Genomic DNA, 144,179 nt, shown 5'->3' on the forward strand with positions numbered 1-144,179 from the left:
GATCAATGACTTGCACGGAAGTCCCGCCTCTGCGGTACCATGGCGCTGCCATGCCCATGGCCCTACTATCCGTCGCATCGCCTCTGTATCCCTTTTCTTCACAATCAGTAGAGATGTCTCCGTGGCACTCCTCTGAGTCCACCTCCATTCTAACTGATGCTTGATTTTGGGTAGCTAAGTCCCTCTGGACTCGTCGTCGCTTCCTCGCCCCTTTCGACCCCCTGCTTCAACACCTCTGTGTTCTCCAAGCAGTTCGTTTGGTCGATGGAAAGACATACTGCAACTCCCATGCATGGCCTCTGCCATCATGTTGTAGAGTTTGCATCGATTATGTTCTCCTTAGCTTCCTTGGTAGCAACGTTCGCTTACTCGACCTTGTCCTCTGACTTGTCGGGCTCCCTTAAGCGAATATGAGCTCTGGAGAAGTCCAACTCTCCAGCTACTTCGATCATACCTCTGCATGATCAAGTCCCTCCCATGGAACTCATTGGTACTTGCATTCGAACTTTTCCCTTGGTGGAACCCAGCCCTCATATGCTGATGACCAAGGTTTTCATCCGATGCAAAATTCGGTGCACGCCCGAAAGACCCGCCTTTGCGATACCATGGCCTTCACTCCTTGAATCCATAGCCCTTCTTGTCGTCGTGTTGTTCACCAAAGCGGAGCTCCCAGTAGCTCCCGATCATACCTCCATATGATCTCATCCCTCACGGGACCGATTGTGTGTATCGCATTGCCACGAACTATTCCACCACGATCCGCTGCACCATGTCGCCTCCTGGTGACATCTCCATTGCATTCTGATCCTTGTGGAATAAACTCGAATTGTGAACCCTTCAAGTGTGGCCTCTGCCAATACATCGCAGGGTCCCTTCCACCTTCGATTTTGTTCGCTCCTCTGGCAATCGACCTTCATCCACCCACTCCTGGGTCACACCTAGATGAAGCACCGCTCTAGGACAGTCCGTCGCCTAGTAGCTCTCGAAGTCCACCGACTTCACTGTAATCTGTGCACCATTGTCTGGATCCTAGGCCTCTGCCCCTACCAGCACAATCTCCGCTGCACACTACTTCCTTCATAGCAACTCAAATGACAACACTGTGGCATATTCTTCAAGAGTACCCGCCTCTGCGTCCTCTTGCCCCGTACTAAGGCCCTTCTGAACCCAACTTCGCCTCTGCAAATTGAGTCGCCTTAGTTCCTCCATCAAATGCTTCTCCGAGTTAAGGTGCATGTGCCCAGAAGCTCCCTTCGTCTTTGGCACCATGCAAGATGAGTCCGCTCCGTCAGAATGAAGGACCCATGGAACAACAGGATCCTACCCTTGCCTCTGCAAGAGTTCATGTCTTTGACCTCTGTCTAAGGAAAGCACTGTGCTTCTACTCCATGTTCCAACTTCACTGCTGGCTCCCTTCATGCGGCTTGGGTACTTCGCCAAGTTACACCCAAGTTGCTCCGCTCCTCGTTCTTGCATTGAGTCGATGGTGGCCCTCGCGCCCACCATTCCACGGGCCAGCCCTCCCTTGAGTCCGATCTCCATATCGACTCTAAGTGTGCCTTCATTTAAGTTGCTTCAGGTCGCTCCCCCACTTGATCTCGCAATGCATCCACCAATGCATTCTCTCGAGCGAGATCATGCGACAACTCCTCGCCGCTTGCTCGTTCCATTAAGCTTCGTGGAGTTGTTGTTTGTGAGGTACTCCTCCTCAACATGTGAAGTCCGTTTTACATGATTCTCCCTCTGGAGTGCCGAGACTTATCCCTCCTGGATAACTGTCCCGTTGGAGCAACATCTCTCTTCGTTTCGGAGACCACCATCCCCTTGGACTACTCCGATCTGCTGAACAAACTGTGCAATGTCTTGCCTCCTGCAAACACACTTGCTAGATTGCGCCTCCACGTCAATACAGCCACCGCTGTACCCCTCAAGGCCTAGCAACATGCTGAACTCGTTGCACACTTTAGCCTCTTCCGGACGTATCCTTTGCATGCCGAAGAGAAAGTTTCAATGCTCCATGGCGCCGAGTCTCAGCCGCCTTAGGATGGCCACGAACTGTTGAATCTCGGATTTTGATGATGAAATCAATTGTCATTTGTTATCTAATCTATGTGTTGAGATAAGTGTGCAGGATTAACTACGATGAGAGTAAGACAAGCAGCAGGAGTTGCGCCGGAGTCAAGATCATGATCACGTTGGGAGTTCGAGAGTTCGACGGAAGTTCGGACGGTCGTCGGAGGTTCAGAGAGAACAGATCCGAGAAGTCCAGAAGCTTGCCAAGCGAAGCTCGTCGGAACTCGCCAAGTGGATCGTCGCAAAGTCCAGGAGTATGCCGGATGTCCGCAGAAGGATCACCGAAGGTTATCGGTTGATCGACGGAAGTTGGCCGGAAACTCGCCGGAAGAAGCGATTGACGCATCGGAGCAAAGCTGCAGAAGTTGTCTTAGAGATATTCGTAGTTAGCATGATGATTAAGCATGAAAATGGGAGGTGATCCCATTAGCTTAATCTTGGGGCAATTGGGCCCCTGAAAAGATTCAAAGTGGGTCGAATGGAGTGAACCATTCGGACCCTGATTGCACCAGGAGGTGCAACCGCCCCAGCTAGGAGGTGCAACCGCCTGGGCTGTAGGGTTGAGAGGTGCAACCGCCCCAGCCAGGAGGTGCAACCGCCTGGGCTGTGGGGTTGAGAGGTGCAACCGCCCCAGCCAGGAGGTGCAACCGCCAGGGTTGCAAGGCTGGGAGGTGCAACCGCCCCAGCCAGGAGGTGCAACCGCCAGGGTTGCAAGGCTGGGAGGTGCAACCGCTCCAGCCAAGAGGTTGCACCGCCAGAGCTCAAGTTCCGAGCTCTGCCAGGCGATGCAACCACCGAGCTCAGTCTTCGAGCTCTGGCAGAGTGGTGCATCAGCCTGAGCTCAGTCTCGAGCTTTGCCAGGTGATGCATTCACCAAGCTCAGTCTTCGAGCTCTGGCAGAATGGTGCATCAGCTTGAGCTCAGTTTGGAGCTCTGCCAAGTGATGCAACCACCAAGCTCAGATTTCGAGCTCTGCCAGGTGATGCAACCACCAAGCTCAGTCTTCGAGCTCTGCCAGGTGATGCAACCATCGAGCTCAGTCTTCGAGCTCTGGCAGAGAGAAGCAATCGACAGAGCTCAGTCTTCGAGCTCTGCCAGGCGGTGCCACCTCTCCAGTCGAGAGGTGCAACCGCCTGATCCCAGAATTCTGGGATTTGATCGATTTGATCGTTTTGAGCTCGAATTTTGAATTGGGTTGGGGCCTATAAATACCCCACCCATTCAGCACTGAAAAGATACAGACCAATACCGAAATCTTGATCTTTTCTGTGATTCTAAGAGCTCAAAAGTGTTGTAAAGCCTTTAAGTCTCCTCCTTCTGTTCTTCAAGTTTTCAATTGTAAAGTGAGGAGAGAAAGGTCTGTAAAGGTTGTCTCCTAAGCCTGTCAAAAGGAGAAGAAATTGTAAGAGGGAAGTTTGGCCTTCGCCCATTGAAGGAAGGCACCTAGTTGACGTCGGCAACCTCATCGGTGGAGGAAGCCAAAAGTGGAGTAGGTCAAGGCTGACCGAACCACTCTAAATCTCTGGTTTGCGTTTAATTTCGAGTACTTTATCATTACTACAAACCTCCCTCATCACTACTGCTCTCTGCGCTTTCACGAACAAGTTCTAAGAGCTGTTCTTCCAAATCTGCATTCAGACGTAACTTCATATTTTCATACATTACAGCTTACGTTTACGTTTGATTCTGCAGAACTGTTTTCCGCGCTTTTACGAACAAGCTTCCTTGCAGTTTACGCTTACATTTTAATCCTATTAATAACTGCAATCTGTCTTCTACGATTTTAAGAACGAGTTTCAACATTTAGACGTAAAACTGCATTCAGACGTAAATCGGCTTTCCTCGCTCAATCATCAGATTTCAGTTCACGTTTACGTCTTGATTTCAACTGCATACTGCCTTCTGTGAGTATACAAACGAGTTTCAAAGTTTAGACGTAAATCTGCGTCTAGACGTAAAACTGCGTTTAGACGTAAATCTGCGTTTAGACGTAAAACTGCGTTTGGACGTAAATCTACGTTTAGACGTAAAACTGCGTTTAGACGTAAAACTGCGTTTAGACGTAAAACTGCGTTTAGACGTAAATCTGCGTTTAGACATAAATCTGCATTTAGACGTAAATCTGAGTTTAAACGCAAAACTACACTTAGACGCAAAACTGCGCTTAAACGCAATCTGCACTTAGACGCAAACTGCACTTAGATACAAACTGAGAATTTGCTTTTGCATCACAATAGTTTTTGAACGAACGCAGCTTTTGGTTTTTAAATTATTATAAGATTTCCGCTGCACTAATTCACCCCCCCCCCCCCTCTTAGTGCTCTCGATCCTAACAATTGGTATCAGAGCAAGGTTAACTCTCTAAAGGATTAAAACCCAAGAGAGATGGCATACGCCGGAAACCAAGAGGGGCATTCGATTACACATCCACCCATGTTCAGTGGAACGGACTACACTTACTGGAAGACCCGAATGAGGATCTTTCTTATTTCTATGGATTTTGAACTGTGGAACCTTGTTGAAAATGGATTTTTAAAATCTTCTCTTCCAATGATCGATTGGAACGATTTGGAGAAGAAGGCTTTCGCTCTTAATGCAAAGGCTATGAATGCCTTATTTTGCGCACTTGATAAAAACGAGTTTAATCGTGTTTCAACTTGCGAAACTGCTTTTGATATTTGGCACACACTTGAAGTGACCCACGAGGGCACAAGTAGAGTGAAAGAGTCAAAAATCAATCTGTTGCTGCATTCTTTTGAACTTTTCCGAATGAAACCGAGTGAAACCATTGGCGACATGTTTACCCGTTTCACGGATGTCGTCAACGGTCTAAAAGGACTCGGAAAGAGTTTTTCGGATTTTGAGCTTGTTAATAAGATACTAAGATCCCTTCCTAAGAGTTGGGATCCTAAAGTCACCGCCATTCAAGAGGCAAAAGATCTGCGAAATTTCCCTCTTGAAGAACTAATCGGGTCATTAATGACCTACGAAATGACATGCAAAGCTCATGAAGAGCAAGAAGACATCCTTCCAAAGAACAGGAAGGATATGGCACTTAAAACTTCTGAATGCCACTTGAGAGAAAACTCAAGTGATGAGGACTGTGATGATGACTTGGCACTTTTGACAAGAAAGTTTAAAAAGTTCTTCAAAAGAAACAAGTTTAAAAACGATGTGAAAAATAAACTTGAACCTAAGAAGGACCAAGTAATCTGCTATGAATGTAAAAAGCCGGGACATTACAAAAGTGATTGTCCCCAAGTCAAGAAAAGAGCAACAAAGAAGAAGGCGCTCCAAGCAACATGGGATGATTCGAGCGCATCTGAGGAAGAAGAATCCAACACCGAGCAAGTTGCTCATTACGCCTTTATGGCTATCGAAGAGGAGGTAACGAATTTATTAGATGCTGATTTATCTTTCGATGAATTATTAAATGCATTCCATGATTTATTTGATGAATGCAAAGTTATAAATAGAAAATACAAGTTGCTAAAAAAGGTACATGATAATCTTACTTGTGAGTTTGATAAGTTAAAAGTCGAACATCATGATAATTTAAATTCATGTATCAAATGTCATGATTTAGTAACTTTACAAAAAGAAAACTTGCTACTTAAGGACACCTTGAAGAAATTCGAGGTTGGTAGCAAGTCATTAAACATGATCCTTACAAACAAGGGTCATGCTCCCAAAAGAAGTGGGATTGGATTTGTGAGGAGTCCTCACCGAAATCCAACTACCTTTGTAAGAGGCCCCATCTTACACGTTCAACACCAAACCAAGTGCAACTTTTGTTGCAAATCTGGACACAAGACACATTGTTGTCCATTCAAGAAAACAAGTCCAAACAAATTAGTTTGGGTTCCTAAAGGAACCATGATAAACTCTATGCAACATGATAGAAAATATAGATCTGTTTATGAGGCACCCAAAAGCAAATGGGTTCCTAAAGATCATCCGTTCCTATAAAAACATTAAAAGTCTAGGCCGGAGCAAGAAATAATGTTCTGCTCCTTAACTCTCAATGATCATAAACCAAAAAGGAACTCGCAACGCTTAAGTAACAAGTGGAAACTATGAAATCACAAAAACGATACGATTAGAAACTTATGATATCCAAATTCACATACCCCCCTGATCTTCAAAACCTGTTCATCTACGAATTAATTCTTGTAGAAACTAAACATGTCATGATCTTAAAAGGGACACCAAACAAACATTCGTATGCACGTTAAAAGATCTATCCTACAAAGAGCTTCTTCCTTAAATAAAAACTCATACGAAATCATGTAACAAACATAAATTGCTCTGAAACTCTCCTCAAGGCAAATTCTCCCAAATCAAATCATCCTAAGTACTCACCTGCTGCAGGCGGTGGCACCTCTCCAGCTGGCGGTTGCACCTCCAACCATCACGGGTTGCCAGAGGTTGCACCGCTCCAGCCAGAGGTGCAACCGCCAGTAGCTCTGCCCCTTAAAATCACGCTAGGGCCGGCTAAGAAACCGACCCCAACTCACCCCCATTTCCTCTTCTACTCTTCCATGTCTCCTCCATTCCCACTTCACTCCTTTAAGCCTTCCAAATACCTCCCATTTCGGAGCAAAACATCAAGAATCCTTCCTTCTCTTGAAGATTTCACAAAGGTACTCTCTAAGAAGCTCTTAAATTCTGTTTTGTTCTTCATTTACTTTAAGCTCATCATCATCCCTTTAAAACAGCAGTAGTAATGGGATCTAGAAGATCCTCAAGGGACAAGGGAAAGAGGAGAGTAGTAGAAGAATTTGATCTCACTCTTTTTGATTCCAAAAACCATGCTGAAAAATTTCTCTCCTTCGAACTAAGAAGCATCAATAAAGGAAAATACGTAGATCTGAATGAACTAAGAGATGTAGAGACTATCCATTGGTTTGCAAACCTTAATCTACTTCCCATTTTGCAGATCAACGAACCCATTTATCCTAGACTAGTTAGATTGTTTTATAACAACATGCAAAAAGATGATGAAGAAAGGATATCAACCTATCTCTTAGGACAACACATTTCAATCACTGATAGATTCATTTGTGATATGATAGGTATTCCCATGAAAAGCATAGGACTTTACTTCAAAGGATCATGGGATGAAAAAACTGTTGAAACATCCTACGTTGAAGCCTTAGGAACAATCCTTGCCAATCCTAACGTAGAATCTATTCCTAAAAGTTGTGAACATCTAATGCCCTTTAACACTAAGATACTTCATCATATCATGACTAGTATAATTCTTCCTAAGCAATACCATCATGATGAAGTGAGTCAATTGGAATTAGGAATTATGTACCTAATTATGAAAGAACGTGACATTTGTCTTGGCTATCTGATCCAACAAAACATGTTGGAATTATCTACGAAAGATATGATGCTCCCATATGGTGGAATTATTACTAGAATAATGAAAGCTTACGACATTCAAATACCACCAGAAGAAGAAGTAATGAAATCAGATAGATACAGCATAATAAACAAAAATCTACTTCACCGACTGAGATGTCACTATAGAAACGGTAACTGGGTTAGAATGCCTAGAAGAACTGATCCCCCTCAGCTTGAACCTGAACCAGAGCCGGAAACCCCAGTCTTTAGGAGTACCCACTCTCCTCCGATCTGTCCCTTTGAGGAAACACATCCGGTTAAGCAAACTCACACATCATCCATCGAAGATATCGGGATTCGGATGGACCGATTTGAGCAACGACAAGAACGGCTTGAACTTCGACAAGATCAAATCCTAACCGAGCTACAACAAATCCATCGACAATTTGACTCTTTATTTAGGCACTTTAATCTTCCACCTCATGAATAAGCTTGTATAAACATCTGATGTTTTTGATATGACATGTTGTAAACTCCTTATGTTATTCATGAAGGACTTTGTCTTTATGGTTACCTGATATGCTGTACATATGTTACCCTGATATGGTTATCTTTATCTATGTAAGCATATTTGCAAACATCTCTTGTTGTTTATCTCGTCTTTTTTACTGAAACTAAAAAGGTTTAAAAGCCTATGCCTTGAAAATATGAAGCAACATACCAATGTAAGTTGATAAGTCAGCAGCATGACATTGATATGGTAGCTATTGCTAATATGTTTGCTATCAGGCCATGTATCAAACAAAAATTTGCATCATACGAGCTGATATCTTACCATGTGATGCAATGCTACACTTGCTGAAATAAAAATCCTGCTATGCAATATGATATAATGCTGCACTTAAAATAATTGTGTTACTACATCAAAATTATTCGAATGCTATTACATGCCTTGACAACGCTTGATCAAATAACATTTTGCAATTTATGTGACAAACCAAATGCATGTAAGAAGTTCATTTTTCGGGTTGTATGCTAAAAATGGGATGTTCCCGTACACTCTTATGAAAACTCTTTGGAAAATGACTTTCCTCCGTCAAGCAAAAACAATAAAAAGATATATGTCATGACTTCCTTTATATGCTTGATAATGCTATCATGCTTTTTGTTGATGACAAAGGGGGAGAAAAATATGAATTGATAAACACTATGTCATAGCTGAACTGCCATAATCATATCTATGTCATAGTTGCAAATACTTGAGTGATGCTATAAACAATGTTATGCCATCCTTGCATCACCAAGAGATATGTGAACATGTACTATAGTTTGCATCATGTCTTGATTTGATATTATAAAGAAAATGCAAACTTACTAGAAAATCTCAAATGTGAGCATCATGTAAAAAGTCCTTCGTTGCTTTATATGATTACATGATGAATGGTTACAAACACAATCATACAAACTTGATGATGTATGTCATGCCTTGACATAATTCTTGAAGAGATACATCATGATAGGCATCATGATGGGAGCATTGATAAGTTTAACTGATCTAACTTATCAATACGTCACTTGAATTCTTAGGTCTTGAATTCAAGGTTGACTTATCTCAACTATGGCATATAGATAGGGGGAGTTAAGGACAACTCCTTTATCAATTGATTGTCATCATCAAAAAGGGGGAGATTGTTGATTCTCGGATTTTGATGATGAAATCAATTGTCATTTGTTATCTAATCTATGTGTCGAGATAAGTGTGCAGGATTAACTACGATGAGAGTAAGACAAGCAGCAGGAGTTGCGCCGGAGTCAAGATCATGATCACGTTGGGAGTTCGAGAGTTCGACGGAAGTTCGGACGGTCGTCGGAGGTTCAGAGAGAACAGATCCGAGAAGTCCAGAAGCTTGCCAAGCGAAGCTCGTCGGAACTCGCCAAGTGGATCATCGCAAAGTCCAGGAGTATGCCGGATGTCCGCAGAAGGATCACCGAAGGTTATCGGTTGATCGACGGAAGTTGGCCGGAAACTCGCCGGAAGAAGCGATTGACGCATCGGAGCAAAGCTGCAGAAGTTGTCTTAGAGATATTCGTAGTTAGCACGATGATTAAGCATGAAAATGGGAGGTGATCCCATTAGCTTAATCTTGGGGCAATTGGGCCCCTGAAAAGATTCAAAGTGGGTCGAATGGAGTGAACCATTCGGACCCTGATTGCACCAGGAGGTGCAACCGCCCCAGCCAGGAGGTGCAACCGCCTGGGCTGTGGGGTTGAGAGGTGCAACCGCCCCAGCCAGGAGGTGCAACCGCCTGGGCTGTGGGGTTGAGAGGTGCAACCGCCCCAGCCAGGAGGTGCAACCGCCAGGGTTGCAAGGCTGGGAGGTGCAACCGCCCCAGCCAGGAGGTGCAACCGCCAGGGTTGCAAGGCTGGGAGGTGCAACCGCTCCAGCTAAGAGGTTGCACCGCCAGAGCTCAAGTTCCGAGCTCTGCCAGGCGATGCAACCACCGAGCTCAGTCTTCGAGCTCTGGCAGAGTGGTGCATCAGCCTGAGCTCAGTCTCGAGCTTTGCCAGGTGATGCATTCACCAAGCTCAGTCTTCGAGATCTGGCAGAATGGTGCATCAGCTTGAGCTCAGTTTGGAGCTCTGCCAAGTGATGCAACCACCAAGCTCAGATTTCGAGCTCTGCCAGGTGATGCAACCACCAAGCTCAGTCTTCGAGCTCTGCCAGGTGATGCAACCATCGAGCTCAGTCTTCGAGCTCTGGCAGAGAGAAGCAATCGGCAGAGCTCAGTCTTCGAGCTTTGCCAGGCGGTGCCACCTCTCCAGTCGAGAGGTGCAACCGCCTGATCCCAGAATTCTGGGATTTGATCGATTTGATCATTTTGAGCTCGAATTTTGAATTGGGTTGGGGCCTATAAATACCCCACCCATTCAGCACTGAAAAGATACAGACCAATACCGAAATCTTGATCTTTTCTGTGATTCTAAGAGCTCAAAAGTGTTGTAAAGCCTTTAAGTCTCCTCCTTCTGTTCTTCAAGTTTTCAATTGTAAAGTGAGGAGAGAAAGGTCTGTAAAGGTTGTCTCCTAAGCCTGTCAAAAGGAGAAGAAATTGTAAGAGGGAAGTTTGGCCTTCGCCCATTGAAGGAAGGCACCTAGTTGACGTCGGCAACCTCATCGGTGGAGGAAGCCAAAAGTGGAGTAGGTCAAGGCTGACCGAACCACTCTAAATCTCTGGTTTGCGTTTAATTTCGAGTACTTTATCATTACTGCAAACCTCCCTCATCACTACTGCTCTCTGCGCTTTCACGAACAAGTTCTAAGAGCTGTTCTTCCAAATCTGCATTCAGACGTAACTTCATATTTTCATACATTACAGCTTACGTTTACGTTTGATTCTGCAGAACTGTTTTCCGCGCTTTTACGAACAAGCTTCCTTGCAGTTTACGCTTACATTTTAATCCTATTAATAACTGCAATCTGTCTTCTACGATTTTAAGAACGAGTTTCAACATTTAGACGTAAAACTGCATTCAGACGTAAATCGGCTTTCCTCGCTCAATCATCAGATTTCAGTTCACGTTTACGTCTTGATTTCAACTGCATACTGCCTTCTGTGAGTATACAAACGAGTTTCAAAGTTTAGACGTAAATCTGCGTCTAGACGTAAAACTGCGTTTAGACGTAAATCTGCGTTTAGACGTAAAACTGCGTTTGGACGTAAATCTACGTTTAGACGTAAAACTGCGTTTAGACGTAAAACTGCGTTTAGACGTAAATCTGCGTTTAGACATAAATCTGCATTTAGACGTAAATCTGAGTTTAAACGCAAAACTGCGCTTAGACGCAAAACTGCGCTTAAACGCAATCTGCACTTAGACGCAAACTGCACTTAGATACAAACTGAGAATTTGCTTTTGCATCACAATAGTTTTTTAACGAACGCAGCTTTTGGTTTTTAAATTATTATAAGATTTCCGCTGCACTAATTCACCCCCCCCCCTCTTAGTGCTCTCGATCCTAACACGAACATTCCATCGTCCGCATACAAGCCCATGCGTGAGTACCAAATTCTTCGAGTTAGCAATTCCCCTCACCTCTGTGAGCTTTGCACAACTCTTTCGGTCGCTGAGCAACTCATTCCACTTTGCATGGTCTCATCCTTTGCCTAGCGCCTTGCTTGCCTTGAGCACCATCAAATCAAGTTGCCAACGTTGAGCCGTAGCTCAAACTCAGCCATCCCAACCTTTGTGCGCTCCGTATTCTTCCAAGCTTGCCTGTTCTCGTGGTGCCTTTTGCACGAAGGGTTGGCCATTCCTCCGAATGCCAATGTTAGATGCCCGCTCCTCTGAGCGACTCTTTTCCCTACATCTCCATGCCCGTTTTCCCTCAAACGGTCGCGCGTGCTGACTGCCCTCAACGCAGCCCCGCTAGGTCCCCCACGTTTGCATGTCAAGTGTTTCTATGAGTGCTTGTCCCGCTCTGATACCATAATGTCACGACCTTAGCTGGTTTTGCCTAAGGCGTGCGGCACCCTCGCGCGTCCATCCGCAAATGTCAGCCTCCCCGAAGCCTCCCATTGTCCCTTAGGACCAACAAAAGAGAGAACGAGTTAAAGAGAACGCATCAATCGGGATCCACAAGCAAACATGTCCGAAAAACACTTCATAGACAATGCAAATTACAAACAGACTTTACAAGCTCTGAATAGTTGCACAACAAAGGGTAAAATGGTCCATTACAGACCGAAAAGCTCTCGCACATGTCCACATGACACAACCTTTATTTACAAGCCTAAAGAGGCCACCAACCCAACTAACATGGGACTATTTAGCCTTCGGCCGCCCCTCTACCTGCTGTACAAGGCATGAACATGCCAAAAGACAATGGACAGACATAAGCATTACATCCAACATCTTGTTTACAAGTTTGTCCGTTACATAGTGTTAGAGTGTCAGGCGATGGTACCACCCAATAATAGTGGTAGTACCACCAATACCCCGAAATATGAGGATGTGACATTTTTTGGCTCAAATTATGAAGTCATTGGAGCCTATAAATATCTCACCCTTTTCTACATGAAAGGGCAACAAAAGTGCAATCAAAGTGTTGAAAAATTCTAAGTGTTGGGGTGTTAAAAGTATTATAAAAGTGAGAAGAGTTCTCCTCCTCCCTATCCTTATATTTGTAATCATTTAAGAGAGGTGTGAGACTTGTAAAGGTTATCTCCTAAACCTATGAAAATGAGAAAGTATTGTAAAGAGGTGGTTGGTCTTCGCCTATTGAAGGAAGACCATTAGTGGACGCTGGTGTAACATCCCTCATTTTTTGAAATTTATAAGGACTTATTTGTAAATATAAGGATTTTTTAAATATTTTTTTAGTACTAAATATTATATATATATATATATATTGAAAGTATTGTGAGGGACCAAAATGTGAATCTCATTAATTGGAGGTGATTTATGAAAGATTCACACTAAAAAAATAAAATAAAATAAAATAAAACGGAGGACTTGTAGCATTAGTAAGGATGAGCCACTTGTATTTATTCTACATCTAAATCTCCATGCAAGCTAGTCACCTCACTATTTTAGCATGAGCCAAACCTAAGTAATTTAAAACATAATTAAGGGAAACTTTGCGGCCAACGTAACTTTGAGAAGAGGAGAAGGAATTGAAGGAGAAGAGAAAGAGAAAGAATTGAAGAAGAAGTTTTATCTTGGCTTAAGGCTTTGCATCAATTCCCCCACATTTGGAAATCAAAACTTTTTAAGGCAAGTATTCTAACCCATTCTAGAGATAAATTTTGATCCTTGTTTTCACCTTGATTTTGAGAAAATTAGAAGATTGTGGCTACATGTAAGATATCTATGTCGTTTATACATCAAATGTTGAATTTGAAATTTTTCAGATTTTGACCTTTTAGTACTCGTGTCATCATAACTTTTTGCACCAAATTCGGATTGAGGAAAAACCTCTTCGTATAAACTTATAGAGCTTTCATTTGATATAAAAAATTGAAAGATTTGGAGTAAATTTACCTATCCAAAGATATGAATGAAAAGACTCATGTATTCGGTAAAACAAATACTACAGCTTCTAACCTTCTATTACTAAATTGCTCATAACTCTCTAGTAAAAATTCTAAATTATACAAAACTTAGTTCTTTTGGAAACTAGATTTGCATATCTTTCTTTTGACACCTAATTTGAAAATTTTCAAATATGTTTGCCTTCTGAAACATCTATTTAAATTGATTTTATCAATTCTGCAAAACAGAGATGATCAATTCTAATCTTCTATTACTAAATTGCTCATAACTCTCTAGTGAAAATTTTGAATTATGCAAAACTTAGTTCTTTAGAAACTAGATTCGCATATCTTTCTTTTAACATCTAATTTAAAAATTTTGAAGAATGTTTGCCTTCTGAAACATCTATTTAAATTGATTCTATCAATTCTATAAAACAGAGATGATCAATTCTGACCTTCCGTTACTCTATTCACTGTAACTTTCTGTTAGGAACTAAAAAAAAAATTACAAATCCAAGTTCATTTGAAAATAGATTAATACAGCTTTCCAATGACACCTATTTTTAGTCAATTGGAGCATGCTTGGTCACTCAAACAAATCAGGAAATATACCATTTGAATTCTACCAGAATTAAAAACTTTGTTGAGTTTTGCCTATTCAAGTTTCATTCTATTAGAAATTTGATTTCTGCTAAATTCTTCTTCAATTGAGCTTTATATTAGTCCTTTGAAATTCTTGTATTGTTCATCCTAAAATTGTTATATGTTTGAAATTTATTATGTAATGCTTTGTTTGTATTTTCTTATTTGATAAAGGCACACACATATCTCCATTGTTCCGCATGTGCTTCTGATATGTGTCAATGTTATTGTTCATACTATCCTTTTGTAATCTAGTATTTTATGGGATATTGTGAACCTTTACTAGAAATGGTAAAGGGAGTTATGCATAGAGCCCGCAATACTCTGCCGGCCCCCATTGACTTCACTTAGACGTGGGTGGATGGAGCTCCCAAATGTGGGAGACTTATACTTGGTGGTCATCTTGAAATTGATGAATCACATTATGTATATGGTCCCACGGCGCCCTCTATATTTTTAATATGATATCCAAAGCTTTGCTTATGAGTTTATATTTATGCTTTGGATAAAAATGAAATGCATGCTACATCAAAAATGACATACAAGCTTATGTTTATTATTCGGTTCACTTGTTATATTTTGAAGCGTTTCGTATGTCATTGTTATGCTCCTAAATATTCTCCTAAATATTCTTACACCTTTGATATGCACCTAAATGCTTCATGTATCATTTGATACATACCTAAATGCTTCTTTTACCAATGAAATACTTCAATTTCCTTTCTCCTATTGTTATGTCTAATGCCTATTTTCGAATGAGGTAACCTTTGTGATTTTTATATCAAATGAGATGATTTCAAATGAACACTAGTATTTCTGCTTTTGTTATCTTGATACTAAGCCTGCTTGAACTTCTCCTATCGCCATGGATATGTTAGTCGCTTGCGGGGCTCTTTATGCTCACCCCGTTGCTATATAAATTTTTTAGGGTAGCTTGTCACGCACTGAAAAGCTAGAATTGGGTTGAAGCAGTGAAAGGCTAGAAGACTTTTGGGCTAACCTTTGTTGGTTGATAGGTTTTTGTTGTATAGTATACTTTACTTCTGATGTAATGTTAAGGATATGTTGATATTTATATGTTGTAAAAGTTTAAAGGACCGCTCATATTTATGAAATGATAAGTTTAAGTTGTATAAGGATAAGAACTCATGGTAAATAATTATCTTTTTGTGATTGTATATATTTCTACGATTATGGATTTGTGTTGTGGTTGATGTTTAGTTGAGTTGCCTTTGGATTTTTTGAATCTCTGAGTGAAGTGGAGTATGATTTATGTAACGTATAGGTTTATGAATTGTGAATATTAATTTGAATGGTTCTTAGTATCCTCAAATTGTTAGATTGGATCCTGGATTAAATTGACGATGAATTATGATATTATTGATTTTAGATAGGGTCACACCTCCTGAATGCGATAATTCGGGGGGCGTGACAAGAGTTGGTATCAAAGCGTGATTTGAGGATTTCTAAGAATTTTGATATGCTAGATGTGTAATAAATTTTGAGGTTTAGTGATTTCTATTTAGAGACTGGTCAAAACTTTTCTTTTGCTATTTTTAGGAAGCAAGGATGACGAGGTCATTTAGTTCTCCTATTGCATATACTTCTGAACAATTGAGTGGAATTATGAAAACTCTAGAGGCTATGACACAAGTAATGCAACAACAAGTCCGACAAGGAAGAAATGATGAAACGGGAAATTCAAACCAGACTGGGTTGGGAATTGAATAGTTTAAGAAGCTTAGTCCTCCTAATTTTAGTGGTGAGTCTGATCCAATGATAGCAGAATAATGGATGATGCAGATAGAGAAAATATTTGATGTTTTAAATTATCTAGATAATAAGAAGGTTTCTCTTGCTACCTTCATGCTAAAAGGAAAGGCTGAGCACTGGTGGCAAACCATGAAGAGGATTTCTGAAACTCGATAGGAGCCAATCACTTAGAAGATATTTATAGAAAAGTTCAATGATAAATATTTTCCAGATTATATCAGAGAGCAAAAAGAATTGGAGTTCCTGAATCTCATCCAGGGAAATTTGACAGTAGCCAAATATGAGTCTAAATTTACTGAGCTCTCTAGATTTGCCACGCATATGATTGATGATGAATATAGGAAAGCAAGAAGATTTGAAAAAGGACTAATGCCCATAATAAGAAGCCAGATATCGACTTTAAAACTTCAGGTATACACTGATGTAGTAGAAAGAGCTTTCATACTTGAAAATGACTTGGAGGAGATCCAAGAAATTGTTAGGATCGAGAGCACTAAGAAGGGGGGGGGGTGAATTAGTGCAGCGGAAATCATACAGCAATTTAAAAGCTAAAGCTGCGTTCGTCCGATAAAAAAATGATTTCGATATAAAAGCAGAATCACAGTGCAGTTTGTGTCTAAGCGCAGTTTTGCGTCTAAGCGCAGTTTGCGTCTAAACACAGTTTGCGTCTAAGCGCAGTTTGCGTCTAAGCACAGTTTGCGTCTAAGCGCAGTTTGCGTCTAAACGCAGTTTTACGTCTAAACGCAGTTTTACGTTCAAACGCAGTTTTACGTCAAAACGTAGTTTTACGTCTAAACGCAGTTTTACGTCAAAACGCAGTTTTGCGTCTAAACGTAGTTTTGCGTCTAAACGTAGTTTTACGTCTAAACACAGTTTTACGTCTAAACGTAGTTTTACGTCTAAACACAGTTTTGCGTCTAAACGCAGTTTTACGTCTAAACATAATTTTACGTCTAAATGTAGTTTTGCGTCTAAAAGCAGTTTTGAATCTTGAAAAGCGTTTTACGTAGAAAGCAATTTGCAGTTATAAATGGAATCCGAATGTAAGCGTAAACCGCAGTGTGAAGATCGTACGAAAACACGATTTACGTTTGAATGCAGATTCTGAAAGATCAGAGCTTAGAAACTCGTTCGTAAAGGCGCAGAGGGCAGTAGCAATGTAGGAGGTTTGCTGTAATGATAAAGTGCTCAAGGTAAAAGCAAACCAGAGATTTAGAGTGGTTCGGTCAGTCTTGACCTACTCCACTTTTGGCTTCCTCCTCCGACGAGGTCACCGACGTCAACTAGCTGCCTTCCTTCAATGGGCGAAGGCTAACTGCCCTTTTACAGTTTCTCTCCTTTTGACAGGCTCAGGAGACAACCTTTACAGATCCTTTCTCTCCTCTCTTTACAACTCAAAACTTGAAGAACAGAATGAGGAGAACTTTAGGACTTTACACAAATTTGAGCTCTTAGAATCACTGAAAAGATCAAGAATTCGGTGTGGATCTATGTCTTTTCAGTGCTGAATGGGTGGGGTATTTATAGGCCCCAACCCAGTTCAAATTTGGAGCTCAAAACTATCAAATCGATCAAATCCCAGAATTCTGGGATCAGGCGGTTGCACCTCTTGACTGGAGAGGTGGCACCACCTGGCAGAGCTCGACGACTGAGCTCAGGCGATTGCACCTCTCTGCCAGAGCTCGAAGACTGAGCTCGATGGTTGCACCGCCTGGCAGAGCTCGAAGACTGAGCTCGGTGGTTGCACCGCCTGGCAGAGCTCGAAGTCTGAGCTCGGTGGTTGCATCACCTGGCAGAGCTCGAAACTGAGCTCAGGCTGATGCACCTCTCTGCCAGAGCTCGAAGACTGAGCTCGGTGGTTGCATCACCTGGCAGAGCTCGAGACTGAGCTCAGGCTGATGCACCTCTCTGCCAGAGCTCGAAGACTGAGCTCGGTGGTTGCACCGCCTGGCAGAGCTCGAAACTTGAGCTCTGGCGGTGCTACCTCTTGACAGAGGAGGTTGCACCGCCCAGTCTAGCTCGAAGACTGAGCTCTGGGCGGTTGCACCTCTTGGCTGGGGCGGTTGCACCGCCCAGCCTCGCAGCCTTGGCGGTTGCACCTCCTGGCTGGGGCGGTTGCACCGCCTGGTGCAATCAGGGTCCGAATGGTTCACTCCATTCGGCCCAATTTGAATCTTTTCAGGGGCCCAATTGCCCCAAGATTAAGCTAATGGGATCACCTCCCATTTTCAAGCTTAATCATCATGCTAACTACGATTAACTCTAAGACAACTTCTGCAGCTTTGCTCCGATGCGTCAATCGCTTCTTCCGGCGAGTTTCCGGCCAACTTCCGTCGATCATCCGATAAACCCTCGGTGATCCTTCTGCGGACATCCGGCATACTCCTGGACTTTGCGACGATCCACTTGGCGAGTTCCGACGAGGTTCGCTTGGCAAGCTTCTGGACTTCTCGGATCTGTTCTCGCTGAACCTCCGACGACCGTCCGAACTTCCGTCGAACTCTCGAACTCCCAACGTGATCATGATCTTGACTCCGGCGCAACACCTGCTGCTTGTCTTACTCTCATCGTAGTTAATCCTGCACACTTATCTCAACACATAGATTAGATAACAAATGACAATTGACTTCATCATCAAAATCCGAGATTCAACAATCTCCCCCTTTTTGATGATGACAATCAATTGATAAAGGAGTTGTCCTTAACTCCCCCTATCTATATGCCATAGTTGAGATAAGTCAACCTTGAATTCAAGACCAAAGAATTCAAGTGACGTATTGATAAGTTAGATCAGTTAAACTTATCAATGCTCCTATCATGATGCCCATCATGATGTATCTCTTCAAGAATGATGTCAAGACATGACATACATCATCAAGTTTGTATGATAGTGTTTGTAACTATTCATCATGTAATCATATAAAGCTACGAAGGACTTTTTACATGATGCACACATTTGAGATTTTCTAGCAAGTTTGCATTTTCTTCACAATATAGAATATCAAATCAAGACATGATGCAAACTATAGCACATGTTCACTTATCTCTTGGTGATGCAAGGATGGCATAACTATAACATTGTTTATAGCATCACTCAAGTATTTGCAACTATGACATAGACATGATTATGGCAGTTCAGCTATGACATAGTGTTTATCAATTCATATGTTTCTCCCCCTTTGTCATCAACAAAAAGCATGATAGCATTATCAAGCACATAAAGGAAGTCATGACACATATAATACTTTGAATATCTCTTTATTGTTTGTTGCTTGAAGGAGGAAAGTCATTTTTCAAAAAGTTTTCATAAGAGTGTACAGGAAAATCCCATTTTTAGCATACAAACCAAAAAATGAACTTCTTACATGCATTTGGTTAAAAATATTTGTCACATAATTTGCAACATGCGATGTCAATGCATGTAATAGTAATAACATCCGAAAAATAATAATTTTTTAAGTATTCGGACACATCAACATTCCTAATTCTCTTCTTATGTAATCAAATTGTTCTTCACATAGGGGTTTTGTGAAGATATCAGCTAGTTGATGTTTGGTATCAATAAACTCTATGGTTACAACATGATTAGTGACATGATCTCGTATAAAGTGATGTCTAATATCAATGTGTTTTGTTCTTGAGTGTTGTATAGGATTTTTAGTTAAGCATATTGCACTCGTGTTATCACATTTAATGGGAATATCTTTAAGATTCACTTTGTAATCTTCTAAAGTGTTTTTCATCCATACAACTTGTGCACAGCATGCACTTGCTGCAATGTATTCAGCTTCGGTTGTTGATAGAGCAACCGAGTTTTGTTTCTTAGATGACCAGGATACAAGGGCATGTCCTAAAAATTGACATGATCCTGATGTGCTTTTTCTGTCTAGTCTACAGCCAGCGAAGTCCGCATCAGCATAAGCTGTTAATTCAAAATTTTCTGATTTTGGGTACCATAATCCTAGATTGGTAGTTCCATTAAGATATCTGAGTATTCTTTTGACTGCTTTGAGATGAGATATCTTAGGGTCTGATTGAAATCTAGCACAAAGTCCTACACTGAACATGATGTCTGGTCTGGTGGCAGTGAGGTAAAGTAAACTTCCTATCATACCCCTATAGGTTTTTTGATCGAAGCTTTCTCCATTCTCATCAATTTCTAACTTAGTGGAGGTGCTCATAGGAGTGTCAATGGCTTTTGAATTATTCATTTTGAACTTCTTCAGCAAACTCACAGCATATTTGGTTTGACTAATAAAGATGTCATTGCTTAGTTGTTTGATTTGTAGGCCTAAGAAGAATGTTAACTCTCCCATTAGACTCATTTCGAATTCATGACTCATAGTTTTCGCAAAGGATTCACAAAGAGATTCATTTGTAGAACCAAAGATAATATCATCAACATAAATTTGAACAATGAGAAAATTGTTTTCAAAGTTCTTGATGAATAATGTAGTATCAACCTTGCCTTTTATGAAATTATTTTCAATAAGAAAAGAACTAAGTCTCTCATACCAAGCCCTAGGAGCTTGTTTTAAACCATAGAGAGCTTTAGTTAATCTAAACACATGATTAGGGAGACTATTATTTTCAAATCCAGGAGGTTGTTCAACATAGACTTCTTCGGAAATAAAGCCATTAAGAAAGGCGCTTTTAACATCCATTTGAAACAACTTAAAATTATTACTGCTAGCGTTGGCAAGGAGCATCCTTATGGCTTCCAATCGTGCCACAGGAGCGAAGGTTTCTTCGTAATCGATACCTTCTTCTTGGTTGAAACCTTTGGCCACTAATCTAGCCTTGTTTCTAACCTCGATACCATTTTCATTTTGCTTGTTTCTGAAGACCCATTTAGTACCAATAACTAGATGGTCATTTGGCCTAGGAACAAGCTTCCACACTCCATTTCTTTCAAATTGATTTAATTCATCTTGCATTGCAATAATCCATGAATCATCTTTCATGGCTTCATCAACGCATTTGGGTTCAATTTGGGAGAGAAAGACGGTATTTGCACAAAAGGTTTTAAGAGAAGATCGTGTTTGAACTCCCTTTGATGTGTCTCCTAAGATTAGCTCCTTAGGATGAGCATCTATATACTTCCAATCCTTGGGTAAGGAAATCTGAGAAGTGGATGCATCCAAGTTGCTAGTTGGAGACGGGGTCTCGTTTAAATTTAAAGAATCAAAATTAACATCATCGTCAAGATCATTTTTCGTGAGTTCAGAAGTCTCATTGAAAACAACATGAATGGATTCTTCAATAATTAGAGTTCTTTTATTAAAGATACGAAAGGCTTTAGAAACTGTAGAATAACCAAGAAAGATTCCTTCATCGGATTTAGCATCAAATTTTCCTAAGTTGTCTTTTTCATTCAAGATAAAACACTTACACCCAAAGACTTTGAAATATGAAACGTTGGGTTTTTTATTGTTCCATAACTCAAAGGGAGTTTTGGTTAGTAGAGGTCTCACTAGAACTCTATTTAAGATATAGCATGCAGTATTTACGGCTTCGGCCCAAAAATATTTGGGTAGGTTATGTTCATTTAACATGGTTCTTGCCATTTCTTGTAAATTTCGATTTTTTCTTTCTACAACTCCATTTTGTTGAGGGTTTCTAGGAGTAGAGAAATTATGGTTGTATCCATTGAGTTCACAAAATTCTTGGAAATCATGGTTTTGAAATTCACCACCATGATCACTTCTAATTGACGAAATCATAGAACCTTTCTCATTCTGAACGAGTTTGCAAAACTTGGTAAAAGATCTAAGGCATTCACTTTTCTGTTTTAAAAAGTAAGTCCATGTGTATCTGCTATAGTCATCTATGATCACGAAAGCGTATTTGCTACCTCCTAGGCTTGATGTGGAGATGGGTCCGAACAAGTCCATATGGATCAATTGTAAGGGCCTAGAGGTGCTTACTTGATTTTTAGATTTGAAGCTACTCTTAATTTGTTTACCTAATTGGCAGGCATCACATACATTATCTTTGATGAACTTGATATGAGGAATTCCTCTTACAAGTTCTTTGGATGATATTTGAGTGATTAGCTTCATGCTAGCATGACCTAATCTTCTGTGCCATATCCAAGCATTCTCATTTAAAGCAGAAAAACATGTTTCATTACATAAATCATCGATGTCAATAATGTATACGTTATTTTGTTTTAATGCAATCATAGATATGTTTTTGTGAGGTTTTTCAATGACGCAAGCATTAGATTCAAATTTGATGATATATCCTTTATCACATAATTGACTAATGCTTAGGAGGTTATGTTTTAGACCATCAACTAGCAAAACATCTTCAATAGAAAAGTTGGATTTGTTACCTATGGTTCCTTTGCCAATGATTTTACCCTTGTTGTTGTCTCCGAAGGTGACATATCCTTCGTTTATGCTAGAGAGCTTAGAGAATTGAGATGAATCTTCGGTCATATGCCTTGAGCATCCACTATCAAGGTACCATCTCTTGCTCCTAGCTTGCGATGGTTTAGTTTTCTACAAGAAAGGATGATGTTTAGGTACCCATTTGCTTTTGGGTTCCTCACAAATAGATCTACATTTTTTATCATGTTGCATAGAATTTGTCATGGTTCCTTTAGGAACCCATATCAATTTGTTTGGACTCCATTTCCTGAATGGACAATAATGTGTCTTGTGACCAAACTTGCAACAAAAGTTGCATTTGCTTCTAACATGTAAGATGGGGCCTTTTACAAAGGTAGTTGGATTTTGGTGAGGACTCCTCACAAATCCAATCCCACTTCTTTTGGGAGCATGACCCTTGTTTGTAAGGATCATGTTTAATGACTTGCTACCAACCTCGAATTTCTTCAAGGTGTCCTTAAGTAGCAAGTTTTCTTTTTGACAGATTTCTAGATCATGACATTTTATACATGAATTTAAACTATCATGATATTCGATTTTTAACTTATTAAAATCACAAGTAAGACTATCATGTACCTTTTTTAGCAACTTGTATTTTCTATTTATAACTTTGCATTCATCAAATAAATCATGGAAGGCATTTAATAATTCCTCGAAAGATAAATCAGCATCTAATAAATCCGTTACCTCCTCTCCGATGGCCATTAAGGCGTAATGAGCAACTTGCTCGGTGTTGGACTCCTCTTCTTCAGATGCGCTCGAGTCATCCCATGTTGCTTGAAGAGCCTTCTTCTTTGATATTCTTCTTTTGACTTGGGGACAATCATTCTTGTAGTGTCCCGGCTTTTTACATTCGTAGCAGATCACTTGGTCCTTCTTGGGTTCAAGTTTATTTTTCACATCGTTTTTAAACTTGTTTCTTTTGAAGAATTTCTTAAACTTTCTTGTCAAAAGTGCCAAGTCATCATCACAGTCCTCATCACTTGAGTTTTCTCTCAAGTGGCATTCAGAAGTTTTAAGTGCCATATCCTTCCTGTTCTTTGGAAGGATGTCTTCTTGCTCTTCATGAGCTTTGCAAGTCATTTCGTAGGTCATTAATGACCCGATTAGTTCTTCAAGAGGGAAGTTGCGCAGATCTTTTGCCTCTTGAATGGCAGTGACTTTAGGATCCCAACTTTTAGGAAGGGATCTTAGTATTTTATTTACGAGTTCAAAATCCGAAAAACTTTTTCCGAGTCCTTTTAGACTGTTGACGACATCCGTGAAACGGGTAAATATGTCGCCAATGGTTTCACTCGGTTTCATTCGGAAAAGTTCAAAAGAATGCAGCAACAGATTGATTTTTGACTCTTTCACTCTACTTGTGCCCTCGTGGGTCACTTCAAGTGTGTGCCAAATATCAAATGCAGTTTCGCAAGTTGAAACACGATTAAACTCGTTTTTATCAAGTGCGCAAAATAAGGCATTCATAGCCTTTGCATTAAGAGCGAAAGCCTTCTTTTCCAACTCATTCCAATCGATCATTGGAAGAGAAGACTTTGAAAAACCATTCTCGACAAGATTCCATAATTCAAAATCCATAGAAATAAGAAAGATCCTCATTCGGGTCTTCCAGTAGGTGTAGTCCGTCCCATTAAACATGGGTGGACGTGTAATAGAATGGCCCTCTTGGTTTCCGGCATAAGCCATCTCTCTTGGGTTTTAATCCTTTTGAGAGTTAACCGGGCTCTGATACCAATTGTTAGGATCGAGAGCACTAAGAGGGGGGGGGGGTGAATTAGTGCAGCGGAAATCTTACAGCAATTTAAAAGCTAAAGCTGCGTTTGTCCAATAAAAAATGATTTCGATATAAAAGCAGAATCACAGTGCAGTTTGTGTCTAAGCGCAGTTTTGCGTCTAAGCGCAGTTTGCGTCTAAACACAGTTTGCGTCTAAGCGCAGTTTGCGTCTAAGCACAGTTTGCGTCTAAGCGCAGTTTGCGTCTAAACGCAGTTTTACGTCTAAACGCAGTTTTACGTTCAAACGCAGTTTTACGTCAAAACGCAGTTTTACGTCTAAACGCAGTTTTATGTCTAAACGCAGTTTTGCGTCTAAACGCAGTTTTGCGTCTAAACGTAGTTTTACGTCTAAACGCAGTTTTACGTCTAAACGTAGTTTTACGTCTAAACGCAGTTTTGCGTCTAAACGCAGTTTTACGTCTAAACGTAATTTTACGTCTAAATGTAGTTTTGCGTCTAAAAGCAGTTTTGAACCTTGAAAAGCGTTTTACGTAGAAAGCAATTTGCAGTTATAAATGGAATCCGAATGTAAGCGTAAACCGCAGTGTGAAGATCGTACGAAAACACGATTTACGTTTGAATGCAGATTCTGAAAGATCAGAGCTTAGAAACTCGTTCGTAAAGGCGCAGAGGGCAGTAGCAATGTAGGAGGTTTGCAGTAATGATAAAGTGCTCAAGGTAAAAGCAAACCAGAGATTTAGAGTGGTTCGGTCAGTCTTGACCTACTCCACTTTTGGCTTCCTCCTCCGACGAGGTCACCGACGTCAACTAGCTGCCTTCCTTCAATGGGCGAAGGCTAACTGCCCTTTTACAGTTTCTCTCCTTTTGACAGGCTCAGGAGACAACCTTTACAGATCCTTTCTCTCCTCTCTTTACAACTCAAAACTTGAAGAACAGAAGGAGGAGAACTTTAGGACTTTACACAAATTTGAGCTCTTAGAATCACTGAAAAGATCAAGAATTCGGTGTGGATCTGTATCTTTTCAGTGCTGAATGGGTGGGGTATTTATAGGCCCCAACCCAGTTCAAATTTGGAGCTCAAAACGATCAAATCGATCAAATCCCAGAATTTTGGGATCAGGCGGTTGCACCTCTTGACTGGAGAGGTGGCACCGCCTGGCAGAGCTCGACGATTGAGCTCAGGCGATTGCACCTCTCTGCCAGAGCTCGAAGACTGAGCTCGATGGTTGCACCGCCTGGCAGAGCTCGAAGACTGAGCTCGGTGGTTGCACCGCCTGGCAGAGCTCGAAGTCTGAGCTCGGTGGTTGCATCACCTGGCAGAGCTCGAAACTGAGCTCAGGCTGATGCACCTCTCTGCCAGAGCTCGAAGACTGAGCTCGGTGGTTGCATCACCTGGCAGAGCTCGAGACTGAGCTCAGGCTGATGCACCTCTCTGCCAGAGCTCGAAGACTGAGCTCGGTGGTTGCACCGCCTGGCAGAGCTCGAAACTTGAGCTCTGGCGGTGCTACCTCTTGACAGAGGAGGTTGCACCGCCCAGTCTAGCTCGAAGACTGAGCTCTGGGCGGTTGCACCTCTTGGCTGGGGCGGTTGCACCGCCCAGCCTCGCAGCCCTGGCGGTTGCACCTCCTGGCTGGGGCGGTTGCACCGCCCAGCCTCGCAGCCCTGGCGGTTGCACCTCCTGGCCTAGGCAGTTGCACCGCCTGGTGCAATCAGGGTCCGAATGGTTCGCTCCATTCGGCCAAATTTGAATCTTTTCAGGGGCCCAATTGCCCCAAGATTAAGCTAATGGGATCACCTCCCATTTTCAAGCTTAATCATCGTGCTAACTATGATTAACTCTAAGACAACTTCTGCAGCTTTGCTCCGATGCGTCAATCGCTTCTTCCGGCGAGTTTCCGGCGAACTTCCGTCGATCATCCGATAAACCCTCGGTGATCCTTCTGCGGACATCCGGCATACTCCTGGACTTTGCGACGATCCACTTGGCGAGTTCCGACGAGCTTCGCTTGGCAAGCTTCTGGACTTCTCGGATCTGTTCTCGCTGAACCTCCGACGACCGTCCGAACTTCCGTCGAACTCTCGAACTCCCAACGTGATCATGATCTTGACTCCGGCGCAACACCTGCTGCTTGTCTTACTCTCATCGTAGTTAATCCTGCACACTTATCTCAACACATAGATTAGATAACAAATGACAATTGACTTCATCATCAAAATCCGAGATTCAACAGTGGCACCACCAGATTAGGCGGTGGCACCGCTTAGAACCCGAGAACCAAGCGGTGGCACCGCCTAGCACCCGAGAGTTGGGCGGTGGCATCGCTTGGCTGGGCGGTGGCACCGCCAGTCCACTGTCAGTGTCAGAAACTGACAGGCGGTGGCACCGCCAGCATCGGGAACCCAAAGAGAATTCAAATTTTGGAGCCCAAATTTGAATCCTCTTGAGGCCTATAAATACCCCTCAAATCTCAGCTGAGATTACAACTTTTTGAGAAGCAATTGATTGAGAGAAAGGTCTTAGAAAAGTCTTAGCTAGTCTTGTTTTAAATTTGCTAGTGTTCACCTCCTTCTTTCTTGCTGAAAATCTGTAAGAGATTGAACCACTTATAAAAAGTTATAAGAGGGGTATTTACCCTTCCCCTTCAAGAGATATGCTAGTGGAAGGTGGGAGCCTCATCGAAGAGGGGCCTCGCAAGTGGATGTAGGTCATTTGACCGAACCACTTTAAAATCGGCGTGATCTCTGGTTTGCATTTACTTATTGTCATTTATATTACTGTAAACCATTTGCACTTTAATGCTCTACTTATTTGTCTCCTTACGTATCTCTTCAAGTTAAAACACAATCGAAACGGTTTCAAACGAAACGTTGCTTTTATCATACGAAGTTTCCGAAAGTGTTTAAATCGTTAAAAGTTTATCGTACTTTACCACTACACTAATTCACCCCCCCCCCTCTTAGTGCTGCTCAGATCCTAACAATTGGTATCAGAGCCCGGTATTTCTCATTTCGGATTTACACCCGAGAGAAATTGCTCTTCATGGCTTTCAAGAGGGCTTATCAATTTTTCGTCCACCGTTGTTTAACGGATTGGACTACACTTATTGGAAAACTCGAATGAGAGTTTTCTTGATTTCTATGAATTTGGATTTATGGAATATCGTTGAAAACGGTTTTCAACTTCCCTTTAAACCGATGAACGAATGGTCGGATTTGGAGAAGAAATATTTGGACAAAAATGAGTTCAATCGGATTTCTACATGCGAAACGGCTTTTGATATTTGGCGAACACTTGAAATCATGCACGAGGGAACTAGTAGAGTCAAAGACTCGAAAGTTAACATTTTATTGCTTGATTTTGAGCTTTTTCAAATGCAACCAAGCGAGACTATAGGCAACATGTACACCCGTTTCATGGATGTCGTCAATAATCTATGAGTTCTTGGTAAATCTTTTTCGAATTTTGATCTCGTAAGTAAGATATTAAGATTCCTTCCAAAAAAGTGGGATCCTAAAATATCCGTAGTACAAGAAACAAAATATTTAAATATTTTTTCACTTGAAGAACTAATTGGTTCGTTGATGACATATGAAATGGTGCATAATACACATGATGAACAAAATCACCTTCCAAAGAACAGGAAGGATTTGGAACTCTGGACAAATGAATGTCACTTAAGCGATGACTCAAGTGATGAGGACAATGATGAACTTAAACTTCGAACACTAAATCTTAATAAGTTTATTAAACAAAAATCTAAAATAAATAATGAACTTGAACGGAGGAAGTGGCCAAAAAAGAGGAAGGCAACCAAGGATGAATCCAAAACTTTCAAAGGTGAAACGACGAATTGGGCTTTGACAAGCTTCGACTACAAGGTAAGTAACTTAACTCTCTTTAATTATTTTGAAATTACTTGAAGTTTTTCATGAGTGCTTAATTTAAATAGTAGGAATAGGAAATAAAAAATTGTTTTTATTTTTAGCATCTTTGAAAAATTAAAAATTTAATCATGAAAAGTATATTGCTAAGGTTTCATATATGTTATGTTTTGAAATGTTGAATGATGTATGCAACATTAGGGATGATAACTATATGATATGTGAGAATGCTTAGGATTAATCTATGCATGTGTATCTTAATGATTTTATGTCATGCATGAGTTTTTGAAGTAAATATTAATTTGAAACTCTCATTTTAAATTAATAATTGGATTAACATGTTTTTGGTTTAATCATTTTTATTACGAATTAAGATGACATTCTCATGACATATTAAGATGACATAGTGCATGTACATTTTTGTATGAATTTCTTAATAGTCTTTTGATGATAGATGTGATATCATTTTTGATGTGTTTGGTCTTGACGGCTTAATGACGAAACTTATGTTTTGATTTTAAATGATGATACATGTTTTCACAAAAAGACTTGAATACCCTCACATGAATTCAATTGTATGATATAGAAATGAATTTTATGTCCTATTGAGATTAATGAATTTATTTTATCAATCTTGTGAATCTCATGAAAATAAACTTTATGAATATTTTGAAAATAAATGAGTGTATCATGCATTTGGTCTTAATGATTTCTCTTGAACATACTTTTTGAAATCATACTTGATAATGAATATCAAGATATTAAAAGGATGTTATCATGGAATCGTGCTTGATAATTTATTTTACGAAATTTACCCTTCTAGCTTGAATGTTGACATTTTTGTTTTTTAAAAGAAAAGGTAAAGGCATGCTCATAAGAAGTAAATCACATGAATAGAAATTTATAAAAATGAAAAGTAATCTTTTATCTTATTGACTTTTCAATAAATCTATGCTTGTCATATATGAATTTATTGAATGTAATTTTGAGTATGATTTCAGATTTGACAAATGCTTGATTCGTATTTACGACATAAGATACATTTTAAATATGAATCATGCTTCAATCATGTTAAATGCTTCAATCATTTTATATCAATAGAGTTCTCGGTTTTGATGAAATACAAATGATAAATTCATTTATGAATCTCAAAAATGATAATTTGATTATGATTTTTTTTAAATTAACTTGAATGAAATTTTGTTTTAACCGAATCATGAACTTTCCCTTGACTTCTTGACTTAAGAAGAAACATGATGATTACTTGATATTTGATACTTGAAATTTCTTGTGAAATGTGATCTTATTGAGATTTCTTATGCATGAAACAAATTGTTCTCCTTGCTATTTATTACCAAATGAATCATGATATCATTGTTATTATATCTCCTATGATTCATGTGTAGAGAAAGAATCTATAAATCATAATACAATGAGATTTCTTATGCAAAAATAAAGTGTTTTTGTGATTCTTTGCTAAAGAAAATAATTATTAAAATCATGGTCTTGATAATTATAACATGAAGTTCTTTATAAATCAAGATCATTCATTATACTCCCTCCATTTATCAAAAAGGAATTCTTCAAATAAAGTGTAACTTGTCTTTTGATTTCTAAGAATTCAATGAAGTGTCATATTGATATCTTGATACTTGGAATTATTTTAAAATGTGATCTTGATAAGAATGTTTCAAGTTTCTCTTTGTGCTATATCTTTTCAAATTAATCATGAGCCTTGATATCATATATTTCATAATATAGAAATAACAAGATTTCTTTGCCTTGTATGCCTTGTGTGATGATTGTACATCAATTTGCTTTATTATGAATTATATGAATCTTGATCGTGAACTTGTTAAGAAGAATTTTAATGAACCATGAATCATATCTTTGGTATTCACGAATTGATCCTTATTGATATCTTTCATGAATTCTTTGCATATTTGGCTTATTGAATGGTTGAAATTTTTAGCCATTGAGTTATCCCTTCTTTTTGACAATGACAAAGGGGGAGATAGATTGCTAGCACAATTCAAGAAAAAGGCAAAAAATTACACTTCTCAAAAGAGAAGAAATTGATATCTTGAACATCACCGAAAATTGCTAGCTTGAAATGTCAAGAAAATGTAAACAAAATTATTTACTTTCCTGCACATCTAAAGAGAAGATGCAAATGTAACACTTGCTAAATTGTTTGTTTGCCTCATGTAAAACATTTTTGCTAAGAAAGCAAAAATGACACTTCTCAAAAGAGAAGAAAGAGCTTGCTATCTTAAACATCACATGCTTGCCTATCTTAAGAAACAAAAAATTTGCAAAAGTGCTATCTTGCCTATCACAAGAAGCAAAACTTGCAACTTGTACATTGCAATAGGAATCAAGAATCATGAGCTTACACAAGAAAGCTATCTTGTATTTGCTTTCAAAATTTTTGCTAGCTTGTATGTTGCAAAACTTGCTCACTTTTTCAAACACTTTGCTAGCTTGTACTTTGTAAAGGAAGCGAAAATAGCACTTCTCAAAAGAGAAGAAAGAACGTATTATCTTGAACATCACAAAAATTTGCTACCTTGCATGATGTAAAATTTGCTATGATCACTATCTAAAAAAAAAGGCAAATGTGCTATCTTGCCTATCTCAAAATACAAAACATGCTACGGAAGCAAAATTGTTAGCTCAAACATTGCAAAGGAAGCAAAAATTTGCTAGCTTGCAACTTGCATATCATGAAAATTGCTAGCTTGTAGTCTAAAGAGAAACAATTAATTGTTATCTCAAGAAAAACAAACATGCTAAACTTACACATCTTTAATTGCTAGATTGCATGACAATAAAATTTGATACAATGTTCTTCATGCAATGTATGGAACTTTTTATCTCTAAACACATAAGAGTAGAGCTACTTCTTCTTTTTGTTGATGACATAGGGGGAGAAGTATATTGATGACTTCATGCATTGAATTAAATATTTTATATATAATTGCATGTTGGTTTAAATGTTTTTCATAACATCTGATGAATGTTACTTGGATTTGGGATAATCCAAGTGTTCTATCAATGGCATATTGATAGGGGGAGTTTTGGTTAAACTCCGGGGAGTTAAGGTTAACTCTGTTAGTCATCAATTAGTTGTCATCATCAAAAAGGGGGAGATTGTTGAATCTCGGATTTTGATGATGAAACTAATTGATTGTGTTTAGATGTTTAACTACATTTTGAGTGATGCAGGTCTACACGAACTTAGACAGTTAACGTAGGAGGAATTGACGTTGTGCCGGAGGAGATCACGTTAGGATATTGGATGGCAGAAGGCTTCGGACGTCGGGCATCGGGCCAAGAGCGGAATTGTGCCAAGGATATAGGAGTTGCGGAGGTCAACCGCCGATTGGGCAACAAGCCACAAGAGAGGACGATGTGCCAAAGAATCGGACGAAGCGCCAACCAATGACGTGCCGGGCAACAGAATGTCAATTCGCTTTGTAATAATTGTCTAGATCGGAGTAGAGTTTTGGCTTGTGTGTGCAGGATTAACTACGATAATGACGAAGAGATAAAGCGAAACAAAGTGTCGGAATCAAGCACGAAGGAATTGTTGTGAGTTCGAGAGTTCGACAAAAGTCCGAAGGTTCATCGGGAATGCTGCCGGAACTAGCCGAGAATGAGTAAGGAGCTTGCCAAAGGGTTTTTCGGAAGCTCACCGGAAGGTTCATTGGAAGTTCGCGGAGCTCGCCGAGAAAGATCGAAGCTTGCCGAAGAAGCTCATTAGAACTTGCCAAGATAAATCATGAAGTCTAGGAGCTTGCCGGGAGTCCGTAGAATGGTTTCCGAGAGTTCGTCGGAAGACCGTCGGAAGTTCGCCGGAAGCTCGCCAGAAAAAGTCTTGACTTACGGACTTTATAATAGCTTAGAAATTGTCTTTAAATTCGTAGTTAGCACATTAATTAGGGTTAGGATTAGGTGTTAATCCTATAACTCAAGTATGGGCCAATTGGGATCGAGTTCGGACTGGTTTAGGCCAAATTTGGAGCCCAACCAGTGAGCTGAAATAGTGTAGGCGGTGGCACCACCAGATTTGGCGATGGCACCACCTAGAACCCGAGAACCAAGCGGTGGCACTGCTTGGCTGGGCGGTGGCACCGCCAGTCCACTGTTAGTGTCAGAAACTGACAAGCGATGGCACCGCCACTAACAGGCGGTGGCACCGCCACTAACAGGCGGTGGCACCGCCAGCATCGGGAACGCAAAGAGAATTCAAATTTGTAGCCCAAATTTGAATCCTCTTGAGGCCTATAAATACCCCTCAAATCTCAGCTGAGATTACAACTTTTTGAGAAGGAATTGATTGAGAGAAAGATCTTAGAAAAGTCTTAGCTAGTCTTGTTTTCAATTTGCTAGTGTTCACCTCCTTCTTTCTTGCTGAAAATATGTAAGAGAGTGAACCGCTTGTAAAAAGTTGTAAGAGGGGTATTTACCCTTCCCCTTCAAGAGATTTGCTAGTGGAAGGTGGGAGCCTCATCGAAGAGGGACCTCGCAAGTGGATGTAGGTCATTTGACCGAACCACTTTAAAATCGGCGTGATCTCTGGTTTGCATTTACTTATTGTCATTTATATTACTGCAAACCATTTGCACTTTAATGCTCTACTTATTTGTCTCCTTACGTATCTCTTCAAGTTAAAACGCAATCGAAACGGTTTCAAACGAAACGTTGCTTTTATCGTACGAAGTTTTCGAATGTGTTTAAATCGTTAAAAGTTTATCGTACTTTACCGCTGCACTAATTCACCCCACCCCCCCCCTCTTAGTGCTCTTGATCCTAGCAAAACTTACACATCTTTAATTGCTAGATTGCATGACGATAAAATTTGATACTATGTTTTTCATGCAATGTATGAAACTTTTTATCTCTAAACACATAAGAGTAGGAACTTCTCCTTTTTGTTGATGACAAAGGGGGAGAAGTATGATTACATGACATGTTATGCATAAGTTTATGATGACATATTGCTTGGATTCTTGAATCCAAGAGTTTCTATCAATAAGCCATATGAATAGGGGGAGTTTGTTTAAACTCCGGGAGTTAAGGTTAACTCCGTCATCAAGTGGTTGTCATCATCAAAAAGGGGGAGATTGTTGAATCTCATATTTTGATGATGAAACCACTTGATATGTGTTTATGATTTAATCTACATTTTGATTGATGCAGGTCTACTCGATCAGGATTAGATAGTTAACGCAGGAGGAATTGACGTTGCGCTGGAGGAGATCACGTTAGGATATTGGATGGCAGAAGGCTTCGGACGTCAGGCATCGGGCCAATCAATGACGTGCTGGGCAACAGAATGTCAATTAGCGTTGTAATAATTGTCTAGATCAGAGTATAGTTTTGGCTTGTGTGTGCAGGATTAACTACGATAACGATGAAGACATAAAGCGAAACAAAGTGTCGGAGTCAAGCGCGAAGGATTTGTTGCGAGTTCGAGAGTTCGACGGAAGTCCGAAGGTTCATCGGGAATGCTGCCGGAACTAGCCGAGAATGAGTAGGGAGCTTGCCGAAGGGTTTTTCCGAAGCTCGCCGGAAGGTTCATTGGAAGTTCGCGGAGCTCACCGAGAAAGATCGGAGCTTGCCGAAGAAGCTCATTGGAACTCGCCAAGATCAAATCGTGAAGTATAGGAGCTTGCTGGGAGTCCGCAGAATGGTTTCCGAGAGTTCGTCGGAAGACGACCGGAAGTTCGCCAGAAGCTCGCCGGAAAAAAGTCTTGACTTACGGACTTTGTAATAGCTTAGGAAATGTCTTTAAATTCATAGTTAGCATGTTAATTAGGATTAGGATTAGGTGTTAATCCTAAAACCCAGGTTAGGGGCCAATTTGGCCCAAAATTAGACTTGGTTTGGGCTGAACTTAAAGCCCAACCAGTGAACCGAAGGGTCTGGCGGTGGCACCGCCCAGCACCCGAGAGCCAGGCGGTTGCACCGCCAGAACCAAAGAGAATTCAAATTTTGGAGCCCAAATTTGAATCCTCTTGAGGCCTATAGATACCCCTCAATTCTCAGCTAAGAATACAACTTTTTGAGGAGCAATAGATTGAGAAAAATGTCTTAGAAAAATCTTAGCAAGTCTTGTTTTCAATTTGCTAGAGTGTTCACCTCCTTCTTTTTTGCTGAAAATTTGTAAGAGTGTGAACCACTTTTAAAAGGTTGAAGAGGGGTATTTGTCCTTCCCCTTCAAGATATTTGCTAGTGGAAGGTGGGACCCTCATCGAAGAGGGCCTCGCAAGTGGATGCAGGTCATTTGACCGAACCACTTTAAAATTGGCGTGATATCTATTTTGCATTTTCTTATTGCTATTTACATTACTGCAAACCTTCTTACGTGCTTTATTTCCTCATTACCTTTGCTGCATACCTTTACGAATACACTTTCAAGTTAAGCACTTCCGAGTTCGATTTTTATCGTACGAAAGATTTTCTAAAATCGACGTTTTAATCCGTTGCACTAATTCACCCCCCCCCCCTCTTAGTGCCGCTCTGATCCTAACAGAACCCCTATAGAGTTCCAAGGAGGCCGATCCCCTAAAGAGATCAACCCCAAGTTTAGAATCTACAAGGGTTCTAACACCTGGTATCAGAGCAGCGTTCTTGGCATCTCGCTGCCCTTCCATAGCCATCAATCAACCCTCCACAACCACCCAAAGCAATTCCCAAAATTTCTTAAGAGATCGTTGCCAAATTCCACTGTCATCTCCACCACCACGGATCATCCTTTGATCTCCCCGTGAATTGCAACAGCCGCATAGCACTGTTTGTTTGATCTTGATACTACGTTGTTCTATCCAAATCTCTACAAATTTTTTATGATAGCTTTGACACTTCCTAACAATGGAATTCCCTTTGGTTTCATCAAAAAAATTCTCAATATAAACCACTGATCTTTTACGTCCAATCTGCTATACTTAAAAATCTATGCTATAGTAAATTTCAGCCGTATATTGTTGCCTTAACCTATCTATTTGTAATTTTTTTGAATGAAATTTCTTATACACTTTATAGATCATCTTGGCTTTCATCTAAGATTGATCTATTAAGGAATTCATCACTAAAAACGATTTTGTGTTGCTGCAAATTTTTGTCATAAACCGTAGAAATTTTTCGACAAGAATTCTGCAATCGCAACTTGCACCAATTTCCTTACTGTTATACTGCCAAAATTTTCTTGATTAAATTAGACATCCTTGCTGTCATATAAACTGTGATTTTCCTATCAATTCCCTCCTCAATTCTCTCAAGTTTTTGGTGGAAATTACGTCGAGAAATCGTTGTTTCTTCGATGACAATTCTACTCTTACAAGACAACACATACTTGCTGCAACTTCCACTTATTTCTATCAAACATTTGCTACCATCTACCACAGATCCAAAACTTTCATCCACAGCCCTAAAACTCCACTAAACCACACCCTCAAAGCACCCAAAACAGCCACAAAATAAGCCTAAACCGCAGCCTACATCTACCAATCCACCAACCCTTTCGACCATCACCTCTCTCAACCTATACATGCCTTTAACCCAACAACAAAAGAGAGATCATAACATCACAGATTTGGAGGCATATACTATGGCATCTGAGGAGGCAATCAATGCTAAATTCGAAGCCTTTAAGGCACGAATGGAGGATACGATTCGGACACTCTTTATTGAACTCAGATTGGGCCGACCACTAAGCCCGAAGAAATCACATCAAGGAGAGAGCTCTACCCAATCGCACCAAGCCCGAAGAGATGACTTCCGAAAGAGAGGAGGTTCTATGATCAATCCCAACTATCCACGCATGAGGGTGGACTTCCCTAGATGGGAAGAAGGAGACCCGGTTGGTTGGATTTCGCGTGCGGAGCGATATTTTGGGTACCACAAAACCGCGGACGCATCTATGGTGAAAATTGCAGCTATACATCTTGAAGGGGATGCCATACATTAGTTTGACTAGTTTGAACACACTTATGGAGTCCTTTCATGGTGACAATTCAAAGAAGGATTGCTGATCCGCTTCAGACCAATCGATTACGAGAATATTGACGGACAATTAGCAAAGATCCGACAAACCTCCACCATTCAGGAGTACCAAACTAGGTTTAAAAGGTTATCTAATCAAACTCATGATTGGTCTCAAAAATAGCTATTGAGGATCTTCATCGAGGGCTTAAAGCCAGAGATCCAGGGAGAAGTTAAAGCGCGACAACCGTACACGCTTATGACAGCCATCTCTTTCGCACGACATCAAGAGGAGCGATTGAATCATGAAGCTTGGAGGACTAGAGTTGCTCCTCAACCAGAAATACTAAAGCCCTCAGCCCCCCCTACTATCGATCGAGTCCCTGCACCAAAGAAGTTGACAAGAGAAGAGCTTCGGGAGCAATCTGCGAAGCGGTTATGTTGGCATTACGATGAGCCGTGGAGTTACAAGCATTGTTGTAAAACAGGGAGACTTCTTTTGATTGAACCAGTAGAAGAAGAGGTCATTGAGCATTCAAAAGAGATCCTTAAACATAACGAAGAAGATGCGGACGAAGAGCCACAATCGACCGACGTTACAATACACACACTAGCTGGCTACTCAAACTCGCAAATGATGAAAGGGAGACTTCTTATGATTGAACCAATAGAAGAAGAGGCCATTGAACATTCAGAAGAGAACCTTGAACATAAAGAAGATGCGGAAGAAGAGCCACAATCGACTGACGTTACAGTACACGCACTAGCCGGCTACTCAAACCCCTCAAACGATGAAAGTTGGAGGCCTTCTCAAACAACAACCGATCACTGTTCTCATCAACACGGGCAGTACTACTGACTTCCTAAATAGTAAGCTTGCTATTCGGATAGCATTACCTATCGAGAATCGCTACAGGTTTGATGTTAAGGTCACCGACGGACGAATTTTGAATTGTGATCGTAGGCGCTCGCAGGAGAAACTATTGCTGTAGGACCAAGAGATAATTACAGATTTCTTTCTTCTCCCTCTTAACAATCATGAGGCCATGCTCAAAATTAAATGGTTGACAACATTAGGTGATATTTCCTGAAATTTTATGAAACTAATTATGAAATTTTACAGTAAGGAGAAACAGGTGACATTGCACGGGAAATGTGGGGGCGACATAATAACGATTTGCACACAACAAATGGAGAAGGTTTTGCATAAAGCATGCAGCGGCTTTTTGGTACAACTTGAGCAGTAAACTAAGGGAGAGCCAACAGAATTTGAAGATCCAAATCTACTTCCTTTGCTTACTGAATTTTTAAATATATTTGACGAACCGTGCAACCCACCTCTTACCCGTCAACATGATCATTGTATAACGATTCTTTCAAGCAAACCTCTAGCAAATACTCGGCCAAATCAATATCTACATCTCCAGAAGGATGAAATAAAAAGGATTGTAAAAGAGATGCTCGAAACAAGAGTTATTCGGCCAAGTTGCAACCTCTACTCTTCACCGGTGCTACTTGTATGCAAGAAGGACGAAACATGGCGAATATGCGTTGATTACCGAGCTCTCAATAGCATAACCATCAAGGACAAATACCTTATTCCAATAGCAGATGAATTGCTAGATGAAAGGGCGCACAAATCTTCACAAAGCTGAACCTTTGATCCGGGTATCATCAAATATGAGTATGCGAAAAAGATATACCGAAAACCACCTTTTAAACACACAACAACCACTATGAATTTTTGCTTTCTTCAACAGAAGGTCGAATATCTTGGGCATATCATATCAAAGGAAGGTGTGACAGTGGACCCCTTCAAAATTGAAGCAATTCTGGAGTCGGAATTGGAGCCATTCTCATGCAAGATGGTCGACCATTCGCATACACTAGGAAGGCATTATCTCCCTCCCATCAAAATAAGTCAACATATGATAAGGAGATGCTCGCCATTGTGCACGCAGCAACGAGGTGGAGACCCTACTTGATTGGTCGATGATTTCAAACTAAAACTGACCATAAAAGCCTCAAGTACTTTTTGAACGAAAGATATCATCCCCTGAGCAGCAAAAATGGGTAACAAAACTTCTTGGATTTGATTATGAAATAACTTATAAAAAGGGGAAAGAGAATGTTCTTGCAGATGCGCTTTCACAACTACCCGAGCAAGCAGAAGTTTCGGCCATTTCACTTCCGACCAGCGACTTCCTTGAGGATATTAAGATGGAATGACAGGAAGGTTTAGAGACTAGTAAGATTATAAAAAAAATTGGAGGAAGCACCAAGCTTCGTGGCTCATTACAATTGGGACTCAAAAGAATTACACTATAAGGGATGCATTGTGCTTATGATAAATTATACTTGCATCTTCACGAGCAGATTTTGGACAAAGTTATTCCATATGCAGGGTACTAAATTGAAAAGGAGTATGACATATCACCCACAAATCAACGGCCAGACAAAAGTTATAAATAGGTACTTGGAGACAGCCCAAAGCCACCCACCACATATGACTATCCAAGGAGAACTCCAGACCCAGCCAAGTGACATTATCGATCGACGGATCGTGACTCGACGACGACGACCCACTACTAAAGTGCTAATACAGTGGGTGAACCTACCAACAGAAGATGCCACTTGGGAGAACTATGACGACTTGAAGATCAAATTCTCAAAATTCATAAATCGTCAGCCTCGAGGACAAGGCTAATTTGAAGAGGGCGGGTCTATTAGGACTCTAGCTAGGAGAGTCCTAATTGAGAGGGACATTCATGTAAAACCTACCTAAGTCGACCCCTATTAAAGAGGTGAAGAGGTTGGCTAGGGTTAGGAGGTTGTTTCTTAGAGATGAATTAGGAGTTATAAAGGAATAGGAGTCTTGAGTAGAAGTCCTATTAGGAGTTGGTTAGAAGTAGGAGTCTTGAGTAGGAGTCCTATTAGGAGTTAGGGTTTAGAAACCCTATAAATAGCCATATATTCCTCCTCTTTTGATAAGCAATAGATGAATCTTTTATGCAGCCTTTGAGTAGTAACTTGGAGGGAGGAACCCCTATAGAGTTCTAAGGAGGCCGATCCCCTAAAAAGATCAACCCCAAGTTTAGAATCTGCAAGGGTTCTAACAAACCGCCCAAGTCAGGCGGTGGCACCGCTTGGGCTCAGTCTCCGAGCGAGACTGGGCGGTGCAACCGCCCTAGTCAAGCGGTGGCACCGCCTGGGCTCAGTCTTCGAGCAAGACTAGGTGGTGGTACCGCCCCTGTCAGGCGGTGGCACCACCCAAAGGCTCAATCTCCGAGCTGCCAGGTGGTTGTACCTCCCTAGTCAAGTGGTAGTACCGCTAGGACCCCGGAAATCCGGGAGATGACATTTTTGAGCTCCAAATTCAAACCAGTTTGGGGCTTATATATACCCGACCCTTTCCTACATGAAAGGGCACCGAAAATCTAATCTTACTGTATGATTTTTGAGCTCAAAAGTGTTGTAAAGGCTAGAAGTTCTCCTCCCTCTTTTCTTCCAAGTTTTGATCTTTCAAGAGAGGAGAGAAAATTCTGTAAGGGTTGTCTCCTAAGTCCGTCAAAAGGAGTGAAAATGTAAAAGGGTGGTTGGCCTTCGTTTATTAAAGGAAGGCCTCTAGTGGATGTCGGTGACCTCATCGGAGGAGGAAGCCAAAAGTGGATGTAGGTCAAGATTGACCGAACCACTCTAAATCTCGGTTTGCATTTACTTTCTGTTCTCTATCTTAAGTGCAAACTGCCTCCATAGCTTTACTTTAACTGTACTTCGCCTAATCTAAGTTAAAGCAATTTCTGAATCGGCTTTCATACCGAAATTGCTTTTATCATACGAACGTCGTATTTCGGTTTGCAATTACATTCTGTTCTCTATCTCAACTGTAAACTGCCTCTATATCTTTACTTTAATTGCATTTCGCTTGATCACAAGTTAAAGTGATTTCTGAATCGACTTTCTTATCGAAATAATTTTTATCGTACGAACGTCGTTTTAAATCGTTGAAAGTTTTCTATTGCACTAATTCACCCCCCACCCCCCCCCACCCCCCCCTCTTAGTGCTCTTGATCCTAACAATTGGTATCAGAGCAGGGTTAACTCTCAAATGGATTAAAACCCAAGAGAGATGGCATACGCCGGAAACCAAGAGGGCCACTCTATTACATGTCCACCCATGTGCAATGGGACGGACTACACCTATTAGAAGACCCGAATGAGGATCTTCCTTATTTCAATGGATTTTGAACTTTGGAATCTTGTCAAAAATGGATTTTCGAAGTCTTCTCTTCCATTGATCGATTGGAATGAATTGGAGAAGAAGACTTTCACTCTTAACGCAAAGGCTATGAATATCTTATTTTGTACGCTTGATAAAATGAATTCAATCGTGTTTCGGTTTGTGAAATCGCGTTTGATATTTGGTATACACTCAAAATGACTCACGAAGGTACAAGTAGAGTGAAAGGGGCATCGTTAAAGGTAAGGTGTTGATTATGACGAAACTTTCTCACTCGTAACTATGCTAAAGTATATCTGAATTTTATTGGCTATTGCAATACACTATGATTATAAGATCTAGTAGATGGATGTAAAAACTGTATTACTCAAAGGCAACCTCGAGGAGGAGGTGTATATGATACATCATGAGAAATTCGTGTCCAAATAAAGTCTAGATAAGATGTACAAATTGCTTAGGTCCATCTATAAACTGAAGCAAGCTTCCTAAAGTTCGAACATAAGATTTGATGAGGTGATCAGATCTTATGACTTTGTTAAGAATGAAGATGTGTCTTGTGTATACAAAAAGATAAGTTAGAGCGCTATCACCTTTTAAGTATTGTATGTGGATGACATCCTGATCATTAGAAATGATATAGGAATGTTCTCTGCAATAAAGACTTGGCTATCTAGATATTTCACCATGAAGGACTTAGGGGAAGCATCCTATATCTTGGGGATTTAGATCTATAGAGATAAATCCAAGAGGATACTTGGCTTATCCCAATCCAGGTATATAGACACCATTGTCAAAAGGTTTGTTATAAAAAATTCCAATAGATGTCTTATATCGATGAGACATGAGATATCTCTTTCTATGAGTATGTCCCCAAAGACTCCTGAAGAAAGGGCAAACATAGATAGGATACCTTATGTCTCAGTAATAGGGTCTATCATGTATGTTATGCTATGTACTAGGCCTAATATAACACATGTTCTGAGTGTCACGAGCAAGTATCAAGCATATCTAGGCTTGGAGCACTAGAAAGCAATAAAGTATATCCTTAAGTATTGAGAAGGACTAAGGATCTTTTATTGGTATATGGAGAAAGTGGCCTTAGGGAGGGTTACACGGACTCGAGTTTTCACTCCAATGCCGATGATAGCAAGTCTAATTTAGGGTATATGTTCACCCTAAATGGAGGAGCAGTATGTTGGAAGAGTTCTAAGCAATATATTATTGTTGACTCAACCATAGAGGCAGAGTACATTACTATGGCAAAAACAACAAAGGAGGGAGTCTGGATGAAGAAGTTTATCATAGATCTAGGAGTCGTGCTAAGTAGCGATAAGTTGATTCACTTATATCGCGATAACTACGGGGCGATTGCTTAAGCGAGAGAACTTGGTTCTCATCAGAAGTGTTTTGAGGAAGTTTCAGCTTATTAAAGAGATTGTGGCCCGAGAATATGTAGTAGTAGAAAGAGTTATATCCAAAGATAGCATTGTAGAATCACTTATAAACCTATTGTCTTAAATTATCTTTGAGTGTCACAAGCGTTTGATGGGGATTAAACATGTAGTGATTAGCTTTAGGTCAAATGGGAGATTACTAGTCATAAGTATCCTACAAGCCAATCACGTGAGTGATGACACATATGACATGATACGTACTCTTTTTATTTATTATTTATTTAATATTTTTTTCACTTTATATTACCTATTACATGTATTATGATGTCAATGGATTTATCCAATAAAAATCATATCATTATAAGATCATGATAATGAGACCGATTCGTCTTTAAACATAGACCCTAAATAATCCCAATTATAGGTCATTCGAGAGGGACATCGAGATAACCGGATAGACTGGTGTACTATATACTGGTCCGGGGTGGCTAGTCTCATAGTTGTTCATGTGGGGATACTAGGGATATCGCACAGGTGCTCATTAGAGAATGAATTCATTAATTGATCCGCTCGTAGAATATTGGATGATTGATGATACCTCATTGTTAAATAATAATTCCGTCGTCCTAGTAGTGTATTTGATTATTAGACTTGAGACACCAAAAATGTCTTGTATGAGTATTTCACTCTTTGATACCAAACTTATAATAGACCTGAAAGTTTCATATTTAGCATAGCTAGTCATCAGGAGTGATAGCCAACCTTACGAGGGCTATTGAGTGTCGATAGAGAATCATCCGCTCTTAATGTCATGAGAGGAATATCTCATGTGTTCTTGCTCAAGCAAATCCCTAGCTATGGTCATTTAGATTGAGAGAGAAAGAGTTATACAAGAGAATCTGATTAGAGCGAGACTCGAGTAGAAATCATATAGTCATGACAATACTATACCCGGAATATAATTTTTGAGAAATTAGATAGATGAGGGACTATAGATACATTGTAATTGAGGACAAATAGGTCCAATGGATTGAATTCTCCCATATCGTTTGGGAACTATACGTAGTAACCTGGTACGTCCGTAATTGATAAGTCGAGTGAATTATTATTGAGATAATAATTCACTGAGCCAAAAGGAGTTCTGATATGTATAGCTCATGGCCAACTCGGTATTATGCCTAAAGGGTCACATACATATGATAAATATTACGATGAGTAGAGGTTCGGATATGAGATATCCGTCGGAGCCTCTATCTTATTAGATATTCAATAAGCTTCTGAATTATTGAAATCTATAAATAAAATTTAATAAATATTAATAAAAAATTATTTGATAGAAACTCAAAAAACTTACCTCCTTTAATGTGGTCGATGGCTTTGTTTCCCATTGGTACTTGCCATGTCCCACTCTCACCACAGCAAACTAAGTTTGTCTATACATTGTGACTCTTATGACAAGCTGTACGTATCTCTAATACCGTTGATAAAAGTTAATGTACGTAAGTATTTCAGATAAGTGATTCGTGATTAATGGTATGATTCACTATTGTTATAAAATAGTGTAGCGAAAGGCTTAGTAGAAAAGAGCTGTGTGAATATGATGAAAGGAAGGGTATATAATAGTATGGAGTCATTACCATGCTAGAGATTGACCGTCACATCATCATTGTTTAAAACCATAAACATCAATGACTGAAAACCAAATAAATAGTAATACAATTAGGACAACATCATCATTGAGTATCGTGAGAGGTCTGACTACGACTATAAAAAGTATGCGTGAATACTATCCTCATATGATAAAGTGTTATACTGTATTATCTTTTATTAATTTGGATTAAACATTTCAAATTAATATTTTATACTTATAAATTATTATTGTTGGGATTGACAGTTTGGAATTATTGAATCATGTTAAATCTCTTCAATTTTTTTTTTTTTTTGGAATATCCTCTCCCTCCCATCAATTATTTGTTCAATTATTTATTGCATTTGGTTGGATGGTGACACCACCACCGGCAAAGCTCCCAACTCCATACCACCGTACCATAGGATCCTCCAGCGGAGCCCACTTTCTCATCCTTCATTGGTCTTCTACGTAATCAGATGACTTGCTCTTGACGGGCATTAATCATTCCAGCTTCAGCTAGCGGCACCCGTTATTTGCACCGAGACATGCAGCCGGAAACACTCCTTTTATGTTCACATATTATATCCCGTGGGTGTACTTTCGTTACATTATTTATCGTTTGAGAGCGTTGACTGCTGCTTGTGTCTTTCTCCTGTTCTTTTCTCTGAAAAGTTTACCCGAGTAGGAAAGGGAGGACACGCTCGATGACTTCGCTGTGCTCCTCATGCGATGTCTTGTACTACGACAAGAAGACGGATCTGAGTTAATACAAGTCCTCCTCTTTCGTCGATACAACTCTAGTGATTTCTAGTACTACGACAAGAAGATGTGTTGGAACTGGAACCAGCCCTCACTGAACCGATTGTTTTGGCTTCAGAATCGACGTTTTGATTTTTCAAATCAGATTTGAACTGCTAATTTTTTTTAATTACAAATAATTTAAAATATGAAAAATTTATAATTTTATTTTTAAAATTTTAAAAATATATTTATAACTATAATGAGTGTAATAACATTAAAAAAAAGTTGATATAAAATAATAAAAAGTTTTAATCACTTTCGATATTGGATATTTTGATTATCTCTTTAGTTGATATATTGAATCAAAAGTCATAATCTTCACGAATGATCTCTTAATTTTGTTTAAACATCTTGATTATATCAGTGTTGATGCATATTTGATCTCCAATTGCTTTGGGAACTGAGTTTTATCGGTGTTGTATCCTCTCGTGTGGAATGCTTACTCCGACATAAAAGTTATTAAAATTTCTCTTATAATCATCGTCAAAATTAAAAATATACTTATATATCATGTTCACCATTCAAAAATAGAAAACTCTATACTTATAATAATGCTGTCACCAAACTTACGAAAAGTTGTTAAATAAATATCAAGCTCAGGGTTTGAGCTTGATAATCCTCTTGGTTTTTTCTATTTTATATTAATAATTTATCATCCTTGCAAAGTTTCAAAGATGGTTTTTGTCTACTATAAAGTTGGTGACCAATTCTATAAGTTTGAGAGGTATTTATAAGTTTCTCAAAGGTTTTTTTTTTTTTAAATGCCCTTGAAACTAGGTGTTATTTAGCTATTGGAAGGGGCAATTTTATTTTATTTTTATTTTTTATATTTTTAATTGCGAAATGATTTGGATCCACTTAAAATTATGAAATAGTTTTTTATATGTTGGGAAGGACAAATTGATCATTTATCTCTCGAATTTGTAGGCCAACCCCATTTGAGCCATTGGAGTGTTGGGCCGACCATTTGAGCCCTAATGGTTGGTCAAGCCCAACATTGATTGACCCTTTTTTTCTTTTTTTAAACTGTGAAACCGATTAATTCGATTTCCAAAACTTAGGGACTGCTGACTCCAATTTGTCAAACTTAGAAATCACAACTAAACTGTCCGAGACACCGATTCTAGTTCGATTTGAAACCGATGAACAGATTGGATTCCGGTTCAAACGAAACTGCCAATCGTGATCATACATACCTAAGCGGATCTGATGGAGGTGCAGAATTGGACAGCTGCTGGAGTCAGTGTTAGCATGAGCATTAGGCCCCATCAGTCAAAATCATCATCTTTCTTCAACCCGGTCTACTAACACCACTAGATTGATTTGAGATATTCATTACATTTTTTTATTAGCTACAGGAAGTGGTATATAAAGAAAGATCTTCAATTGTATGTACAACCAATGAAATTATAGAATGGCTTTGATTCTAACACCGTTCAACTTATGCTACAGGGCTGGTCTTCTTCGTATAACCCTGAAGCCACAAGCCGTCGTATGATGCTGATGATACCAATCATGATAGCGGGCATGGATATCCAGCCATTGCTTTCGTTGCGTCAGAATGCTTTGTGCTTGAACAACCGGAGGGACTTCCTTCGTGATTTGATACTAATTCTCTGAATGCAACTACGTTTGACCCCTTTCCTGCAAGACATAGCCTTTTCAGATCTCAGCCAATTCTTCAAGGTCTTTCTCAGTGTTCCTCATCACACAAGTGTCGAGTCTCAATTCACCGAAAAGATTGGTGGAATACACACATTATAGACAAATTGTTCATCTCTTGACAGACTATATGGATATCTGGTGACATTTCATGACAAAACGTCTTTCTACATGGTGCTTTGTCTTTCTCCATTGATTCCATGATATCTGGTGACATTTCATGACAAATCGTCTTTCTACATGGTGCTTTGTATTTCTCCATTGATTCCATGATATCTGGTGACATTTCATGACAAATCGTCTTTCTACATGGTGCTTTGTCTTTCTCCATTGATTCCATGATATCTGGTGACATTTCATGACAAATCGTCTTTCTACATGGTGCTTTGTCTTTCTCCATTGATTCCATGAATCAAATTCATGAAAGCTCAAGACAGCCGAATAAGAGAGTCAAAAAAGAAAATTGGTGTCAACTGATTTGTTTTCCAGCAAATGAAGAAAATAGTATCCAACATAATTATCTCCCGAAATCCATGGCACGATCCTAATCATGTAAGCGCACACCATCCTTCTTCAGATTATTCTCCGAGTGGCAAAAGCATTGATAAAACTGAGTCTGCATTATAAGTAGGATTAACAAGTCACTGGCAGAAATCCTGTAGGCTGAAGCAAGTTAATTAACCCGTCATTAGAAACCGGGGAAGAAGAAGAGGGGACAAAAGGAGCCACAAATAAGCCCAAAGTAGTCACTAACTCACAATTCTGGCCATTAGAATGGACCAAGCTAAAGCCCTTTCGTCAAAGATTTGTTTACATAAAAGGAGAAAAATAAACAGATGCAACTTTCATAGTCACTCGATTTCAAATCTTTATACAGAAACATAATAAGCACATCACACTAAATTTCCATTCGATATGAGCAAAATTAAACTAAAAAAAGAGTCGTTCAGACAGTTATTCAAAGATAGTGAACCTTAAGAACGTTGGAACAAGGTATTTCCAATGATGTTTGGTGGGGAACTTTCACTTTCACTTGGTTCTCACAATCTCTGATCACCCTGTAATGTCATCAGCAGATAATTTGAGCAGTGAATTATAAGAACTTTAAAAAAAAAAGGGTTTACGGGCCTTTATAGTGGTCCACTCTGACCCCATCGCCGTTTTCTGGCAGGTCTTTGCTGCTTAACTTCATCTGTTACAGCTGCGACATCATGCTGCAACTTCAGACTCCTCTCTACTCGTTTTGGAGCAATTGGTTCTTTGAATCTCTCTAGACGTTTTTTCATGTTTGCCAGTGTCTCCAGTATGTGCTTGTTGTAGTATCCCCCACTGGTGTCACTATCTGTGGTGGTTTCTTTGGATTGTTTGTTTTTCTCCTCTAAATGAACCGACAAGATAGGTTTAACTGCCATGGGAATTTGATCCTTTGTTGATGAGCCAACCACTTGGTCATCAGGTTCTTCAATGAGCTGGCCCTCCTCAATTTCATCATCTTCATGATTTTGTGGGATTGATTTCTTGTCCTGGCATTTCTTCATGGTGTGGTCATCTGGGTTGTCTCTATCAAAGTCTCTAACTGCATCCAAACTAACTGCATGTTGATGACTTCTTTTGAGTTTTGAGATACATGAAGCAACCCCTTGCCGACAAGCCCTTTTTCTAGGCCTGGAACTCCTGGCCTTTTTATCTCCTTGATGTTGTGTGTTACTCTGCCTCCCAGTTTTACTTGTATCTAGATTGCCTTGTCTAAGGTGCTACAGCCAGTAAAGATCAACACTTCCATCAGAAAATGCCAAAAAGTGACATTACTGGAATCTAATAGCTAAAGAATGTACAAGAAACATGAGCATTCTCTTAATTATCTCCAGTCTTAATCTAGACAGACAATTTGATGATAAATATCCAATGAAAAGCAAGTCCAAGGAGGTAAGAGATAGAAGCACTATTCTAGTTCAAGATCAATGCCACTAATGTCTGACTATGAGGTATCAGTAGCCTCCATTGATCATTCATTTCCCATGTATCCATGAAGCTAAATCTACAGAGATATGGCTAAGCTTGTAATATCAAAAAATAAAATAAAACAGGTTACAAAGATCCAGCAAAATAAGCTCGATCAATCGCATGCAGAAAATAAAATGAACTGATGACGCACCTGAAAAAAAGAAAATATCTTATATGTTATGACAAAAATATCATCTTCTTAGGAGCATAAATAAAAGTCAAAAAATTGTGTCACTTCCCATAATGTTCCCCACCATTGAAAAAAAAAAAAAAAGCATATGCACATATACTAAGGATGAACTAAAATTTGTCTAATAGAGTCAAAAAGAGAACATCCAGAAAGAAATGAGCTCAGGCATCAGAAAATTGCACAGATGCTTTTAGGAGCCACCACATCTTTATTATGAGATGATTTAACCAAGCTAAGGTACTAGCTTTGGATAGATTAACTAACCAAATGACATTTATTTTTTTAATATTGAACATTCTTAATGATCAAAACTCAAAAGTCTGTTCATAAGAAATTCTATAAAAAGTCCTATGGAAAAGAATTTTTTTAAATACACCTAATCATCTCTAAATCTTAGAATAGAAAGCAGATGCAAGACAAACAATTTCATCTAAAACACCATGACTGACATAGACTTTGTGCAACACAATCAATATCAAAGTATCTTAATACAAGCTAGCTAATCTACTCCATAATACATGACCATATATTCAGTAGCATCCTTTAACCTAGAATCATCAGTAAGTTTCTAATTGCAATACCAGGAATGTCCACTTAAGCACAATAAGTTTGAGACAACATGACAATCTAGAAGGCTTACAATACTGGATTCAAATCTTGACCATAGAGATGGGTTCAGTCCAGTTTTTACAGGTCCAACGGCTGACCTATACGAAAACCACCAGCAAGCGTGCTGCCTAGTACTTGTACTCCACCCTGTCTTTTCCTTCTAATTTTCATTTCTTATTCTCTTTTTCTTCCTATTATTCTGCTGCTATGTTCCTCCTACCTATCGCATCGCTGCCTCCTACCTATCACAGTTGCTCTTCTACGTCCTCTTTTAGCACCTCTCTTTTCCTTTCTGCCAATCCAACCTATACTAAATATACTATGAGCTGGTACCACACCAATCTGATTGCCAAACAGATTCTTTCACTCATGGTTACAAATTTCCATTAAAACAGTTTTTAAATTTCCTAAGAAAAACTGCAGATTTTGTTGTGTGGCATGAGCAACTATATTTTGTAAATGGTCAATCTAACCCAAGCTACTCAAGTTTGTTCCATCATGCATGCTTCTGCAAGATCTTCCATTCATCTTTTACTAACAATATTTTTCTTCAACACAAACAAGAAAACTATAAAATTCTGCTAGTTCACTAGTTTTCTCAATAAGTGACATTAAATAAAAATCTAAACAAAACTAACTAATGTGTAAGGAGAACTAAGATTGAAGTGATCAATGTCTAGTGGAATTATTCTTATAGAGAATGAGTAGATAGAGACACTTGGAAGCAATAGAGCTATTTCTTGTTCATAATAGATTATGGGCAAAAACAAAGAAAACATACTTTGTCAATCACATGATATCACACATGAGCTGACATAGATATGTCTGGAAAACGAAAAAAAGAGCATACGAGATAAAGTATCGATAGTCTAAGAACTTGAAGTTGCATTAGAGAAGACTGACTAAGGCTTTCAATCTCAGTTTGCCATCAGATTTTTTGGAAGAATTATTGCATTTTAAGGAGAGTAGCATGTCCACAGAATTGGGTTTATATTCTAGAAAATCTAAAACTTAGGAAGAATTTGGGGCACTTGCCACTGTTGGACAGGCTAGAAAAATGACACAACATAATCTGACAGAATTTCTTTGTGTAGGAGTTCTGATCCCAGAGATAAATAAATCTTTCTCCCAGTTTGTTGATCTCATGAAACATGTATACAGTATCACTAGCATCAATGTCAAGTTTAATGGTGTATAAGATGACAATGTTGGATTGAGCATTTGAAATAACAATTTTTTTAATCTAGCTCCAGGAAATAATTAGAGTTTGTTGACTATTCAGAAATCAAACAGTAGAAAAGATGTCTGGAACAGTATGCAGAACAGAGATGGCAACTTTAGATCCAGTGCTGCATGGGAATTGGCCTCCTCCACGTGGGATTAGATTTAGCTCTTAATTTTGATAAAGAAAACTGGTCCATACTTGATTGCTACAGGCAAAAAAGACATCATCTTGCTACCTTCTCAATATCAAATATGTTTTATGGGTGACAAGCTTAAGAGGGTAATGACCACAAAGTACATATTATGAGATGAACTGCCATAATGCATAAGTGTATCATAGCAACAGCTACATCTTTTTTCACTTAGTATGCAATAATTCCTCCAAATTTTGCACTTGAACATGATAACTATGAAAATCAGAAATACATTAATATATTGGACAATCCACATAATCCAGGATGATTTTATTGAAATCCTTTAAATAGAATGACAGTATTGAACTTGATTGTACCTTCAGAGTTCATATAGAAAAAGAAATGAAAGAACTATAAAGATAAAGCAGGCATGAACTTTTTATCTGAATACCAGCCAGAGATTACAAGATGATGTCACACCACATTAAGCCATAAACTTCGAACCAGGGTTTGTCATATCTGTGCCAGTCCATAGTCAAACGGAATCGGACCCGGTCGGTGTTGACATATCAACACACCTTACACTAGGACATACCGTAGTACCAAGATGGTAGCCGACGGGTAGACAAGTGCCGAACAGGCTGACAAACTAATGGCTGTGAGCTGACGGGCTGATGATGGCAAGTGGACGGGCCAGCAGCATGCAGTGGCAGGCGACACGAGGGAGGCAAGCACGAAAGGCAAGAGAAATCATGACAGAGAGGTGGCAAGGAGTAACCCTAATAAGAAAAACAAAAATAAACAAATTGGACTTCCTACTCGCTCCAAGCGATAAGCCAAGCAAGTATTAGACCTGAGTTGTCTGAAAAGAGGTGGTTTGCATCCCAGTTTATGACCAAATTGGCAAATACCGGCTGCAGTGTGCCAGTCCATACGGAATGACAAACCTGGCTTTAAACTACGTGTAATAAAGACTACTATTAGAGTTTGTATAGATAATAGAAAGAGAAAAAGATCAAAGACTGGGCTTTAGGTTTGTTTAACTTTAAATGATTTCAGAACTTCACCAGTTGAAGCCATTCATTGAAAGAAAGGCTTTTCTTGAAAATGCACTTCCTTTTAGCCAGTTTTGTCTACCAAGCATTGTAACTTCTACTTCAGGTGTAAGTCTACTTCTGGAAGGCCACTTTCATCAAAAGAAACAAGATAACAAATAAGAAAACTGTTTAGCATTATTCAGACAGCCAAAGAATATCAATATAAGCACTATTTAGCTGAAAGAAATCAATTTAAATGGGTGGTTCCAGGAGAGTTTTAGGAAAACCTAAAAAGACTTATCAGAAAAGATGAAAAAGGGATGATGGGCCTTTGTTTGAGTAGTCATATAGCCCTCAACAGAGGTTAACAGAGAGAAAAGAATCAATGTAGCCAACCTAGATAGTTCATAGTTACAGCTTTCTCTTGTATGATTCTCCAAAGATCAAGCAGTAACAAAGACTTCCTCCTAAGGAGAATGAAATGTCAAATGTATAAGTTACACAATGTGTATGAATGTAAAATTCCTATATCAGCCAAATTAAACAAATGATAGTCAAACCAGCTTGGGCTTAGGAAAGGAACACAAACCAACCTCTAACAATGGTTAATAGTGGCTCCTGCCTCAACATAATGTGACCACTGCAACATGGATGCCACTATTCTGACAACACACTGTATATTGGATGTCAGTAAGAAATTATCTGCTTAGTTCCATTAGCTAAAGTCATTATCAATTTTGTTTTCCCTGTAATCCCATCTAAAATGGGTAAATCAAACCACATTACTACCCATTAAAATGTCGATTTCTTGATTAATGATTTTGGCATGTCCATGCTGAGTTCCAGCATGTTTCATCCATGATGCAAGTTTCATTCAAAGCATGTTCTTAATACCAAAACTAGAATCCAGGATGATAACAATCTGGATTTTTAAAGTAGATTAATGGCATCCAGACAACAGAAAGAAGTCAGATCCAGTTACCTATTTCAAGAGCATGCACTCCTTTATGATCGAGCTAAACTAGTGATTTAAAAAGCGTTAGGCGCCAAGGTCCCAAAGCGCCCGAGGCTCGAGCAAGCACTCTGAAATATTAAAATATAAAAAATATATAATACAATTGATAAAAAGAGATTAACAGTGCTAAAATCTAAATATGATCTATTATATGATAGCAGTAGTTAACAATCTACTGTTAACAATATTTAATCTACTGTTAACAATAGTTAAGAGGGGAGAAAAGAGTCAACAGTGGAAAGTGAGGAAGGAGAGGGCGGGGTGATGGAGAAACTTTTAGAGGATGGCGGTGGTGGAGGAAGCTGCAAACGGCAGCAACAGCAACAGAGGAAGCTTCGAACAACAGCAATGGTGGAGGAAGCTGTAGACGACAGAACTAGCGACAGAGAAAGATTCGGACGGTGGCGGTAGTGACTGTTGAATCCTGAATTTTGATGATGAAATCAATTGATGAATTTATGAACTAATTATGCATTTGAGATAAGTGACGTAGGAGAAACTTCGATCATGAACCATCGAAAGGCAAATCGTTGAAGCAGAAGAATCAGACGTTGGACCGAAGAGCATCATGTCAGAGATTGGATGTCGGGCCGAAGGATTAGTCGACGTGCCGGAGGATGGACTTTGTGCCATGTGTTCAACCATCGAGTCGAAAGGATTGGGTATTACACCAAGAAGATCAGATGTTGTGGGAGGTTAACATGTCGATGGATCGGGCAATACGCCGAAGGAAAAGACAATGCGCCGGAGGTTCGGACGAAGTGTCGGATGAACAAATAACATGTCGGACAACATGCTGAAGGCTTCATAATTGTAATTAGAGTTGTTGAGTCTTGATCGAAGTCGTTTAGAGTCTAATTGAGTTGGTTTTGGGGCGTAACCATGCCAACTTGATTAGGAGTCTATTGGGCCTGAACCAGGGCTGAATTAGACCTATTGAAAGGTCAGTTCAGTAACCTATAGTTGGGCTGGGTGATGGCACCGCCAAGCTATCAAGCAGTGGTACCGCCCAAGCAGGTGGTGGTACTGCCAGAGCCCTGGTTCCCAAGCTCTGTCAAGCGGTAGTACCGCCCGACACAAGCGATAGTACCACCAGTACCCCGAAAACTCGGGGATTTGAATTTTTGGCTGCATTTTTGAAGTCATTTTGGGTCTATAAATACCCCACTCATGCTTGCTTGATAAAGCAAGAAATGAGCAATAATTCTTGAGGATAAAAGTGTTGCAAACTCTCTTAAAAAAGTATTGAGTCTCTTCCTCCTTGAGTTTAGAAGATATATTGAGGTGTGAGATCTTTTGTAAAAGAGGGGTGTGAAGGTTCTCTCCTAAGCCTGTGAAAATGAGAAAGGGTTGTAACAAGGGTAGTTGATCTTTGCCCGTTGAAAATAAGATCAATAGTGAAAGCCAGTGGCCATGAAAAAAGAGGAATCAGGAGTGGACGTAGGTCTGGACGACCGAACCACTATAATCGGTTTATATTTCTTCTCTTGTCTTGATTTACTATTACATACTGTTTTACTTACTAAGCAATCCTTACTCGCACTTTTTGTTAATCACATTTCCAATATGGATTTATCAATTGAACTTTCAAATCAAAATTTTATTTCAAAAGCACTAATTCAACCACACACCCCCCCCCCTCCCCCTCCCCCTCCTCCTCCTTAGTGCATTTACGATCCTAACAATTAGTATCAGAGCTTGATTCTCTCAATTGGTTTAACACCCAAGAGAGATTAAATGGCTTTTTCTGACAATCAAGAGGGTCACTCTATCACTCATCCTCCTATGTTTAATGGAACGGACTATACGTATTGGAAAACACAAATGCAAATTTTCTTGCTTTCTATGAATTTTGATTTATGAAAAATTGTTGAGTTTAATTTTCAAAAATCCTCTAAACCAATGAATGAATGAAATGATCTTGAGAAGAAAACATTTTCTTTAAATGCTAAAGCTATGAACATTTTATTTTGTGCTTTAGACAAAAATGAGTTTAATCATGTTTTTACATATGAAACTGTACATGATATTTGGCACACATTTAAAGTTACTCATAAAGGCATAAATAGAGTAAAATAATCTAAGATTAATCTTTTGGTACATAATTACGAATTATTTAAAATGAAGCCAAACGAAACCATTGGTGACATGTACACTTGTTTTATGGATGTTGTCAATGATTTGAAAGCCCTTAGTAAATGTTATACTAATCTTGAATTGGTTAATAAAATTTTAAGATCTCTTCTAAAACGTTGGGATCCAAAGGTAACTGTAGTTCAAGAAACAAAGGACTTGAACAATTTTCCTCTTGAAGAACTTATAAGATTATTAATGACCTATGAAATAACTTGCAAGACATATAACGAACAAGAAAAAAACTTTCCAAATAACATGAAGGATATTACACTTAGAACCAAAGAAGATCACTCGAGCGAAAGCTGAAGTAATGATGATGACATAGCACTCTTTACAAAAAGATTTAAAAAGTTTATAAAAAAGAATAAGATTAATTCTACAAAACGAGAATCTAAGAATAAAAAATGAACTTAAAAGGGATACAATAATTTGTTATGAATGCAAAAAGTTAAGGCACTTTAAAAATAAGTGTCCACAACTAAAGAAGCTGCCAAAACAGAAGAAAACATTCAAGGCAACATGAGATGAATCAAGTGCATCAGAAGACGAAGAGAAAACCAATGAAAGATGAAATGACGAATTACGCATTGATGGCCTTCAACTACGAGGTATGTGACTCACTTGAAATCTACTTATCTTATGATGAATTACTTGATACATTTCATAATTTATATGATGAACTTAAAATAATTGGTAAGACATATAAATTGCTAAAAAAGGATCATGTATCTCTCTTTGTAAATTTGATAAATTGAAAAATGAGTATAACAATTGTTTGTTAACATCTTGCACTAAATGTGAAGAGTTAGAGTCATTCAAAAAGAAAAATATATTATTACAACAAACATTAGAAAAATTTAAAATTGAAAACATGATTCTTACTAACAAAGGTTATGCACATAAAAAGGAGGGAATCGACTTTATGAATAGTAACACTCAACAAAAGCTAACAAAATTCATAAAAGGGCCCACACTTAATGTTCTCGCTAAAGATAAATGTAATTTTTGTGGAAGATTTGGTCACTATGCTTATACATGTTCTTTTAAAAAATATGACTTTCATAAATTAGTTTGGGTTCCTAGACGAACCATAAATGATTTGATGCCAAAAGTCAAGAAAGGTAAATCTAACCATGAAGAACCCAAAGTTAAATGGGTACCTAGAACAAACCTATCCTTTTTCAAAGCACATGACCAGATATCCAACACATTTTTCAAAGCTCACTAGCTGAGATGGAGGATATGTCACTTTTGGAGACAACAATAGAAGGATAAAATATTAAATTTAAATCTAATGCTTGCATACCAAATAAGAATAATTCTATGAATGCTTTAAGAAGCAATAACGTTTATCTTGATGAAATTTACTTTTCGATTTTAAACGATGATGTATGGCCTTAGCATATGAGATTAGGTCATGCACTTGTTTCTTGATCTTCCAAGAAACAAAATTTTGTTGCATTATCTACGACCGAGGCTGAATATGTAGCAACAAGCGCATACTGTGCACAAGTAATTTGGATGAAGAATACCTTGGAAGATTATGGACTTTACTTGAAAAACATCCCTATAAAATATGATAATACTAGTGCAATTTGTTTAACAAAGAACCCTATTCAATACTCTAGAACTAAACATATTGATATTAGACATCATTTAATTAGGGATCATATTAATCATCATGATATATCTTCATATTTCATTGACACAAAACATCAACTAGTAGATATTTTTGCTAAACCATTGAATGAGGAACAATTCGATTTTATTAAAAGAGAATTAGGCATGTTGAATCCTTCAAATACATGAATTCTTCTCATATGATTTTTTTTAGGGATTCATTCAAATGGATCATTATCTTAATTTCTTGTTGTTTATGTATTCATGACTTGTATACCCCATCATCAAATTGATCTCTCACGACTTGAACTTATTTTTTATATTAATATCCTTATGTGATATCAAAATAGTTGTACAATTGACACATTGATGTAAATGAAGAGAAATAGCACCATGAATCCATGATATCCTTGATATCCTTCTCTTCTTTTTGATGATGACAAAAGGGGAGAGAGAAGTAGTAGCTTGCACATTTCAAAGAGAAGTAAAAATTTGCACATTTCTCCTTTTTGTTAATGACAAAGGGGGAGAAGTCGACTATACTCTTTGATGACATGAAAAAATTATGATGTTTTAACTTATGATATTTTAACTTATGATGATGATGTTTTGTGTAATGATTAGTTTGACATGTTGACTAAAACGATGTAAATCACTATAATTTATGATTAAAATTGTTTCGACTTGAATTCAAAGAGTGGCATTGAAAGGTTATCATTTTTTGAATTCGAGTTCATTTCAAAATGACATATAGACAATAGGAGTTTAGTTAAAACTCCATCAATTGGATGTCATCATTAAAAAAGGGGAGATTGTTGAATCCCGAATTTTGATGATAAAATCAATTGATGAGTTTATGGACTAATATACGTTTGAGATAAGTGACACAGGAGAAACTTCGATCATGAACCATCGAAAGGCAAATTGTTGAAGCACGAAAATCAGACATTGGGCCGGAGAGCATCATATCCAAGATTGGACATCGGGACGGAGGATTGGTCGACATGCCGGAGGATGGACTTCGTGCAATGAGTTCGGGCATCGGGGAGGAAGGATTGGGTATTGCGCCAAGAAGATCGGATGTTATAAGAGGTAAACATGTCGATGGATCAGGCAATACGCCGAAGGAAAAGACGATATGTTGGAGTTTCGGACGAAGTGCCTGATGAACATATGATATACCGGACAACGTGCTGAAGGCTTCATGATTGTAATTAGAGTTGATGAGTCTTGATCGAAGTCGTTTAGAGTCTAATTGAATTGGTTTTGGGGCCTAACCATGCCAACTTGATTAGGAGTATATTACGCCTGAACCAAGACTAAATTAGGCCTGTTGAAAGGTCAATTCAATAACTAGAGTTGGGCTGGGTGGTGGTACCGCTAGAGCCTAGGTTCCCAAGCTATCAAGCGATCGTACCGCTTAGGCAAGCGGTGGTATTGCTAGACTGTTAGGCGGTAGTACTGCCTAGGAAAGCGGTGGTACCGCTAGAGCCCTAGTTCCCAAGCTTTGTCAAGCGGTAGTACCTACCGCCCGACGTAGGCAGTAGTACCGCCAGTACACCGAAAACCCAAGGATTTGAATTTTTTGCTTTATTTTTGAAGTCATTTGAGGTCTATAAATGCCTCACTCATGCTTGCTTAATGAAGCAAGAAAGGAGTAAGAATTCTTAAGGATAAAAGTGTTGTAAACTCTCTTGAACAAATGTTGAGTTTCTTCCTTCTTGAGTTTAGAGGATATACTAAGGAGGTGTGAGGTCTTTTGTAAAAGAAGAGTGTGAAGGTTCTCTCCTAAGCCTGTGAAAAGGAAAAAGGGTTATAACAAGGATAGTTGATCTTTGCCCGTTGAAAAGAATATCAATAGTGAAAGCCGATGGCCTCGAGGGGAGAGGACATTGTGGGCATTTTTTCTCTTAGTGCCTTTACGATCCTAATAGTGGTTTTACGATCCTAATAGTGGCAACGGCGACGAAAGATGCAAACGATGACATCGTGGGCAAAGGAAGCTTCAGATGTGTCCGTTAGTAGCAGAAGAAGCTAAGGTCCTCTCCCCCGATGGTGGAAGGAGCTGTATATGGAAGCTTCAGATGGGGAAATTACACACGAAAGCTACACCTCCGGACTCGTATGTTGGCAGCAAAGGAAGCGTTGGTCCTGTGCATCGGCAATGGAGGGAGCGATAGAGACGCGACGAACGCAGAGGTTGCGCTAGGGTTGCTCAAGGCCGTGCGAGGGGATGCGATGGGTGGGTTTTGCAACTAAGGTAACTTTATGTAGCTTAATTCAATCGAACCAACTAGCTATTGTTGAACCAAATCATAGGAGCTAGGTTTCAATCAGGCGCTTGCCTGAGGCACCCGACGCTTGGGTTTGGGCGAGCGCCCAACTAACGCTTCACTATGAGGTGCTCGAATCTCGCCTCGCCTCACCTGAGCGACTATTTAAACCACTGAGCCAAACTCAATCTTAACTCCAAAAAATTTGAGCTAAACTAAACCTGCTTATGATTTACTGATTTAAAAGACTGCTGACGACTTAAACCTGATATAAACATATGCATGAGGCTAATCTTGTCAATAACTCAACAAAAAGAGTCAAAATCTCATCTTTCTTTTATTCAATGTATAAGTAACTTTCTCTACAGGAAACTAATTCCATCAACTAGTATGAACTATATAACTATCATGCATATACTACCTACCTATTTGATTTTCAAGCTTTGCCAATCCAAATAAAATTTTTAAAAGTGATTTATTCATTTCAAACTCATCCACAACAAACAAATTCTATTGAGTTATGCCTCAAGCTGAGAACAACTTGCTTATTCATCCAACAGCTATATCACAAGTATAAACTGTCTCTTTAAGGAACAAATATTTTGAAAACAAGATCTGCTAATTTACTGGCACCAAAGAATCATAGAGTGGGTTCTCTAAAAATTTTTCAACAAGAGCAACGAATTAAAAAGACTGAGATTAAAGATGACAATTGACAACATCTTACATATTTAAAGCAAGCTGTGGAACAATATCTGTTCCTAGGCATACCAAAAAAGCTACAACCAATGAAGGGAAGGGTATAAAAAGATAATAGATTATTACTTTCTACAAAAAAACATATATAGGCAAAAACTTCATCATTCAGTTTTAAGGTCCAGAACTAATCAGAATTATCAAACGCACAAATTACTATCACAACAAGGAACAAATAACAATTGAAAGTAATCAGAAAAAAAAATGTCAAAGGATGCATAATATACATGTACTTATAATTACTTGTCTGGCGAGTCTGAAAAAAAAAAACACTAGATGAGAAGGAAGATTGCTAGTGTGAGATACACAGTAACATCACTATCTGAGGTCGCAAGAGGATATAATAATGGTCAAAGCATAGTCAGAAAATAACTGGAGGTACACTTTGATGGTTGTCTTAAGGGATATTTATTATTTTTTATATTTAGTGCAAATATAGTGTCATCATTCAATTTGGATAACCACGTAGGGAATATATTAGATTATAGGTCATGGATGACTACATTTTGATGATAAAACCTCCACTAAGTTAAAGATTAGTTTATTGCGGTCAATATTTTCATTCCCGTCTACTTCTCTAATTGTCCTTCATGTTGATCATAACTATAAGCTTTATATTATTCTCAGGATGATGACATAACATGCAGGAAAGGTGGCTTACAAGTACAGTAGTTTGCTATGAGCAATAAATAACTAGAAGAAAAAATTATTGCTCTTACAGCAATTTCAATAACTATGCCATGATAGTAATCTTTTAACAGTGCTAATATCAACCATAGGATTAAAATTTGAATCCTGTACCAATACCATTCGACAACCAGACCGGTATAGTACCAACACCAGTATGAAGTGTCTGTGTCGGTTGGTACTAGTCTATACTGACAAAGACTACCAGAGGAGAAAAAGGAGCCAGAGAGGTACCATGCAGCAAAGGAGAGTCAATGTGAGACTGTAAGCTTCCACCCGGTATAGCTAAAAATTAGCAAGCTTACTGCCCGATAAACCAAGTGTGATAAACTTACAGGGGAAAAAACCCTGTTTCAAACTGGTCCGAGTGAAATTGCTCAGTTCACATACTGTTTCAACTATCAGAACAATAAAAACCGGACCATACTAACCAGTATGCCGAGATTTGGATACATGATCCCAATGACATTCAAGATAGTTATAGACTTATAGCTGACAAAGATCCAAACTTTTGGTAGCAAGCTCTTGGAATCGAATTATGCCTTCATCTTAAATTACTTCACTCAATCAAATTTTTCAAAAAGTTAAATTAATTTCAAGGTGCTAAATAATTTAGTTTGTGAAGATCTTGATTATTGGTAACAAGATCTTCGGAGTAAATCACACCATTACATTTAGTTACTGACATAATTCTTGAATGTACTGGCTTGACTTAGATGATAAAGACCTTGAAAGCAAGATCCCAAGAACAAATCCTACCTTCACCTTAGATATCCTACCAGTTTTTCTTACAAAGTCTAGCGGTCTGCATTATCCAATAAACAACGTTTCAAAACTCGGTTTGGTATTGATACTAGTCCTTGGATGGGACCAGATGGCAGTGATATCACACTGTGTGCCAATATGCCCCCATGCCAACAGGTACAGGCTTGGCTAGGGGAGAATTGTATGGCAGAGAAAAAGAGAAAGAAATGGGGAGGAGGCAAACAAGGATGCGGCGGAGGAGGAGCGGATGATGCATACACCAATATGAGACGAAGGAGACGATGGCGACTCAACTGGGAGGAGACAATGATGACAATGCAGAGAGGAGGAATAAGAGAGAGAGAGAAAGAGACAGGACCAGAGAGAAAGTGAGAAGAAAAAAAGGAAAATATTTGAGTTGTTATTGCCAAAAATTGAAAAAATTCCAATACCAAGTAGTAAGACTGCCATTCAATCTGATAGCATTAAGCCCAGTATGGTGAACTTACCGGATGGTATACCTATACCGAACCAAATTGGGGAAGACCACTTGATATATGTCTCGACCGGTAAATATAAGCTCATACCATTTTTAAACCATGCTCATAACAAATTCTACAATTATAAAGAGGCGCTCTAATGTTTATGGTATAAAGAGGCGCTCTAATGTTTATGCTCATAACAAATTCTCCAATAACAAATTCAACTAGAATTAAGATCACATATAAACATTGGTCTATATCACCATCCATTATTTGGATCTAACCCACTATTCGTATCATCCTCTATGCGACGTACACTTACAGTCTAACATTGGTTGGAACGGATTATTCCATGTATGACAAAGATTGTCATTTCCATCATAATAGTGGAATAAAGGTTTGGTTAGAAACTATATAGTCTCAACTAAGGATTTAAATCTTGGTTTGGTACTAGTGTGGTAATCTAAATTGAATCAATATGATTCCTAATATACATACCAAGCAGTATAACCCAAAAGAAAGATAAAAGAATAATAGCAACAACTACCAAACCATTATGGTCTGTAACTGGACCATGGTCGGACCAGTGAATACAAGTTAGTGCAATGCAACTCACATTGACAAAAACATGTAGTTTCAACCACTTACCATAATAAAGGTCATAATAATAAAGTGGGTACTCTCAATCTCCTCGGTTTCAACCACTTACCATAATAAAGGTCATAATAATAAAGTGGGTACTCTCAATCTCCTCGGTTTATTATCTTTTAATTTTACTTACCAAAAAAAAAAGGTCATAATAAAAATCACTGACTCCAATTCTTAGCTCGAATAATTGTGGATCATAATCGAGACTGAGGATGTACAATTTAATTTCCCCATGATCTAATAGGTCATACTAGAATCATCCTATAACAAAGAACAATATTCGAATCAGGCCATCTCAAACAATAGTATCATTTTTTTATGGAAGGTCCAGTCCAAGATGCTTCCACCATTGACATGAGTCAATTTTGTCATCCATACCAAATTCCTTGCTTAAAAACCTTCCTTGACTTGTGTTACAATCAAGGATTCCTGTACTATGGACCCGAGTCAAATTATATTGCACCAACGAAATATCAGCCTGACCAATGTGAGAGGTGTCAACACATAGGTAGTCCAACTTTGACCTTTGATGGCCAACATAAGAGTATCTCAACTGGCACAACGTTATAACAAGTCATGCCCTAAGGATATTGGTAATGCCCATCTGCCACGGCACATGAAATGCTAATCCTTGATCACCCTCCAAGTCCTAAAGTGCCTGAGACCTTCACCTTGCCAAAGATCATCCATCACATCCAATTCACTAAAGACTTAGTGTATGGATTAGTTCAATAGTGATCAACTAGGTAAATGTTGTCCTTAGTTGTTCTGCTCTTTATTTCTTTCCTCTCACTTCTTTTTCCCCCAAGTAATATCAGCACAACGCAAAGAAAAATCGGTATGCCATGTCTAGAATATAACCAAAGGGACAGTATTAGTATAAAATCTAAATGGTGAAAATCATAAGAAGAAAAGAATAATTTGCCCACAAAAAATAGCAGGATTGCAAATCGACAAAAGTTAGAAAGACAATTACCCACATTAATTAGCAGGAATGCAACTCCACAAGAGCAGAATTAAGGAATCCTATTTCCCCTTTTGTATGAACACTCAGACAGGAAAACCAGAAATAAAATGAGAGGTGGTAAACAATGTCAGCAAATTAACATGAAAATGAAAAACACAATTCAAAAAATATCCAGAATGATCTTAACAGCAGCTTAAATGATATATTGCTCCACTCCAGTGTTTGGCATGCAAAATTTAAAAAGAAATTATCATGAAAAAAAGAAAAAAGGTTTTGAGTTGCATATGGAGTTTATTGCAATCTTATAAAACAATAGGAACACAATGGTACTGCAGTATTGTTTCAGTTTTCTTAACTGGAAGGGCACAAAATGTAAGAGCAGCAAGGAGATCAGAAGGATCAAATCACAGAGGACCATGAGGTTGCAGAAGTCAACTAGGACTTCTACACTTAAACAAGTGGTAAGTGGACAGTTTCTTGTGAATCAATGAGTTCACAATTTGAAATACCTTAATTAATAAAACAGCATAATGATGAAAACAAGATGGGGGATGACATATGAAGATTTTGTTAATCTACAGTGTGTGGGGAGTTCATTACTAGATACACGACCACTGCAACACAATAATGAAAAACAGGACCCAGGTTTTCTGTCTCAGCAGGCATGTGACTGTTCCACAGCATAGTCAGATACCTTGCAAAAACCATCCATGTAATATTTGCTAACAGGATAATCAGAATCTGAAAAAAGATATACAAGCAGAAAACATATCTAAGTGTAATATGTTTGCAGCAATCAATAATAATACAGTACAATTATTACATTAGATACTGCCACTGAAAATAAAACTGACCAATGTTGATCAAAGACATGACTTGACATACTAGCGGTCATAATATTCCAGACCAACTTTTTCACTAATGAAAAAAATTCAACACAGCCTAGCTATTTATGGTGATTAGAAAGAGTTGCTCAGAAAGGCAACTAGTTAGTTAGGGAACATCACAAGATGAGTTATCTATCAGACAGCTTTCTTGCTTTTATTTACCAGTCAATAAACACTGAAAAACAGCATACCCAGTGCACGAGACTCCCGCCAATGCGGGGTCTAGGGAGGGTCAGCCTTACCTTTAAACCAGTCGATAAACACTCATGAATAAAAGATACACATATATAATACATATAAACACACCCACAGATGCAGAAGTGTATACACACATAATACGGGTCTCTCGATGACCACTGCAAACATCACTTATTTTCTTCAAAATAATAAGGCATGAAACATCTACCATCCACTGTCCTAACACTTTTTCTTATGACAACCCTATTGAGCCTGAGATTTATTCACATCTATCATTTTCTTTTAAATATCAAACACATATAAAGAGTTACTTCTATAAAGATGGACTCATGGACATACAAAAACCAGCAATAAATCAAATCATAGTTGAGCTGCCTGAGAAGTAGTAAAGATCTGCATATCCCTAATGATTTCCTGTGCTTTGTATAAAGTCAACATCAGTAGCAAGATTCTACTACTGTACAACAAAACTTTAATATCAGACCATGAATAATTATGTGACTGTCTCAACTTTCTACATAACTAAGTACATTTCTGCTTCTCTCAAGTCAACATAATTTAAAGGATAAAAGCTACTAAGGAAAAAAAATTTATAATAAAAGTTAAGAAACTCATCAACTCCAAATTCCTAACTGTATTTATAATCAGGACTATAAACATGGTGATCATTTTATAGTAGGAAGACAATCCTCAAAACAAAAGATAAAAAGATCAAATTGTAAATGTCTAATCAAATTAACAAATATAGCATAAACCTATTGCATGAAGTCCTCATCCACAATGCCACATTTAGAGATCTAAAAAATAAATGTAATATAAATAGAATCATTCTCGTGCAGTAAAAAAAGTAAAACTTTATACTTTGTGTTTTAACAGCTAGCTCAATAATAAATTGACACACCAAAATTCACTGAGTGCAGATGATTTTTACACATTCTTTTTCGAGAAATAAAAAAACTTGAGCAAGAACATGATATTTTATATCTCAAGGAAATCAGCTTAAAAAAAGCATATTCATAAGTTTTTATGGTTTGATGATCTTACTATAGCACTTTAAACCTGCAATTATTCTTTACCTTCTCAAAAGTGCATAAAGTGTATTTTCTGAAACTAGACACTTATGGCTCAAAAAGCCAAATGAACTTCAGAGATAGATGATCTATGAATTAGTGCGAACAAAAGCAACTCCCACAACATACACATATTCACAGACAAGGAAACGGAACCAATTTTGAGCTCTCCCTTTCAGTTCCTATTGATCGTTATAAGCAGAGTGATGTCTCATACCAGATGACTGGTCTGACACAATGTTCAACAAAAACATCTAATTAAGCTATAAACAAGCACATAAAATCAAGTCTGAACCAGAATAACTAATAGCCTTCAGTTACCAATACCAGAAATCATCAAGAAGCAATCAGTATCAACTAAGCATGTCAGGCTGACAGAAAAAAACAATAGACAACCAGCATCAAGGATTTATTGCAAATGCTTAAATGTATGCTAAAACAATCTGAAGCGATGACAATAAAATAAACATGTAGCAAAACGAATGATCAGGTATATCATAAAGACATATGACGATAGATTATAGTTCTAACCATTGCCATAACATCAAATTTTATACAAGCAAGATGAGTCAATTTCAGAAAACAAAACTAGAATTAAAGTTGGCCATAAATCAGCTAAGAAGTAATTTTCAATTATTAATACAAACTCACGACAGGAAATCAAGAAACTTGTTATCAGAATGGAAAAGCCGTAACAAGTGGCAACATCTAATGCAAAATTCTAATGTTGGTTTTAAATTTCATGGTTTATGCCTCTGGTCCATATCAACGGATGATGTACTAGCAATATCAAACATATAGTGCTAACATTTCTTTTTAGTTTGTTGTATTGGTGTACCAAGATGCACCATAGGTACCAATCTGATAGATTTCGAATTCAGGCACCAACACTGGTATTTTTAAACCTTGATTATGACATTTTAAAGAAAGAATAATAATTCTACTTGACGGACCAAGTGATCTCTAATTCCCTCTGAACTTGCTAAATTTTTTTTTCCAAAAGAAAGACATAACTCCCTAATCAAATAACACCTCATATGCATCAAGTGAATGCCTAGATGACTAAAATAACTTCTAAAAAAAGCAAAAAGAAATTTCATTGGTCATCACCCATCATATTAAAAGATTAATAGCTTCAAGGTTAAGGCTGCAATCACAGTTGTCATAGCTCAAAAGCTGGTTCAGACTTGCATCCTGAAAATTTTCAGGCTTGAAATGTGGAGAGCTTTAAGAACATATTCATGGTTTGTAAACGAAACATGTGGAGAAAAATACTGGCTCATCTAATTACAAGTTATTGCATTCTTCTCCAGGTAAATAAAAGACATGTAAAAGAGAAGCTGCCCAATGGTATAATGGCAGATATATTCAAAATGATACAAGTACACTGATACAAAGAATAAGGCTTGGCTTCCCCAAGTTTTACCTTTCTTTTCAAACCATTCAAATGCAAATTAACAGCCTCCTGGTGCTCTAAGGTTCCCAGCTCATGTCTTCTCTTATCAAAATTGTCCAAAACAAATCTATTATATTCCTTTGACAGAGGTGCAGCAGATTCTTCGGCAAATATTTTCTTTCTATCATTAACCAATACATCATCATCACTGTAACTAATTGCATACTGGTTAACATGACTTTTCTCATTTCTTGAATTCTTTGCACATTTAAAGGATCCTTCATTAGTAGACAAGCCAACTTGTTCTCGATGCTCAAGCCAGATTTCATCATTAGAACAAAGTTGTCGCGTAGTCAATGGACTGAACTCGAACTCCACATTCTCATCAGAATATAAACCCCTTTCATCCATTCTATATTCATTAGAGAAAAGTTTGATATCATTTTTATATGATGAATGGCCATGATAGTTGCCATTTGGAAAATGATTTCCATATCCCTTATTTCTACTATGTCTATCTCTGACAACAAGAGATTGTTTCTGGTCAACATATTCTCTTGGTGAAATGGCACCATGCAGATCTCTTTGATGCGGTATTGCATCATGTTCAATATACCAATTTGATATGTCCATCTCGCTACAGGAGCTTGTGTCATTGTATCTTCTTTTTGAGTTTCTTATTTCTGTGGCAGGGAGTGGTACATGTCCATCAGATTTGTGATAGAGGCTTCCCCCTTCCCTAATAAAGTTAGCTACAGGTCTTCTTTGCACTACATGCAAATTCTGTTCTCTATATCTGTGCTGAATTGTGTTTACATCACATCCATCTTTGATCCTAAAATGATCCTGAACCACTTTTCTCTTCTGATGCCATAAAAATGCGTCCTTTTCCAAGAAAATTGTATTATATTTTAAAATGGATTCATTAGAATCCTCACAAGCATCACTTACTATCTCTCTCTCATCATGATACCATCTATGAAAGTGGTCTTCAAAAGCTGTTCCATTCTCCTCTGATGCAACACTTTTTGGACGAGAACAATCTCCCACCACCAAGTGTCTCTTGTGATTGGTATCATGATTTCCCTTCCTCTGAGATGCTCTGGTAGAAGATTTTACACTCAAATGCTTTTCAGCATATATTCTGCTCTTATAATTTCTTGATTTTCTTCTTTCATAATCAAAAGACGAATATCCCCCAACAACTAGATCAGAATCATGTTTCCCTTCCCCTGTCCTACTGCCCACTCCAAAAGTATCAATGCCATTCTGGCTTGTCCTATAAGACAGGACAGAAGCTTCTTCACAAGACGCAGAAGCAACCATGCAGTCAAGTCTACTTCCAATATGATCTCTGCAATAATTTGGAGAGAGGTTAAGACAATCACTGTTACACTTCCAATCTTTTTCCTTTGACTTTATAATGTTGCTTCTGGAACCATTTGAATAATAACAAGAAGATTTGCTTGATTCTCGTGATCTGGTGACTGCATTCATAGGAAATTTTTTCACGAAACTATGCATCTTCTTTGAACAATCCAAGTCCGTGGATGCTTTATAATGGCTGTCAGAGTCTGAAGAACCTGAATTGTTATTAGCTTGAATAGCAGAATGAGATGCAGCTTTATGTTTAGAGTCATTTGCACTCGAAGGATCCTCTGTGTCATCAATCTTGTGGCGTAGTTTGGTCACAACTGCCTCAGTAGTTGCCTTGGAATTTGTTTCCGGTGTCTTGGGAGAGGACAAAGTAGCAGGACCTACTAGGCCATCTAGGTTTAGGCACAACATACTGCATGCAAGGAAAAGAGAATATAGTAACCTTTTATGACATTGAAAAATGCAAGTTAACAGTTTTGATTACCTTCACTTTTTAAGTTTTAAACAACTCTGACAGTAAACAAATCAGGAACTAGTAGAACCAGGAAAATAAACTGTTACTAAAAGATAATCTGCCATGGATAAGACTCTGAATGCATGAAATGACAATTTTAAGTAATAAGCCTCGTGTGAAGTTGTGCACCATTTTTCTGTCACATACACCATGGCATTCAAATAAGATAAGTATGAATTTTTTCAACTTAAAAACCTACAATTAAAGATAGATCTTAAAAAAGTAAAGATAGGGTATTTGGAAATTCTTGGGATCCCTTCTAAGGACAAGAAGCTTCGGGCAGAGGATGCTAGGTGGATTATGATTTGTTGTACACTTCAAAAACCACACACGTTATAAATGGTTCTCGAAAAGCATGGAAGAGGGTTGTACAACAAGGAGGATGCCTCATCGCATTCCTCCTTATATTGGTCACATATTCCTTGCACAAAATTTTACATGCAGCCAGAAATCTCTTTAAAGGAATAGAGATAACATATCTATAAGTTCACATAATAACCTAGAGTTCACAGACACATTTTATGCCCATGGCAGATAGAACCAAAAATATGCAAAAATTTATTGTTTTGAGCAAAGACTGTTATACCATGCTGATCGGTGGTATCAGTACATGGGCAGACAGGTACATACCAGTCAATATCGGCATACCATATGTCAATATCATGGTACGTACCGGTTTTCAAAACAAGACTGCAAAATTATTGGAAATTCACAAAAATACTTTTATGTTTCTTATACAAAGTTAATGGTAATTTTATTATATTTAATTAAGAATATAGTGTATATGAGGTATAAATGAATGCATAACTCTGTGATTAACCCTAAACACCCAAATTTGGGCCTAAATGTAAGACAATAGGCCATATTGGGAGTAACACAAGAGAATAATCTTAACCATGTTTAATCTTTGTAAATATACATTAATACGCCTCTAATTATATGAAATAATGAATAAAACATAGAAAGAAGCTAGCTACCTTCAAATTGGAGAGAAATTTCACTAGATCCTAAATCAATAGTTCAATTAGCACTAGTCGCTGATTAGGAACCTTAATCACAAGCAAAAGTGTGAGAAAGAGTGAGAAAGAGAGTAAGAATAAGAGAGTGAATGAGAGTGAGTGAAAGCGGGGGAAGGAAGGGATTTAAAGCACCAATGGTCAAATTGACCACCAGGGTCAAACTTGACCAAATTTGTGTTGGTATTGATCAAATTTCAACCAGTATCAACCCATATTGGCCAATACAGCATGAGTTTCAACTGTATCAACTGATATATCACCCATACTGGTCAATACCTAACCCTTTTCTGTGTACTGCCCAAAACAGGCTGGTCTGTGTACCGATTAATATACTGGTCAGTTGGCGGACCAATACATACTACCTATTTTGTACTGTTTCGAGCGATACGTCAAACATTGGTTTTGAATACATTTCGAGTCTATTAATAAAATCCAAAAAGTCAATTATTTCTGACATTCAAGGGATAAAACAAGATGCAACTCTTGGTTAGCTACTTAATTGTATCTTAAGCTTGCTACCCTTTGAATACAAGAATACTCCACCCTCCTCAAATCAACCTAAGAAGAATGGTCTAGAAACAAGAAATTAGATTCTTGGAGAGGTTCCCTTCTTATGATAAAAAAGAGTGATTGTAAATTCCCTACCCTCTAAATGAGATGTTCCAAGCAACCAAAGCAAGTAATATTAGAACTTGAAAGGATTAAAAGGCATTTTCATATCAAGGGAAGAAAAGAGGTAGATGGTGGACTTAAACCCATGGCTTAGAGCAAAAGCTGTAAGCCTAGGCGAAAAGGATTCTTAGTTAAACTTGCTAGTCATAGGTGTCCTGCAAGCCAATCACATGAGTGATAGCACGTGTGACATGACATGCAGTCTTTTTGCTTATTATGACATTTTCTCACTTTATATTGCTTGATGCATCAACATATTGTGATGTCCATAGATCTGTGCAATGAAAATCAGATCGTGATTAAATCACGATAATGAGACCAATTCACCTTTAAACATAGACCCTAAATAATCACAGTCATATGTTACTGGTGTGTTGTATACCCGTCCATATGATGGAGATGGCTGGTTTCACAGCTGCTCGTGTGGGGACACTAAGGCTATAGTGCAGGTGCTCATTGAAGAATGAGTTCACTGATTGATCCACTCACGGAATGCTGGATAGTTGATACCTCATTGTCAAATAGTGATTCCGTCGTCCCAATGGTGTTCTTGATACTTAGACTTGAGACACCAAGGATGTCCTATATGAGTACTCCACTCTTTGATACCGAACTTATAGGTTTGGAAGTTCCAGATCTAGCATAACCGATTATCGGGAGTAATAGTCAATCTTACAAAGGCTATTGAATGTCAATAGAGGATTATCCGCTCTCGATATCATGAGAGGAATATCTCATGTGTTCTTGCTTAGATAAATCCTTGGCTCATTCGAATTGAGGGAGAAAGAGTTCTCAGGAAAAATCCGATTAGAGCGAGACTCGAGGAGAAACCGTATGGGCCTAACAGCACCATGCTTGGCATATAGTCTCTAGGATATTAGATGGATGAGGGACTATAGATATACGGTAATTGAGTATAGATAAGTCCAAAGGATTAGATTTCCCCGTATCGCCTGGGGACTGCGGCGTAGTGGTCTAGTACGTCCGTAGTCAATGAGTCGAGTGAATTATTATGGAGATAATAATTCACTGAGTTAGAATGAATTCTAACAGATATGACTCACAGCCAACTAGATATTGAGCCTAGAGGGTCACACACATATGATAAGTGTTGCGACGAGTAGAGGTTCGGATATAAGATATCCGTCGGAGCCTCTATCTTATTGGATATCCATGAAGCTCTTGAATTATTGGATCTTATAGATGAGATCCAATAAAAGATTATTGGGTAGAGACCCACTAATCTATGAGGCTTCGGCAATTAGATAGAGATTCAATACCTAATAGGACAGGATCCATCAAGGTTAAGTTAACAAGGAGCCTCTATAAATAGGATAGAACCAAAGGGCAATAGGCTAGGCTTCTTGGTTGCCACCTCCTATTCTCCTCTCCCCTTCTTCTCAACCAACGAGTGTGGAGATTTGGGCAACAATTTGAGGAGAATCTTTGCAGCCCCTACCGTGTAGATCACCGCTAGAGAGGATGATGCTTGACCTCTTTCATTCTCTCCCACGAATCTGCAGGAATTCAAGGATATACGATCTCCCTAGGTAAAACAACTATCTCACACGTAGTTTTCAGTTTCATGAGTTTTTGCATACCAATCTTCGCACAACGATGAACACCTTTTGGGAAATTTAAGATTTTTATTTTTATGTTCTTTTGTTGTGCATGTGATGCCGCCCCTAGATTTCCCGACAATAATATCAGAACCAAGTTGTTCATGTGAAAAATTGCTTTTGAACTACGTGTGTTATGTTTTAAAAAGGCTTTTGATGTCAAAATTGTTGACGCAAAAGGCAAGAGAGGGCAACAACTATTGTTGCCCTCATAGGTTGGCTAATGGCTGCTTGTAGCCTTGTCCGACAACTTACGGGCCGCAGGCAAGCAGTCGGACAAGCGACACCTACGGGCGACCTGCCCGCAGCAGGGCTCGCCCGCAAAGGGGGCGCCGCAAGCAGGTGAGCCACCTACGCCCGTCGCTCGCGGGTAGAAACGCCCGAGGGGGCAACACCACCCGCGGGGCAAGGGCGGCCGCTGGTAGAGTGGCGACGACCGCAATGCAACAAAGCAGGTAAGGGGATTAGGGCTTTTTGGGAGAAAATAACAAATCCTTTTGGTCCAAATTACCTAAAGACCCTTCACAATTCAAAAAATTCCCTATATATCTTAAATTTCAGAAAAAATATTAGTTATTAAAAGGTTTAATTAACTATTATTATTTATCTAATAGTCCTATATATTGATATGTACATGTGATGTATGATGTGGACAGATGATCATGGACCGTGTGATGTATGTGTGTGATGTGATCATTATTATTATTATTATTATTATTAGTATTATTGAGGCCTACAAGTCTATTTTTCTTGTTTATTATCGGACCTGCGTGCTTGTGAATCAAGGTATACAGTTTCAAATGATATCGCCCAGTACGGGCAGTACGTACCGGTTTGATAGTAAACCGGTACGCGGACGGATGATCAGGTGCAACGAGAGCATGGAAGCGATAGCGAGACCCACGACACTAAGACGGACAATCGCGACGCATAAAGATGCGTCGAGATACCGACGGAACCGACGAGGACGAGATAGACGATCACAAGGCATGGAGATGCACCGATGCATATATAGATCGTGATGTGAGTGATTGGGCCTACTGGCTCGGGCCTGATCACATTAGGCTGTGGTCCATGATCATCTGGTGTGATTGCTCATGTGATGTGTAATTACTTATACACCTAGTAGATATGTATATATATTTGCAAGCGATGTAGATATATATTAAATATGTGTGACACGTTATAAGAGACCGAATCAAAATCTCCTCTCTCGATAATATTAAGTCGATAAACATGAGGGAATTAGATTGACTCACGTGGCCTTCCATCGTTATAGGTAAAAATCGATTCCCGACGTAGGTTGAGTTGGCCGAGTCCCTCGAGGCTCACCTATATTGTGATTCGATATCTTGCCTACGATATAGAGATGTCACCGATGACCTGAGGACATGGTATGCCTAGTCGAGTCCCTCGAGGGCATATCATCGAATCAGACTCATCTTATAACGATGGAGATGACTTAATCAAACATCATGGTTGGTTGAGTCCTTCGAGGCCATGGTGGTTCGGAGGTCGAACAGGACAAAAATCACAAGGCGTTGTGATGAGCAAGACTTGCCTACCTTTACGGGCTTAGCATGATTATTTGAGTCCCTCGAGGTTACGTTAAGACGCTGATTGGATCTTAATCCCCACTAGGGATATGACGGGAGTCTCCGATTCACAAACCGAAGGGAGTTGTGTGTTTCACGAGAAAATAATGGGAGTAGATTAAGATAAAAGTCCTTATCTTAATTGTTTATTTTTATAAAATCTATATGTTATCTCTACTGCATCTTTATTTTTATAAATATGTCACTTTCAAATCTCTTACGTGGCATACTTGATGTCAACCGCCTCACTGGTCCAAATTATACGGATTGACTCTACAACTTAAGAATTGTTCTCCCGACGTAGAAAATCGTGTACGTCCTTGATACAATGATTCCTACGCCCGAGGAAGGGGTAAGCGAGGATGAGATCGCTCGTTACGTGAAGTATATAGATGACTCCACTCTTGCTCAGTGTTACATGTTGGGCTCCATGACTCCTGAGTTACAAAGACAACATGAAAAAATGGATGTCAGATCCACTCTCTTGCATCTCCGCAAATTGTTTGAGGAACAGGGAAGGACTCAGCTATATGAGATATTCAAGAGTCTCTTCCGTGCTAGGGTGATTGAGAGGACACCGGTTCAGAACCATGTCCTAAAGATGATTCAATGGATAAAGAAACTCACAGGTCTAGGAATGATCCTATAGGATGACCTATGTGTGAACCTTGTGCTTCAGTCCCTACCAAATTCCTTTTCTCGATTCATAATGAATTTTAATATGAACAAGCTTGAGGTGACTCTCCCTAAACTCCTCAATATGTTGAGGGAGGTAGAGAACAATATCAAGAAGGAGAAGCCAGTTCTCTATGCTGGTAAGACCAGAAAGAAAAGGTAGGCAAAAAAGTCCCTTAAGCTTAAGAAGAGCAAAGGCAAGGGCAGACCGGGTAAAGCAAAGGTTACTAAGAAGGACCCCGTAAAGGACAAAGGCCAGTGCTTCCACTACGGCAAATACGAGCACTAGAAGAGGAACTGCAAAGAGTACTTTGCAGAAAAGATGAAACAAAAGCTTGTAAAAACTTTAGGTACATTTATGATCAAGTCTCCATTTGTCAAACTCTTATGATAACACATGGGTATTGGATACCGGTAGTGCTTGTCACATCAGCAATTCATTGTAGGTTCTGGCAAGACCTAGGAGATTGGTGAGAGGCGAGATGGATCTCAAGATGGGCAATGGAACAAAAGTTACTACAGTAGCCGTTGGCAAGGTCACCCTACATCTGCTTGGTGGAACTATTATTGCATTGGATGCATGCTATTTTGTTCCTTCTATTATCAAAAACATTATTTTCATTTCATGTTCGACAGTCGATGGATATAAATTAGTTTTTAAGAACAATAGTTGTTCAATATTATTAGATGATAAGATCATCATGAAAGGAACATTGTATAATGGTTTGTTAATGCTAGACATTGCTCCACATATCATAAATGTGAGTCTATGAGGAAACGAGATAACGTGAACAATGCATACTTGTAGCATTGTAGGCTCGGTCATATCAATGAGGGAAGAATTCAAAAGTTACTTAAGGATTGATACATATATCCATTCGACTATGAGTCATATACAACTTATAAGCCTTGCCTTCACAAAAAACTAACTAACTCTCCATTTAGTGGAACTAGAGAGAGAGTCACTGAGTTGTTGGAACTCATACAGAATGATGTATATGGTCCCATGTCAACTCATGTCATAGGTGGTTACTCCTACTTCATTACTTTTACTGACGATTTCTAAAGGTGTGGACATGTGTACTTGATGAAGTACAAGTCCGAGGCCTTCGAAAAATTTAGGGAGTATAAGAATGAAGTGGAGAACTAGACTAGAAAAAGTATCAAGACTCTGTGATTAGATCGAGAAGGTGAGTACTTAAGTACAGAGTTCACCCAGTTTCTCAAGGACCATGAGATTTTGTCCCAATGGACACCTCCTTATACACATTAGCTCAATGGTGTATCCGAGAAGAGGAATCACATATTGTTAGACATGGTGCAATCCATGATGAGTTTCGCCGACCTACCCATCTCATTCAGGAGATACACCCTACGGACCGCAGCTTACCTTTTGAACAGAATTCCAATTAAGTCGATAGTTTTTACTTTATATGAGATATGAAAAAGGAAAAAACTCGATCTTAAGGTTATTAAGATTTGGGGCTGCCTTGCTCACGTTAAAAGACACAACCCCGACAAGTTGGAATCCAAGATGGAGCGGTGCAAGTTCGTGGGATACCCCAAAGAAACTTGTGGGTATTATTTCTATCACCTCGAGGACCAAAAGGTCTTTACAGTCAAGAGAGCAATGTTCCTTGAGAAAGAACACATTCTTAGTGGAGATAATGAGAGTGTGATAGAGTTGAGTAAGGTTGGAGAACCTAGCTCAAACATCATTCCACAACCAGAGTTTGTTCAGTTACCTAGCACACAAGTTCCAACTTTACGTAGATTCGGTAGAGTACCCTATCCTCCTGAGAGATATGTGGAATATATCATAAGAGAGGATGTTGAGGATATTGATCCTCAGACCTACGAGAAGGTTATTACGAGTATAGACTCTAAGAAGTGGCAAGAAGCCATGAATTCTAAGATGGATTCCATGTACTCCAACAAGATTTGGAACCTAGTTAATACACCCGAGGGTATTGTACCCATTGGAAGATTTGGAACCTAGTTGATACACCCGAGGGTATTGTACCCATTGGTTGTAAGTGGATCTTCAAGAAGAAGATCGAAGTTCATGGAAAGGTAGAGACCTATAAAGCAAGACTAATGGCTAAGCAGTGATTGCAAAAGACGCTCGGGCGAGGCGAGGCGAGGCCCGAGCGCCTCGCTAAAGTCCCAGGCGGCGCGCTTCAAACAGGCGCCGCCTGGGCGCTCGCCCGAGCCCAGGCGCTGGGCGCTTCGGGCGAGCGCTTGGGTAAACCAAGGCGACCGAACCAGAATTTTAGGTCTGGTTCGGTCCTGGTTCGGTTGTTATTTGGTTCAATCGAACCAACTAAACCGATATAACCCCAACCCTAACCCTAATCCTAACCCAACACTAACCTGCTGCCGCTCTCGATCCCGATCCCGATCGCGATCTCATCGCTCGCTGCTCGCGCCTCCCGCGAGCCCTCCCGCGAGCCTTCCCGCTGCTCGCGCCTCCCTCGAGGCCTCCCGCTGCTCGCGCCTTCCGCTCCCTTTCCCTTTCCCGTTGCCGCTGCCGCCGCTCGCCGCTGCTGCCGTCGCTCGCCGCCGCTGCTGCCGTCGCTCGCCGCTGCTACCGCCGCTCGCCGCTCCTACCGCCGCTCACCGCCGCTGCCGCTGCCGCCGCCGCTCGCCGCTCGCTGCTGCTTCCTCGTTTCTCCATCAGGCTCAGTATACTCTTAATATTAAGTTTATTTGAATTTTGAAATAATTAATTTTCTGTTAATAGATTAATAATATATTATTTTGATTTTAATGTTATTAATTTTTATTTATTTGAAATTATTGTTAGGTTTCAACATAAATGACAAGTGCAGAAAGCAACTCAATAGAGTCTCCAATGGTATCAAAAAAAGATCCTACATGGAAGTATAATTATTTGAAGAATCCGAAAGATCCTAATGCAGTGACTTGCATATTCTGCGATAAGACTACTAGAGGTGGTATTTTTCGTGCAAAACAACATCTAGTAGGAAATTTCAAGAATGCAGCAGCTTGCAAAAAATGTCCACCTGAGGTAAAAGAAGAGTTGATGAATTATATGAATGAAAAGAAGACACAAAAGAATGAATCTTATGGGAATTTACTAGAAGACAATGTTGAACATATCAGAGATGAAGAAGAAGATTATTCTACGAGTATTAACCCAAGTGAAAAAAGAGTATACGACAAAAAGGGAAAAGAAGTTATGAGTACTAAGATAGGTAGAAAAGGACCGATGGATCCATATATGCTTCAAGGATCCCAAAAACAACAAGGGCAAGCAGGAGGCTCAAAATTGAGACAAACAAATATAAGTGATGCTTGTGATAAAGAAATAAGAGGAAGAACAATTCAGCACATTGCTCGCTTCTTCTATCAGGCTGGTCTTTCCCTTAGTACAACTCGTTTAGACAGTTTTAATCATATGATTGAAGCTATTGAAAGATATGGTGCAGGATTAAAACCTCCAAGTTATTATGAGATGCGAGTTTCATTGCTACAAAAAGAGTTGAATTATACAAATGACTTACTAAAGGGTCATAAAAAATCATGGGCAACATATGGTTACTCTATTATGTCAGATGTTTGGACTGACAGGAGGCGCAGGAGTATAATTAATTTTATGGTTAATTGTTCTTTAGGGACTATATTTGTGAAGTCAATAGATGCTTCATCTTTTGTAAAATCTGGAGACAAGATATATGATTTACTTGACAACTTCGTGGAAGAAATTAGAGAACAAAATATCGTTCAAATCATAACCGACAATGGAAGCAACTATGTTTTAGCTGGTAATATTCATCTTTTGATTTTGTTAATTATTTTATCTTCAATTAAGTGTGTTAAACTCTGAAGTCTTATCATTTTTGTTATCCTTTGTCTCAGGTAAATTGCTTGAATAAAAAAGACAACACTTATATTGGACTCCATGTGCAGCACATTGTATTGATTTAATGTTGGAAGATATTGGAAAGATCTTAGAAATCAAGAAAACCTTATAAAAGGCAATTTTTGTTGTTGGATTTCTTTATAATCACATTGGGGCTTTGAATATGATGAGAGAAGTTACAGGGAATAAAGAATTAGTGAGACATGGTGTTACCCGATTTGCTACTTCATTCTTGACATTACAGAGCATGCATTGTCAAAAACATACTCTGAGAAATATGTTTACCTCTGAGAAATGGGTGACAAGCAAATGGGCAAAAGAAGCAAAAGGCAAGAGGGCTGCTGATATCATCTTAATGCCATCCTTTTGGAATCATGTAGTTTATATATTAAAGGTAATGGGCCCTCTTATTCGAGTCCTTCGGTTGGTGGATAATGAAAATAAGCCTGTAATGGGATATATTTATGAAACTATAGATAGAGCAAAGGAGACGATTAAAAGATCTTTTAATGAAAATGAAAAAAAATATGAGAAAATTTTTACAATCATTGACGAAAGATGGAATTGTCAACTTCATTGTCCCTTACATGCAGCAGGATATTATTTGAACCCTGAATTCTTTTATAAGATTAAATCTGTTGGATTTGATTCAGAAGTTTTGGGTGGGTTATATCAGTGTGTTGCAAGATTAGTTCTCAGCATTGAGGTTCAAGATAAGATTATTCATGAATTATCTTTATATAAAAATGCTGAAGGTCTTTTTGGAATTACAATTGTCGTTCGATCCAGGATAACTACCTCTCTAGGTATTAATAATTTGATATAATTAATTTCATATATATTATGTTACTATGTTATTGCTAATAATAACATAAATTTTGCAACTGAAAGGTGGAGTCTATTTGGAAATTCCACCCCGAACTTACAGAAATTTGCTGTCAAAGTACTTAGTTTGACATGTAGTGCTTCGGGTTGTGAGCGAAACTGGAGTGTCTTTGAGCATGTAAGTATTACTAAATATTTTTATTTTAATTTATTTATTTATTTAGATATATGTATTAATATATTTTTAAATTATATGACATGATAGATTCACTCGAAGAGAAGAAATCGGTTAGAACATCAACGATTGCACGATCTTGTTTACATAAAGTATAATCAAGCTTTGAAGACTCGTCATGATTTGAAAAATAGATTTGATTCAATCTCATTGCAAGATATTGATGATTCAAATGAGTGGTTAGTAGGAGAAATGGATGCTAACTTGCAAGATGCTGAAGACGAGCTTGTATTTGAAGATGATAGATTGACGTGGGGAGATGTGGCAAGAGCTTCAGGTGCTGGAGAATTACAAACATATACAAGACAAATGTCAAAGAGAAAAATGAGTGCAAAAGCATCAAGCTCGGCTCCTGCTATTATTGAAGACATAGAGAATGAAACATATCTTGATGAAGAGGAAGGAATCGAAGAACAAGAGGAAGAAGACGAATTCAATAAAGATGATTTGTGTGAAAATGACGATAATATTAATTATGATGAATGACTTTGATGTAAAATTTTAATGTTTTGAATTTTGAAACTTTTTGTTAATGTGACATTGTGATTTTGTATCTTAGATTTTCTTAATTTAATAACATATTTTTATTTAAAATTTTAAATAATTATATTTATTAATTATATTATATATTTTTATATTTTAGCGCCTCGCTTCGCTCGAGCGAGCGCCAAGCGCCTCGGGCGTTTTTGGACCTTGGCGCCTTTTGGCGCCTAGCGCTTTTTAAATCACTGTGGCTAAGGGGTATCGTTAAAGGCAATGTGTTGACTATGACGAAACCTTCTTACCCGTAGTCATGCTAAAATCTATCCAAATTCTATTGGCTATTACAGTGCACTATAATTATAAGATCTGACAGATGGACGTGAAAATTGCATTCCTCAACGGCAACCTTGATGAGATGTATATGATACAGCCTAAGGGATTCGTGTCCAAGCATAGTCTAGATAAGGTGTGTACGTTACTTAGGTCCATCTATAGACTGAAGCAAGTTTCCCGAAGTTGGAACATAAGATTTGATGAGACGATCAGATCTTATGACTTCGTTAAGAACGAAAATTAGCCTTGTATCTACAAGAAAGTAAGTGGGAGCACTATCACCTTCTTGGTGTTATATGTGGATGACATCCTAATCATTGTGAATGATATAGGAATGCTCTCCACAGTAAAGGTTTGACTATCTAGACACTTCTCCATGAAGGACTTAGGGGAAGCATCCTACATATTGGGGATTCGGATCTATAGATATAAATCCAAGAGGATGCTTGGCTTGTCCCAGTCTAGGTACATAGACACCATTGTCAAAAGGTTTGACATGGAAAATTCCAAGAGAGGTCTCATACCGATGAGACAAGGGATATCGCTTTCTAGGAGTATGTTCCCAAAGACTCCTGAAGAAAGGACAGACATAGATAGGATACCCTATGCCTCAGCGATGGGTCTATTATGTATGTTATGCTATGTACTAGGCCTGATATAACGGATGCTCTGAGTGTCACTAGCAGGTATCAGGCGAATCCAGGCTTGGAGCACTGGAAAGTAGTAAGGTGTATCCTTAAGTACTTGATAAGGACTAAGGATCTTTTACTGGAATATGGATGTAGTAGCCTTAGGGTTAGGGCTATACGAACTCAAGCTTCCAGTCCGATATCGATGATAGCAAGTCTAATTCAGATTATGTGTTCACCCTGAATGGAACAATATGCTGGAAGAGTTCCCAGCAAGATACTACTGCTAACTCGACCACAGAGGTAGAGTACATTGCTGTGGCAAAGGCGACGAAGGAGGGAGTCTTGATGAAGAAGTTCATCACAGATCTGGGAGTCGTGCCGGGCAGCAAGGAGCTGATTCCCTTATATTGCGACAACAACAGAGTGATTGCTCAAGCAAAGGAACCCAAGTCTCATCAGAAGTTAAAGCACGTTCTGAGGAGGTTCCACCTTATCAAAGAGATAGTTGCCCGAGGAGATGTGGCAGTGGAAAGAGTTCTATCCGAAGATAACATTGCAGATCCACTAACAAAGTCGTTGTCTCAGATTGTGTTTGAGGGTCACAAGGGTCTGATATGGATCAGATACATAGGTGATTGGATTTAGGTCAAGTGAGAGATTGCTAGTCATAGGTGTCTTACAAGCCAATCACGTGAGTGATGGCACGTGTGACGTGACACACAGTCTTTTTGCTTATTATGGCATTTTCTCACTTTATATTGCTTGATGCATAAATATATTATGATGTTCATAGATTTGTGCAATGAAAATCGGATCATGATTAGATCACGATAATGAGACTGATTCACCTTTAAACACAAACCCTAAATAATCCTAGTTATAGGTTACTCGAGAAAGACATTGAGATAACCAAACAGACTAATGTACTGTATACTCGTCCATATGATGGAGGTGGCTTGTCTCATAGCTGCTCGTGTGGCGACACTAGGTTTATAATGCAAGTGTTCATTGGAGAATGAGTTCAATCACGGAATACTAGATGGTTGATGATACCTTATTGTCAGACAATGATTCCATCGTCCCAATGGTGTACCTGGTCCTTAGACTTGAAACACCAAGGATGTCTTGTATGAGTACTCCACTCTTTGATACCAAACTTATAGGTTTGGGAGTTTCAAATCTAGCATAGCCGATTATCGGGAGTAACAATCAATCTTACAAAGGCTATTGAGTGTCAATAGAGGATCATCCGCTCTCGGTATCATGAGAGGAATATCTCATGTGTTCTTGCTCAGATAAATCCTTGGCCAAAGTCATTCGGATTGAGAGAAAAAAAAATCTCCGGGAGAATCCGATTAGAACGAGACTCGATAAGAAACCATATAGCCTTGACAACACCATGTCCGGCATACGGTCTCTAGGATATTAGATGGATGGCACGATAACTGAGGACAGATAGGTCCAAAAGATTGGAATCCCCTGTATCGTTTGGGGATTACGACGTAGTGGCCTAGTACGTCCGAAATCAATAAGTCGAGTGAATTATTATGGAGATAATAATTCACTAAGCCAAAATGAGTTCTGACATTTATAACTTACGGCCAACTCGATATTGGGCCTAGAGAATCACGTACATATGGTAAGTGTTGCGACGAGTAAAGATTCGAATCAGTGATTTAAAAAGCGCTAGGCGCCAAAAGGCCCGAGGCGCTAGGCGCTCGCCAAAAGGTCCAAAAACGCCCGAGGCGCTAGGCGCTCGCCTAGGCGCTCGCCCGAGCGAAGCAAGGCGCTAAAATATAAAAATATATAATATAATTAATAAATATAATTATTTAAAATTTTAAATAAAAATATGCTATTAAATTAAAAAAATCTAAGATACAAAATCACAAAATTAATAACATTAAAATCAAAATAATATATTATTAATCTATTAATGAAAATTAATCATTTCAAAATTTAAATAAACTTAATATTAAGATTTAAGAGTATACTGAGCAGTCTGAGCTTGATGGAGAAAGGAAGCAGCGTCGGTAGCGGCGAGCTGTAACGGACAAACTTCTAAACAAGATGTTGGATGTAATGCTTATGTCTGTCCGTTGTCTTTTGGCATGTTCATGCCTTGTATAGCAGGTAGAGGGGCGGCCGAAGGCTTATAAGTCCCATTTTAGTTGGGTTGGTGGCCTCTTTAGGCTTGTAAATAAAGGTTGTGTCATGTGGACACGTTCGAGAGCTTTTCGGTCTGTAATGGACCATTTTACCCTTTGTTGTGCAACTATTCAGAGCTTGTAAAGTCTGTTTGTAATTTGTATTGTCTATGAAGTGTTTTTCGGACATGTTTGCTTGTGGATCCCGATTGAGGCGTTCTCTTTAACCCGTTCTCTCTTTTGTTGGTCCTAAGGGACAATGGGAGGCTTCGGGGAGGCTGACCTTTGCGGACGGACGCGCGAGGGTGCCGCACGCCTTAGGCAAAACCAGCTAAGGTCGTGACAATATGGTATCAGAGCGGGACAAGCACTCATAGAAACACTTGACATGCAAACGTGGGGGACCTAGCGGGGCTGCGTTGAGGGCAGTCAGCACACGCGCGACCGTTTGAGGGAAAACGGGTATGGAGATGTAGGGAAAAGAGTCGCTCAGAGGAGCGGGCATCTAACATTGGCATTCAGTGGAATGGCCAACCCTTCGCGCAAGAGGCACCACGAGAACAGGCAAGCTTGGAAGAATTTGGAGCGCACAAAGGTTGGGATGGCTGAGTTTGAGCTACGGCTCAACGTTGACAACTATACTTGATGGTGCTCTAGGCAGGCGAGGCGCTTGGCAAGAATGAGACCATCCAAGGTGGAATGAGTTGCTCAACGACCAAAAGAGTTATGCAAAGCTCACAGAGGTGAGGGGAATTGCTAACTCGAAGAATTTGGTACTCATGCATGGGCTTGTATGCGGACGATGGAATGTTCGTGGCCATCCCAAGGCGGCTGAGACTCGGCGCCAATGGAGCATTAAAACTTTCTCTTCGGCATGCAAAGGATACGTCCGTAGAAGGCTGAAGTGTGCAACGAGTTCAGCATGTTGCTAGGCCTTGAGGGGTGCAGTGGTGGCTGTATTGACGTGGAGGCGCAATCTAGCAAGTGCGTTTGCAAGAGGCAGAACAATGCACTGTTTGTTCAGCAGATCGGAGTAGTCCAAGGGGTTGGTGGTCTCCGAAACGAAGAGAGATGTTGCTCCAATGGGACAGTTATCCAGGAGGGATAAGTCTCGGCTCTCCAGAGGGAGAATCATGTGAGATGGACTTCACATGTTGAGGAGGAGTACCTCACAAACAACAACTCCACGAAGCTCAATGGACCGAGCAAGCAGCGAGGAGTTGTCACATGATCTCGCTCGAGAGAATGCATGGGTGGATGCATTGCGAGATCAAGTGGGGGAGCGACCTGAAGCAACTTAAATGAAGGCACACTTAGAGTCGATATGGAGATCGGACTCAAGGGAGGGCTGACCCGTGGAATGGTGGGCGCGAGGGCCACCATCGACTCAATGCAAAAACGAGGAGCGGAGCAACTTGGGTGTAACTTGGCGAAGTACCCAAGTCGCCCGAAGGGAGCCAGCAGAGAAGTTGGAACATGGAGCAGAAGCACAGTGCTTTCCTTAGACAGAGGTCAAAGACATGAACTCTTGCAGAGGCAAGGGTAGGATCATGTTGTTCCATGGGACCTTCATCCTGACGGAGCGGACTCATCTTGCATGGTGCCAAAGACGAAGGGAGCTTCGCGGCACATGCACCTTAACTCGGAAGAGCATTTGATGGAGGAACTAAGGCGACTCAACTTGCGGAGGCGAAGTTGGGTTCAGAAGGCCTTAGCACGGGGCAAGAGGACGCAGAGGCGGGTACTCTTGAAGAATATGCCACAGTGTTGCCATTCAAGTTGCTATGAAGGAAGCGGTGTGCAGCGGAGATTGTGCTGGTAGGGGCAGAGGCCCAGGATCCAGACAATGGTGCACAAATTACAGTGAAGTCGGTGGACTTTGGGAGCTACTAGGCGACGGACTGTCCTAGAGCGGTGCTTCATCTAGGTGTGACCCAGGAGTGGGTGGATGAAGGTCGATTGCCAGAGGAGCGAACAAAATCGAAGGTGGAAGGGACCCTGCGATGTATTGGCAGAGGCCACACATGAAGGGTTCACAATTCGAGTTTATTCCACAAGGATCAGAATGCAATGGAGATGTCACCAGGAGGCGACATGGTGCAGCGGATCGTGGTGGAACAGTTCGTGGCAATGCGATACACACAATCTGTCCCGTGAGGGATGAGATCATATGGAGGTATGATCGGGAGTTACTGGAAGCTCCACTTCGATGAACAACACGACGGCAAGAAGGGCTATGGATTCAAGGAGTGAAGGCCATGGTACCGCAGAGGCGGGTCTTCCGGGCGTGCATCGAATTTTGCATCGGATGAAAGCCTTGGTCATCAGCATATGGGGGCTGTGTTCCACCAAGGGAAAAGTTCGAATGCAAGTACCAGTGAGTTCCATGGGAGGGACTTGATCATACAGAGGTATGATCGAAGCAGCTGGAGAGTTGGACTGCTCCAGAGCTCATATTCGCTTAAGGGAGCCCGACACGTCAGAGGACAAGGTCGAGTAAGCGAACGTTGCTACCAAGGAAGCTAAGGAGAACAGAATCGGTGCAAACTCTACAACGTGATGGCAGAGGCCATGCATGGGAGTTGCAGTCTGTCTCTCCATCGACCAAACAGACTGCTTGGAGAACACAGAGGTGTTGAAGTAGGGGGTCGAAAGGGGCGAGGAAGCGACGACGAGTCCAGAGGGACTTAGCTACCCAAAATCAAGCATCAGTTAGAATGGAGGTGGACTCAGAGGAGTGCCACGGAGACATCTCTACTGATTGTGAAGAAAAGGGATACAGAGGCGAGGCGACGGATAGTAGGGCCATGGGCATGGCAGCGCCATGGTACCGCAGAGGCGGGACTTCCGTGCAAGTCATTGATCTCTTACTATCATGGAGGGAGAGCGCTTGGTCGTGAAAGGGGCCGAGGAGGTGGAGCATGCAGAGGCAATCTCCAAGTACCGAGACAAGGCTGAAGGGCAGAGGCCAAGAAACTTCGTAAGACCGGTGTCAACAAGTTTCTCATCAAGATAGCCGTAAGTGAAGGACTTCGGGTCATGCAAGAGTGCACGACCAAGGAACGAAGTAGGCAGTATGCGGTGCTGTACCTTTGCTACTCAGTGGAGTAGGCGGCAGGGTTGATGGAGAAGACGGTACAATCCCAGAGGCGACCTCATCTATCAGAGAATTACTCCAAGTTGGGGTGAAAACTTCCTGCATTCCAGAAGTTCAATGGCTTTGAGAAGGTGAATCACAGTAGCTAACTCAACGCAAGGAGTGCAAACACTTCAAGTGCTTCAGAAGTGTGAGCAAAGAGCAGGCGAAGACCAGTAACCAGCTCGATGCATGAAGTACAACCTCGAGGAGGCGGGCGAAGTCAGAGTAACCTTTGCCTTCTCAACTCTTAAGAGAATGGGCGAAACCGAGTACCCCAGTTCTCTTATCTATCCAGCAGAGGAGCTCTGCACAAGTTCAAAGACCCTTCGAAGATAATGGAAGACAATAGTTGTCAAATCCTCACCAATGGTGATCAGTGCTACTGAGAGTAGATCGTCCGCTTCATTTCCCAACGAAATGCCAATCGAAAGCGGAAGTGATGCGAACCTACTTGGATGTGACAACTAACTGAAAGAAGAGTCAATGAGCAGATTTTGTGGAGGAAGGACCCAAAACTTCAGAAGTTTGCGAGGCGATGCTCGTTAAAGCTCCAACAAGCATCCACCCAGTTCAAGCAGCATGTGGAAATTTTTCGAGACTGGCGCAGAAAAGATGGTCTTTTCCTTCATTTGGTGGATCCGCAAGAATCGACAAGGATCAACACAACTCAGCCAACCCCACACCAGAGTCAGAGTCATTGGCGAGTTGAAGCAGCATGGCGGATCAAAGGTTCGACTACTCAGAAACAGCAGCGGAGAGCAGCTGGGAGCCAGGAGGCGCATTGCAGCTGGAGCAGAAGATTGAAGACTCAGCAAAGGCGAAGAGTTGCAGTGTTCACAAAGGCTTCGACGAGGACGTCAAAGGGATAAGTGGGGGAGAATGTAACGGACAAACTTCTAAACAAGATGTTGGATGTAATGCTTATGTCTGTCCGTTGTCTTTTGGCATGTTCATGCCTTGTATAGCAGGTAGAGGGGCGGCCGAAGGCTTATAAGTCCCATTTTAGTTGGGTTGGTGGCCTCTTTAGGCTTGTAAATAAAGGTTGTGTCATGTGGACACGTTCGAGAGCTTTTCGGTCTGTAATGGACCATTTTACCCTTTGTTGTGCAACTATTCAGAGCTTGTAAAGTCTGTTTGTAATTTGTATTGTCTATGAAGTGTTTTTCGGACATGTTTGCTTGTGGATCCCGATTGAGGCGTTCTCTTTAACCCGTTCTCTCTTTTGTTGGTCCTAAGGGACAATGGGAGGCTTCGGGGAGGCTGACCTTTGCGGACGGACGCGCGAGGGTGCCGCACGCCTTAGGCAAAACCAGCTAAGGTCGTGACAGAGCGGCGGGGGGAAAAGGAAAGGGAGCGGGAGGCGCGAGTAGCGGGAGGGCTCGCGGGAGTCGCGAGCAGAGGGAGGGCTCGCGACAGCTGGGAGGGCTCGCGGGAGGCGCGAGCAGCGGGAGTCGCGAGCAGAGAGAAGGCTCGCGGGAGGGCTCGAGGGAGGCGCGAGCAGCGGGAAGGCTCGCGGGAGGGCTCGCAGGAGACGCGAGCAGCGAGAGGGCTCGTGGGAGGGCTCGCAGGAGGCGCGAGCAGCAAGAGGGCTTGCGGGAGGCGCGAGCAGCGGGAAGGCTCGCGGGAGGCGCAAGCAGCGATAGCGGCGAGCAGCGTCAGCGGGAGCAGCGGCAGCGAGCGATGAGATCGCGATCGCGATCGAGAGCGACAGCGACAGCAGGTTAGTGTTGGGTTAGGGTTAGGGTTGGGGTTATATCGGTTTAGTTGGTTCGATTGAACCAACTAACAACCGAACCAGGACCGAACTAGACCTAAAATTCTGGTTCGGTCGCCTTGGTTTACCCAGGCGCTCGCCCGAAGCGCACAGCGCCTGGGCTCGAGCGAGCGCCCAAGCGGCGCCTGTTTGAAGCGCGCCGCCTGGGACATTAGCGAGGCGCTCGGGCCTCGCCTCGCCTCGCCCGAGCACCTAGGCGAGCGCCCGAGTGCCTTTTGCAATCACTGATTCGAATATGAGATATACGTCGAAGCCTCTATCTTATTAGATATTCATTAAGCCCATGAATTATTGGATTGTATAGATGAGATCCAATAAGAGCTAATAAGATATTATTGGGTAGAGACTCACTAATTTAAGAGGCTTGGGTAATTGGATAGAGATCTAATACCTAATAGGACAGGATCCATTGGGGTTAAATTGACAGGGGGCTTCTATAAATAAGAGAGAACCAAAGGGTCATAGGCTAGGCTTCTTGATTGCCACCTCTTATTCTCCTCTCTAATTTCTTTTTCTCAGCCAACAAGTGTAAAGATTTTGGCAGCAATATGAGGAGCGTCTTCGTAGCCCTTACCATGTGGATCACCACTAAAAATGAGGATGCTTGACCTCCTTTTATCCTCTCATAGATCTGCAGGAATTCACGGATATACGATCTCCCTAGGTAACACAACTATCTCACACGTGGTTTTCAGTTTCACGGGTTTTTGCATACCAATCTTTACACAACGATAAACACCTTTTGGGAAATTTGGGATTTTTGTTTTTATGTTTTTCCGCTGCATATGTGATGTCGCCCATTGATTTCCCTACAAAACTATCTTATAGAAATTAGCATACATAAGTTCATGGTGGTAATGCCTTTATTCTAAATTCAATTTACAATGAGTAAAGCTAATGAGGCACAATAACTGATGACAAGTTGATTGAGAAACAACTATTGGAAACTAAAGCAATGGAAAGAAGGCTCAAAACCATATGAGAGATCGAAAATTAGTTCCATCAAAGTTGAATTGGATCTAGTTTGAGTACCTTAATTACTGAATCATATTAAGTTTTAAGAAAGACTACTCTATTTTCATAGCATTTCTGATGAATTTTAGCGATGTTTCAATTGCATCCATATTTCATTATATTATAAAAAATATAGGTCTTCAACCTATCATTTTCCTTCGAGAAAAAATATGAATTCTACAACCAAACCTAATAAAGTAGAACCAATAAACTCTTTCCGTCATTCTTTCATCACTTTATAAATCCAGAGGCCAACATAAATTCATTAAAAATATGTAACATATATTATGCACCCAAAGACATCTTAATATAAAAATATATATTTAGAGGAGCATAAATAATAACATAAGGAGATATTCTGGAATATGAAACAAATGGTACCAAAATGAGAATACAAGAAAAGTTTAAATTTCATTATTTGAATAGTGACACGTGATAGAAAAGCATGGTTAAAGAAAATTATGATAATACAAGAAACACATGATTGGTAAGAGCTCCTTAAAGGATATTTCCAAATCTTGACATCAAATATTAGAACTAAAAGATAATTACTTAACATCTGAGCAACAATTTCATATGTCCCAAACATAATATTTTTAAAGCATGCATTCTGTAGTCGTTGAAGTTTTTACTGAAATTGCTTAAAAGAAAGAGGAGGAACAAAAGCAAAGATGCATGCTCCAATGAGCCAAATTTGAGAATATAGCCACCCTTCTAAAACTCAATCTGAGACTTAACAAAGATTGGAAGATCTTGGTTGGTTACTCTTATTTGATTGGTTTGCTAACATTTATTCGAGTTGGTTTTATCACATCGTCTGGTAAATTACAATTACGCCTATCACTTTTCATTTCAACACATACCCTAGTCATAGCATTTTGAAACACTAATACATGTACTCATTCCAAATTAGTGATTTAAAAAGCATTAGGCGCCAAAAGACGTCAAGGTCCAAAAATGCTCGAGGCGCTAGGCGCTCACCCGAGTGAAACGAGATACTAAAATATAAAAATATATAATATAATTAATAAATATAATTATTTAAATAAAAATATGATATTAAATTAAAAAAATCTTACAAAATCACAATATCACATTAACAAAAAATCTCAAAATTCAAAACAATAACAATAATTTTAAATAAATAAAAATCAGGAGTATTAAAATCAAAATAATATATTATTAATCTAATAAATAAAAAAATATTGTTACTAATATACAGTTAACAGTATACTGTTAATATACTGTTAACAGTATACTATCGAGTCGATGTGAGAAGAGGTAGCAGCGAGCAACGGCAGCGGGTGCGGGAGCGGGAGAGGCAAGCGACAACAGTGGTAGCGGCAGCGGTAACAGCGAGAAGCGACAGCGGAAGCGGGAGCAGCGAGCGACAACGGTGGCAGCGAGCAGCGACAGCGGGAGCGACGAGCGGCGATAGTGGCAGCGGCAGCAACAGCGATAGCGGCAAGCAGCGGCAGCGACAGCGAGAGCGGCGAGCGGTGATAGTGGCAACAGTAGCAACGAGCAGCGGCAGCGGTAGCAACGAGCAACGGCAGCGGTAGCAGCGAACAGCAGGAGCGAGAGCGACGACAGCGGCAGTAGTAGCAGCGAGCAGCAGCAACGGTAGCAGCGAGCCACAGAAGCGGGAGCGGCGATAGCAGCAGCGGTAGCAACGAGCAACGGGAGCAAGAGCGGCGAGCAACGGGAGCGGGAGCGGGAGCGGCGAGCGGAGACAGTGACAGCAGCAAAGACAACGGTAGCAGCGAGCTAGCGACAACGGCGAGCAGGGTTAGGGTTGGGAAGTCGCAAGAGGAAGGCTAATATCGGTGCTTTAGTTATGCTTGGGCTCGGGCGAGCACTCAGGCGACACCTCTTTGAAGCGCACCGCCTGAAAATGAAGCAAGGCGCTCAGGCCTCGCCTTGCCTCGCCCAAGCACATAGGCGAGCGCTCGAGTGCCTATTGAAATCACTGTTCCAAACACTATAGAACAAGAAGATATGATGCCCATAAAAAATGAGGCACCAAGGAGATGAATCAGAAAGGCATCAACTTTCTAGAATCTAATTTAGTTAACTATATTTATCATGATAATTTCCATCTGAATACTTCATAGTCCTTTTTCATATTGTAGGGAATGATTCTTCTCCCATCCTTTTATGTTTAGTAATTCATAAGAATCAAAAGACCAACATTATGAGAGAACTTACAAAAAAACCATTAATTTCCTATGTACAATTGACGAAACTCAAAATATAAAAGTTTAGAAAAATTACCCATTAGTATTCCCATTATCATATATTGGTTTTGGTTCCAAGTAAACTCTATCTTGCTTTTCTGAATTTCTTGATTCTTCTGCTAACCCATCCTCTATAGATTCCTCCATGGTCACCTAAGCCACAAAAAGTAACAAAGTTAGATTTTGATTTAACATGTTAAACAACAGAATCAAGAACATACTTGAATAACCACAGAGTCCCTATGTCTTGGTCGCCTTGTATCCATTGATGGAATGCGTTCACCAATACCATGTTCAACCTGAATTGCTCTACCTTTACTCTGCAAGCATATAAATGTAATTAGAACATGCAAAACAGTACAAAGATGCAATAAGTGCATGATTGAGTAAACTATCAAATGAAAATGAACCAAAATGGAAACAGAAGTTCAGTTTCAACAGACCATCTCAAGCTTTGTTAATCCCTTGTCAAGATTGTCCATGGCGTAAGGAACTCTTTCTCCATTTACAAATTGAACAGAGTCACTTGCATCATTAACTGTAGATGGCCTTTGCTCAAGTTTAAGTACCTGACTCAACCTTGATGATTCATCAACAGAAAATTGGGTAGACATTTTAGCTTGCTGCCTGATCTGGTCCTGAAAATATGGTTTCGATTATACTGACATAGATAGGCAGTGTAAAAACAAAAAAAAACACAACAATGACAAGAAGTACCAAGTTCTGACAGTAGGTTTTCCAACTCTCCTCATTAAGGTCAAAATTAAAATAATCTGTTATATCCACACCCTGTTGCCTCCAGGGTTTCTGTTCAAATGCTTCAATATTAATGTCAAAAATGGACCTAAAGAAAGCCAACCAAGATCTTCATGTCAGAAATGATAAAATGTACCAAGGAAAACAAAAACAAGAGCCACGTTGTGCCCAACATGGATGCCAACAAATACAAAGTTATAGATGCAATAGAATATAAATGGTAGATAAAATTGCACATAGTGGGCCTGATGCATCTAAAAAAGAACAGGCGGTGATCATCATATGGTTAAATAAAAAGCACTTGCCCATTTCTTGGTAAGACAACAAAAATTCAAGTGCTATGTTTTTCATACCAATTAAGAAGGAAGATGTGCATATAGCTTGTATTGATTCCAAAACTATGATAAAGTTTCAACATATTTGTTACAGTTGATTTTAGACAAGAAAAGAGTATCTAGTAGTTACTGATGATATAAAGAATTGGATTATAAGAAGCATGCAGAAAGCTTTCCATAACTAAAGTGTTACACCAAGTATTGATTTTAAGTCTTATATTTTCACATTAGTAATTGATAAACTTCCTATTCACACTAAAGATGGACCTGCTTGGCTGATGATATTGCTGACCAACTGGAGTTAGCTGGAATTAATTCTGAACTTGAATTATGGAAACAAATAAGAATATTAGGAGTTTCAGATTAAGTAGGAGTAAGTCTAAAAATATACGATATTAGTAATGAGAGAGAACATTAAATAGAATTGAGGGTATAGTTAAGATAGATAAATAAAACTCTTCCAAGTAAAACTTTTAAGGAGAAATTTGATAAAAACATTGCTCATAGGAGTGATAACAAGGCAATTAAAGAGTAGAAGGGTATTGAAATTTGAATTTTTTCTGTCATCATCACGTGCCTCTTAAATTTTAAGGAAAAGTTATATAAAATAGTTTTACAGCCAACCATACTTTAAGTTTATGGATTAAGAAACTGTACAGTTAGGAAAATATTGTGGTAAACTAAGCAATGCATCTGAGTTGAAAATATTGAGGTGAACGTATGGTGTGTTATAATCATAAAACAAAAATATTTTGATCATGAACAATTAGGTACTCAGATACGGATAAATGGAGTAATTGTTCACAAACACTATTTACATTTGCAAAATGCAAACATAAGATCCATCTTAGGCAGAGATTAAAATAAGATAAAATAATTTAAGAGAGACATGTTCACTTGGCTAAACAACATTAGTCAATTAGGACTAATGGTGTGAAGATAGATAAAAAGAAGCTAAATATAAACTTAATAAAAATTACAAAAAGAACTTTGATTGCCTTTACTTTGCTTCGGATACTATCCTACACAGCTCAGTGTCAAAAAAAATCCATGTAGTCAACCTCACATAAGTAGAATAATTATAATTGTTGTACCTAAAATATCTCTCAGCAGTCAAAATGCAAAACAAACCTTTTTCTAGGCAAAGAAAAATGACACCCAGTTTGGGCTGCAGGAGAGATGCATGAATTGCAGGACGTAGAAACCCCTGAGGATGATGGCATAAGCTGATCCCATTCACCTCTCTCAGACAATGGAGTTAATAATTTATTATGAAATCCTCCCATATGTGATCCAACACACTAGGAAATGAAAAAAATAAATCAAACATAAATATGTAGAGGATAAAACTTGTGAAGATGATTCGGAAACTAGCAAACGAACATACCAAACTATTAATGTAGAGTTAAACAAAAGAATGATAATCGACAAAAAGATTATTAGATAAGAGAAAAGAAAGTGAAACCTATAGTTTAGCATGTGTATTTTGCCAAGAAGAGGCAAGGCACAATCTTTCCCTTAGTACATATGACTCATATGTACACAACAAATAATCATCATGAGTCATCTCAAGCAAAACTTAGGCCACAGTCCACCTGAACCAATCATCACATATATAATAAGCTCTTATGAGGAGGGAGGGATAGAAGTAGAGAAGGGGGATACTTGAAAGCTAAGACAAATATGAAGATTTCATGGTTAGTTAAATGACCTAGAAATCCATATGCCACCTAAAGAGAGCAAATCAGGAATAAGGGTTGCTTTGAAATTTGACCTTCTGTTATTAGATCATAAAGGGACCAACGCCTTCAGGCTTTCTTGTTCGTCTGGGGGGTTGCCAGAGACTCAAAGTCATAATCCAAATGATGATAAAAAATTTATCTATTGGAAGACTAGGACAAGATTTAATCTCATAAAGACTTTCATTGTCAATTTTTTCTCTCAATTTTTAACAGAAGTGAATCACAAATGAGGGAACAGAAAAACATCATGGACTAAAACAGGAAAACAGCAGCTATACTGAACACCACCTGAACGTAAACAATAAACCTCAAAATTATCATGCTAGCAATTTAAGATCGACATACCCAGCCATTACAGACAACCTTTGGCACACCAACTCTTTCTGCACTTCTTTGCTTCAGCTCATCCACATTGGACAACCGTTCACCGTGTTTCCGGCTATTATTCTGATGATGTTCGGAGCCAGTAACAATCACCAAATCCTCGTCCTCATCCTCTTCTTCTTCACACCATGCTACTCTCATCCCACCGTTACATCTCTCTGAGGTCGGTAAGTTAGAACCGTCCTCTTCGTTCAAAACTATGTGGAGTTCGTCTTCGCTCTCACTATCATCCGCCTCCAAATCCAAATCCCGGCCCGCATGACAACCCATCTGCCTCTCACCCGCCTCACCAGCTCGTTCATCCGCGCAGCACTCCTCGCTCGTAGAATCGAACTCCTTTGCCGAGTGCGATTCACCGATGGCAGTGATCCCGGCGTTCACCTGGTCATCGAGGCCGGCATAAAGGTCCCCGAAATCATCCTCCTCCGAATCCATCGCACTCTATCGGACCGATTGAATTACGAAAACTGGAATACCCGTACGTCAATCCAAAAGATCGAGGGACGTTTGGCTTCGAATAGACAGGAAGAGACGGGGTTGATATATCTGGCAAGCTCCCTCGCCGCAGATACCGAAGGACCCGAACCCTAACTTGGTCGATCGATCGATCTCCTCCGGCGTTAGGGTTGGGTCGGGATTGCGAGCTCGTGTTCTCGTGGGCCGAGAGATGTGGCACGATGGCTGCTACTGGCTACGCCAACATAGATAATTATTTTTTATTATTTATTTATTTTATAGGACCGACGGGAAGAGAGTTACGACTTAACTTACGACATACGGTATTATCCCACATCAAGAATGTCACCGTACCGATCCATTTGAAATACCTCAGCTGCCTCGAGTGGACGCTGAATAGAAAGCACCTACATTTAAACCCCCCCCAGGTTCGTATTCCCACTTGTATTGCCTCGTCTATGCGTAAAAGTGGAAAGAGCGAATGAGTAGGGGAATAATAGAATAGGACTCTTTTTCATCATAATCACAAAAGTTTCGGATTCGGACAAACTCTGATCCAATTTGATCTCATTCGATGATTAATTATGTAAATATGAGACGTCAATTGACTAAGTAAGGCTCTTGATGATAATAAGATCTTGAAATCTAATCTCAATTTCGTCATTTGGTCTTTGTAAAAAAAAGAAAAATACAAATTTACATGGTAATTTTGCAATGTGACAAGTGTTTTCCAACATAATAATTTGTGAAATTAATAGTTTTTTTGGAATCGAATTTGACTAGTATATCATCGTTGGTAAGATTTTGGTATTGAATCCCGCATGCACACCTTACTTTTAATGTTTCTCCTACCCATTTAACTTCAAGCAGTATTTTTAGAACATCAAGTTGAATCACATAATCATAGGAAAAATCTTACTGCTTTGCTCTTAACAGGAACACCGTAAATATTGTAACAAGTGACAATAATCTCTATGATGAAAGTGAGCATATTGAATACACTAGAAAAAATTACAACCCAGGAGTTGAGCTTTTAAAAGCTGATATCATAGAAAATGCAGCTAAAGAAGGTGAAAGATACGTACGCCTACAGTACCTCATCATAGATGATCGATAGGTGTGAACGGCACAGCTTTGGTTTTGGAAACCCAATATCCAATGAAAACGGTAAGGCAGAAGGAGACTACAGATAGGAGCAAAGCGAAGGCAGTTACAGCATCCCATGAGCCAGAGGAAGATACCCGAGAGACGGATGGTCCTGACACTGATGCAGCTTCCAATGTCAACCAATTGCAGCTTGCAGAGTAGTGCTGAGACTTGCTCCATGGATTTCCATCGGTTGGGTACCAGAAAGCAACAGCCACCTTGCTGGACTGGCCGATAGTGAATTGAACATCCTGCAACCAAATTCGTGAACTTTCTGTTCATTTGTGATAACATATCACCATCAGAATTTGAGCCTCAAAGAGATAGAACTTTCAATTTACCTGTTGAAGACGATCCATTGTCCTCAATGGTCTGGAGAACTCGAAAGAGTAGGTGCCTTTCAGACCACGTTTTCCAAACGGACTATCCTCTTCGATGAAGCCTGAGGAGAGATACCAAATAAGGAGGAAGGCTGAAACAAATTCCCCATGAAGCATCCAAAAAGCATGTTGATGTGTGGGCCTCGTGAAAGAGGGCAAATAAATCATTTCTCTTTTCAGATGTAGGTAATCGACTCATTTGTCATTCGAGAGCAACACACTGTTTGGGGAGTTTCTTGAGGAGCCAAAATGTTTTCCAATAAAGAGACTAAATAAGATAAGAGTAGTATCAAGGATAAACTATACTATGGGAGCATTTTGCAAAACAGGACCTTATAATGAATAAATTACAACAAACAAATCATGCCATCCTTAGAAAAAATACCTGTAATCAATGTTTGAACTTGGAATGATCTGTCTTATGAAAAAGCTAATCGAAAAAATTGTAAACAACTGTAAACAACAAAAATACAAACAACCAATGCATAGACCATAAAGCACTAAATCATAGTTGATATAAGATAATAGGTAAGAGCAATCATCATATTCTTACAACTTCTACTTCTGAGCAAGGTTTTTAATTTCAAATAATACCGCCCGTACCAGGCGGTATGTATCAGTCCGCCAGCAAATCGGTATGCGGACCGCTCACTACCGGACAGTACTGTCGATTAGAGTTGTCTCCGCTCTGTTACCATCTTAAATCTGTCAGTGACGATCGATTTCGACAGTCGCCACCCGCTACCGGGTGGTATTAGCCGAGGGAGAAGAAAAGAAAAACCTGGAGATTCGGCACCGCTCTCCCTAGACGATCCCGATTCGTCGCCGCCCACCCTCGTCGGACGCCACAAAAGATGTCGCCTCCTCCTCGTCTAAGGCGATGAGGCTTTGGTGTCATCGTCGACTTCTCATCCATGCGAGGAGGGAAGAAGCCTCGGCAACGTCGCAAAGAGAAGAAACCGAGCGTCATCGAGGCAGCGTTTCTTCTGCCCACGCAGGCAGAAGAAACGAGGTGACGAGGCGGTGTTGTCGCCTCATCGCCCTTTTTTATGCGGGGAGAAGGAACCTTGATTTCCTCTCCCCACGCGGGCAGAAACCGAGCATGCATTTTTTTTTTTTTTTGTGCGGGGAGGTTTATTCTCCCTACACAGGCAGAAATCGAGCGACGTCGTCTTTTTTTTTTTTTTGCTGGGGAAGAAGGAAATGTCAATTTCTTCTCCCCAGCGGGCAGAAACCGAGCGACACCGTCGAGGCGACGTCACCTTTTCTTCTTTTTTTTGCGTGGGGACCCCACGTGGGCAAAAACTGAGCATGAGAAGTACCAAGGCGACGTCGGTTTTTTTTTTACTATATATATATATATATATAGATATATACCGAATGGTATACCAAAATGTACTACTCGGTATACTGTACCATACCGTACCGAGCTAAGCTCAATACTCCACTATGATACGAAATTACAATCCTTGCTTCTGAGATCCAAAATTTAGGAGATGACCGATCAATCAAGAATTGAGAATAGCCATAAGTTAAGGAATTGTAACATAATACCAGGCGACCTCAAAAGGTGATATGTTACTGTATCATAATAACCCAATCATCTTATAAGGTGGATATGCTAAATAACCATTAACCACTACCTTGCACCTATTGACATCAACATTCATTAGCTCCAATCTCAAGATATCGTGTCCTTTGCTCTAAAAAAGGTAATGTCATATTGCTGCTATAGGCTGTTTGTAAAGATATAAATCCTACAAATGAACTAACCCATCAACAATGTGAGAACTTCAATGATTATTTGATGCAACACTAAATTAGTGCATTCTTTTATCAATGGGCATCTATGGCAAGTCATTCTTTTGTTAAGAATTTTTTACACTGGAATCGCTTTACTTACAAGGATTTTCATGTTTATAATCCTAGATAATTCTTAAGTTACTTCATGCTTCACAGGCTCTTCTGATCCATATACAGCGGTCAGAAAAATATGCAGTTCTATTGGTATTACTTTAAGCATACTCAACTTTCACATTACTAAACATGAAGTAGAGACCCGAGCATATTAAACTCTAAACAGGACACTGGTTTTTATGATATGTGTGAATGAACTGTCAGGTTGCTCCATTACCATGAATTCACATTAAGTTTTGTTTTGTTCTCATTTCAGTAATATTTTGAAAATCACACCATCTTGGGCTCTCTCTAATTAGTCGAGTTCTCTTCAAGAATCTCTGTTCTTCAATATCCGAAAAAGACGTTATTTGAGATACATAAGGTAATCATAAAATTCCACAAAACTCAAATAAAGGTAATCATCATTACAATGTGACTCAATTAGCCTAATTATTGGCAAAAGGTTGATGGTAATGGGTGGTTTCACAGGATAGAAATCTTAGAACATGAGCAGCAAAATTCATAAATTATGCCATTATGGGTCTTTGTCAGGGATTATCAACCTAAAGATAAGTTGATTGAAACTGAATATGCACCAGAAGAAATATAAAATTACACCAGGGACTATTCTTTTCTACTCAGAGAAGCAAGAATAATCATCAAATAAACCACTGTTGCCAGAATTTCAAGTAGGTATTGTTTGAATTCAAGATCCATTCTGAGCAAGTACTTTTAGGGAAAAAAAATATAAAGAATTTTGACTTGATCGATAACTTAAATTTTTAGGACTTTTTGCACCTGTTTATTATCATTATGTTTTTCAGCAGTCAAGAACTATGAATGTCACTGTCCACATGTAACAAAAGATTGTACCTTTAGGAAGTCCAAAAAGGAGAACTTAGGTCTTAGTATATCATCAGCAACAGATGAATGGCCAATGGATTTCCTCATCAGGGACCTCTATCGGTAGGCCTCATTAGTTTAATACCAAAATCATGTTCTTAGTTACATAAGATTCTCATAACAGCAAATGCGCATCAAAAGATTGATTATAAGTTTAGACTAGAAATTAAATCAGTTTGTCAAATCTATAAGAAAATAGGTAATCAGTGTATCATACTTGAACCAGATATTAGAGAACTGTGCCACCAAGCTCCTTTCCAATCATTTTGAGCATTTGAAATATGTCCTGAGGACACAATGACAAGTTAGTAAAGCTTGTTCCAAAATTCCAACATAAATTTGCAAAATGTTAAAACTGAAATGGAAGCAAGAGAAAAAGGACATATATTTAATTTAACAACAATGTACTGAGACATGCTCATTGTGCTGGCTCCAACCAATATTGACTCTGGGAAGAATCAATTTATGCAGGTACCTTAACTACAAGTAGAAATGCTATTTCATGACCCAACTCTTGGTCATCCAAGTTGCAAACAAACCATGATGCCAAGGCTTGACCAACATAGAGATAACACAAAAGGTATAAACAAGAAATATCAACTTTTTCAAGCAACCTTTAAGGCACCATTTGGTATGGAAACTTCATGAAATTTCCTATGATATACCATGAATTTAGTCAAACAAATTTAGAACCCCACCCAAGAATCTCCACCCTGCAAATCCTATAATTAGTCAGTATCCAAATCCCACCCTTCAAATTCCATACTCTGAAAGTCATTTGGCAAGAGAAGTACACAAGATTTTAAAGAAATCACTTCCTAAATCACACCATCTAAGTTCCATCCTCTACATCCTAGAACTGAATTTCAGAGGTACAATTTGCCAATCCCAACATATAACTCTCCTAACGACAAAAAAATTTGACCAATATGTGAGATTTGGAGAATTTCATACTTGAAATCTGAACAATTCAAATTTTGGAAAACCATAGGGCTCTCTTAACAGATAAATGACTATATAGAGCAGAGGGACATAGTTTGTGCAGTGAACAAGCACAAAGAAGGGAGTAAAAAGAATAAATACTGTAAAATGGTGACTGCTAGCAAATTTTGTGCTCAAAGCATGCCTCAGCATATATCAAATGGCAATTGAGGCCGTTGCTTTAAGAGAGGTCCAGACAGAAGAAACATTTACAAATAAAAAAGATCATGCTTTAATTTAAGATAAGCAATGTAAGATTACCGGAAGGTCCTATCCCGTCAAGGTAACGGCAGTGTGGATTCCAAGCATACACATCAACCAGGTGCCCAAAACTGTCATAAAATTAGCAATAGGATGCAAGTTTTTAGTATATACTACTTTGACAAACTACCTTGCAGCAGAAAGACAAGGATCTCAATTTACCTATCATTTCCATTTCCTTTCCTGTTGTCTACAACATTGCCACCATATAATCGTCCAGGAATAGCATTTCCAATTGAAAAATGCATAATGTCTACTTCATGACCACGGCAGCTTTTTTCAGTGCATGTACCAGGTAAGTTCGAACATCCTCCCATCTAAAGAAACAAAGTGATTTCTCCATTTTACAAGAAACGGACAAAAACAAGATCAAACAAGGATAGCTAGAGGTACCTAGCAATGTAAATATCTGACAAATGTGCAATATTAACGAAAGGTCAGAATACAAGTTATGCACTAATATAAGCCCAAAATGGATAGATATCAATGAATGTTTCTTGTCTCATATGAAATACAAGTAATCGGAGTGAGGAGCACTAGAAGACCTTACATTTTGATATGTAGCATTTTCCCCAACTTGAAACATAAGAGCAACAGAAGGACACTTATAATCATCACTGGTTTTCAAAAGAAAAGAAGAAACAAAAAAAGAGTTATTCAACTATAAAATTGAACTATCACATATTCCATGAAGAATAGCAATCATATACTACAGCTCAGCAGGAAGTTAACTTAAGAAATGGCTAACGAGTTCAAGCAGTTATGTAGTTGACAAAGCAAGGTAAACCAATGATTATTAGTTCCAAAGCACAATACCAAACATTAGTTGCAGCAGCAGTAGAACTACCAAAACTATGTTCAAAATCAGAGCAGGTGACACAAAATTAATAGTCAAATATAAGTTTATTGTTTAGCTTTGTTAGGTCGAGTTGATATCTGCATAAGCCTAGGATTGCGTCACGTTGAGTCAAGATCCACGAACTATATCCAGATTCAATGTATTTGGAAATATTTTTGTTAAAGAAAAAGTCCTACTGTGAAGATTTTTTTATGCAGGACCAAATAGAAGGCTTGTAATGCGGTCAAGTGTGCTATTTCTGACATATTATTTATGACCACAAAAAACATGTAAGGACTCTCCTCAGGAAATAACACACTAAATTAATCCAATTTTGTAGAAAAGAACCAAAACAATATGATTGATTGGTTGTGACATCAGCACATAATTTAATATAGAAAACTATGAGTACAAGAAAGAACAGAGAATATAAGAAGATAAACACTACATGACACTGATACTTTTACACAGGAGCCATGTCACTTTAGTGCACATGGGACACCAGTCTTGGGTAAATGGTATTTGGATCTCACTAGACCAGATTGAGTCTTCTTTAAGTCCTGTGTGATACCAAGACAAGATTAAGATTTCTATTATTCCAGTATCTTCTGGTGGATTTTCGTCCTATTTTGTAATTGTAATAAATGTCTAGATTCATTGTATGATTGTATCTATAACCTATTCTTTTTTACATAAGAATAGATTTCCATTTGGGGAAGTTATTATTTTTTAAGACTTCTCAAAGTTATTATTTTCTAAGACTTCTCAATCTATAGATTTATGCTTATATGATCTGAGAAAGTTCTAAGTTGACTGTTAACTTCCTCATGCAACCCTTCTTGTTCCATGCTTAGGACCAATAGTAAATTATAAAAAAAAAGCTAACAGTAAGCAGGCACAAGTACGTTTTGACCAGTCATATTGCCCTAACTAGAGTTCAACGGAAGGGAAAAAAATCCACATAGTCAAACCCAAAAAACTACAATATTATGGCTTGTATTATTGTTGTTGAGGATTCCTTCCTGCAGAGGTTGTAAGTCTATTTTAGTTAGACTAAGATGCTTATCTTTCTCTCACTTGTTTTCGTTTGGACTATGATTTTATTAGATAGGTATTTCTTTTCTTTTTTTTCCTGAGTTAACAGGCCTATTATTATAAATAAGAATCATTATTGAGTTTTGGATATATGTTATGGAGGTGATAAATAAGCTAGGAGTTTTATTAAGACTATTTGGATATGCTTGTTTATTCTTGTACTTTTTTCCTTAATCTCCCATTACACTTCCATTCCCTATCCGGAGAGAATACATAAGTATGTTTGGTTGTCATGGCTTTAGATCAAGGATTCCAACACCGAATGATACCGCCCGGTAGCAGGCGGTACCGTTGATCTAGCCCCGTATCGGACGATACGGGGTTATATCGAGCGGTAACAGTCGATATTTTGAACGTTACCGCCCGAAGCAGGTCGGCAATAGTCGATTTCGACCGTTGCCACTCGCTACTGAGTAGTATCAGCCTGGCTGTGGTAAGGGAAAAGAAGCGTCGAGGGAGAAGAGGGAGAAGGCGCTCAAAGAAGAGGGAGAATTGGGAGAACCTCGATGCTTCCCAATCCAGCGCCACCCTCCCTCGACGATCTCAATCCAGGAGATAACGGAGAGGTGACGGCTCGGCTTCTTATTGGCTGCGTTCTTCGTCGAAGGCCGGAGATGCCTACGGCCCTCATCACGTTATTCGTCGAAGGCCTGAGACGTCTACAACCTTCGACGCCTTCACCGAACACCGCAAATGAGCAATCTTCTCCTTGTTTGACGAGTTGAGGAGAAGAAAAGGAGGCGACATTGTTGAGGCAACATATGCCTCCTTTTTATTTTTTATATTATTTTTATATCTTTATATGTTGATTTTTACATTTTTTATATAATATAATATATATATATATATATATATATATATATATATATATATATATATATGTACCGACCAGTACACCCTAGCATACCGTTCGATTCACCCATATCGTACCGTATTGAGCAAACCTCGAAACGTCGATACAGTACGAAATGATGAACCTTACTTTAGATAGCAAGAATTATAAACAAAATAAAATTTTGTAAGAAAAAAACTTTTTTGTTACTTAGTGAAATGACAAATCACAAGAAAAAAAGTAATAAAAGAAGAAAATCAAACAATAAACAGACCATATATATCAACCAAGACACAGTAACTAGTAACTATTAAGTACATTGAGAGCTATTGGTAAGTTGTGTAGTTAAGCCCAAATAATTAGAATATTATGGCTTGCATTATTGTTGTTGAAGATTCCTTTCTCTAGAGGTCATAAGTTTATTTTTTTTAGACTAAGATGCCAAACTTTCTCTCACTTGTTTTCGGTTGGATTAGGATTTCATTAGATAGGTATTTCTTTTTTTTCAATTGTTAGCTTAAGTGTTAACGGACCTATTATTATAAATAAGAATCATTATTTGAGTTTTGGATATATGTTGTGGAGGTGATGAATAAAGTTAAAGAGTTTTATTAAGGCTACTTGGATATGGTTGTTTATTCTTGTACATTTTTCCTTAATCTCCCATTACACTTCCATTCCCTATCAGAAGAGAAGACATGCGTATGTTTGGTGGTCATGGCTTTAGATAGCAAGAATTATATGCAAAATAAAATACTGTAAGAAAAAAATATTATTTTTAGTGAAATAATGAATCACAAGAAAAAGGTAATAAACAGAAGAAAAATAAATAATAAGCAGACCATATATATCAACCAAGCTACAATAAGTATTAAGTACATTGAGAGCTATTGGTAAGTTATGTGCACCAAAATTCACTTACCCTGTAGAATATGCATACTCTCCTTCAACTTGTAGCATGAAGAAAATGTTTCGCCCATCATGCAAAGCCTATAGATTGATTCACAGGTACATCAAATAAAATAAAAAAACAAAAGTATAAAAGCAATGCTGATATGATATTGTTAGATTACAGCATAGACATGAAGAATCAACCGCTATAAACAAAATTAAGAAAAGGTTCTCTTATCTTCAATAGCAATATGTTTTAAGTGCTTAAAATTAATTACTCATTTTCTAACATATACCAAGTTCCTTTTATAGAAGCCCCATAATGATTCATCTAGGTCTATGTCACAACAATTACATGTTATAAAATTTCAATAACTAAACCATAAACCTGAAATCCAGAATTCCTATTTAAAGAAAACAACCAAGACATAGCCACTTCTTCAAGACATAAAATGACATCAACAACAACAAAACCGCAAATCTCAACTATTTGACGTCAGCTACATGGTATCACGATTAAGATACGTAAAAAATCATATGTTTAGTTAAACTTAATATATTTAAATATTTATTTATAGTTTCTACTAAGGTCTTTTTAAGTCTTCCTTTATCTCTCCTCTTATCACTAACATCAATCATTTCACTTCTTCTAACTATCGCATTCATAAGTCTCCTAAGCACATGCCAAAACCATCTTAAATATTATTTTCTCATTTTATCCTCTAACGAAATCACACCTAATTGTTCATGAATAAAAATATTTTTTTCTTATCTTTCCAACTAATTCTACACATTCATCTTAATATTCTCATCTCAATAACATAAAATTTTTGTGTATATTGTTTTTTAACTATCTAACATTAAAAACCATAAAGCATTGCCGATCTCACGGTTGTCTTATAATTTTTTTTAAATCTTAAAAGTATCCGATGATTACATAAAAATTCCAATATCCCTCGTCATTTTAACCATCATATTTTTACAATATGAAAAATATCTGCATCAATCTCTTCATCTCGTTGATTAATCAATCCTAAATACCTAAAATTTTCACTTAAAGGAACTTATTGTCCATCTAACTAAAACTATGTTCTCCTATTTATTCCTCGTATTACAAAAATTGCATCTCATATATTTAGTTTTGGTCTTACTTAATTTAAAACTTTTAGTTTCTAAAAATTTCCTCCATAATTCAAGTTTATAATTAATTTCACTTAGACTCCCACGAATTAAAATAATATCATCAACAAATAACATACATCAGAAAGGTTTATCTTGTAAATGATTAGTAAGTTGATTCGTTATCAATGTGAAAGGGAAGGTACTTAATGCAGATCCTTAATGTGATCTTATACTAATAGGGAAGTAACTTTACACACTCCTTAGAGTTCTAACACCAGTACCTACATTATCATACATATCTTTAATAACATCAATATAATTAGAAGATACACTTTTCTTTTCTAAAATCCACCATAATAAATCTCTAGGAACTATATCATAAGTATTCTCTATATCAATAAAAACCATATACAAATCTTTCTTTTTCTCTCTATATTTTTTTATTAATTGTCTTAATAAATAAATAGTTTCTATAGTTGATCTTCTAAGCATAAAACCAAATTGATTTTTGGATATATTTGGTTTAAGTCCTATCCTTCTTTTGATGACTTTTTTCCTAAGTTTTATAGTATGACTTATGATTTTAATTCTTCTATAATTAGAACAGTTTTGAGTGTTGCCCTTATTCTTGTAAATTGACACTAAAAATTTTTTTCTCCATTTATCAGGCATCTTTATGAATATCATAATTTTGTTAAATAAACAAGTTAACTAAATTATTTTCTTGTCCCATAAACTATTCCAGGCTTCAAAAGAATAACCATCAAGTCTCATACTCTTAGTTATTTTCATCTTTTTTAATACATCTTTTACTTCACTAGTTCTAGTATTACAAACAAATCTATGGATATTAAATTTAAATCTACCACGATTATTTATCATTAAAGCTAAGTCCTACATGGAATGTTTATTAAATAATTTATAAAAATAAATTATAGATACAATATTACATCGTATATTACTGGCACAACATAAAAAATCTTGTAAATTAGCACAAAATAAATTATAGATACAAGAATCCCTATTCAAGACATAAAATGAAATCCACCATAATGATTTTTACTAATTTAGATACAAGATTACAGAAAAAAAAACAAGAATATAATAAGTGAAGTTCATCCTTTTATTTTCACCAAATACCCTAAAAACAATTTATTTAATCACATATCATCTTTATAATGAAAAAAATTCACATTAAAGAAAAAAAATTTAGTAGTCATGAATTATCACATGAGTAACAACCTTGGCTAACTATTTTCCCCATCTAATCTAACAGCATATAAAGAACCAATGACCTGACAAGCATGATGGATATTTTCCTTTACAACTGATATTAAGTTCTAATGGTTCAGGCCTAGAAATTAGGCTATTGGGAATTGAAATTATTGTTTACTATTCTAATAGGACCTCTCTCTTCTCAAGGTTTTATTCTTTTGTAGTTGTGACATTATTCTAAAGGTAAAAGGCATGGTGTTAAAAACTAGATTGTACCAGCTACTAACAAGCAAATACTATGTTAGAACCCTAGCGGATTCTAAGCTTGGGGTTGATCTCTTTAGAGGATCGGCCTCCTTGGAACTCTATAGGGGTTCCTTCCTCCAAATTGCTGCTCAAAGGCTGCTAAAAAGATTCATCTATTGCTTATCAAAAGAGGATGAATACATGACTATTTATAGGGCTTCTAAACCCTAACTCCTAATAGGACTCCTACTCAAGATTCCTACTTCTAACCAATTCCTAATAAGACTCGTACTCTATGAAGCAACCTCCCAACTAACCCTAACCCTAGCCGGCCTCTTCACCTCTTTAATAGGGGTCGGCTAGGTAGGTTTTACATGAATGCCCCTTTCAATAAAATTCAATTAGGACTCTCCTAGCTAGAGTCCTAACAAACCCGCTCTCTTCAAATCAGCCTTGTCCTCGAGGCTGACGATCCATGAATTCTGGGAATTTAATCTTCAAGTCGTCATAACTCTCCCAAGTGGCATCTTCTGCTGGTAGGTTCGCCCACTGTATTAGCACTTCAGTAGTGGGTCATCGTCGTCGAGTCACGATCCGTCGATCAATATTGGTAATCGACTAGGTCTGAGTTCTCCTTGGGTAGTCATATTTGGTAGATGGCTTTGGGTTGTCTCGTTTTGTCCCAGCTTGAGCTTTAAACATGACACATGGAAGACTGGATAGATTCGGGAGCTAGCGGGTAAGTCCAATCTGTATACTACCGCTCCGATGCGCTCTAAAATTTGGTAGGGTCCATAGAACCGAGGTGAAAGCTTCATAGATGCTCTGGTCTGGATTGATGTTTGCTTATATGGCTGGAGCTGTAGGAAGACTCAATCTCCTACTGAAAATTCTCTTTCGCCTTTGTGTTGATCATATTGTTGTTTTATCCTTGCATGGGCTGTAGTGAGATTATCTTTTAGTAACTTTAACATTTTGTCTTTGTCCTGTAGTTCTCTGTCTACTTGTTCTACTTTAGAGGTACTCAATATATATTTTAGGATCATAGGGGGAGGTCGGCCATACATAGCCTCATAGGGAGTACATTATGTGGATGAATGATAAGTTGTATTATACCACCACTCGGCCCAGGGAAGCCACTTTGTCCACTCTTTCGGTCGATCACTGGTGAAGCATCTGAGGTATGTCTCCAAGCACCTGTTCACCACTTCAGTCTGGCTATCGGTTTGTGGGTGATATGTCGTACTCATTTTCAATTTAGTGCCCTGCATCTGAAATAACTCTGTCCAAAATCTGCTTGTGAAGACCCTATCACGATCACTTACAGTAGATCTCGGCATCCTATGCAATTTTACAATATTCTCCATAAAGATTCGAGTAATACTAAAAGCAATGTAGGGATTACGAACAACGCAAAAGTGAGCATACTTTGTAAGACGATCAACCACGACAAGAATTATACTTTTTCCTTATGATAAGGGAAGCCCTTCGATGAAGTCCATTGATATATCAATCCATATTGAGTCTGTGACGGGTAGAGGTTGCAGTTTTTTGGGGCTTGCCATTGTCTCGCCTTTATGTCGTTGATATACATCACATTGTGCCACAAATTTAGCAATAATATTTTTCATCCCTACCCAATAAAAATTTTGCTTAATTCTCTTATAGGTTTTAAGGAACCCAGAGTGCCCGGCCGTAGGTGTGGAATGCATCTCTTGAAGGATGGTCTTTATGCAAGTAGAATTTAGCACAAGCACAATGCGTCCCTTATAGCGTAATTCTTTTGAGTCCTAACTGTAATGAGCCACGGAGCTTTGTGCTTCCTCCAATTTTTTTATGATCTTACTGGTATAAGCGAGGGGGCGACCATCTTGCATTAGTACAGCACCAATTCCAACTCCGGAGGCATCGACTTCAATAACAAAAGTCTCGTCGAAGTCGGGTAGTGCTAGTACGGGCGTTGTTGTCATTGCGGCTTTAAGTTCATCGAAGGCGGTGGTGGTTTTGTCCGACTATTGGAAAGCATCTTTTTTTAGCAAGGAAGTAAGGGGTGCACTGATCTTTTCATAGTTTTTCATGAACTTGCGGTAGTAGCCTATTAAACCGAGAAAGCCACGTAGCGATTTTATGTTCCTAGGGGTCGGCCAGTTCTACATTGCTTCAATTTTGGAGGGGTCCACCGCCACACCTTCTTTTGATATGATATGCCCAAGATATTCCACCTTCTGTTGAAGAAAGTTGCACTTCGATTTTTTAACAAAAAGAACATGTCCTCGTAAAATCGCCAAAACAAGTCGTAAGTGCTGAAAATGACTTTTAAGAGAAGGGCTATAAATAAGGATATCGTCGAAGAAAACCAGCACAAACTTACGAAGATAATTTCTGAAAATATCATTCATAAGGCTCTGGAAGGTGGAGGGAACATTGGTGAGACCAAAGGGCATTACCAAAAATTCGTAGTGGTCGTTGTGTGTTCGAAAGGCGATTTTCGGTATGCCTTCTTCGCACACTCATATTTGATGATACCTAGATCGAAGGTCCAGCTTTGTGAAGACTCGTGCTCCCTTTAATTCATCAAGCAATTCATCTACTACTGGAATAGGATATTTGTCCTTGACGGTTATGCCGTTGAGAGCTCAGTAATCAACGCACATTTGTCATGTTCCGTCCTTCTTTCGTACGAGGAGCACAGGTGAAGAGTAGAGGCTGTAACTTGGTCGAATAACTCCTGTTTCGAACATCTCTTTTACAATCCTTTCTATTTCATCCTTCTGGAGATGTGGATACCGATATGGCCGAGTATTTGCTAGAGGTTTACCCAGAAGAATCGGTATACAATGATCATGCCGATAGGTAGGAGGTAGGTTGCGCGGTTCGTCAAATATATCTAAAAATTCATCAAGCAAAGGAAGTAGGTTTGGATCTTCAAATTATGTTGGCTCTCCCTTAGTTTGCTGCTCAAGTTGTACCAAAAATCCGCTGCATACTTTGTGCAAAACCTTCTCCACTCGTTGTGTGCAAATCGTCGTTACGTCGCCCCCACGTTTCCCGTGCAGTATCACCTGTTTCCCCTTACTGTAAAATTTCATAATTAGTTTCATAAAATTTCAGGAAACATCACCTAATGTTGTCAGCCATTCGATGTCGAGCATGGCCTCATAATCATCAAGAGCGAGGAGGAAGAAATCTGCAATTATCTCTTAAGCCTGCAGCAACAGTTTCACCCGCGAGCACCTATGATCACACTTTAAAATTCGTCTATCGACGACCTTAACGTCAAACTTGCTGTAATTCTCGATAGGTAAGGCCATCCGGACAGCAACCTTGCTGTTCATAAAATTATTAATGCTCCCGGTTGTCACGAACGGTCGTCGCGCACTCGCAACAACTCCGTTCAACAAACCGTTCGTCGCTCACACCTACATGTACAGTTGCTTGACAGCATGTTTTGTCTTGGTTTTGGGTCATTTTGCTTGTAAAGATATAAGTTCGAACAAGCTGCAGCGTTACAAAGCGACCGCTCACCGAACCGAGCAAAATAGCCCCAAAACAACCCAAAACAGCTCTGTTTTCGTGTGCCGCGGGCTGATTTCTGGAATCCGCCTCCGCTCACCAAAACGTCAGCCATCTCAGCCCCTTGGAACCACCCGGATGGCACAGGGCTGGATGGGGCTTCCGTATAGTACCGGGCGTTGAACGCTCCTTCGCAAGTTCGCACGTTGCCTTGACGGGAACTTGTTGTCGCGCCCGGGACTCGGTGAGCAGCTATTTGTGGGCTTGCAGCTGTTCGTTCAACCTTCTAAAGCCCTTGTTTCCCCCTCTCTCTCTCTTCTCTTGTGCACGCAAGGTGCTCGCTGAATTGCTTATAAAGCTTCCCCTTTTTACAGGTCCTTCAGGACCTGTGAGAGGTTGCAAGTGGGTTGATCTTTGCGGAGCAATATCGCAAGGGCGAAGCGCGACTTAGGCAACACAAGCTAAGTTCGCGTCTTAGCCGCAAGGGTGCCTCACGCCTTAGGCAATTCCAGCTAAGGCCGTGACATTGTGGTATCAGAGCGTGTACACAAAAGGGAATAGGGTTCATGTTCCTCGGGTGGACAATTTGAGGCGTGAACTCCTAAAAGAGTGTCACGATTCCCTTTGAGCTGGACACCCAGGTATTCACCGAATGTTGGCTCTCGTGGAGAGGGCCTTCTACTGGCCGAAGATGGGAATTGATGTGGAGGAATATGTTTGAACGTGCCTCACTTGCCAACAAGACAAGGCGGAACAACGGAAGCCAGTGGGACTTTTGGAGTCGTTGCTCGTACCAGAAAGACCGTGGGAGAGTATTTCCTTGGACTTCATATCAAGCTTGCCACTTGTAGGGAGACTCGGATCGATACTCGTGGTGGTCGATCGGTTTTCAAAGTATGCAACTTTCATTGCTGCTCCCCTACACTGTTCAGCAGAAGAGGCGGCCAAGCTGATGATGAAGGATGTGGTGAAGTATTGGGGAGTCCCGTACAATATCATCAGTGATCGAGACGCTCGGTTCCTGGGACGATTATGGACCGAGCTATTCAAATTGTTGGGGTCAAAGTTATACTTCTCCACAAGCCTCCACCCCCAGACGGATGGCCAGACTGAAAGGATAAACTCACTCTTGGAGCAATATCTTCGGCACTACGTGAGTGCCAACCAACGAGATTGGGTGAAGTTGTTGGACGTTGCCCAATTCTCCTACAACTTACAGCGGAGCTCTATGTCCAACAAGAGCCCCTTCGAGATTATTATAGGACAACAACCGTCAACTCCTCACACCATGGCAACTGGGTATACTGGGAGTAGTCCGTCAGCTTACCACTTCGCAAAGGAGTGGCACCGAAATGCAAATATTGCGCGGGCTTACTTGGAGAAGGCGGCAAGGAGAATGAAGAAGTGGGCAGACTTGGGAAGGCGACCGCAAGAGTTCAAGGTCGGCGATTTGGTGTTGGTAAAGCTCCAACCAGCATCACTCCAATTCTTCAGGAACAAAATCCACAAAGGATTGGTGCACAAGTATGAAGGGCCCTTCCCAATTATCAGTAGGGTAGGCAACGTCTCCTACAAGTTGCAGCTGCCGACGTGGTTCAAAATTCACAACATTCTTCACGCCAGCAACCTAAAAGCCTACCACTCGGATCCGCAAGATGCTTCCCGAAGTGTTCCAACTCGACTACCTCCCACCATTGCCTCCTACGAGAAGCGAGTTGAAACCATTCTGGCGGACCATAAGGTAAAGCTACCCAATGGAGTTGAGCAGATAGAGTACTTGGTGAAGTGGCGAAAGCTTCCCCGAACTGAAGCCAGTTGGGAGCCTGAAGACGCCCTACGACATGAAGAAGGAATCATCAACAACTACCAACAAGCGTCAACGAGGGCGTCGACAGTTTAAGTGGGGGAGAATGTCACGAATGGTCGTCGTGCACTCGCAACAACTCTGTTCAACAAACCGTTCGTCGCTCACACCTACATGTACAACTGCTTGACAGCATGTTTTGTCTTGGTTTTTGGTCATTTTCCTTGTAAAAATGTAAGTTCGAACAAGCTGCAGCGTTACAAAGCGACCGCTCACCGAACCGAGCAAAACAACCCCAAAACAGCTCCGTTTTCGTGTGTCGCGGGCTGATTTCTGGAATCCGCCTCCGCTCACCAAAACGTCAGCCATCTCAGCCCCTTGGAACCCCCCGGGTGGCACAGGGCTGGATGGGGCTTCGGTATAGTACCGGGCGTTGAACACTCCTTCGCAAGTTCGCACGTTGCCTTGACGGGAACTTATTGTCGCGCCCGAGACTCAGTAAGCAGCTGTTTGTGGGCTTGCAGCTGTTCGTTCAACCTTCTAAAGCCCTTGTTTTCCTCCTCTCTCTCTTTTCTCTTGTGCACGCAAGGTGCTCGCTGAATTGCTTATAAAGCTTCCCCTTTTCGCGAGACTTCGGGACTTGTCCGTCACTCGTTCTTTCGAAATAATCAACTTTCTCTTTTACAGGTCCTTCGGGACCTGCGAGAGGTTGCAAGTGGGCTGATCTTTGCGGAGCAATATCGCAAGGGCGAAGCGCGACTTAGGCAACGCAAGCTAAGTTCGCGTCTTGGCCGCAAGGGTGCCTCACGCCTTACACAATTCCAGCTAAGGCCGTGACACGGTGTCAATAAGAACGGTGATAGATTGTTGCTTCAGAAGTCCTCCCACTTTCATCGTTTGTGGGTTCGCGTAACCGGCAAGGGCATGCATCGTAATATTGACCGGCTGTTGTTCTTCATCCGCGACCTCTTCCTCATGCTCCTAGACCTCCTCCTCCATGTCTTCAAGAGGTTCAATTAGTAGGAGGCGGCCCCTTTTGCAACGATGATCGCGGTTCCACGGCTCGTCACAATGCCAACAAAGACCCTTTACTAATCGGTCACATAGTTCTTCTCTTGTCAATTTTTTTGGCAGCGAAGGATGGTTGGGAGCAGAAGGAGGTTTATATGCCATGGGCCTAGGAGAGGTTCTCATCCTCCGAGCATCTTGGTTGAGCCGTTCTTGTATTCAGGCGAAAGAAATCGCAGTTGTCATGGTACGAGGCTATCACGCCTTAATCTCCCCTTTTATCTCTAGCTTGAGTCCTTCGATGAATATTCCTAATAATTGACGATCAATCCAATCACGAGCAAGGTAGGATAGCTTCTCAAACCTGGTGTGGTACTTTTGAATCGTAGAGGTTTGTCAAATCTTTACGAGTTGGCCATCGATATTTTCATATTCCGTAGGTCCGAAACGATTCAGTAGTGCGTTCTTAAATTGATTCCACATCGGAGCCCCATGATTGTATTCCAGCCAATTGTACCATTGAATAGCATCTCCTTCAAGGTGGATGATAGTAATTTCCACCATAGCATCATCCGACGTTCGGTAGTAGCGAAAGTAACGTTCGGCGCGCGAAATCCACCCCGCGCGGGTCTCCCTCTTCCCATCGTAGGAAGTCCACCCTCATGCGTGGCTGAAGCATGTCCAAGGGCTATCCCTCCTTCTCTGGAGGCCTCTCTGAACTCTCTTCTTGCTGAAATTTGGTTGGACTCGGCGGTTGTCCAATTCTGAATTCTGCAAACAAAGCGCGCAATTTATCCTCCAAGCGCGATTCAAACCACGATTCAATCCGAGATTCCAATGCTTCAAATTTGGCATCAATTGGATCTTGAGAAGCCATAGCATATGCTTGTAGATCAGAGATGTCCCTATCTTTTTTTCTGTTGACGGGTTAATGGCATGGGGTGGTAGAAGGTTCGGAAAAATTGAGGATAACGGAAAGGTACTGTAACAGATTTTTACGTCTAAAGTATAGCAGTTTGGACGTAAAAGGTCAGTGGTTTATATTGAGAATTTTTTGACGAAACCAAAGGGAAATCCGCTGTTATGAAGTGTCAAAGCTGTTGTAAAAATTTCATAGAGATTTAGACAGAAAAAACGCAGTAGCAAGATCAAACAAACTATACTATACGGTTGGAATTCTGCAGTTCATCTAGCAGTTTGGACATAAAAGATCAGTGGTTTATATTAGGAATTTTTTGACGAAACCAAAGGGAAATCCATTGTTAGGAAGTGTCAAAGCTGTCATAAAAATTTCGTAAAGATTTGGATAGAAAAAACGCAGTAGCAAGATCAAACAAACTGTGTTATGCGACTGGAATTCTGCAATGCATCTAGTAGTTTGGACGTAAAAGATCAGTGGTTTATATTGGAAATTTGTTAACGAAACCAAAGGGAAATCCACTGTTAGGAAGTGTCAAAGCTGTCATAAAAATTTCGTAGAGATTTGGACAGAAAAAACGCAGTAGCAAGATCAAACAAAATGTGCTATGCGATTGGAATTCTGCAGTGCATCTTTCGTCATAGAGATAAAAACTTTGCGATGAAAAGTTTATGCAGCAATATAGGAACGATTTTTTTGGATTTTTGAATAAGGATAACTAAATTGCAGTAGCAGTAAAGTAGAAAACCAGAACCTATTGCAATTCACGGGGAGATCAAAGGATGATCCGCGATGGTGGAGATGATGACGGAATTCGACAACGATCTTTTAAGTAATTATGGGAATTGCTTTGGGCGACTGTAGAGGGCTGATGGATGGCTGGATTTTTGAATAAGGATAACCAAGTTGCAGCAATAATAAGGTAGGAAACCAGAACCTATTGCAATTCACGAGGAGATCAAAGAATGATCCACGGTAATAGAGATCATGGTGGAATTCGGCGACGATCTTTTAAGCAATTGTGGGAATTGCTTTGGACGACTGTGGAAGGCTAATGGATGGCTGGATTTTTGAATAAGGATAACTAAATTACAGCAGCAGTAAGGTAGGAAACCAGAACCTGTTGTAATTCACAAGGAGATCAAAGGATGATCCGCGGTGGTGGAGATGACGGCGACGACCTTTTAAGCAATTGTGGGAATTGCTTTGGGCGACTGTGGAGGGCTGATGGATGGCTGTGGAAGGGCAGCGAGACGCCAAGAACACTGCTCTAATACTAAGTGTTAGAACCCTAGCGGATTCTATGCTTGGGGTTGATCTCTTTAGGGGATCGACCTCCTTGGAACTCTATAGGGGTTCCTTCCTTCAAGTTGCTGCTCAAAGGCTGCTAAAAAGATTCATATGTTGCTTGTCAAAAGAGGATGAATACATGACTATTTATAGGGCTTCTAAACCCTAACTCCTCATAGGACTCCTACTCAAGATTCCTAATAAGACTCCTACTTTAAGAAGCAACCTCCCAACTAACCCTAACCCTAGCCGGCCTCTTCACCTCTTTAATAGGGGTCAGCTAGGTAGGTTTTACATGAATGCCCCTTTCATTAAAATTCAATTAGGGCTCTCCTAGCTAGAGTCCTAACATACTACATTGTGAGTCAAGGATGACTCATCAAACAACATCCTCAATCATCAATGATATCCTCCTCGACGCATTGAAACTACTATTGTTTATTATGAATATTTCTAAAGCAAAATTTGAAATTTAAAATGTGCATATTTTGAGGAAGCTGACAATGTCCGATTAGCGAATCAACAATGGCTCATGGTTTTACTTATACGCATCCTGATCTTTCCTTGGGATTTCACCTACATTTTGGGCATCAATCTTTCATGAGCTTTGGTACTTGTAAAATTTTCTTCTCTAAGAAAAAAAAGGAAATCTAACATGTTCAACTCGGTAGATCTAAACACGAGAAAACAAAACTATGAACACATCAAGAAAAAGATTAGTACAACATTACTTTTTCACCAAACTTATTAATGCCTGTACAAAAAGGGATGGACTAATGTACAAGACTTGCGCCAATATCGATATAGGAGAAGACATACTAAGATTTTTATAGAATGCTGAAAAAATTATAGTCTTGTATAGAATACAGAATAGTCTCAAGTGTATAGCTGTTCACTAGGTTTTTCAGGTTTCTTCCATAATAGGCTAAAATAAGAGACTATTTTCTCAAAGAGAACTTTCTGGTGGAAACAATTCTACAAAAGATCCTTTGTTTTAAAAAACTGCAGAGAGGAGCATTCAACAAGTCTCGTCTTTTCACAGTTAATGAATCCAAGCTGTGCCAAAAAGGAAAAAATCAGCTTATTTGCATTTTTTTTTTTTTTTGCTTTTTGATAACTTGACAATCAAAATCAAGTTCATCCGAAAGGAAGTGTTGATGCAAATAAATTTTGCAAAACTAAACAACATTTTCAGAGGTACAGTCCCTCAACCAGTTGCTACAGATAATTACTGCTAACTCTATCCGTATTATAACTAATGTCGTGGACAACCTCGCATACACATCCTGACATACAGGAGAGGGAGTCAAACTTTCATTGCAATGGAAAACTTGTCACCTTTTAGACTAAAAGGGCATTTTTCTTGCTTGAGTTTCAGACTAAACTTGAGCAGATAGAAGGATAACAAACTGGATGGGCTAGGCATGGTGATATTTTTCACAAATTGATGAAAAGATACACGACAATAGAAACTTCAGGGATTCATGCAAAGCTCCTGGTTCATCTCTAAGATGATAGAATCCAGTCCTCATTCTCCTCTTCTTTAAGTTAGCTCAAATAATATGCATTAACAGATCCTTCTAGGTTCATATTTCTAACTAGCAGGTCTACCACTTCTTTGAATTCAAGATACATTTATAAAGATAACTGAACTCCCATATCCCCACATGGACATCCTTTAGCATACCAATGCGAAGGCTCAAAAAGGTTACCAAGTCAATCACAAACAGTAGCAAATCCTAGTATACAATAACTTCTCACACGTTGAAGACATCAGGCAACAGTGGTTTATCGACATTTATTTTCGGTATCCTTCGTATGGCTCTGACACACGTATCCATGACATGCTACACATGCTTCGTATAACTTCTAATTTAGATTTTGCTTATAATACTTTCATAATTCCCATTTCCTGTAATGAATTCATCATGGTCGTAGATCAAGCAGGCATTGGTCCAAGATCTCGTTGGCTAAAAGATTACAGCAGCCAAAATGCATCTACAACTTCAATCTGCAGCTTACCGAAGTCAGTTAAGAGTTACACACGTTGATCCACGAAAAAGAGCGAAAAATTAGGAAAACAATTGTAACCTTATAGTGAGAAAAACGAAAGCCTCACCTTGACGGTCATCGGGCCGCCACCATAGGCCTTATCCTCATCGAAATCGAGGGCGGGGAGGAGGGCGAGCTGTGGCCCAGCAACATCGGCCCAGTCTTCGGCGCGTCCGTCGACGGTAACGATTCCGGGCCGGAATTCGGCGTCGACTCGGACGTCGGAGCTCTGTTCGCAGCTCGACTCGTCCTCCTCCTCGTCGTGCTCGTGGGCGCCGCCAAGCCGGATCGTCGAGGAGAGAAATAAGACCGCGAGAAGCAGCAGCAGGAGCAGGGGCAGCGGTCGCAGCATGGCCGCACGGCGAGGAATCGGGACGGAGACAGCGCGGAATCGACTAATTTAGTAATTCCCATCGAGTTGGGACAAAATCAAGCAATTACTGAACCAGAATAAAGGACACAAATAGAGAAGGTTTATATCTAATTTTATTTTTCATTTTAAAACCAAATAACATTATTAAAATATTATAAAGTTTATTTCTAATTCTAGGGAGGAGCAATCTTATTTTCCCAACGTGTATATATGGTGGTGATATGATACTTGTTAAAAGTCGTCTACGCAATTAAATGTCAATTACAGTTAAAATATTAACTAAGTCATTTAAATTGGGTAAAAATTTGAACTCTTTTTCATACCTTCTTCTAATTTATATGTAAATATATATTAATTTATATATATATATACACATATATATATATACATATATGCATATATATATACACATATATATGCACATATATATATATATATATATATATATATATATAATTAAATTATAAGAAAAAGTTAGTTCTGGTAAGATACAGATTGTCGATATATATATATAAGTAAATGATCATATTCATTGCATCTAAAACTATGTCTCAGTAACGTTGAAGCATTATAATCTCAGTTTTTCATCATTTCAGCATCCATTTTGCATTTATTTTTACTTTACGTATATGTGGGCAAGACAAGTAGTTGCGGAGGCAATGAGTTATAACTAGTTGATATGGCTAATATTGAAGGTAGATATTGTTAAAATTGAAAGTCATCTACACTGCATGAAGAGTTTATAACTGATACACACTTTATGCTATAAAAGATGATAACATTTTTGGAAATATTTTTCATTCCAAGGATATTCCCTTACAACCTCATGAATAAGATAATCTCAATTTGAAAATATTTTTTTATTCTCGTGTTGAGCTTTTCATGAACTTAGCATTCTAAGTAGTTTCATCATGCATATCTCGAATACTAGTTTTGCATATAATGCTTGGGACATAAATGACTTATTCCCATAGAATCATCTTTAATAATCAGCAATGATTCGGTATTCATAAAATAGCCTACGTGAAATAAAAAAAGTTCATTTTATTCCTTAATATGAATTGTTAATACTAACACTACAGGAGAACAATATCCAAAGTAGTTTACCAAAGATTCAATATAAATAACCATTTTTTGCTTGTTCATTATAATTATTATCAATTAAAGGATTGATAGTTTTAAATATGTTGAATACTAAAGGTGTTAATTAGCTTAATCGATAAAGAATTTGATAATTCATTTTTTTAACTAACATATAACAAACCAACTAATATATATGTATATATACAAATATACATATACATACATATATATATATATATATATATATTTATTTATTTATTTATACACATATATATTTATATATATATGTATACATATATATGTATATATGTATACATATACATATATACACATATATGTATACATATATATGTATATGTATATATATATATACATATACATATATATATACAAATGGGACTAGCGTGATATGATTAAGAATGAAATTAACTGTAGTAAAGAATATATAAAATGTCTGAATAATTGGTCATAACATAAAATTTTAATCATCTGCCACTATTTGTGTGGTAGTGAACCCATTTTATGTGTACTAAATGAGATACATCTTGTGGATTCTAGTGTTTCAGTATCTATCAAATTAGTTACAAATCCAGAACGAGGAACAATTTATTTTCATCAGAAATTTCAGAAATTAAGATAAACAAGGAGATGCATTTGTTAGGTTGTAGTCTTTTCAATCCAATAAATGCTTAAGTTTAAAAATAAATGCTCACATTCAACACAATCAACTCCATTCAACAAGTGGAAAGATATTATAGAATTCAAAGACAAAGTAGGTCGCTGCTAAAATCAACTGAAAATACAAAAAACAAATATTCTATTTTCCCTTTGAAAGAAAAGGGAAGAAAAACGGATGATATGTAAAACCATTTTGGCAATATAATTATCATGAGAAACACGAGGTGCTAACATCATCCTTGGGTTCTCGTCACCCGTTTTGCTTTCCTCCTCCTCCTCCTCCTTTCTTTCCTCACTGCCTCCTCTCTTCTTTCTCTTCCTTCTCCTCTTCCTCTGCCACCTCCACTTTTCTTCTTTCCTTCTTCCTTTTTCTTTCTCCAATTACTCCATCACCTCTTTCTCTTCTCCTTATTCTTCTTCCTCTCCATATGTCGGTGCTTGAGTATCAACTAGTAAGTCCAATGCTCAAAATGTCATTCCTTAACCTAAAAAAAAAAAATATACTAACTTACAATATTATTTTCCTACAGCTGACACCTATTAGGAGAACGACTAAAATGCAGCACACCTGAAACTTTGTATTATTTAAAGACAATTTTAGCCACAAATGTTTTTACCGTGCTTAAAAATATAGAGTAAATATATGATCAAGAACTTAAAATACCTAATAATTATGGTTAAACCTGTAATCAATAACAAGAACAATGAGCCAATATTTTCCCTTTTCTGTGCATATTTGACTAGCAAAGAGGGGTTAATGCACGCATGTTTTCATAATAACATAAAAAACATAGTGAAGCAAGAATTGTGATGCACTCTTACAACTGTTGTTGAAAGTGAAACATTAGATTTTTATATCGGATTAAAAAAATAATTTTATATGGTTAAAAATCAAGAGAGAAAAAAAATTTATTAGAGTAATCAGATTAAATATTTTATTTTCATAAATATATAAGGATTGAAAGTATAGAAATCAAAATATTAAAGATAACTAACTACCAAAGATAATCTATAAATAACTCTCATTTCAACCTATTTTTTAAAATTTATTTCTTTAGTCACGTATATGGGGACAAGACAAGTAACTATGGAGGGAAAGAGTTCTATTTAATTACTAGTTAGTTAAGTAGTATCCTCAACTGTGGAGGCAAAGAGTTCCATTTAATTACTAGTTAGTAGTTAAGTAGTATCCTCATTGACCACTTGCCAGTGGACAATAGGAAATTGATTTAAAAGATATTATGTTGTCACATTATCAATAATAGTTATGTATATATATAATAACCAATTAAGAAAAGTGACGTTAGGTGAACTCGAAATATTTAAATTTGTTTTTATCAAACTTTATTAGTAATCAGCATAAAAATCATCCTTATATTTTTATTATAGAAAATAATAATACTAAAATTTAGAATCAAATAATAATATATCACATTTACGATACATATCTTTTGATATCATTCATAAAGCTTTTATCTGATCTATGGGCACACCATTATCAGACTTAAAAGGCTATAGTAAAACCGATGTACACGAAGAATTAAACTCATCTTCTCCTTTCTTTCTATCCGACTATTATGAGCAATGAATTTAGGAAAAAAAAAAAAAAAGAATATCTATAATCATTTATTAACTAGTTTATATTTTTGAATCTCAAATTTTAATGATGAAATCAATTGGTAAATTGTTTGATCTAATCCATATGCTGAGAAAAGTGTATAGGGTTAAACTACAATAGCAGTAAGGCATAAAGCAGATATTGGGCTGGAGTCAAGATCGAGAGTTCGTCGGAAGTCCGGACGTTCATCGGAAGTTTTGCCGGAATTGACCAAGAAGTCCAAAAGCTTTCCAAATAAGCTCATCGGAACTCACTGAGAATATCGTCATAAAGTCCAGGAGCTTGCTAGGAGACCATTGTAACATGTCGAGAGATTGTCGGAAGTTCGCCGGAAGATCGCTGGAAGCTCGTCGAAAGAACAATTGACATACCAGACTAAGATTACTTAGTTAATGTCTTAAATTATTGTAGTTAGACTTTAAGTTGAGATAGGATTGAGAGGCAATCCCACTAACTCAGTTAGGGGCCAACTAGGCCCTTAACAGGGCTGAATTGGGTTAGTTGAACAGCCCATTTAGCACCTGAAGTCACGATTGGTGGTGGCATGGCCTAGTGACTCAGTCTCCCAAGTGGTCTGGGCGGTGGTACCGTCGACAGTTAATGCTATCAGGCGGTGGTACCGCCAGAGCTCGATCTCCGAGCTCTGTCATGCGATCGTATTGCCTAGACTAGGCAATGGTACCGCCTAGTTGTCACGACCTTAGCTGGTTTTGCCTAAGGCGTGCGGCACCCTCGCGCGTCCATCCGCAAAGGTCAGCCTCCCCGAAGCCTCCCATTGTCCCTTAGGACCAACAAAAGAGAGAACGGGTTAAAGAGAACGCCTCAATCGGGATCCACAAGCAAACATGTCCGAAAAACACTTCATAGACAATGCAAATTACAAACAGACTTTACAAGCTCTGAATAGTTGCACAACAAAGGGTAAAATGGTCCATTACAGACCGAAAAGCTCTCGCACGTGTCCACATGACACAACCTTTATTTACAAGCCTAAAGAGGCCACCAACCCAACTAACATGGAACTATTTAGCCTTCGGCCGCCCCTCTACCTGTTGTACAAGGCATGAACATGCCAAAAGACAACGGACAGACATAAGCATTACATCTAACATCTTGTTTACAAGTTTGTCCGTTACATTCTCCCCCACATATCCCTTCGACGTCCTCGTCGAAGCCTTTGTGAACACTGCAACTCTTCGCCTTTGCTGAGTCTTCAATCTTCTGCTCTAGCTGCAATGCGCCTCCTGGCTCCCAACTGCTCTCCGCTGCTGTTTCTGAGTAGTCGAACCTTTGATCCGCCATGCTGCTTCAACTCGCCAATGACTCTGACTTTGGTGTGGGGTTAGCTGAGTTGTGTTGATCCTTGTCGATTCTTGCGGATCCACCAAATGAAGGAAGAGACCATCTTTACTGCGCCAGTCTCTCAAAATTTCCACATGCTGCTTGAATTGGGTGGATGCTTGTTGGAGCTTTAACGAGCATCGCCTCGCAAACTTCTGAAGTTTTGGGTCCTTCCTCCACAAAATCTACTCATTGACTCTTCTTTCAGTTAGTTGTCATATCCAAGTAGGTTCGCATCACTTCCGCTTTCGATTGGTATTTCATTGGGAAATGAAGCGGACGATCTACTCTCAGTAGCACCGATCACCGTTGGTGAGGATTTGACAACTATTGTCTTCTATTATCTTCGAAGGGTCTTTGAACTTGTGCAGAGCTCCTCTGCTGGATAGATAAGAGAACTGGGGTACTCGGTTTCGCCCATTCTCTTAAGAGTTAAGAAGGCAAAGGTTACTTTGACTTCGCCCGCCTCCTCGAGGTTGTACTTCATGCATCGAGCTGGTTACTGGTCTTCGCCTGCTCTTTGCTCACACTTCTGAAGCACTTGAAGTGTTTGCACTCCTTGCGTTGAGTTAGCTACTGTGATTCACCTTCTCAATGCCATCGAACTTCTGGAATGCGGGAAGTTTTTACCCCAACTTGGAGTAATTCTCTGATAGATGAGGTCGCCTCTGGGATTGTACCGTCTTCTCCATCAACCCTGCCGCCTACTCCACTGAGTAGCAAAGGTACAGCACCGCGTACTGCCTGCTTCGTTCCTTGGTCGTGCACTCTTGCATGACCCGAAGTCCTTCACTTACGGCTATCTTGATGAGAAACTTGTTGACACCGGTCTTACGAAGTTTCTTGGCCTCTGCCCTTCAGCCTTGTCTCGGTACTTGGAGATTGCCTCTGCATGCTCCACCTCCTCGGCCCCTTTCACGACCAAGTGCTCTCCCTCCGTGAGAGCAAGGGATCAATGACTTGCACGGAAGTCCCGCCTCTGCAGAACCATGGCGCTGCCATGCCCATGGCCCTACTATCCGTCGCATCGCCTCTGTATCCCTTTTCTTCACAATCAGTAGAGATGTCTCCGTGGCACTCCTCTGAGTCCACCTCCATTCTAACTGATGCTTGATTTTGGGTAGCTAAGTCCCTCTGGACTCGTCGTCGCTTCCTCGCCCCTTTCGACCCCCTGCTTCAACACCTCTGTGTTCTCCAAGCAGTTCGTTTGGTCGATGGAAAGACATACTGCAACTCCCATGCATGGCCTCTGCCATCATGTTGTAGAGTTTGCATCGATTATGTTCTCCTTAGCTTCCTTGGTAGCAACGTTCGCTTACTCGACCTTGTCCTCTGACTTGTCGGGCTCCCTTAAGCGAATATGAGCTCTGGAGAAGTCCAACTCTCCAGTTACTTCGATCATACCTCTGCATGATCAAGTCCCTCCCATGGAACTCATTGGTACTTGCATTCGAACTTTTCCCTTGGTGGAACCCAGCCCTCATATGCTGATGACCAAGGTTTTCATCCGATGCAAAATTCGGTGCACGCCCGAAAGACCCGCCTTTGCGATACCATGGCCTTCACTCCTTGAATCCATAGCCCTTCTTGTCGTCGTGTTGTTCACCAAAGCGGAGCTCCCAATAGCTCCCGATCATACCTCCATATGATCTCATCCCTCACGGGACCGATTGTGTGTATCGCATTGCCACGAACTATTCCACCACGATCCGCTGCACCATGTCGCCTCCTGGTGACATCTCCATTGCATTCTGATCCTTGTGGAATAAACTCGAATTGTGAACCCTTCAAGTGTGGCCTCTGCCAATACATCGCAGGGTCCCTTCCACCTTCGATTTTGTTCGCTCCTCTGGCAATCGACCTTCATCCACCCACTCCTGGGTCACACCTAGATGAAGCACCGCTCTAGGACAGTCCGTCGCCTAGTAGCTCTCGAAGTCCACCGACTTCACTATAATCTGTGCACCATTGTCTGGATCCTGGGCCTCTGCCCCTACCAGCACAATCTTCGCTGCACACTACTTCCTTCATAGCAACTCAAATGGCAACACTGTGGCATATTCTTCAAGAGTACCCGCCTCTGCGTCCTCTTGCCCCGTACTAAGGCCCTTCTGAACCCAACTTCGCCTCCGCAAATTGAGTCGCCTTAGTTCCTCCATCAAATGCTTCTCCGAGTTAAGGTGCATGTGCCCAGAAGCTCCCTTCGTCTTTGGCACCATGTAAGATGAGTCCGCTCCGTCAGAATGAAGGACCCATGGAACAACAGGATCCTACCCTTGCCTCTGCAAGAGTTCATGTCTTTGACCTCTGTCTAAGGAAAGCACTGTGCTTCTACTCCATGTTCCAACTTCACTGCTGGCTCCCTTCATGCGGCTTGGGTACTTCGCCAAGTTACACCCAAGTTGCTCCGCTCCTCGTTCTTGCATTGAGTCGATGGTGGCCCTCGCGCCCACCATTCCACGGGCCAGCCCTCCCTTGAGTCCGATCTCCATATCGACTCTAAGTATGCCTTCATTTAAGTTGCTTCAGGTCGCTCCCCCACTTGATCTCGCAATGCATCCACCAATGCATTCTCTCGAGCGAGATCATGCGACAACTCCTCGCCGCTTGCTCGTTCCATTGAGCTTCGTGGAGTTGTTGTTTGTGAGGTACTCCTCCTCAACATGTGAAGTCCGTTTTACATGATTCTCCCTCTGGAGTGCCGAGACTTATCCCTCCTGGATAACTGTCCCGTTGGAGCAACATCTCTCTTCGTTTCGGAGACCACCATCCCCTTGGACTACTCCGATCTGCTGAACAAACTGTGCAATGTCTTGCCTCCTGCAAACACACTTGCTAGATTGCGCCTCCACGTCAATACAGCCACCACTGTACCCCTCAAGGCCTAGCAACATGCTGAACTCGTTGCACACTTTAGCCTCTTCCGGACGTATCCTTTGCATGCCGAAGAGAAAGTTTCAATGCTCCATGGCGCCGAGTCTCAGCCGCCTTAGGATGGCCACGAACATTCCATCGTCCGCATACAAGCCCATGCATGAGTACCAAATTCTTCGAGTTAGCAATTCCCCTCACCTCTGTGAGCTTTGCACAACTCTTTCGGTCGCTGAGCAACTCATTCCACTTTGCATGGTCTCATCCTTTGCCAAGCGCCTTGCTTGCCTTGAGCACCATCAAATCAAGTTGCCAACGTTGAGCCGTAGCTCAAACTCAGCCATCCCAACCTTTGTGCGCTCCGTATTCTTCCAAGCTTGCCTGTTCTCGTGGTGCCTTTTGCACGAAGGGTTGGCCATTCCTCCGAATGCCAATGTTAGATGCCCGCTCCTCTGAGCGACTCTTTTCCCTACATCTCCATGCCCGTTTTCCCTCAAACGGTCGCGCGTGCTGACTGCCCTCAACGCAGCCCCGCTAGGTCCCCCACGTTTGCATGTCAAGTGTTTCTATGAGTGCTTGTCCCGCTCTGATACCATAATGTCACGACCTTAGCTGGTTTTGCCTAAGGCGTGCGGCACCCTCGCGCGTCCATCCGCAAAGGTCAGCCTCCCCGAAGCCTCCCATTGTCCCTTAGGACCAACAAAAGAGAGAACGGGTTAAAGAGAACGCATCAATCGGGATCCACAAGCAAACATGTCCGAAAAACACTTCATAGACAATGCAAATTACAAACAGACTTTACAAGCTCTGAATAGTTGCACAACAAAGGGTAAAATGGTCCATTACAGACCGAAAAGCTCTCGCACATGTCCACATGACACAACATTTATTTACAAGCCTAAAGAGGCCACCAACCCAACTAACATGGGACTATTTAGCCTTCGGCCGCCCCTCTACCTGCTGTACAAGGCATGAACATGCCAAAAGACAATGGACAGACATAAGCATTACATCCAACATCTTGTTTACAAGTTTGTCCGTTACATAGTGTTAGAGTGTCAGGCGATGGTACCACCCAATAATAGTGGTAGTACCACCAATACCCCGAAATATGAGGATGTGACATTTTTTGGCTCAAATTATGAAGTCATTGGAGCCTATAAATATCTCACCCTTTTCTACATGAAAGGGCAACAAAAGTGCAATCAAAGTGTTGAAAAATTCTAAGTGTTGGGGTGTTAAAAGTATTATAAAAGTGAGAAGAGTTCTCCTCCTCCCTATCCTTATATTTGTAATCATTTAAGAGAGGTGTGAGACTTGTAAAGGTTATCTCCTAAACCTATGAAAATGAGAAAGTATTGTAAAGAGGTGGTTGGTCTTCGCCTATTGAAGGAAGACCATTAGTGGACGCTGGTGTAACATCCCTCATTTTTTGAAATTTATAAGGACTTATTTGTAAATATAAGGATTTTTTAAATATTTTTTTAGTACTAAATATTATATATATATATATATATATATATTGAAAGTATTGTGAGGGACCAAAATGTGAATCTCATTAATTGGAGGTGATTTATGAAAGATTCACACTAAAAAAATAAAATAAAATAAAATAAAACGGAGGACTTGTAGCATTAGCAAGGATGAGCCACTTGTATTTATTCTACATCTAAATCTCCATGCATGCTAGTCACCTCACTATTTTAGCATGAGCCAAACCTAAGTAATTTAAAACATAATTAAGGGAAACTTTGCGGCCAACGTAACTTTGAGAAGAGGAGAAGGAATTGAAGGAGAAGAGAAAGAGAAAGAATTGAAGAAGAAGTTTTATCTTGGCTTAAGGCTTTGCATCAATTCCCCCACATTTGGAAATCAAAACTTTTTAAGGCAAGTATTCTAACCCATTCTAGAGATAAATTTTGATCCTTGTTTTCACCTTGATTTTGAGAAAATTAGAAGATTGTGGCTACATGTAAGATATCTATGTCGTTTATACATCAAATGTTGAATTTGAAATTTTTCAGATTTTGACCTTTTAGTACTCGTGTCATCATAACTTTTTGCACCAAATTCGGATTGAGGAAAAACCTCTTCGTATAAACTTATAGAGCTTTCATTTGATATAAAAAATTGAAAGATTTGGAGTAAATTTACCTATCCAAAGATATGAATGAAAAGACTCATGTATTCGGTAAAACAAATACTACAGCTTCTAACCTTCTATTACTAAATTGCTCATAACTCTCTAGTAAAAATTCTAAATTATACAAAACTTAGTTCTTTTGGAAACTAGATTTGCATATCTTTCTTTTGACACCTAATTTGAAAATTTTCAAATATGTTTGCCTTCTGAAACATCTATTTAAATTGATTCTATCAATTCTGCAAAACAGAGATGATCAATTCTAATCTTCTATTACTAAATTGCTCATAACTCTCTAGTGAAAATTTTGAATTATGCAAAACTTAGTTCTTTAGAAACTAGATTCGCATATCTTTCTTTTGACATCTAATTTAAAAATTTTGAAGAATGTTTGCCTTCTGAAACATCTATTTAAATTGATTCTATCAATTCTATAAAACAGAGATGATCAATTCTGACCTTCCGTTACTCTATTCACTGTAACTTTCTGTTAGGAACTAAAAAAAAAATTACAAATCCAAGTTCATTTGAAAATAGATTAATACAGCTTTCCAATGACACCTATTTTTAGTCAATTGGAGCATGCTTGGTCACTCAAACAAATCAGGAAATATACCATTTGAATTCTACCAGAATTAAAAACTTTGTTGAGTTTTGCCTATTCAAGTTTCATTCTATTAGAAATTTGATTTCTGCTAAATTCTTCTTCAATTGAGCTTTATATTAGTCCTTTGAAATTCTTGTATTGTTCATCCTAAAATTGTTATATGTTTGAAATTTATTATGTAATGCTTTGTTTGTATTTTCTTATTTGATAAAGGCACACACATATCTCCATTGTTCCGCATGTGCTTCTGATATGTGTCAATGTTATTGTTCATACTATCCTTTTGTAATATAGTATTTTATGGGATATTGTGAACCTTTACTAGAAATGGTAAAGGGAGTTATGCATAGAGCCCGCAATACTCTGCCGGCCCCCATTGACTTCACTTAGACGTGGGTGGATGGAGCTCCCAAATGTGGGAGACTTATACTTGGTGGTCATCTTGAAATTGATGAATCACATTATGTATATGGTCCCACGGCGCCCTCTATATTTTTAATATGATATCCAAAGCTTTGCTTATGAGTTTATATTTATGCTTTGGATAAAAATGAAATGCATGCTACATCAAAAATGACATACAAGCTTATGTTTATTATTCGGTTCACTTGTTATATTTTGAAGCGTTTCGTATGTCATTGTTATGCTCCTAAATATTCTCCTAAATATTCTTACACCTTTGATATGCACCTAAATGCTTCATGTATCATTTGATACATACCTAAATGCTTCTTTTACCAATGAAATACTTCAATTTCCTTTCTCCTATTGTTATGTCTAATGCCTATTTTCGAATGAGGTAACCTTTGTGATTTTTATATCAAATGAGATGATTTCAAATGAACACTAGTATTTCTGCTTTTGTTATCTTGATACTAAGCCTGCTTGAACTTCTCCTATCGCCATGGATATGTTAGTCGCTTGCGGGGCTCTTTATGCTCACCCCGTTGCTATATAAATTTTTTAGGGTAGCTTGTCACGCACTGAAAAGCTAGAATTGGGTTGAAGCAGTGAAAGGCTAGAAGACTTTTGGGCTAACCTTTGTTGGTTGATAGGTTTTTGTTGTATAGTATACTTTACTTCTGATGTAATATTAAGGATATGTTGATATTTATATGTTGTAAAAGTTTAAAGGACCGCTCATATTTATGAAATGATAAGTTTAAGTTGTATAAGGATAAGAACTCATGGTAAATAATTATCTTTTTGTGATTGTATATATTTCTACGATTATGGATTTGTGTTGTGGTTGATGTTTAGTTGAGTTGCCTTTGGATTTTTTGAATCTCTGAGTGAAGTGGAGTATGATTTATGTAACGTATAGGTTTATGAATTGTGAATATTAATTTGAATGGTTCTTAGTATCCTCAAAATGTTAGATTGGATCCTGGATTAAATTGACGATGAATTATGATATTATTGATTTTAGATAGGGTCACACCTCCTGAATGCGATAATTCGGGGGGCGTGACAAGAGTTGGTATCAAAGCGTGATTTGAGGATTTCTAAGAATTTTGATATGCTAGATGTGTAATAAATTTTGAGGTTTAGTGATTTCTATTTAGAGACTGGTCAAAACTTTTCTTTTGCTATTTTTAGGAAGCAAGGATGACGAGGTCATTTAGTTCTCCTATTGCATATACTTCTGAACAATTGAGTGGAATTATGAAAACTCTAGAGGCTATGACACAAGTAATGCAACAACAAGTCCGACAAGGAAGAAATGATGAAACGGGAAATTCAAACCAGACTGGGTTGGGAATTGAATAGTTTAAGAAGCTTAGTCCTCCTAATTTTAGTGGTGAGTCTGATCCAATGATAGCAGAATAATGGATGATGCAGATAGAGAAAATATTTGATGTTTTAAATTGTCTAGATAATAAGAAGGTTTCTCTTGCTACCTTCATGCTAAAAGGAAAGGCTGAGCACTGGTGGCAAACCATGAAGAGGATTTCTGAAACTCGATAGGAGCCAATCACTTAGAAGATATTTACAGAAAAGTTCAATGATAAATATTTTCCAGATTATATCAGAGAGCAAAAAGAATTGGAGTTCCTGAATCTCATCCAGGGAAATTTGACAGTAGCCAAATATGAGTCTAAATTTACTGAGCTCTCTAGATTTGCCACGAATATGATTGATGATGAATATAGGAAAGCAAGAAGATTTGAAAAAGGACTAATGCCCATAATAAGAAGCCAGATATCGACTTTAAAACTTCAGGTATACACTGATGTAGTAGAAAGAGCTTTCATACTTGAAAATGACTTGGAGGAGATCCAAGAAATTGTTAGGATCGAGAGCACTAAGAGGGGGGGGGGGGGGGGTGAATTAGTGCAGCGGAAATCTTACAGCAATTTAAAAGCTAAAGCTGCGTTCGTCCGATAAAAAAATGATTTCGATATAAAAGCAGAATCACAGTGCAGTTTGTGTCTAAGCGCAGTTTTGCGTCTAAGCGCAGTTTGCGTCTAAACACAGTTTGCGTCTAAGCGCAGTTTGCGTCTAAGCGCAGTTTGCGTCTAAACGTAGTTTTACGTCTAAACGCAGTTTTACGTTCAAACGCAGTTTTACGTCAAAACGTAGTTTTACGTCTAAACGCAGTTTTACGTCTAAACGCAGTTTTGCGTCTAAACGCAGTTTTGCGTCTAAACGTAGTTTTACGTCTAAACGCAGTTTTACGTCTAAACGTAGTTTTACGTCTAAACGCAGTTTTGCGTCTAAACGCAGTTTTACGTCTAAACATAATTTTACGTCTAAATGTAGTTTTGCGTCTAAAAGCAGTTTTGAACCTTGAAAAGCGTTTTACGTAGAAAGCAATTTGCAGTTATAAATGGAATCTGAATGTAAGCGTAAACCGCAGTGTGAAGATCGTACGAAAACACGATTTACGTTTGAATGCAGATTCTGAAAGATCAGAGCTTAGAAACTCGTTCGTAAAGGCGCAGAGGGCAGTAGCAATGTAGGAGGTTTGCTGTAATGATAAAGTGCTCAAGGTAAAAGCAAACCAGAGATTTAGAGTGGTTCGGTCAGTCTTGACCTACTCCACTTTTGGCTTCCTCCTCCGACGAGGTCACCGACGTCAACTAGCTGCCTTCCTTCAATGGGCGAAGGCTAACTGCCCTTTTACAGTTTCTCTCCTTTTGACAGGCTCAGGAGACAACCTTTACAGATCCTTTCTCTCCTCTCTTTACAACTCAAAACTTGAAGAACAGAAGGAGGAGAACTTTAGGACTTTACACAAATTTGAGCTCTTAGAATCACTGAAAAGATCAAGAATTCGGTGTGGATCTATGTCTTTTCAGTGCTGAATGGGTGGGGTATTTATAGGCCCCAACCCAGTTCAAATTTGGAGGTCAAAACTATCAAATCGATCAAATCCCAGAATTCTGGGATCAGGCGGTTGCACCTCTTGACTGGAGAGGTGGCACCACCTGGCAGAGCTCGACGACTGAGCTCAGGCGATTGCACCTCTCTGCCAGAGCTCGAAGACTGAGCTCGATGGTTGCACCGCCTGGCAGAGCTTGAAGACTGAGCTCGGTGGTTGCACCGCCTGGCAGAGCTCGAAGTCTGAGCTCGGTGGTTGCATCACCTGGCAGAGCTCGAAACTGAGCTCAGGCTGATGCACCTCTCTGCCAGAGCTCGAAGACTGAGCTCGGTGGTTGCATCACCTGGCAGAGCTCGAGACTGAGCTCAGGCTGATGCACCTCTCTGCCAGAGCTCGAAGACTGAGCTCGGTGGTTGCACCGCCTGGCAGAGCTCGAAACTTGAGCTCTAGCGGTGCTACCTCTTGACAGAGGAGGTTGCACCGCCCAGTCTAGCTCGAAGACTGAGCTCTGGGCGGTTGCACCTCTTGGCTGGGGCGGTTGCACCGCCCAGCCTCGCAGCCCTGGCGGTTGCACCTCCTGGCTGGGGCGGTTGCACCGCCTGGTGCAATCAGGGTCCGAATGGTTCGCTCCATTCGGCCCAATTTGAATCTTTTCAGGGGCCCAATTGCCCCAAGATTAAGCTAATGGGATCACCTCCCATTTTCAAGCTTAATCATCATGCTAACTACGATTAACTCTAAGACAACTTCTGCAGCTTTGCTCCGATGCGTCAATCGCTTCTTCCGGTGAGTTTCCGGCCAACTTCCGTCGATCATCCGATAAACCCTCGGTGATCCTTCTGCGGACATCCGGCATACTCCTGGACTTTGCGACGATCCACTTGGCGAGTTCCGACGAGGTTCGCTTGGCAAGCTTCTGGACTTCTCGGATCTGTTCTCGCTGAACCTCCGACGACCGTCCGAACTTCCGTCGAACTCTCGAACTCCCAACGTGATCATGATCTTGACTCCGGCGCAACACCTGCTGCTTGTCTTACTCTCATCGTAGTTAATCCTGCACACTTATCTCAACACATAGATTAGATAACAAATGACAATTGACTTCATCATCAAAATCCGAGATTCAACAATCTCCCCCTTTTTGATGATGACAATCAATTGATAAAGGAGTTGTCCTTAACTCCCCCTATCTATATGCCATAGTTGAGATAAGTCAACCTTGAATTCAAGACCAAAGAATTCAAGTGACGTATTGATAAGTTAGATCAGTTAAACTTATCAATGCTCCTATCATGATGCCCATCATGATGTATCTCTTCAAGAATGATGTCAAGACATGACATACATCATCAAGTTTGTATGATAGTGTTTGTAACTATTCATCATGTAATCATATAAAGCTACGAAGGACTTTTTACATGATGCACACATTTGAGATTTTCTAGCAAGTTTGCATTTTCTTCACAATATAGAATATCAAATCAAGACATGATGCAAACTATAGCACATGTTCACTTATCTCTTGGTGATGCAAGGATGGCATAACTATAACATTGTTTATAGCATCACTCAAGTATTTGCAACTATGACATAGACATGATTATGGCAGTTCAGCTATGACATAGTGTTTATCAATTCATATGTTTCTCCCCCTTTGTCATCAACAAAAAGCATGATAGCATTATCAAGCACATAAAGGAAGTCATGACACATATAATACTTTGAATATCTCTTTATTGTTTGTTGCTTGAAGGAGGAAAGTCATTTTTCAAAAAGTTTTCATAAGAGTGTACAGGAAAATCCCATTTTTAGCATACAAACCAAAAAATGAACTTCTTACATGCATTTGGTTAAAAATATTTGTCACATAATTTGCAACATGCGATGTCAATGCATGTAATAGTAATAACATCCGAAAAATAATAATTTTTTAAGTATTCGGACACATCAACATTCCTAATTCTCTTCTTATGTAATCAAATTGTTCTTCACATAGGGGTTTTGTGAAGATATCAGCTAGTTGATGTTTGGTATCAATAAACTCTATGGTTACAACATGATTAGTGACATGATCTCGTATAAAGTGATGTCTAATATCAATGTGTTTTGTTCTTGAGTGTTGTATAGGATTTTTAGTTAAGCATATTGCACTCGTGTTATCACATTTAATGGGAATATCTTTAAGATTCACTTTGTAATCTTCTAAAGTGTTTTTCATCCATACAACTTGTGCACAGCATGCACTTGCTGCAATGTATTCAGCTTCGGTTGTTGATAGAGCAACCGAGTTTTGTTTCTTAGATGACCAGGATACAAGGGCATGTCCTAAAAATTGACATGATCCTGATGTGCTTTTTCTGTCTAGTCTACAGCCAGCGAAGTCCGCATCAGCATAAGCTGTTAATTCAAAATTTTCTGATTTTGGGTACCATAATCCTAGATTGGTAGTTCCATTAAGATATCTGAGTATTCTTTTGACTGCTTTGAGATGAGATATCTTAGGGTCTGATTGAAATCTAGCACAAAGTCCTACACTGAACATGATGTCTGGTCTGGTGGCAGTGAGGTAAAGTAAACTTCCTATCATACCCCTATAGGTTTTTTGATCGAAGCTTTCTCCATTCTCATCAATTTCTAACTTAGTGGAGGTGCTCATAGGAGTGTCAATGGCTTTTGAATTATTCATTTTGAACTTCTTCAGCAAACTCACAGCATATTTGGTTTGACTAATAAAGATGCCATTGCTTAGTTGTTTGATTTGTAGGCCTAAGAAGAATGTTAACTCTCCCATTAGACTCATTTCGAATTCATGACTCATAGTTTTCGCAAAGGATTCACAAAGAGATTCATTTGTAGAACCAAAGATAATATCATCAACATAAATTTGAACAATGAGAAAATTGTTTTCAAAGTTCTTGATGAATAATGTAGTATCAACCTTGCCTTTTATGAAATTATTTTCAATAAGAAAAGAACTAAGTCTCTCATACCAAGCCCTAGGAGCTTGTTTTAAACCATAGAGAGCTTTAGTTAATCTAAACACATGATTAGGGAGACTATTATTTTCAAATCCAGGAGGTTGTTCAACATAGACTTCTTCGGAAATAAAGCCATTAAGAAAGGCGCTTTTAACATCCATTTGAAACAACTTAAAATTATTACTGCTAGCGTAGGCAAGGAGCATCCTTATGGCTTCCAATCGTGCCACAGGAGCGAAGGTTTCTTCGTAATCGATACCTTCTTCTTGGTTGAAACCTTTGGCCACTAATCTAGCCTTGTTTCTAACCACGATACCATTTTCATTTTGCTTGTTTCTGAAGACCCATTTAGTACCAATAACTAGATGGTCATTTGGCCTAGGAACAAGCTTCCACACTCCATTTCTTTCAAATTGATTTAATTCATCTTGCATTGCGATAATCCATGAATCATCTTTCATGGCTTCATCAACGCATTTGGGTTCAATTTGGGAGAGAAAGACGGTATTTGCACAAAAGGTTTTAAGAGAAGATCGTGTTTGAACTCCCTTTGATGTGTCTCCTAAGATTAGCTCCTTAGGATGAGCATCTATATACTTCCAATCCTTGGGTAAGGAAATCTGAGAAGTGGATGCATCCAAGTTGCTAGTTGGAGACGGGGTCTCGTTTAAATTTAAAGAATCAAAATTAACATCATCGTCAAGATCATTTTTCGTGAGTTCAGAAGTCTCATTGAAAACAACATGAATGGATTCTTCAATAATTAGAGTTCTTTTATTAAAGATACGAAAGGCTTTAGAAACTGTAGAATAACCAAGAAAGATTCCTTCATCGGATTTAGCATCAAATTTTCCTAAGTTGTCTTTTTCATTCAAGATAAAACACTTACACCCAAAGACTTTGAAATATGAAACGTTGGGTTTTTTATTGTTCCATAACTCATAGGGAGTTTTGGTTAGTAGAGGTCTCACTAGAACTCTATTTAAGATATAGCATGCAGTATTTACGGCTTCGGCCCAAAAATATTTGGGTAGGTTATGTTCATTTAACATGGTTCTTGCAATTTCTTGTAAATTTCGATTTTTTCTTTCTACAACTCCATTTTGTTGAGGGTTTCTAGGAGTAGAGAAATTATGGTTGTATCCATTGAGTTCACAAAATTCTTGGAAATCATGGTTTTGAAATTCACCACCATGATCACTTCTAATTGACGAAATCATAGAACCTTTCTCATTCTGAACGAGTTTGCAAAACTTGGTAAAAGATCTAAGGCATTCACTTTTCTGTTTTAAAAAGTAAGTCCATGTGTATCTGCTATAGTCATCTATGATGACGAAAGCGTATTTGCTACCTCCTAGGCTTGATGTGGAGATGGGTCCGAACAAGTCCATATGGATCAATTGTAAGGGCCTAGAGGTGCTTACTTGATTTTTAGATTTGAAGCTACTCTTAATTTGTTTACCTAATTGGCAGGCATCACATACATTATCTTTGATGAACTTGATATGAGGAATTCCTCTTACAAGTTCTTTGGATGATATTTGAGTGATTAGCTTCATGCTAGCATGACCTAATCTTCTGTGCCATATCCAAGCATTCTCATTTAAAGCAGAAAAACATGTTTCATTACATAAATCATCGATGTCAATAGTGTATACGTTATTTTGTTTTAATGCAATCATAGATATGTTTTTGTGAGGTTTTTCAATGACGCAAGCATTAGATTCAAATTTGATGATATATCCTTTATCACATAATTGACTAATGCTTAGGAGGTTATGTTTTAGACCATCAACTAGCAAAACATCTTCAATAGAAAAGTTGGATTTGTTACCTATGGTTCCTTTGCCAATGATTTTACCCTTGTTGTTGTCTCCGAAGGTGACATATCCTTCGTTTATGCTAGAGAGCTTAGAGAATTGGGATGAAACTCCGGTCATATGCCTTGAGCATCCACTGTCAAGGTACCATCTCTTGCTCCTAGCTTGCGATAGTTTAGTTTTCTACAAGAAAGGATGATGTTTAGGTACCCATTTGCTTTTGGGTTCCTCACAAATAGATCTACATTTTTTATCATGTTGCATAGAATTTGTCATGGTTCCTTTAGGAACCCATATCAATTTGTTTGGACTCCATTTCCTGAATGGACAATAATGTGTCTTGTGACCAAACTTGCAACAAAAGTTGCATTTGCTTCTAACATGTAAGATGGGGCCTTTTACAAAGGTAGTTGGATTTTGGTGAGGACTCCTCACAAATCCAATCCCACTTCTTTTTGGAGCATGACCCTTGTTTGTAAGGATCATGTTTAATGACTTGCTACCAACCTCGAATTTCTTCAAGGTGTCCTTAAGTAGCAAGTTTTCTTTTTGACAGATTTCTAGATCATGACATTTTATACATGAATTTAAACTATCATGATATTCGATTTTTAACTTATTAAAATCACAAGTAAGACTATCATGTACCTTTTTTAGCAACTTGTATTTTCTATTTATAACTTTGCATTCATCAAATAAATCATGGAAGGCATTTAATAATTCCTCGAAAGATAAATCAGCATCTAATAAATCCGTTACCTCCTCTCTGATGGCCGTTAAGGCGTAATGAGCAACTTGCTCGGTGTTGGACTCCTCTTCTTCAGATGCGCTCGAGTCATCCCATGTTGCTTGAAGAGCCTTCTTCTTTGATGTTCTTCTTTTGACTTGGGGACAATCATTCTTGTAGTGTCCCGGCTTTTTACATTCGTAGCAGATCACTTGGTCCTTCTTGGGTTCAAGTTTATTTTTCACATCGTTTTTAAACTTGTTTCTTTTGAAGAATTTCTTAAACTTTCTTGTCAAAAGTGCCAAGTCATCATCACAGTCCTCATCACTTGAGTTTTCTCTCAAGTGGCATTCAGAAGTTTTAAGTGCCATATCCTTCCTGTTCTTTGGAAGGATGTCTTCTTGCTCTTCATGAGCTTTACAAGTCATTTCGTAGGTCATTAATGACCCGATTAGTTCTTCAAGAGGGAAGTTGCGCAGATCTTTTGCCTCTTGAATGGCAGTGACTTTAGGATCCCAACTTTTAGGAAGGGATCTTAGTATTTTATTTACAAGTTCAAAATCCGAAAAACTTTTTCCGAGTCCTTTTAGACTGTTGACGACATCCGTGAAACGGGTAAACATGTCGCCAATGGTTTCACTCGGTTTCATTCGGAAAAGTTCAAAAGAATGCAGCAACAGATTGATTTTTGACTCTTTCACTCTACTTGTGCCCTCGTGGGTCACTTCAAGTGTGTGCCAAATATCAAATGCAGTTTCACAAGTTGAAACACGATTAAACTCGTTTTTATCAAGTGTGCAAAATAAGGCATTCATAGCCTTTGCATTAAGAGCGAAAGCCTTCTTTTCCAACTCATTCCGATCGATCATTGGAAGAGAAGACTTTGAAAAACCATTCTCGACAAGATTCCATAATTCAAAATCCATAGAAATAAGAAAGATCCTCATTCGGGTCTTCCAGTAGGTGTAGTCCGTCCCATTAAACATGGGTGGACGTGTAATAGAATGGCCCTCTTGGTTTCCGGCGTAAGCCATCTCTCTTGGGTTTTAATCCTTTTGAGAGTTAACCGGGCTCTGATACCAATTGTTAGGATCGAGAGCACTAAGAGGGGGGGGGGTGAATTAGTGCAGCGGAAATCTTACAGCAATTTAAAAGCTAAAGCTGCGTTCGTCCGATAAAAAAATGATTTCGATATAAAAGCAGAATCACAGTGCAGTTTGTGTCTAAGCGCAGTTTTGCGTCTAAGCGCAGTTTGCGTCTAAACACAGTTTGCGTCTAAGCACAGTTTGCGTCTAAGCGCAGTTTGCGTCTAAACGCAGTTTTACGTCTAAACGCAGTTTTACGTTCAAACGCAGTTTTACGTCAAAACGCAGTTTTACGTCTAAACGCAGTTTTACGTCTAAACGCAGTTTTGCGTCTAAACGCAGTTTTGCGTCTAAACGTAGTTTTACGTCTAAACGCAGTTTTACGTCTAAACGTAGTTTTACGTCTAAACGTAGTTTTGCGTCTAAACGCAGTTTTACGTCTAAACGTAATTTTACGTCTAAATGTAGTTTTGCGTCTAAAAGCAGTTTTGAACCTTGAAAAGCGTTTTACGTAGAAAGCAATTTGCAGTTATAAATGGAATCCAAATGTAAGCGTAAACCGCAGTGTGAAGATCGTACGAAAACACGATTTACGTTTGAATGCAGATTCTGAAAGATCAGAGCTTAGAAACTCGTTCGTAAAGGCGCAGAGGGCAGTAGCAATGTAGGAGGTTTGCTGTAATGATAAAGTGCTCAAGGTAAAAGCAAACCAGAGATTTAGAGTGGTTCGGTCAGTCTTTACCTACTCCACTTTTGGCTTCCTCCTCCGACGAGGTCACCGACGTCAACTAGCTGCCTTCCTTCAATGGGCGAAGGCTAACTGCCCTTTTACAGTTTCTCTCCTTTTGATAGGCTCAGGAGACAACCTTTACAGATCCTTTCTCTCCTCTCTTTACAACTCAAAACTTGAAGAACATAAGGAGGAGAACTTTAGGACTTTACACAAATTTGAGCTCTTAGAATCACTGAAAAGATCAAGAATTCGGTGTGGATCTATGTCTTTTCAGTGCTGAATGGGTGGGGTATTTATAGGCCCCAACCCAGTTCAAATTTGGAGCTCAAAACTATCAAATCCCAGAATTCTGGGATCAGGCGGTTGCACCTCTTGACTGGAGAGGTGGCACCACCTAGCAGAGCTCGACGACTGAGCTCAGGCGATTGCACCTCTCTGCCAGAGCTCGAAGACTGAGCTCGATGGTTGCACCGCCTGGCAGAGCTCGAAGACTGAGCTCGGTGGTTGCACTGCCTGGCAGAGCTCGAAGTCTGAGCTCGGTGGTTGCATCACCTGGCAGAGCTCGAAACTGAGCTCAGGCTGATGCACCTCTCTGCCAGAGCTCGAAGACTGAGCTCGGTGGTTGCATCACCTGGCAGAGCTCGAGACTGAGCTCAGGCTGATGCACCTCTCTGCCAGAGCTCGAAGACTGAGCTCGGTGGTTGCACCGCCTGGCAGAGCTCGAAACTTGAGCTCTAGCGGTGCTACCTCTTGACAGAGGAGGTTGCACCGCCCAGTCTAGCTCGAAGACTGAGCTCTGGGCGGTTGCACCTCTTGGCTGGGGCGGTTGCACCGCCCAGCCTCGCAGCCCTGGCGGTTGCACCTCCTGGCTGGGGCGGTTGCACCGCCTGGTGCAATCAGGGTCCGAATGGTTCGCTCCATTCGGCCCAATTTGAATCTTTTCAGGGGCCCAATTGCCCCAAGATTAAGCTAATGGGATCACCTCCCATTTTCAAGCTTAATCATCATGCTAACTACGATTAACTCTAAGACAACTTCTGCAGCTTTGCTCCGATGCGTCAATCGCTTCTTCCGGCGAGTTTCCGGCCAACTTCCGTCGATCATCCGATAAACCCTCGGTGATCCTTCTGCGGACATCCGGCATACTCCTGGACTTTGCGACGATCCACTTGGCGAGTTCCGACGAGGTTCGCTTGGCAAGCTTCTGGACTTCTCGGATTTGTTCTCGCTGAACCTCCGACGACCGTCCGAACTTCCGTCGAACTCTCGAACTCCCAACGTGATCATGATCTTGACTCCGGCGCAACACCTGCTGCTTGTCTTACTCTCATCGTAGTTAATCCTGCACACTTATCTCAACACATAGATTAGATAACAAATGACAATTGACTTCATCATCAAAATCCGAGATTCAACAGAAATTAGGGACAAGAATAACAAGGATAAGTTTGTTGGTAAAAGTAAGAGAGGAAATGAAGCAGAAAGAAGTAACAAGAGGGTAAAGGTACCTAAATTTGAGAAAGGAACTCTATCGCAAAGAACTCTATTGTGTCCAAAATGTGGACATAATCATGAAACAAGTAATTGGAGCCTGTTTTGCCTATGAAAAATTAGATCATAAAGTCAAAGACTGCCCACTAAACAAGAAGAAAAAGCCACTACCCCCTAAGCCAATAGCCCATGCTAGAGTATATGCTATCACAGAATAAGATTTCAGAGCCTCTAAATCAGTGGTCGAAGGTATTATACATGTTTCTAATAGAAATGCAAAAGTTTTGTTTGATCCTGGTTCCAACTTATCTTTTGTTTCACAATATTTTGCTTGTCACTTAGGCATTCAACCTAAACCACTGAATTATTTGCTACACGTAACTACTGCTGTTGGGGATTCCTTGACTACAAATATAGTTTATCCATCTTGTTTGATTTCTATCGGAGAACATGAACTCCTTGCCGATTTGATACTCTTAGAAATCCAAGGTTTTGATATTATACTGGACATGGATTGGTTATCTTCCTATTATGCTAGTGTTGATTGCTATACAAAAATAATTACTTTCTGCATACCAAATCAACCTATCTTCTACTTTAAGGGTATTAGGCATGATTTGTCTCTTTGCTTAATATCGGTACTTCAAACTCAATGCCTTATGCAGAAGGGATGTTTTTGTTATATTATATGTGTAAAGGAACATTCAGAACAAGAAACTCACCTAAATGAAATTTTCGTGGCTAAAGAGTTCCCTGATGTATTCTCAGAGGATTTGCTTAGACTACCTCTAGACAAGGAAGGTGAATTTGTTATCGATTTAATCCCTGGGACAGCCCCAATATCTAAGCCTCCCTAAAGAATAGCACTACTCGAGCTCGAGGAATTGAAGAAGCAAATACAAGAGTTATTATATAAGGGTTTCATTCGACCCAGCATCTCACCGTGGGGTGCTCCAGTGCTATTAGTTAAGAAGAAGGATGGGACGTTGAGGCTTTGTATTGATTATAGACAGTTGAATCAGGTGACTATAAAAAACAAGTATCCTCTACCCAGGATTGATGACTTGTTTGATCAATTACAGGGTGCACAAGTATTCTCCAAGATTGACCTAAGATCAAGTTACTATCAGTTAAAGGTCAAGAAGGAGGATATTTCAAAAACAACCTTTAGAACTCGATATGGTCATTACGAATTTTTAGTAATGCCTTTTGGCTTGACTAATGCTCCTGCAGCTTTTATGGAACTGATAAATAGAATATTTTAGCCGCTCTTAAATGATTGTGTAATTGTATTCATTAATGACATATTAGTATATTCAAGGAGTAATCAAGAGCATGATAAACACTTGAGAGATGTATTATCTATACTAAGAGAAAAGAAGCTATATGCAAAGTTCAGCAAATGTGAATTTTGGTTGAAGGAAATTACTTTCTTAGGCCATGTGATTTTAGAAAAGGACATATCTCTTGATCCAAAGAAGGCGGAAGCAGTAGTTAATTGGGAAGTGCCAACAAATGTAACATAAGTTAGAAGTTTCTTGGGCATGATAGGTTATTACAGGAGATTTGTGGAGGGATTTTCTCAAATTGCTCATCCCCTCATCAAACTAACTCAAAAGAATATGAACTTTAAATGGAGTGGTGATTGTGAGCAAAGTTTTCAAGAATTAAAAAGAAGATTGACTAGTGCCCCTATTCTCACTATTCCGAGTGGTAATAAAGGATTTGTAGTTTATACTGATGCTTCAAGAAAGGGCCTTGGATGTGTTTTGATGCAAGAAGGAAAAGTAATTGCTTATGCTTCAAGGTAGCTAAAGAATTATGAATTGAATTATCCGACTCATGATTTAGAATTTGCAGCAATCATCTTTGCTCTAAAGATTTGGAGACATTACTTGTATGGGCGGACATTTGATATCTTTACTGATCACAAGAGTCTAAAGTACATTATTTTACACAGAAGGAGTTAAATATGAGGCATCGAAGATGGATAGAACTTCTAAAGGATTATGATTGTACCATCCGTTATCACCTAGGTAAAGTAAATGTTGTAGCTGATGCACTTGGTAGAAAATCTACAAGTTTTATGGCTAGTCTGACTATGAAACAATGGAAGCGATTAGAAAGAAATTATGATTCGAATGTAATGAGGAAAGGGCAAGACTCAATAATGTTGATGACCTCTATCCAGGTGCAAACTGATCTCATTCAACAAATTAAAGAAGGACAACTACGAGATCCACATTTAATATACTTGAGGAATGAAGTTGAAAATGGATTGAAGTTGAATTTTCAAATTTAGGTGATGGCCTCTTGAGATTTGGGATAGAATGTGTGTTCCAAATGACACAAATATCAAGAACCAAATCTTAAATGAAGCTCACAATTCAAAGTACACCATGCATCTTAGTAGCATGAAAATGTATAGAGATCTCCAAAGTCATTATTGGTGGAAAGGCATGAAGAAGGAGATTGCAATATATGTTTCAAGGTATTTGACATGTCAGCAAATCAAAGCAGAACACAAGAGACCTGGAGGTTTTTTACAGCCCTTAGATATTCCTGAATGGAAATGGGAATGCATTACTATGGACTTTATTTCAGGACTACCCAGAACCTCTAGAAAGCATTATGCTATTTGGATCATTGTTGATAGGTTAACCAAATCTGCACATTTCTTACCAATCAATATGACTTAGTCTCTTGATAGGCTTGCAGATTTGTATGTTGATGAAATAGTAAGACTTCATGGTGTCTCAAAGGAGATCATCTCGGATAGAGACTCCAGATTTCTTTCTAGATTGTGGAGGAGATTACAAGATTCTATGGGCACCAAAGTAAAGTTTAGCACTGCCTATCACCCTCAGATTGATGGTCAATCTGAAAGAATAATTCAAGTACTTGAGGATTTGCTTAGAGCCTATGTTATGGATTGGAGAGGTGAATGAGATAAAGATATTTCTCTTATTGAGTTCACTTATAATAATAGTTACCATTCGAGTATTCAAATGGCTCCTTATGAAGCATTGTATGGGCGAAAGTGCAGAACGCCTATATGTTGGGAAGAAATTGGTGATAGAAAATTGTTAGCACCAGATAAAGTATAAGAGACTCTAAAAAGATTCAGGTTATCATAAAAAGGCTAAAGGCTGCTCAGAGTTGGTAAAAGAGCTATGCTAATAACAAAAGACGAGATATCGAGTTCCAAGTAGGGGATTTTGTATTCCTAAAGGTCTCCCCTTCCAAAGGCGTTGTAAGATTTAGAAAGAAAGGAAAGTTAAACCCAAGGTTCATTGGACCTTTTGAGATCCTTGAAAGAATTGGCTGTGTCGCTTACAAGATTACCTTGCCACCATCGATGTGTCATATCCATGATATATTTCATGTGTCAATACTCAGAAAGTATATACCTGATCCTTCTCATGTCATTGAGTATGAGCCGATTGTGATTAAAAAAGACTTGTTTTACAAGGAAGAGCCCATTCGGATTATTGATTAAAAGGAGAAGATCTTAAGAAATAGAATAATTACTCTGGTTAAAGTAATTTGGAAGCATCATCCAACAAATAAAACGACTTGGGAGCTAGAGGAAGAAATGAAGAAAGCTTATCATCATCTTTTCGCCAAAAGAGGTATGACAAATTTAGAGGACTAATTATGTTTTTAAGGAGGGGAGAGTGTAACATCTCTCATTTTTTTAAAAATTTATAAGGACTTATTTATAAATATGAGGTTTTTTTAATAATTCTTTAGCACTATATATATTTTTTATATATATTGAAAGTATTGTGAGGGACCAAAATGTGAACCTCATTAATTGGAGGTGATTTATGAAAGATTCACACTAAAAAAATAAAATAAAATAAAATAAAATGGAGGACTTGTGGCATTAGCAAGAATGAGCCACTTGTATTTATTCTAAAGATGACACCTAAACCTCCATGCATGCTTACCATCTCACTATTTTAGCATAAGCCAAACCTAAGTAATTTAAGGCACAATTAAGGGAAACTTTAGAAAAGGAGAAAAGGAGAAGAGAAAGAGAAAGAATCGAAGAAGAATAAGTTTTATCTTGGCTTAAGGCTTTGCATCAATTCCCCCACATTTGAAAATCAAAACTTTTTAACACAAGTGTTCTAACCCATCCTAGAGATAAATTTTGATCCTTGTTTTCACTTTGATTTTGAGAAAATTGAAAGATTGTGGTTGCATGTAAGATATCTATGTCGTTTATACATGAAATGTTGAATCTGAAATTTTTCAGATTTTGACATTTCAGTACTCGTATGGCCATAACATTTTGCACCAAATTCGGATTGAGGAAAACCTCTTTCATATGAAAAGAGACTTATAGAGCTTTCATTTGATATAAAAAAATTGAAATATTTGGAGTAAATTTACCTATCCAAACATATGAATGAAAAGACCTCATGTATTCGGTAAAACAAATACTACAGCTTCTGACCTTTTATTACTAAATTACTCATAACACTCTAGTGAAAATTCTGAATTATGCAAAGCTTAGTTTTTTGGAAACTAGATTTACATATCTTTCTTTTGACGCCTAATTTGGAAATTTTGAAGTATGTTTACCTTATGAAACATCTATTTAAATTGATTCTATCAATTCTACAAAACAGAGATGACCAATTCTGACCTTCTATTACTAAATTGCTCATAACTCTCTAGTAAAAATTTTAAATTATGCAAAACTTAGTTCTTTGAAAATTAGATTCGTATATCTTTCTTTTGACACCTAATTTAGAAATTTTAAAGTATTTTTGCCTTTTGAAACATCTGTTTAAATTGATTCTATCAATTCTACAAAATAGAGATGATCAATTCTGACCTTCCGTTACTCTATTCGCTGTAACTTCTTATTAGGAACTCAAAAAAAAATTTTACAAATCTGAGTTCATCTGAAAATAGATTGATACAGCTTTCTAATGACACCTATTTTTAGTGAATTGGAGTATGCTTGGTCACTCAAACAAATCAGGAAATGTACCATTTGAATTCTACCAGAATTAAAAACTTTGTTGAGTTTTGCCAATTCAAGTTTCATTCTATTGGAAATTTGATTTCTGCTAAATTCTTCTTCAATTGAGTTTTATATTAGTCTTTTGAAATTCTTGTATTGTTCATCATAAAATTGTTGTATGTCTGAAATTTATTATGTAATGCTTTGTTTGTATTTCCTGGTTTGATAAAGGCACACGCATATCTCCGTTGTTTCATATGTACTTCTGATATGTGCCAATATTATTGTTCATACTATCCTTTTGTACTATGGTATCTTGTGGGATATTATGAACCTTTGCTAGAAATGGTAAATGGAGTTATGCATAGAGCCCGCGATGTTGTGTCGGCCCCCATTGACTT

The 144,179-nt window shown here is 39.3% G+C and overlaps 2 protein-coding genes across 6 annotated transcripts; both read right to left on the reverse strand.

Moving 5' to 3' along the window:
* Window positions 1-46,053: 46,053 nt before the first annotated feature.
* On the reverse strand, window positions 46,054-93,762 carry LOC135643099 (uncharacterized). 5 transcript variants are annotated; one of them, XR_010498142.1, is made up of 9 exons: window positions 93,035-93,762; window positions 92,079-92,248; window positions 90,574-90,700; window positions 90,300-90,494; window positions 90,078-90,176; window positions 89,894-90,009; window positions 65,711-67,469; window positions 46,577-47,357; window positions 46,054-46,219 (listed from the first exon to the last, which is right to left on the reverse strand). XR_010498142.1 is itself a non-coding variant. In XM_065159681.1 (9 exons), the coding sequence occupies exons 1-8, from the start codon at window positions 93,506-93,508 to the stop codon at window positions 51,831-51,833; spliced, it is 2,994 nt and encodes a 997-aa protein (XP_065015753.1). In that variant the 5' UTR covers window positions 93,509-93,762; the 3' UTR covers window positions 47,227-47,357; window positions 51,784-51,830. The 5 variants fall into 5 exon arrangements, 4 of the variants coding, with proteins under 4 accessions (XP_065015752.1, XP_065015751.1, XP_065015754.1 ...); XM_065159681.1 differs by lacking the exon at window positions 46,054-46,219 and adding an exon at window positions 51,784-51,884 and having other exon boundaries at window positions 47,227-47,357; XM_065159680.1 differs by lacking the exon at window positions 46,054-46,219 and having other exon boundaries at window positions 46,347-47,357; window positions 90,300-90,488.
* A 671-nt stretch (window positions 93,763-94,433) lies between these two features.
* LOC103992020 (uncharacterized) lies at window positions 94,434-116,345 on the reverse strand. The gene is made up of 8 exons (XM_009411573.3): window positions 115,992-116,345; window positions 102,787-102,854; window positions 99,650-99,716; window positions 99,262-99,416; window positions 99,100-99,170; window positions 98,075-98,143; window positions 95,017-95,117; window positions 94,434-94,926 (listed from the first exon to the last, which is right to left on the reverse strand). The coding sequence occupies exons 1-8, from the start codon at window positions 116,274-116,276 to the stop codon at window positions 94,630-94,632; spliced, it is 1,113 nt and encodes a 370-aa protein (XP_009409848.2). The 5' UTR covers window positions 116,277-116,345; the 3' UTR covers window positions 94,434-94,629.
* Window positions 116,346-144,179: the final 27,834 nt, after the last annotated feature.

Source organism: Musa acuminata, chromosome BXJ3-7 (assembly GCF_036884655.1).
Source record: "Musa acuminata AAA Group cultivar baxijiao chromosome BXJ3-7, Cavendish_Baxijiao_AAA, whole genome shotgun sequence".
Taxonomy (NCBI): Eukaryota; Viridiplantae; Streptophyta; class Magnoliopsida; order Zingiberales; family Musaceae; genus Musa; species Musa acuminata.

Excerpts from the sequence above, each read along its gene's own strand:
- LOC135643099 (XM_065159679.1), bottom strand. The coding sequence starts at position 93,508 with ATGGATTCGGAGGAGGATGATTTCGGGGACCTTTATGCCGGCCTCGAT. Across the intron at positions 90,495-90,573 it reads AAACCTACTGTCAGAACTTG|GACCAGATCAGGCAGCAAGC; the intron begins GTACTTCTTGTC and ends CCATATTTTCAG. Across the intron at positions 67,470-89,893 it reads GATAATGGGAATACTAATGG|TATGTTGTGCCTAAACCTAG; the intron begins GTAATTTTTCTA and ends CCTTGCATGCAG.
- LOC103992020 (XM_009411573.3), bottom strand. The coding sequence starts at position 116,276 with ATGCTGCGACCGCTGCCCCTGCTCCTGCTGCTGCTTCTCGCGGTCTTA. Across the intron at positions 102,855-115,991 it reads GCGGCCCGATGACCGTCAAG|GCTTTGCATGATGGGCGAAA; the intron begins GTGAGGCTTTCG and ends ATCAATCTATAG. Across the intron at positions 99,417-99,649 it reads AAAATGCTACATATCAAAAT|ATGGGAGGATGTTCGAACTT; the intron begins GTAAGGTCTTCT and ends TTGTTTCTTTAG.